The following is a 111,212-nucleotide window of genomic DNA, read 5'->3' on the forward strand; positions in this document are numbered from 1 at the left end:
AAGATCGATCGAAAAGCATACTAAAAATCAGGGAAATCAAAATTACTAAAGGGGAACGATGAATCAAGAGTAGACACTAATAGGTAATACAATTAAAAGAGATTATGAATTAATATGTTGACATATGTTTGAGTGTGTTGGAGGTGGGGAAATACCTTTTGGAAAATCTATCAATATTAAGATCAGCCAAGGAATTTAAACCAAAAAAAAAAAAAAAAATCTCCATAACAAAATATGAACTATTGAACTTAAAATCAACATGAAAGAAATAATTAATCAATGATGTCTAACCTTTTAAAAACATCGTATAGAGTGTTTTTTCTTAAAAGAAAATCTTACCCGAGTTTCAACCTCCTTGATAACTGTCCTTAAAAGTCATTTACTGTCACAACAGAAGTCTTTATAGAATACTTGACATAGGGATTTAAGACTTAGATAGGGATAAATGGAATTAGGAATTTAAGAATTATAGTTTAAGATTTGAGTAACCTGTAGCGCAACAGAGACGTAGACAGCGACAGCGACGGAGGAAGGAAGAGGTGATGACTTTGGTGGAGGAGCGACGGCGACGGGAAGAGGTTTAAAGACAACACATCAACGACAACGAATAAATAAAACCGTTGTCGTCATTTATAAAAAGAAACTAACAAAGACAACCGATAAATAAAACCGTTATCGTAGAAGTGTTATGTATCCAAAGTGCGTTGTTGAAGCAATTAGGTTAAGAATAAGATTTTAGGCACTTGAAATCATATAAATATTAACAATACTTAAACCAAATAAAAGAAAATCTGGTATGGTTTTAGTTCTTCAGCAAAAGCATCAATTTCAGGTTTTCTCAGAATTCTCTCTAGATAGACCTGATTACCTGGAAAGTGAAAAATGAATATTATGGCAACCAAGATGATTCTTGTACTCCACTGACATGCTGAATACATGAATATACCAGTATTACTTAAGCAAATATTTCACTGGGATGAACAGTTTGAGTGTGTAGGACGTAGAGCAGAATGCAGAATTTACAGATTCAAAACAAGCAAGAGCTTACATTCTGCAAGATTGGATAAATTTTCAACTTTGAGTAGCACTCATCCGGAGGAATGATAAAGAAAAATTAGCCAGATTCCAGAATGTTACAAAATAAATTCAATATACCACTCCAAAAATGATATCCTTAGCACTCAATGCAGGGTTTCAAAAAATAGAATGCATGGATTCAGGTGACTGCATGAAGACTAGAAACACTTGAAAATCATTTTTAAAACCAAACAAAACACATTGAAAATAATTTTTAAAACTAAAAAGAACACTTGAAAATCATTTTTAAAACTAAGAAAAACACTTGAAAATCATTTTAATTAAAAAGAACACTTGAAATTCATTTTAAAAACTAAAAAGAAAATCTAAAAATAACTCAAAAAGGAAATTTTAGAAATATAAGTATAGAATTGAAAAATGAACTATGAAATTACTCAACAAAACTAAAAATGTGTAGAAAGAACACCAAATAAAAACATAATGTACAATAAAAAAGAGAAAATTATCCAAGTAAAAAGAACACTTGAAATTCATTATAAAAACTAAAAAGAAAATCTAAAAATAACTCAAAAAGGAAATTTTAGAAATATAAGTATAGAATTGAAAAATGAATTATGAAATTACACAACAAAACTAAAAATGTGTAGAAAGAACACCAAATAAAAACATAATGTACAATAAAAAAGAGAAAATTATCCAAGAGAGCAAGATCTTATCTGAAAATCATAGGAAAACTCAAAGTGCAAATTTCTTCAGCAGAGCATCGTATCTAAAAAAGAAATAAAGAGACCACGAGGATTGAGCTTGGCCTCCTCCATTATAAACAAACTTGAAACATCTAACTACAAGCCAAGTAATGATGTTCTATAATTTAACAGAACTGTTTGAAGATAGTGTGATACCTTTTGAGGAGCCTAATTAATGATTTCTGGGGGACATTCTATTTATCCTCATTTTCGCCGGACTTTCAAAACTGGGGGAAATTCAAAAGAATTAGGCAAAGTGAATCCCCAACAGTGTGCCCAACTCATCAAAGCTGCCCAATAGATGAACAAGGACAAAGTTATTAGCAACATCCAATGAGCAGTAACAAAGCAATAATAGGGAAACTGTAAACAACAAAGGGGAAATCTTAAAAACAATGGTATGAAAGAAAATAGTATTATCCCGTTGCCTCTTACCTTATATTTGTATAAAGTTTGCTAGCACTCAGTAGGTTATGCTCAATCATAGCATGATCCAGAACAGTAAAGTTAGCAGAAGTGCTTGCTGGTGTATCAATTAGGTTAAGAATTAGATTTTAGGCACTTGAAATCATATAAATATTAACAGTGCTTAAACCAAATACAAGAAAACATGGTATGGTTTTAGTTCTTCAGCAAAAGCATCAACTTCAAGTTTTCTCGGAATTCTCTCTAGATAGACCTGAAAAGTGAAAATGCTTATTATGGCAAGTTGGCAACCAAGATGATTCTTGTGCTCCACTTACATGTTGAATAATACATGAATATACCAGTATTACTTCAAGTAAATATTTCACTGAATGAACAGTTAGAGCAGAATGCAGAATTTACGGATTCAAAACAAACAGGAACATACCTTCAGCAAGATTGGATAAATTTTCAACTTTGAGCAGCGCTCATCCTGAAGAATGATAAAGAAAAAATTAGCCAAATTCCAGAATGTTACAAAATAAATTCAATATACCAGTCCAAGAAAGATGTTCTTAGCACTCAATGCAGGGTTTCAAAAAATAGAATGCATGGTTCAGGTGACTGCATGAAGACTAGAAACACTTGAAATAATTTTTAAAACTAAAAAGAACACTTCAAAATCACTTTTAAAACTAAGAAAAACACTAGAAAATCATCATTTTAAAAACTAAAGAGAAGACTTTAAAATCATTTTAAAATCTAAAGAGAAAACTTGAAAATCATTTTAAGAACTAAAAGGAACACTTGAAAATTATTTTAAGAACGAAAGAGAACACTTGAAAATTATTTTAAAAGCCAAAAAGAATACTTAAAAATCATTTTAAAAACTAAACAGAACACTTGAAAATCATTTTAAAAACTAATAAGAACACTTGAAAATCATTTTAAAAACTAAAAAGAACACTTGAAAATCATTTTTAAAAAATAAAAATAACACATGAAAATCATTTTAAAAAATAAAAAGAACACTTGAAAATCATTTTAAAAAATAAAAATAACACTAGAAAATCATTTTTAAACTAAAAAGAATACTTGGAAATCATTTTTAAAACTAATAAGAACACTTGAAAATCATTTTAAAAACTAAAAATAACACTTGAAAATCATTTTTAAAACTAAAAAGAACACTTAAAAATCATTTAAAAAAAAAAAAAAAAACTAAAAAGAACACTAAAATAACGCTAAATATAACTCAAAAAGAAATTTTAGAAATATAAGTACAAAATTGAAAAATGAAAAAGGTGACTAACCTGTAATTCTGTAAATAAAGTAGAGAAACAACTTTTGGTAAGAGTGAAAACTGCATCAGTTTCAGCAGAAACTTGAGTTGTCAGATCCTGTATAACCACATAGTTGAGAAGCCATCAGAACTATGTACACATCAAACAAGCAGGAAAGGGAGTGCAGTTACAAGCCACTATGACAGCATGCACTTGAAATAACATAAAAATTCAAAATCATCCCAGATTATGATTTATCTTGTTCTGTGTAGCTGATAGGTACACCACGAGAAGAAGACACACTTCAACACATATACGACAGAAGCTACAATCTTACAATTCAATGCTGAAAGATTATTATCCTTTGTACTGCTTTAATAAATAAAACCTTAACATAAACCCATAAAAGTCGAGCCTCACAAAAGCTCCTTAATGATTTTTATGTACACAGGTTTTAAATCAAATACCCGATTGACTCCCAACATTGTCTTGTATCCCATTGCATTTGCAAAGATTCAGTTCATTTTAGGAGGGTCAAAATTTGACAAATTTTTAGTTCAGATTTCATCATTAATTTATTCTACTTTGCATTGAAATGTTACCAAACACAATCATTTGGAATTCAGTATTATTTAAAGCAGTCAAGGGATAATCGGTCTGGTTCTTTAAATAGCTAGTCGGATCATTCACTTTTTGACAAAAAGGTGTCTGTAGAAGTAATCCAGTGATACCTTGTGATATGAATGCACAAGGGTCCTCTCCAATTTCTTATCCAGCATCTTCAGAATTAATCCACTGCAAAAAGCATACCATTTATTCATTTCCATAGTTCGCCAGAAATACAAATGATTCAAAGAGAAACAATTGATAGAACCCCGTTTTGCTACCTTTCCTCTGCCAGAGCTCTTAGTGCATTCATGAACATTTCCACCCGCTATCAAGCACAAGAAGATTAATAATGTCAATTCTGTTCTCATATGCAAAGTATGGAATTCCCATATAAACAGCAGAAATGAGTCACAGAATCAATTGAGTTCAGAAGTAAAAATGTCAAGGTTGTCATCCCTTTTTCTTTAATCATCATCATCATCATCATCATCATTATCATGGACAATTAAAGATACCTTTATGTTAGGACAGCAGATGCAACAAGAAAATTGCGGGCCACAAAAATATTTTGAAAATTGGTTTCTGAGAAAAGAAAATACTGACCTTCCCTTCCAAAGCTACAAGTAGGGGCGTAGGGCAATTGCCTTGACAGACCTTCCAAAGCTACAAGTAGGGGCGTAGGGCAATTGCCTTGACAGTGGTCCTGGGAGACTCTTGGCCTGGGATGACAACATATTAATTCTGGAAATCTAGCACTCATTATTAAAAAGCAGTATCGGGAAAATTAGGTGACAAAGTATTTACAGGAGCATAGTTAAGTGAAGCAGGTTGAGACTCATCAACTTCAATTCCATTTTTCATTTTATTGTGCACATCCTGCATGGATACATCATTACAACTTGTTCTGTAAGACATACAACCAATTATATTAGATGTACTGCCAAGAAGAAATAAAGCATAAAAATAATAGTTTGCATAGGTTACCAGGTTAAGAAGCAAAGCATCCACCATAAAGGTTCCTGTAGTTCGCAACAAAAGTTTGTGGAGAAGAATCTGTACAGAAAAGGTAAATACTCAATCCATATGCATTACAAATTCCAACTATTTGAACAGGATTTGTATGACTTACTGAGGTTGATTGGCTGTCTTAAAATAAAATGGACTCGAGAATATTGCTTGAGAATTCGAATAACACCTTAAAGATTTACATCACCAGAGTAAGGTAGGACCTCCAGTGACAAGTCAACAACGCTTTTTGGCAAGCGACCGCAAACAGTTGTCTCCGCAAAGCCAACACCGCCCGAAGGATTTGAGAAGACGCCGGCCTTGGTACTCACTCCACCGCAACCGGACAAACAGCACCCCACACTCAGCCGGGTCTTCGTCAATCTACACCAGAAAAAAATGGCCAAGAGAGGACGAACAAAGAAAAGGCCAAATAAACAAAGAAATCAAAAGGAGGATGATGTAACCTGTCTAGATCCAGTAGAAATAGCCGCATGCAAGAATAATCGCTCTTTCTACGAGTGCGTACGAGGTAGAGCAGAATGCAGAATTTAAGGATTCAAAACAAGCAGGAGCATACCTTCTGCAAGATTGGATAAATTTTCAACTTTGAGTAGCGCTAATCCTGAGGAATGATAAAGAAAAAAATTAGCCAGATTCCAGAATGTTACAAAATAAATTCGATATACCAGTCCAAGAATATGATGGTCTTAGCACTCAATGCAGGGTTTCAAAAAATAGAATGCATGGATTCAGGTGACTGCACGAAGAGAACACTTGAAAATCATTTTTAAAACTAAAGAGAAGACTTGAAAATCATTTTAAAAACTAAAAAGAACACTTGAAAATCATTTTAAAAAACTAAAAGGAACACTTGAAAATCATTTCTAAAAACTAAAAGGAACACTTGAAAATCATTTTAAAAGCCAAAAAGAACACTTGGAAATCCTTTTAAAAACTAAATAGAACACTTGAAAATCATTTTTAATACTAAAGGGAATACTTTAAAATCATTTTAAAAACTAATAAAAACGCTTGAAAATCATTTTTTAAAAATAAATTTAAAAAACAAAAAAACAAAAAACAAAACAAAAAAAGTACACTTGAAAATAATTTTTAACAGCTAAAAAGAATACTTGAAAATCATTTTTAAAACTAAAAAGAACACTTGAAAATCATTTTAAAAACTAAAAATAACACTTGAAAATCATTTTAAAAGCTAAAAAGAACACTTGAAAATCACTTTAAGAACCAAAAAAAAAAAAAAAAAAAAACACTTGAAAATCATTTTAAAAACTAAAAAGAACACTTGAAAATCATTCTTAGTGCAGTCATGAACATTTCCACCAACTGTCAAGCACAAGAAGATATATAATGTCAGCCAACAGTACTAAAAAGATTGCATATGAGAACAGAATTGCAATGTTTATTCTAGTCATCCTTCCACAAATAATATCATGAACCCTATCTCGCCTAGCATGATGACAAAGGCAAATGTTCATGTCAGTGATGATCATTCATGACAACTGAGATAAATGTTCAACACTAATTGTATTGAAGTAAACATTCATCACACAAATAAATAACTCCGGGCCAAGATAGTTATAGGAGCCAGAGTTCACAATATACCCAACCATCATCTTCTGTAATATAGAGCAAAAACACTAACACTCCCTTTGAAATTGTGGTGAACAAGTCAGAATTTTATATATTTAAAAGAAGTAGAAACAAGGAGATAGCACCTTAACTGCTCTGAGAAGTCCTCCCCCAACCGGTCTGATGGTTGACCCGTTACAATCTTATAGCCGCAAAGACTATTTGTTGCATTAGGAGTCTGTAAAAATAATAAAATTAACGGAATGTAAATTCATTTGACTACACATATAAAGCAAATCACTAAAGAAGGGCGCAAAAGCTTGATTCTTACCTTATGAGCCAGATGGTGAAATGCATACTACAAGCACTCAATATATGTAAAGTTTATTTCTTCAATCTTTCTCTGAACCATGTATTTCTGAGAGGAAAATCAGATATTGGAAGTTTCAATGAGAATGTTAGAATCCCAATACAAAAATGAAGGTATAGCAACTGCATAGAAGAAAAACAGATATTGTTGTCTCCTAAAAGACCTAAGATCTGTGAGTAAAGACCAACAATTGAGGGATTGCATTCTAAAGGTGCAAAGAACACAACTGCCCAATGAATTGGCAAAACAAAAAAATTGAAACAGTAGATCACATCTAAAGCCAACAAGCAGCAAGGATTCCATATGCAAGTCCAATGAATAAGACTACTACTATAACTAATCTCAAAACGCAAGTTCCATGAATGCATTTTTAATAACAGGTACAGCATTGTGTAATTATTGAAGAAAAAGTTTGAAAACAGCAAAGTCAAATGATCACAGAAAATTGCCATTTCAACTCTGCCAAAGCACCAAACATGCAGATTCGCATAGGAGGAACAAGCAAATATGCAAGTCTCCTTCACACATTATGGCAATACCTTTAGAAGCCGAACAATGGATGGAAGAAGCTGATGAGAATCTTGTGGGTTAAATCCAACTTTTGCTCTTCTGAAAGCAGAATATATAAAAGTATTACTTGCATCTAATAGTTCCGAAATAATCCAAGATGAAGAAAAGAAAAAACAAAAATTGAATTATGAAAATACAGGAAGTTCTACAAGATGTATTGTAGATTTGTAGTTGCTGAACAAGGCCTTGTGAAAGCCAATTTACATCATAAAATAACATTTCAGCATTAAATAATTACGAGCACATAAACATCATAATATGTTTTATCTCCAAAACGGAAATTCATTAAGCGGCTTTCATAAAACATTTCAAATAGGAACACAGATTATATAACAGAGGTAATTGGCAATGCAGAAATAAAAAGAAAAATAAATGAAGTATCCCTAATTATCATATTATTTAAACAAAATGAGAAACATAGATTATGTCACTCAACCAGTACCTTGTCAAAAACAGGAAAAATTTGCTTGTTCAGATAGTTAAGAAACTTGCTGCTTGATGCTCTCCTCTAAAATAAATACATTAAGAGGTAACTGAATGCAGAAACAAATTGGAGACTGTCAAATATTCAAATGCTTAAGTGGTATACCTTGAAAAAGGGAATGGCCATACAGAGGCAAGATATGAACCGCATAATATGATCCGCATCAGAAACCTATTGGCAAGATAAAATTAAATAGCATGCAATCAGTACACAAAATCAGACTATTCTACATTAAGAATTTCATATCCAAGGCAAAATCAATGTGCACAATGTAGGTACCTATCCCACACCCAGTGGCAAAATTAGGGAAAGGAGGGGAAACCTGCCCCTCTAGCATTTTCAACAATCTAAAATTTAAAAAGCCACACACCATAAAAATAATGAAGTGAAAAAAACAAAAAAAAAAAAAAAAAAAAAAAAAAAACGACAAATCAATGCATTAAAGAACAAATCAATGCATTTGCTTGCCGGGTTTGTACAAATTAATATATATTTTTTAATTTGTATCTATAATTTGGGGTAGTGTTTATGTTTTTTTGGTTTTTTTTTTTTTTTTGTTTTTTTTTAAAGAACAAATCAATGCATTAAATCATCATAAAGACATCGAACAAGGAAATGGGATAATACATCAAATCATTCCTCGCCACCTGACATAAAAACGACGTCCCTAGCAACAGTGTGGGCCATACGATTCACTGGCCGCTTAGCAAAAAGAAAATTTATATCATTTAATAGGGATGAAATTTCTTTAAGGTCTGCTACTAATAAACCAAAAGTAGAGTAAAAAGGTAAAGAAGAAATAGCATTGAAGACTATTTGGGAGTAATTTTCACATCCACATGTCCCACTCTCAAATCTTTCAGCTAACTTAAAGCCTCACGAATGCTATAGGCTTCGGCTTCCTTAACTGTAAAGCTTCCATGCATTTGTATTGTATACAGTATTGTACAATATTCTGCATGTATGAATGACTATTAAAAAGTGATTTAATAGAAAAATATAGCAAAGATGTTTCCATAATATGTACGGAGTATCTCTGGTGATATATTAGGTGGTAAAACTAATTTTCATATATATATATATATATATATATATATATATATATATATATATATATATATATATATATTCAGAGAGCCCCAAGCATCTAAATAATAAATTAAAAAAAAATTGGTAATACTTGGGCCTGGACCCAAGCCCAAAAAAAGTAGAGTGGTATTTCTTAGGCCTGACAAAAGCCAACCGTGGCCAAAAAACTGCCGAAGCTCTTTTGTCAGAGCCAGGTTTTGATTATGAGACCTGTGGGTTATGGGCTCACCACGCTTTCGCACTTTGATTTATTTATTTAGAGGTTTGGATTTAAAAAAACAAAAACATGATAATACTTGGGCCCAAAATTTTCGGAAGCCCTCACCGATGCGCCACTCTAAAAGGGCGTTTGGTTGGAAGGGGGGAATTATGTGGGAAAGGAATTGTAATTCCATAGGAGTTGAATTACCGGGAATAAAGTGAGAATTTAAATTTCAGTGTTTGGTTGACTGGAATAGAATTACTGGAAATTTCAATTCCAATGTTTGGTATACATGGGAATTGAAAGGAAATAAGTAATATAAAGTCAAAAATGTCCATTATTGTTGTTAGACATTAATTTTAAGTTAAAAAAGAAAAGGGTAATTTTGACTCATCACTATCTTTTTTTTTTTCCAGGAATTAAAATCCCAGGAGGGACATGGGATTTTAATTCCATGAAAATGGGGGAATTGCAATTCCATGGAATTGCAATTCCCTCCAACCAAACTACAGAATTTAATGGCCTTTGGAATTAGGTGGGAATTAAGTGAGAAGGGAATTTAAAACCCCTCCAACCAAACGCCCTGTAATTTGTTGTTTATTCTAAGGTTGAAATATTTTTTGTCTGTTCTAAATCAAAAGTCTTGTACTCATTTTACATGTTTAATGCAATTAATAATATTTAATTGAAGTTATTTACAATTAAACTTTTTTGTAATATTATGTTCAATATTAATATATATAAAATTTAGAGTTAATTTTAACAACATCAACGACAACCACTCGTCTTCCGTTGCCTTCTCACCGGAGAAGGCGACTCAGATTGCCATTTAAAAAAAAAAAATACAATCCTTCGCCTTTTCACCTATTTTTTTTTTATGTTTTGATTTTTAAATAAAAATAAATATTAAATATTTTAAATAAAAATATAATGTTTGACTAATGTTAATGAAGTGGTGCAAATATCAATTTTCTATCACCTATAAAGCCAGCACACCTATCAAAGAGTGGTGTAAATACTAAATAGTAATTAGGGTGGTGTAAATAGAATTCCTGTTAGAATATAGGACACATCAGAAAGCAGATGACTTGGGAGTTGGGATGGGCAGTAACAAAATAGGAACTATGCATAAAATTTATGGAACAGCAATGCAATCCCACCATAAAACATCACCTTACCAACCCAATGTCAGAAACTTAAGCCCCACAATGGGTTCCCCGTAATACCCTACCCCCCTCTTGATAGGACCATATCCCTCAAATTCCCTTTTGATTTCTGTTTTCAGTCGTCTCATAGTTCTGAAAACAAAAACAACACAATCAAAAAAGTCGTACAATATACAAACAGACTGGCTTAAATTGAAGTTAATAAACACGTTGTAATAAGCTCTACTCACAAGTCTAGCTCCAAAAAGTGTCTTGTATGGATCTCCAGTAAAACAAATAGACAAATTTATGCAGCATTAGAGTGACTACCATTCACATGTGTAAATAAATACAAAAGGTAATCAAAATGTCGAGTAGCTTCTGCTACAGAACTAGAAGTGGAAATGGCATCTTCCAGATAGAAAAATTGTTCAGACATGTCAAGGAACACAAATATCGATCAAAAAGCATACTAAAAATCAGGGAAATCAAAATTACTAAAGGGGAACGATGAATCAAGAGTAGACACTAATAGGTAATACAATTAAAAGAGATTATCAATTAATATGTTAACATATGTTTGAGTGTGTTGGAGGTGGGGAAATACCTTGGAAAATCTATCAATATTAAGATCAGCCCAGGAATTTTTCTCCCTGCAAAACTATTAAAATATAATACAGGTTAAAGTAACCAACAAAAAAAAAAAAAAAAAAAAAAACTCAACTATTTATTGAACTTAAAATCAACATGAAAGAAATAATTAATCAATGATGTCTAACCTCTTAAAAACATCTTATAGAGTGTTTTTCTTAAAAGAAAATCTTACCCGAGTTTCAACCTCCTTGATAACTGTCCTTAAAAGTCATTTACTGTCACAACACAAGTTTTTATAGAATACTTGACATAGGGATTTAGGACTTAATGAAATTATGAGATAGGGATAAATGGAATTAGAAATTTAAGAATTACGGTTTAAGATTTGAGTAACATGTAGTGCAACAGAGACGTAGACGGCGACAGTGACGGAGTTAGGAAGAGGTGACGACTTTGGTGGAGGAGCGACGGCGACAGGAAGAGGTTTGGTTGTCGTCATTTAAAAAAAGAAACTAACAAAGACAACGGATAAATAAAACCGTTATCGTAGAAGTGTTATGTATCCAAAGTGCGTTGTTGAAGCAATTAGGTTAAGAATAAGATTTTAGGCACTTGAAATCACATAAATATTAACAGTACTTAAACCAAATAAAAGAAAATCCGGTATGGTTTTAGTTCTTTAGCCAAAGCATCAATTTCAGGTTTCTCAGAATTCTCTCAAGATAGACCTGATTACCTGGAAAGTGAAAAATGCATATTATGGCAACCAAGATGATTCTTGTGCTCCACTGACATGCTGAATACATGAATATACCAGTATTACTTAAGCAAACATTTCACTGGATGAACAGTTAGAGTGTATACGAGGTAGAGCAGAATGCAGAATTTACGGATTCAAAACAAACAGCTGCATACCTTCTGCAAGATTGGATAAATTTTCAACTTTGAGCAGCGCTCATCCTGAGGAATGATAAAAGAAAAAATTAGCCAGATTCCAGAATGTTACAAAATAAATTCAATATACCAGTCCAAAAATGATATCCTTAGCACTCAATGCAGGGTTTCAAAAAATAGAATGCATGGATTCAGGTGAATGCATGAAGACTAGAAACACTTGAAAATCATTTTTAAAATCAAACAAAACACATTGAAAATAATTTTTAAAACTAAGAAAAACACTTGAAAATCATTTTTAAAAACTAAAGAGAAGACATGAAAATCATTTTAAAAACTAAAGAGAAGACATGAAAATCATTTTAAAAACTAAAAAGAACACTTGAAAATCATTTTAACTAAAGAGAAAAGAAGACTTAAAAATCATTTAAAAAAATAAATAGAACACTTGAAAATCATTTTTAAAAACTAAAGAGAATACTTGAAAATCATTTTAAAAACTAATAAGAACACTTCAAAATCATTTTTAAAATCAAAAAGTACACTTGAAAATCATTTTTAAAACTAAAAAGAACACTTGAAAATCATTTTCAAAACTAATAAAAACACTTGAAAATCATTTTCAAAACTAATAAAAACACTTGAAAATCATTTTCAAAAGTAAAAAGAACCACTTGAAAATCATTTTAAGAACAAAAAAGAACACTTGAAAATCATTTTAAGAACAAAAAAGAACACTTGAAATTCATTTTTAAACATTAAAAAGAACACTTGAAATTCATTTTAAAAACTAAAAAGAAAATCTAAAAATAACTCAAAAAGGAAATTTTAGAAATACAAGTATAGAAATGAAAAATGAACTATGAAATTACACAACAAAACCTAAAAATGTGTAGAAAGAACACCAAATAAAAACATAATGTACAATAAAAAAGAGAAAATTATCCGAGAGTCTTATCTGAAAATCATAAGAAAACTCAAAGCGCAAATTTCTTCAGCAGAGCATTGTATCTAAAAAAGAAATATAAGAGACCATGAGGATTGAGCTTGGCCGTCTCCATTATAAACAAACTTGAAACATCTAACTACAAGCCAATTAATGATGTTCTATAATTTAACAGAACTGTTTGAAGAAAGTGTGGTACCTTTTGAGGAGGAATTCCCAACAGTGTGCCCAACTCATCAAAGCTGCCCAATGAACAAGGACAAAGTTATTAGCAACATCCAATGAGCAGTAACAAAGCAATAATAGGGAAACTGGAAACAACAAAGGGGAAATCTTAAAAACAATGGTATGAAAGAAAATAGTATTATCCCGTTGCCTCTTACCTTATATTTGTATAAAGTTTGCTAGCACTCAGTAGGTTATGCTCAATCATAGCACGACCCAGAACAGTAAGTTAGCAGAAGGGCTTGCTTGTGTAACAATTAGGTTAAGAATTAGATTTTAGGCACTTGAAATCATATAAATATTAACAGTACTTGCACCAAATACAAGAAAACATTGTATTGTTTTAGTTCTTCAGCAAAAGCATCAACTTCAAGTTTTCTCGGAATTCTCTCGAGATAGATCTGAAAACTGAAAATGCATATTATGGCAACAAAGATGATTCTTGTGCTCCACTTACATGCTGAATACATGAATAGTATTACTTAAGTAAACATTTCACTGGATAAACAGTTAGAGTGTGTAGGAGGAAGAGCAGAATGCAGAATTTACGGATTCAAAACAAACAGCTGCATACCTTCTGCAAGATTGGATAAATTTTCAACTTTGAGCAGCGTTCATCCTGAGGAATGATAAAGAAAAAATTAGCCAGATTCCAGAATGTTACAAAATAAATTCAATATACTAAGTCCAAGAATGATGTTCTTAGCACTCAATGCGGGGTTTCAAAAAAATATAATGCATGGATTCAGCTGACTGCATGAAGACTAGAAACACTAGAAAATCATTTTTAAAACCAAACAAAACACTTGAAAATAATTTATAAAACAAAAAAGAACACTTGAAAATCACTTTTAAAACTAAGAAAAACACTAGAAAATCATTTTAAAAACTAAAGAGAAAACTTTAAAATCATTTTAAAAACTAAAGAGAAAACTTGAAAATCATTTTATGAACTAAAAAGAAACACTTGAAAATTATTTTAGGAACGATAGAGAACACTTGAAAATTATTTTAAAAGCCAAAAAGAATACTTGAAAACCATTTTAAAAACTAAACAGAACACTTGAAAATCATTTAAAAACTAAAGAGAATACTTGAAAATCATTTTAAAAACAAACAAGAGCACTTGAAAATAATTTTACAAACTAATAAGAACACTTGAAATCATTTTAAAAACTAAAAATAACACTTGAAAATCATTTTTAAAAAATAAAAATAACACATGAAGATCATTTTTAAAATAAAAAGAACACTTGAAAATCATTTTTAAAAATAATAACACTTGAAAATCATTTTTAAAAATAATAACACTTGAAAATCATTTTTAAAACTTAAAAAAACACTTGAAAATCATTATAAGAACTAAAAAGAACACTTGAATATCATTTTTAAAACTAAAAATAACACGTGAAAAAATCATTTTAAAAACTAAAAAGAAAACTAAAATAACGCTAAAAATAACTCAAAAAGAAATTTTAGAAATATAACTACAAAATTGAAAAATGAAAAAGGTGACTAACCTGTAATTCTGTAAATAAAGTAGAGAAACAACTTTTGGTAAAAGTGGAACTGCATCAGTTTCAGCAGAAACTTGAGTTGTCAGATCCTGTATAACCACATAGTTGAGAAGCCATCAGAACTATGTACACTCAGAAGTATGCTGAATACATGAATAGTATTACTTAAGTAAACATTTCACTGGATGAACAGTTAGAGTGTGTAGGAGGTAGAGCAGAATGCAGAATTTACGGATTCAAAACAAACAGCTGCATACCTTCTGCAAGATTGGATAAATTTTCAACTTTGAGCAGCGCTCATCCTGAGGAATGATAAAGAAAAAATTAGCCAGATTCCAGAATGTTACAAAATAAATTCAATATACTAAGTTCAAGAATGATGTTCTTAGCCCTCAATGCAGGGTTTCAAAAAAATATAATGCATGGATTCAGGTGACTGCATGAAGACTAGAAACACTAGAAAATCATTTTTAAAACCAAACAAAACACTTGAAAATAATTTATAAAACAAAAAAGAACACTTGAAAATCACTATTAAAACTAAGAAAAACACTTGAAAATCACTTTTAAAACTAAGAAAAACACTAGAAAATCATTTTAAAAACTAAACAGAAAACTTTAAAATCATTTTAAAAACTAAAGAGAAAACTTGAAAATCATTTTATGAACTAAAAAGAAACACTTGAAAATTATTTTAGGAACAAAAGAGAACAATTGAAAATTATTTTAAAAGCCAAAAAGAATACTTGAAAACCATTTTAAAAACTAAACAGAACACTTGAAAATCATTTAAAAACTAAAGAGAATACTTGAAAATCATTTTAAAAACTAACAAGAGCACTTGAAAATAATTTTACAAACTAATAAAAACACTTGAAATCATTTTAAAAACTAAAAATAACACTTGAAAATCATTTTTAAAAAATAAAAATAACACATGAAGATCATTTTTAAAATAAAAAGAACACTTGAAAATCATTTTTAAAAATAAAAATAACACTAGAAAATCATTTTTAAAACTAAAAAGAACACTTGAAAATCATTTTTAAAAATAATAAGAACACTTGAAAATCATTTTAAAAACTTAAAAAAACACTTGAAAATCATTTTAAGAACTAAAAAGAACACTTGAATATCATTTTTAAAACTAAAAATAACACTTGAAAAAATCATTTTAAAAACTAAAAAGAACACTAAAATAACGCTAAAAATAACTCAAAAAGAAATTTTAGAAATATAACAACAAAATTGAAAAATGAAAAAGGTGACTAACCTGTAATTCTGTAAATAAAGTAGAGAAACAACTTTTGGTAAGAGTGAAAACTGCATCAGTTTCAGCAGAAACTTGAGTTGTCAGATCCTGTATAACCACATAGTTGAGAAGCCATCAGAACTATGTACACATCAAACAAGCAGGAAAGGGAGTGCAGTTACGCCACTATAACAGCATGCACTTGAAATAACATAAAAATTCAAAATCATCCCAGATTCTGATTTATCTTGTTCTATGTAGCTGATAGGTACACCACGAGAAGAAGACACACTTCAACACATATACGACAGAAGCTACAATCTTACAATTCAATGCTGAAAGATTATTATCCTTTGTACTGCTTTAATAAATAAAACCTTAACATAAACCCATAAAAGTCGAGCCTCACAAAAGCTCCTTAATGATTTTTATGTACACAGGTTTTAAATCAAATACCCGATTGACTCCCAACATTGTCTTGTATCCCATTGCATTTGCAAAGATTCAGTTCATTTTAGGAGGGTCAAAATTTGACAAATTTTTAGTTCAGATTTCATCATTAATTTATTCTACTTTGCATTGAAATGTTACCAAACACAATCATTTGGAATTCAGTATTATTTAAAGAAAGCAGTCAAGGGATAATTGGTCTGGTTCTTTAAATAGTAGTCGGATCATTCACTTTTTGACAAAAAAGGCCTGTAGAAGTAATCCAGTTATACCTTGCGATATGAATGCAGAAGGGACCTCTCCAATTCCTTATCCAGCTTCTTCAGAATTAATCCACTGCAAAAAACATACCATTTATTCATTTCCATAGTTTGCCAGAAATACAAATTATTCAAAGAGAAACAATTGATAGACTCGAGATTATAACCAATTCCAGAAATACAAATTATCCATATGCATGACAAATTCCAACTGAGGTTGATTGGTCGTCTTGAAATAAAATGGACTCGAGAATATTGCTTGAGGATTCAAATAACACCTTAAAGATTTACATCACCAGAGTAAGGTAGGACCTCCAGTGACAAGTCAACAACGCTTTTTGGCAAGCGACCACACAGTTGTCTCCGGAAAGCCAACACCGCCCAAACGATTTGAGAAGACATAGGCCTTGGTGAACTCACTCCGCCGCAACCCAACAAACATCACCCCACACTAAGCCGGCTCTACGTCAATCTACACCGGAAAAAACTGGCCAAGAGAGGACAAACAAAGAAAAGGCCAAATAAACAAAGAAATCAAAAGGAGGACGATGTAACCTGTCTAGATCCAGTGGAAATAGCCGCATGCAAGAATAATTGCTCTTTCTACGAGTGTGTACGTAGAGCAGAATGCAGAATTAAAGGATTCAAAACAAGCAGGAGCATACCTTCTGCAAGAATGGTTTCAACTTTGAGTAGCGCTAATCCTGAGGAATGATAAAGAAAAAATTAGCCAGATTCCAGAATGTTACAAAATAAATTCAATATACCAGTCCAAGAATATGATGTTCTTAGCACTTATTGCAGGGTTTCAAAAAATAGAATGCATGGATTCAGGTGACTGCACGAAGAGAACACTTGAAAAGCATTTTTAAAACTAAGAAAAACACTTGAAAATTATTTTAAAAACTAAAGAGAAGACTTGAAAATCATTTTTAAAACTAAAGAGCAGACTTGAAAATCATTTTTAAAAACTAAAAGGAACACTTGAAAATCATTTTTAAAAACTAAAAGGAACACTTGAAAATTATTTTAAGAACTAAAAAGAACACTTGAAAATTATTTTAAAAGCCAAAAAGAACACTTGAAAATCCTTTTAAAAACTAAATAGAACACTTGAAAATCATTTTTAAAAAGAGAATACTTTAAAATCATTTTAAAAACTACTAAAAACACTTGAAAATCATTTTAAAATTAAAAAAAAAAAAAAAAAAAAACTAAAAACTAAAAAACTAAAAAACTAAAAAACTAAAAAAAAAAAAACTAAAAAGTACACTTGAAAACATTTTTAAAAATAAAAATAACACTTGAAAATCATTTTTAAAACTAAAAAGAACACTTGAAAATCATTTTTAAAACTAAAAAGAACACTTGAAAATCATTTTTAAAACTAAAAATAACACTTTAAAATCAATTTAAAAAATAAAAATAACACTTGAAAATCATTTTAAGAATAAAAAAGAACACTTGAAAATCATTTTAAGAACAAAAAAGAACACCTGAAAATCATTTTAAAAACTAAAAAGAACACTTGAAAATCATTCTTAGTGCAGTCATGAACATTTCCACCCGCTGTCAAGCACAAAAAATATTAGTTTGCATAGGTTATCAGGTTAAGAAGCAAAGTATTCACCATAAAGGTTCCTGTAGTTCGCAACCCATAAACAGAGGCTAATTGTAATACATAGTTGAAAAGCTTACCGAGCACATTGATAATATATTGTTGCATGCACGCAGACTGGAGGTAGCTTCCTGTTTCTTTCTTTTCTGCAATTCAAGCCAAATAGCTACATAAGGGGAGAGTGAAACAAGACTATTCATAGTAGACACAAGCAAGGGTGAGGGAAAGAGTAAGCCTACTATAGCATCCTTTTCACACTCGTATACTATATTTTCAATAACAGACAATGGTTGTATACAGTAAACATCAAAGATTACTACCATTATACCATGATCCTACCACAGAGAAGTTCAAATTCATTAATCAAAAAGTATTAATGACAGAAGGTGATTTACCTGTTAATTTCTAATCCGCTTCTCTGTTTAATTCTTCAAACATAGCCTCTTCAGTTCAACCTGATCAATTATATAAAGAATAAGATTATATACAAATATAATGTCAACTGGATTGTAGAAAGACTGCGCCCCTCTGGGAATGTAGAGTAGAATTAAAATAATAAAATACGATAAAATATTACCCCCAAGGGAGGTTGAGGGGATTGCGGCTGGATACGATTTTGATGACCTTGCCATCGACGGAGATGGAGTCGTCACCGACAGCTTGACGTCGGCGTCGAAGATGCCAAAGGTGGAGTCGTATTTGAGAAGGTGAGAGGCCTGCTTGACACCTCCGTGTCGTTGATGGCAATGACATCAAGGGGAGAATCCTTCCTTCCATGCCAGCACCTCAAGAAGTTCCTTCCAATTCTTCCGAATCCATTAATGGCCCCTCCTCTGCTTCCCTTCTCTGCCCTCCTCTATAGCCGAGACAGAGCAATCGGAAATAGGAAAACCTAAATAAATAGCCGAGTAGCCGACCTTCGGCGCCGACTTAAAAATTTAATCCGTTGGAGATTTTTGAAATTTAAAGCCGGAGAAGGGAAGGGATTGAATGAAATTTGAGATATAGTTTTAGAGAGAGATGAGAGCGTACGGACAGATCACAGAGAGAGAGAAGGGGCTTGTGGTCTTCCTGTCCGAAGTCCGAACAAGCGTTAGGGTTTGGCTTAGGCTTTGGATTTTTACGCAAATTATACCATGGAATCGTGTTCACCGAGAATGGTGAACACAAGGCAAAACGACGTCGTTTTTAGGCAAAAAAATATTTCGCGGATGTGGAGTTAACGGCGCGCGTTTGATCAAATTATGAATTTTCTGTTATGAGATTATGAATTTTATGAAAATTCATAATCGCATAAGAAAATTCATAATCTCACAACTGAAAATTCATAATCTCATAACAGAAAATTCATAATCTTATAACAGAAAATTCATAATCTCATGGTTCCAAAGTGAATGTGTAGGCATGGTTTCAAAGTGAATGTGCAGGCATGGATTCATAATTTATGAATGTCCGTGATTTCGGACGGGAATATGTAGGCATGGTTCCAAAGTGAATGTGCAGGCATGAATTCATAATTTATGAATGTCTGAAATTATGAATGTAATGAAAATTCATAATCTCATAACAGAAAATTCATAATCGCATAACAGAAAATTCATAATCTCATAACTGAAAATTCATAATCTCATAACAGAAAATTCATAATCTCATAACTGAAAATTCATAATCTCATAACAGAAAATTCATAATCTTATAACAGAAAATTCATAATCTCATGGTTCCAAAGTGAATGTGTAGGCATGGTTCCAAAGTGAATGTGCAGCCATGGATTCATAATTTATGAATGTCCGTGATTTCGGACGAGAATGTGTAGGCATGATTCCAAAGTGAATGTGCAGGCATGAATTCATAATTTATGAATGTCCGAAATCTTTGTTCACCTCAAATTAAAGTGAAACTGCAAAATGTGAAAATAAAGAAGAAAAGTCACGCAATTAATTAAGAAAAATGAATAAAAAATAACGGTGTACTAACACCGTTGGAACCGTGTTCACCATGAATGGTGAACACGGTTCCATGGCATAACGTATGGGATTTTTATTAGTGAGCCGATGGGTAATGAATTGGGCTAACACAGGAAAGGTCTATGGGTAATTAATTAGGCCCTTTTTTAAATTGTATCTATAATTTGGGGCAGTGTTTATGTTTTTTTGTTTTTTTTTTTTTTAAAATAAAAAAAAGAAATCAATGCATTAAATCATCAGAAAGGGCATCGAACAAGGAAATGGGGTGGTACATCAAATTATTTCCCAGAAACGACGTCCCAATAACAATGTAGGTCGCACAATTCGCAGGTCACTTAGCAAAAAGAAAATTTACATCATCTAACAGGGATGAAATTTTTTTAATGCCTGCTACTAATAAACCAAAAGTAGAGTAAAAAGGTGAAGAAGAAATAGCAATAAAATTGTTTGGGAGTCAATTTTCACATCCACATGTCCCACTCCTAGATTTTTCAACTAACTTAAAAGCCTCACGAATGTTATAGGCTTCGGCTTCCTTCACTGTAAAACTTCCGTGCATTTATATTCTATACAGTATTTTACAATATTCTGCATGTATGGATGAATATTAAAAAGTGATTTAATAGAAAAATATAACAAAGATGTTTCCATAATATGTACGGAGTATCTTTGATGATATATTAGGTGGTAAAACTAAAATATAGGTTAGCTGTAATGATTTTCATATATATATATATATATATATATATATATATATATATATATATATATATATATATATATATATATATATATTCAGAAAGCCCCAAGCATTAAAAAAAAAAAAAAAAAAAAAAAAAAAAAAAAAACTGGTAATACTTGGGCCTGGACCGAAGCCCAAAAAAAGAAGAGTGGTATTCTTGGGCCTGACGAAAGCCATCCGTGGCCAAAACTTTACAGAAGCTCTCTTATCAGAGCCAGGTTTTGATCCTGGGACCTGTGGGTTATGGGCCCACCACACTTCCGCTGCGCCACTCTGATTTGTCATCTATGTAGAGGTTTGGGTTTTTAAAAAACGTGGTAATACTTGGCCCAAAAATTTCGGATGCCCTCAGTCCCTCACCGATGCGTCACTCTAATTTGTTGTTTATTCAATTATTCTAAGGCTGAAATATTTTTTGTCTGTTCTAAATGACTAAATCAAAAGTCTTGTACTCATTTAATGTGTTTAATGCAATTAATAATATTTAATTGAAATTAACTCAAAAATTTATATATTTAGAAACTACGGAGTATATAAATACTTAATAGTATTATTAAATAAAAAATCAAATTTAAAAAGTTTATAAAAATAATATCAAAGAAAATAAGGGAAGAATAATGAATTAATTTGATCAATTAATAATAAATATAAGAAAAAATTGTATTTTTCGTCTCTAAGTTATATGGTAATTGTAGAATTTGTCCTTGAGTGCTGATCATGCTCATTTTGCGTCCCTAAGTTATTATTGGCGTTGCACTTTTTGTCCCTGAATTATAGTAATTGTAGAATTCGTCCCTGAGTGTTGGTCATGCTTACTTTTCGTCCCTAAGTTATCATTGACATTGCACTTTTCGTTCCTGAGTTATACTAAAATTACAAATTTCGTCCCTAATCATTACTACATAAATGGTATACTATGTCACTTAATAGACAGAGATTTTTTAAATAACCACCCTCCAATATATTTTGTTATACTAAGTCACTTAATAGACGACGATTTTTAATTGGAATAAGGGTCAAATAGGCCACCGAACTACACAACAAAGTGCAATTAGGCCATCGAACCCCAAAACAATGCAATTGGGTCCCTGAACTACACAAAATCATGTAATTAGGTCTAAAATGACCTATTAACCTGAAATTGTGCTAACGTGGCGGTTACTAATTTTAAAAATATAATTTTAAATAAAATAATTAATTAATTAAAAAAAAAAACAAAAAAACAAAAAACTAGAACTGCCGGAGACGAATCATCTCCGGCAGTCTTCGTCTCCATGGCCGGAGACGAAAGTCTTAATCTCCGTGGCTGGAGACAAAGACTACCGGAGACGATTCGTCTCCGGCAATTCTAGTTGTTTTTTTTTTTTTTTTTTTAAAATTATTATTATTATAATATAATTTTAATTAATTATTTTATTTTAAAATATATTTAAAAATTATTTTTAAAATTGGTAACCGACATTTCAGGTAACCAGGTCATTCTAATTGCATGATTTTGTGTGATTCAGGGACTTAATTGCATTGTTTTGGAACAATCATTATTGCATAGACCATGGTCTACACAATTGTGTGGACCATAAATAAAAAGTACATTTTTAATATACTAAAGGTACAATATTTATGTACATAAGGTACATTTTTTAAAGTACATTTTTAATATACTAAGGGTACATTATTTTATTTAATGTACCTTCAATACAAAAATAATGTACTTTTAATATATATAAAATGTACTTGATATTCATGGTCCACACAATAATTTACCCTTTTTGAGTTCTATGACTTAATTGCACTCTGGTGTGCAGTTCAGTGGCCTATTTGACCCTTATTCCTTTTTAATTTAGCGATTGAATTATTTGTATATTTAGACAATATTTAATCCAATTATAATTGCAAAGACTAATTATCTATTTGTTAAAAGCTATATATTTCTGAACAAATAAACTATTTATAAAGCAAATAAACTTAAAACATATTAAAATATTTACCTATATAAAAGAGGTAATAATTAAAATTTGTCTAAGAGACAATAAACTAATAAGTTGTACTATAACAATTAAATAATATAAAATGATACTTTTTTTTTTGAAAGTTACTGGCTCTATTACATTATAGTATCTGTTCATATACTTTCTCAACCTACTGAAACACAAAGAACCAATAACGCCTCCACTGAGGCTCGAACTCATAATCTTCCAAATGGAAGTCCAACCCGAGTACCATTAGACCACATAGTCCTGGTTAAAATAATACAATTGGTCACAAAAGATCTTATGTTCCTTAACAGGACTTTACTATATTGCTTAGTTTATTTTACAAAACATTCTTTTAGTAATAAAACAGTTATAAAATTACGTTTTGCAACCTCAATCAAGTTGGTTAGACTATTAATTTGGTAATTATAATGTTTTATATGTTTGACTCTCAATAAAAATGACCTATTAACATATCTAAATTAATTTATTTCTTTGTGATCCTTTGTTAATAAATTGACTAGACTTGTATTTGTCACAATAAGTAAACAAATTGAACATAACCATTGACCAACACTACCTTATATATTAGTAGTACCTTTCAACAGCTGGCATATTTTTGGAAGTTATGGACACAATTAAATCAAGTAGGGTCGAGTAGACTAATCCAATTGACATCATTTACAAGCCACGTATCTTGGGGATTGCCACAATTATATATAGAAAAATAATTTACAAATCACATAGAAAAATCATAATAAATTTTTTTTCATATTACAGACTCGATCAGAATATAATACAATAATAGAATGATGCTTCATTCATGACCCCACTTCAAGACCGTTACAAGCATTTTCTTTATAATAGGAGGAATTTAATTGCCACAACCTTTGACCATGTTGGGTCTAGTGTAAACTGACATGTTTAACAACCCAGTCACCAACTATAAATACACTATATACTAGCTAGCTTATTTGTGTTATAGTACCACTAATTCCTTTATTAGTTTAGACAATTTTATACTTTAGCTTCAACTATGGTATCTTGGTGTTTTAATGGCATGACTGCCCTTGTTACTGGTGGTGCTCGAGGTATAGGGTAAGAGAATTTCGAATATATTTTATATATGTTAAATTTAAATATTTTATTATAATTTTAATGCGTTTATAGTGTGTAAATTTTATTTTATTTTTATCATTTTTAGACTTGCCATAGTCGAAGAACTTGCAAGTTCTGGAGCATATGTTTATACATGTGCACTAGAACCAGAAGAGTTGGACGGGTGTTTGCATAAGTGGAATGACAAAGGATATAAGGTATCGGGATTGGTCTGTGACTTAACAATACGAGAAGAGCGTGAAAAGCTTATGAAGATCATTAGTAATCACTTCAATGGGAAGCTAAACATCCTAGTAAGTTGTAACACATATATAGGTTGTGATTTATGTTGAAGAAAAATTAATTAAGATAAACTTGTTATTATTAATCAATAATTAATATATTTAATTACCATTTGGAATCAAGATAAATAATGCAGGTGTGGCAATAATGAAAAAAATGGAAGATGTTACTGAGAAAGATTGGTCAATTCAAATTGGCACCAATGTTGAAGCTGCTTTCCACATATCTCAAATGGCATACCCTTTACTAAAAGCCTCTGGAAATGGAAGCTTAGTGTTTACTTCTTCTGCTTCTGGGCTTGTTGCAGTACCTGATGGTTCTATCTATACACTCAGTAAAGGTAATAATCACATCAAATACAAAGTAATAAAATATTTAGACGATCTGATCATTGATTTTTAATTAATTATAGGAGCAATAAATCAATTGACCAGAAATTTAGCATGCGAGTGGGCAAAAGATAACATTCGTGTCAATGCAGTCGCACCATCGCTTATCAAAACGCCTCTTATTGATTCAGTCATTGTAAGTATATGTGCATTTTCCTCTCTCACTTTTTTGAATTTTTTATTCTTGAGTTTCATGGGAGATAGAATATACAATTTAATAATGGTTAAAACCCTCAATATGTTGATTATTGCAGCAACATTCAATAACGTTGAAAGAAGGAGTTAATGGTCTAATCAATCGTTCAGCATTACGTCGTCCTGGTGAGCCTACTGAAGTTTCTGGGCCAGTGGCATTTCTTTGCTCTTCAGCAGCTTCATTTATTACCGGTCACATACTAATGGTAGATGGCGGTGCTACCATTAATGGTTATCCTTAATTAATTGGCAAGGCTCTATTAAGTATTATAAAGTTGATACTCAGTGTTTTTTATTTTAAAAATTCAAGTGCGTTGGAATATATATTCTTTCTAATAAAGAGTACGTGTTGAGCAGTAATCCAATTGTCAATTTAAAATTTTAGTTGGAACGAAACACACACTTCAATTGAGAATGTCTAATTGGCTTGGACTATTAAAACAGAGCACACAAATATAATTACAACTTATGTTGGTACACAAAAATTACATCTACTGGGCAAGTTAAAAGTCTAGAATTTGAGAGAGGGGTTGAATAAAGTACTGCGTAAAATTTTTTAGTTTAAAGAATAACACAAAAGTGTGCAACTTACAATTGAGGTGGCTAGTACTCTAGGGCAGCATGAGGTCTGACATCGCCTATCGTCGAAAAGAAGAGTTTTTGGTACAAAGTCGAATGACCTCGACTAAATAACTAGTACCCTAAGAGCGATACGGGATCCGACCTCGCCTATCGCTGAACGGAAAAATTTTTGGTCCAAGGTCGAATGACCTCAACCAAGTAACTAGTACCTAGGGGTGGTACAAGGTCCCACCTCGCCTACCGTCAAACGGAAGAGTCTTTTGGTTCAAGGCAAAATCTTGCTCAAAAAAATGGCTAACATAAAAACTAAAAAGAAAAAAGTTTCATTATTTTGAGTCCATGACACAAAACTGGTTGAGGTCCAACCTCCCAAGTAAACTAGTCTCGAGCCCAAGTTGAGGAGCTCAAGCCGATTGAGGAGCGGAGCTCATGCTCTTGAACTTGGCTAAGGTAAAGTTGAGAGCTCGGGTACTCAAGCTCCACCAAGGCAAAGGTTGGAGCTCAAGCCGAGGGGTGGAGCTCATGCTCTCAAACTTGAGTAAGGTAAAGTTGGAAGCTTAGGTTCTTAAGCTCGATCAAGGCGAAGGTTGGAGCTTGAGGTGGGGGTTGGAGCTCAAGTTCTCAAGCCTAGCCAAGTATAGGAGCAAGACCTTTGGGGTCGGACCAAGCAAAGCGGGAAACTCATCAAGTTCTTGGAGCTCGTTAAAAAGTATGGAATAACACCCGTATGGGGCACCCCAATGCGACCAAAGTCAATGGCATGCATGGACGTGTCAGTGCGCCGAGCAATGTATGATTTATTTGCATAATGCAAAAGTTAAGGTGCAAACATGAGGCACATAAAAGGGATAGCACCATGTTGATCAAGGCCGTGGAGCAAAAATACTCTCTTTCACTGATGAATTCTCACCGCTCAGAGAGTGGGGGACTGGTGATAGATATATTACAAATAGGCACGGAACAAAATAACCTAGTGGAGCGAACCCGACAAACTTAGGCCCAAGGCCGAGTCTTGATGAGCTTGACACCTCAGAAGTCTCACGCCAAACGCACCTCGAAGGTCCTATACTAAGCTCCGAGGTCGGCACCTTGAGGATGTCCAACCCACCTCACCCTCTTTTATATATAGATTATATATTTACGTATAAGTATTATATATATATATATATATATATATATATATATATATATATATATTAACAAAAGATGAAGTAGTTTAGTTAGCATGGCATGTAGTTGTAATACTAAGTCATGAGGTGGAGATTCTATGACCAGAAGCCGGCCTTTTTACAAGCAGCCAGCCCATCTATTTATAGCTGGCAAATTATGCCCTGGACCCGTGTCCATAATGAATTGTGGACACGGGCCCAAAACAACGTCGTTTTTAAAAAAAAAAATGCATCATTTAGTTTTAAAAAAAAAAAAAAAATTGCGCGCGTTTTGCCGTTAACGCCGTTAACGGCGTTATTTTTTTTTGGATTATGAATGTACAGTTATGCCGTTATGAACGTACAGTTATGCCATTATGAATGTACAGTTATGCAATTATGAAATTATGAACACAGAGCTCTAACATTATGAACTTACAATTATGAACATATATAGTGATAAAATTATGATCATGGAGCTTTAAAATTGTGAATATAGAGCTTCGAAGATTATGAATGTACAGTTATGGAGTTATGAATGTACAGTTATAGAGTTATGAATCTACAGTTATGGAGTTATGAATCTACAGTTATGAGATTATGAATCTACAGTATGGAATTATGAATGTACAGTTATTGATCGAATTATGAACAAAGAGTTCTAACATTATGAACTTACAATTATGAACATATAGTGATAAAATTATGAACATAGAGCTCTAAAATTGTGAACATAAAACTTCAAAAATTATGAATGTACAATTATGGAGTTATGAATGTACAGTTATGGAGTTATGAATGTACAGTTATAGAGTTATGAATGTACAGTTATGGAGTTATGAATGTACAATTATTAACATATAGTAATAAAATTATGAACATATACTCCTATAACAAAGTAGTCTGAAAAAAAAAAAAAAAAAAAAAAAAAAAAGATAACAGTGCCTAACGGCACTGTTACCCGTGTCCAGCAAGCATGCTGGACACGGGTCCAACGCATAACGATTGTTTATAGCTATGTAATTTAATACGCACTTATATTTATAATATGTGTTATTTTGTGAGCTTTTATAATGATGTAATTAATTATAGAAACTATTTAACTTGATTAATTAATTAATATGAAATATATTTTGTGGTTCAGTTATGTATATTAAAATTTTAAATAATATTTTATTTTTTTATGTGTCATTTTTTTTGAATGCTACTAGCTCTATTACAATGTAATATCTGTTCATATACTTTCTCAACCTACTGAAACACAAAGAGCTAATAACGCCTCCACTGAGGCTCGAACTCACAACCTTCCAAATGGAAGTCCAACCCGAAAAAAAAAAAACTATTTAGTATAAACTATTTTTTTTATGTATCATTAAGTCAATGTAATATATAAATTTCTATTATGTATCATGTATATAAATTATTTAAATAAAAAAAAAACTTGAAAATTAATATAGCTAAAAGAAAAAATATTTATAAATATAAATGTGATTTATAATGTGTTTTCTATTTGAACTATTTTATCTAATTAATTTTTTTCATATTTTGTTATTAATATTTTATTGACTTTTGAAATATTTTATTTAATAATCTTTTATTAATAATTAATTTATTATTTATTTTGATAACAATATTATTGTTTGTAAGTTTATTTAATTGTAAATTGTCTATTCATATGATTATTTGTTTATGAAGATAATGATGCCGTTATTGCTTATTTTGCATTTAAGAAAGTACTTAAAATTATTATTATTATTATTATTATTATTATTATTATTATTATTATTATTATTATTATTATTATTATTATTATTATTTTGTAATATTGTTAAAAGAAATTGTAAATCTTATTTCAAATTATTTGATATTAATATTTTTTCATTATGTAATTCAAATTTTAAGTATGAAAATATATTTAAATTCAGGTAGGTCCTATTTTGTTGATATACTATGGGCCTATAAAATTATAGGACCGGGGAACGTTATGCTATGCAACCGTGTGCTCCATGCAATGTGCACACGGTTCCAATTCATAATTTTTATACTGTAAATTCATAATTTCTAAACCGTAGATTCATAATTTAAATACAGTAGATTCATAATTTCTATACAGTAGATTCATAATTTCTATACTGCAGATTCATAATATCTGTACTGTAGATTCATAATTTCTGTACTGTAGATTCATAATTTCTAAACTGTATAGTTATCAAATTATGAATATATAGTTCTGTGATTTGTGAATACAGAGTTCAACAATTAGGAATATGAACATCGAAAATTATGAACATAGAGTTCTGTAATTAACTCTTTATGAATATATAACTTTATAATTATAAACATATAGTTCAGTAATTATGAACATAGAACAGTATACATCATACATGATACACACGATTGCACAGCATAATTTGCCAGGACCGAGCCTGCCAACATTCTTGTCTCTAGATACATTCATTGCCCTTATCTTCAGTTCTTATTATTTTATATTTATTTGATTATTCGAGTCCGGGTACCCGGATCAATATAATCCATCAACATGTTTTAACTTGTTGATTATATATAATTTTATATATAATATAATTAACATTGAAAACGTGGATTTGTTGTGTGAAATCTCATATTCCCGTGCATTGAAATTTTGTGGAGACAAAGAATACCCGGCCTGCCTCTTCATAATTCCTCACATATGCGGGAATAGAAAAAATATGTTCCCAGTGTTGAAACAGGGACAAGGATACAAATCATCATGGTTGACATAGTATTAGATTAAAACGATGATGTACAAAATCCATTAAAGTACAGATGCACTGCTAGCATATATATATATATATATATATATATATATATATATATATATATACACTTTTAAAAAAAATTATTTTATTTATTTTCCCATACAGTTCAAAATATAGTGAAATTTAAGTTAAAATTGATTACTAAAAAATGTGTAACTTTAAGTACACTTCATATCTCAACATTTATATTTATTTTGACACACTCCACTCGAACTTTCAAAGTTACAATTCAAACAAAATGATGACAAACTTCAAAATACATACACATATTGCTTATATATTGAGACCGGTATATATGATCTGAGCAATTAAGGGCAACCATTGACGGTAGCTCCGCCGTCTATAGCCAGTATGTGGCCGGTAATATAAGAAGCCGCCGGAGAGCATAAGAACGCTACTGGTCCAGAAACTTCAGCAAGCTCCCCAAGACGGCGCAACATTGTCCTATTGATTTGCACGTTAACTGTTTCTTTTATCATAGGATCTTTCTGAAACACATTGAAAATGGTAATAAGGATTATTAGACTACTACACAATAGCACAAAGAGACCAAAAAAAAAAGGAGGAAATTTTTACGTACGGAGATTAACTCAGTGAGAGGAGTTTTGATGATCCATGGCGCCACAGCATTAACACGAATGTTATCTTTTGCCCACTCGGCTGCTAAGTTTTTCGTCAATTGATTTATTGCCCCTGTATAAAAATTATTAAATTGTTAAAAATTAGTGTCCACTGTATTGACCCGTCTTGACAGGTCTAAATTAGCATGGGTAGAGTATGATGATGTGGTTACCTTTGGAGACTCCATAGAGAGAAGAAGCAGGTGTTGCAATAAGACTGGAAGCAGAAGACATAAAAACTAGGCTTCCATTTCCAGAAGCTTTTAGCAAAGGGTGTGCCATTTGAGTAATGTGGAAAGAAGCCTCAAGATTGGTGCCAATTATAATTGACCAATCTTTTTCAGTAAAATCTTGAAATTCTTTAAATATTGCCAACCCTGCATTATTTACCTACATTATATTGAAAATAGGAATTATATACCGTTGTATCATTGGAAGAATAATACTAAATGTTTTTGTTTTCAAAATAAATTTTTAAAAAATTACATTTTTGTCCTCCAACTATTATACACATGGTACAAACTTAATTTTTGAGTTATATGCATGACCATATTTAATCCCTAAGTTATGTGTAAAGTGACGATTTTAGTCATTGAAAGACCAAATCAGTCACTTTATTATGTGACAAATTGGTGACAGAAATAGTCTCTGAGGGATTAAAATCGTCACTTTGCACATAACTTACAGATTAAATTAAGATGTTCACGCATATAACTCAGGGACTATGTTTGTACCACGTACGGATATAACTGAATGACCAAAAATATAATTTTTTTTCATAAATTAACATCTCCAAATTATGTAGCTTACAAGAATATCGAGTTTTCCATTGAAGTGATCGCCAGCGGCCTTCATAAGCTTCTCACGCTCCTCTCGCACCATTAGGTTACAAGCCATGCCGGATACTTTATATCCCTTATCATTCCATTCTTGCAAACTCTGATCCAGTTCATCTTGTTCCAATGCACACGTGTATACATTTGCTCCAGAACTTGCTAATACTTCTACTATTGCTTGTCTAAATAGTTTAAATTAAAACAAGCAAAACATTACTAATACTACATAAATATTTCAAAAATCTAATAAACTATAAAATTCAATTTTAAGCATAATCAATATATAATTCTCATTCTTACCCTAAGCCCCGACCACCACCAGTAACCAGGGCGGTCATGCCATTAAAACACCATGATGCCATAGCTGAAGGTGGAGTAGAAAGAAAGTAGTATAACGACCTCAAGTTAAGGAATCACTGCTAATATTGCACAATTTAAGGTATAATATGTAGATAAGTAGTTGTGGTTTTGAGCTTGTTGTAAGCGGGTGTGGATTATATAGGCACATTGGACACCAAAGTATTCAAACTCGATCAGCAGCTAATTCAGCAAAAGTCTACCTGCATTTAGTCTATCTAGAAGACTAAAATACTAAAAAATTGCAATAAATAAATGAGTTCAGCAACCAATTACTTTTTTTTTGTGTGACTAGGACCGCAGTTCACAATATAAAGGTAACTTGTTCTTTGCCACATGAGTAGCTTATTCTTGGGTAATAGATTGTGACATGAACGCAAGTTCAATCATGATAGCCTAATGTGGAGTTCCACTCAATATGATGGGCTTCTTATGGACATCAAACATTGATTTTCCCACTTAATGGACCACCTTTGTTGGCAAGGTAGCCCCTTCCTAGTGCGACAAACTCGACCCATTCATACTAGTACAACAAATCATATTCCACCCTTCAACCACCTTTTTCAGGAGATTATGTTAAGCGAATTACAACCCTTATGGGGTGTTTGGTTAGATGTAGTTAGAATTCCTTTCCTACTTTATTCCATGACAAGGCAATTTACAGTATTTTGTTGGAAGTAATTGCAATTCCACGGAATAACAATTATCTTCTTTTGTTAAATTGTAATTCATGGGTAGTACATCCCATGAATTACAATTCAATGGTTGTGGGAAAGGAAAAAGGGGAAGAAATGACATAAGTACCCTTGGTTATTAGTTTATTACTATTATTATTATTATAAAGACATTTTAGTCTTTAATTTACATCACTTCTTTCCTCCTCATCCTCAACAATTCTATTCCTCACAACCAAATAATGTAATTTAAATTCATACTTTATTCCAATCTTATTCTTTTTCTACCGAATTACAAACTCTTTTTAACATAATTTTTTTCTCCCTATCAAACACCCTGTTATATCTAGCTATGTTCAGATTGTAATGTGAGGCAGAATGTTGAAAATTTATATAGTAATGGAGATTGATGTTTCAAATGGACTACCATGAAAGCTTAAATAATATTTGGAGTTGTGGAGTTATAAATATTATTTTAGTTTGGTAGAAAGTTAATTGGAATACAACAGTTGGAGAATGAGTTTACCGGAAGGGTTTGACGGAAAGCTTTGTCTATTTACTAATATTAGAAATTGGTTCAGTTGGAGCTTTGTCCATTTACCAATATTGGAAATTGGTTCAGTTGGAACTTTGTCACTGAAAAATGTTTTAGTTGAAAAAAATAATTACATGCCTGAAGATATCAAATGATCCAGTTTATGTTTCTTGTTGTCTTCTGTATTTTTATTATATTTCAAATGTATTACAGAATACCAGCATTTTTTTCGAACACAGAATGGTTAACTTTTAGCTACCAAACAGTCGTATGACTGTATCAGTTCATAAATATTGATTTTTCTAGTGCATGTTTGATGCATGTCAGAATGTGTATGAATACTGCACTATTTTAATATTAAATTTGGTCTAAACTGGGGTGCCGCTTGCCATGCCAGGCGCATCTTGACCGGTCTCAATTATCTGCAAATTGAAGATGGCGCAAAGATTTATTTAACTCTCTCACTACATTTTCTAAACTTCAATTTATCAGAAAGCCCCATAACCACAAGATGTGTTTTGTCTTATTATGACTATTAACTTGCAAAAGATTTCAAAAAGATAATTATCTATATAATTAATGGTTCAAATTAAACAACTCACACAAGAATCAAAATTTAAAACCTGATTATAAACCTAACTATTCAACTAATTTGTCTGAGAATACCTCAAATTTTATAAACTTGTAACTATAACTACTCTTTGTACTTTTGTAAGATCGAGTTCATATGTGAATTCAAAAGAAGTTAGCTAAAAGAATATGAACACATCTTGCTAAGCAGCCTAAGCTCATCACATGGAAATATATTAGCCAAAATGTTGTGAATATATATAATTATCTGCAGATTCAATTCACCGTTCACGTGTTCTGTGCTTTCTATTCATTTGACCTTTTGAATCTCAAGATCTAATATAATGCCTCAATTTGCAGTACGAAACCCATAGGAAAAGAAAGAGAGAGAGATCGCATAAAGTAGAAGAGGAAACTACACGTCTTCAAGAATATGGGAACCATGTAAAAACCTGACTTTCACCTTATACCCATTGCTTCTTGCTGCAATGGACACTCATTAATCCGCTTGCTCCATGCAAAAATTGAATTTGAAGTATTGTCAAGATCAAACGCTTACCTGTATCAAAACTTGTGTAACAATCTGATCGACTTTTACCTTATATTTCTTTATATATATGACACATTTTAATGGCAGGATGCTGGACTCGTCTCTCCAAATCATATCGTCGCCCAACAAGTATATAAAACAGACAGCCATGACTGCCATTGCAACACCGGGCGTGATGCCATGGCCGAAGTTAATAGAGTAGTATAAGCTGATCAAAGTTAAGGAATCAGTGCTAATATAGGCCGGAAGAGTAGATCCCAACTTAGCGTATAGTAGCGCGGCTGGCTGAATGCAGCAACACGTTTATGTAAAACGTTGTCTGAATCGATACTGAGATTGCATGTTTGATGTTCCGATCCCCCTAGCTCAAAGTATGGGTTATATTATATATTACGGAGTATTAATTATTAATTAGCTATAAACCAATCGCTCTGCATCTTTAATTAAAAGAATTCAAAACGAAAGGACAGATAATGGTTTTTATAATAATTATTTATCAAATATGCAGACATCACAGTATTTTAAAATATATCTATCTGATAAACACACTGCACCATGAACTTAGAATATCAATTATATCGAGAAAATAACATAATTAATCTCATCAGAAATAAAATATGTAATAGCTACCTCAACAAATTATAGAATAAGAATAACCAACTTGTGTAGAGTAAGTATGGTGCGACAAGTCAAGTCAATATGAAAATGTAATTCAAACTTGTAACTTTGATTACTAAATCAATAACATGACTAATTTGATCGAAGTTGCTCTTAATTTCTAATTCAGTTATTAATCGAATTAATCAAAATTTTATTATATAATATATAATTTATTTTTATATCTATATATTACTAATTTAGTTAATTAGATGAATTTTAAGTTTTTTAACAGAATTAATTGATAACTGAATTTTTTTCAAAATTTAAAATTATTAATTAATCCGATATATAATTCAATTACCAATTGAATTAATGCAATTAAAAATTAACCAAAATTGTTTTGGTTACTTGAACCCCTGAATATAACTCCAGCCATTAAAAGAAAGATGAAAAATGATGTGAAAGGCATTCCTGTACTGCGGTACACTTGTACAGGCAGTTTGAGAAAAATTCACATTCCTCAATTATAATCATACTTGAACAGTTTCCCTATTCTCTAATTATCATTTTCTATTTCGTAACAAAAAGTTTAGGAAAGCCACACAAATATTTTTTTAAAAAAAAAAAAAAACTAATAACAGTATGTTTCTCCAAACTTTCAAGATTATAACAAGAGGAACAGGTACATCATAACAACCAGAAATACACAGTTGTTCATACCGCACTCAATTTATGTTTTTTTACAGAACCACTAAATTTAGGTTGACATCCGAGTTGAGCTTCGCCGTAGGAGCTGCATCAATGGCCAGAAGATATCCAGTCTGTGAAAGTTCCCTGAAGCCTGCATTTCAAAAGAGCAAACTCTCATTTAACCACAGCAATGTCATTGAGTTAAGAATGCAATCAGCCGTACAATTTTGGATGAAGTCAGTGTACCTCAACAATAAAGCGGGCCCATGTGCCACCAACGCGATTTTCCATCACACCCTTCAAAACCGTCAGCTCCAGACGGTGAATAACATCAGCAATGTCAAGAAATCCACTGTGGTCATTGCACAGCATCTGTTGGCAGTTAAAAGTTAGAAGAGAAAATTATCACACAGAAAGGCAGCAATTGTGACTCCTGCTTAGGATGGCCTATACATGATACCTCTATAAGCATATATCCAGGATAGTTGAGATCTTTCACGATTATAGGGCATGTCTGCTCATCACTTCCCAATTCCAGTGCCCAGCTTGTCCCTGGTTGATAATTAGCTTTTGCTTTACTTGACTTCAGACTCTTTCCGGTTAAAACCTGTTGGTTGAGATTTAACCAAAATCAGGACATCACACTCATATTTTCTCACTTTTTATAACTGAATTCATCAAATGTGTTGCACTTGTCCTATTCCTTGGGTAACATGGGATATATAATGTCCCAAAATGTAATACATAGGATCTTTATTATATTGCATTAAGCAGGTTCACACAAATCCACTAGTCATAGCAATTAGCCATCACATATGCATTACTTTGGTAAAGTATCAACTACAAGATGTGAAAAGATAAGTATTAACTGTACAAATGTAAACTATATGATACCCATTACCCAAAATAAAGTAGAAACGACTCCTACAGTGAATCACTATGCTGCAAAAAGTAAATATCAACTAACCTCTTTTTTAACCTGTTGCCTCAGCTTATCAGCCTGATCAGTAACATTTTTCATGAACAGCATGTGTTTTATTGTCCTATCTAGCAAACCATCTATGCTGCACTGTTATATCATGGCAAAAAGATCAAATATTATGTTAAGCTGAGCATTCAAGGTGAAAAACATGTAAATAGCACTCACTTTTGCACTATTAGGGACAAGTTCTCGGAGCTCCTTTAAACGATCCTGAATCAATTGCCTATCTCGTGGCCGTCTAGGCTGCCTATCAGAGACCTTTGCCCTTTTCATCTTGGCATAAGGACACTCTGATTCTGCAGCATGATGCATGGATCTAGAACGTTTTTTCTGCTGCTGCTCCTCAACCACTGTACCCATACTGCATTCTAATGAAGAGTTAGTTAAAGACTTCATATCTGAGGCAACAGACGCAGATATAGGACTGCTCCATGGTTCTGTTTTCCCTCCCACCAAAGCACCCTGCACCATGTGATTTCTCCTTTGGGAGGCAGAAAAGGGTATTCCTAATGAGGTAAGGAATGACTCTGTAGAATAAGATTCATTGAATGACTTGATATCAGAATCCATACATGCAGTAGTAACAATAGATTCCAACAAATTATCTACATCATCCTCCTTGAAACAACATCCATTTGATTCCCATGATGATGGCTCAACATTAAAGATTAAATCTTCATTGGAAATTGAGCCAGCAGCCGTGGTCTGACCAGAACCAGTACAAGTCTGAATATACTGATTGGATTGATCCACAAAAGCATGTGCTAGGACATTTTGCAACTCACATTCTGCTGGAAAATTTAAAAAAAAAAAAATGCTTATATTTCTGCAATCTTTGTTATCATAATATTTTCTAACAAAATATCCTTCCACATACCTCCATCATAGAACTCAGAGTAAGAAGTGGCATATACTTCTTGTTCAAGACATGAAGATTTACACACATTACTCTCTGTCATTATCCATCTGTAGTCTTCAGAGAATTGATTATTGAGTTGCTCCGCTACACTGATCAGGTCCACTGGATGCATTCCACTTTTGCTTTCACTGTCATACTCTAGAATACCCGGCACACCAGTGGACATATCTTGAATCATGTATAATGATGCCATCTTGCCTGCAGTTGACAGATTGTACTCATCCCCAGCTCTTAAATCATTGTTTATGCCCAATAAATTGTCCTTGGCATTAGGCATAAATGCTGACAACTGAGCTGGAGATTCGATGTTTGATATGAAAGGTGAAGTCTCTGCTGATTTTTTATGGGCATCAAATCTATCCATGAGATAAGCAACCAGCTGTGCATTTTCAGCAACCTGATTTTGTGATGACAACACAAAACTTGGGTAAATAACAACCAAAGGATGACACATATAAATGCTTAAATTATAGAGCAGTCATAAAGAAATTTCCCCTTTTCACATGCATGCATGCCCTCATAATAAGAAAATACAAATGAGAACGGAATAACGGATAGCATGAAATGCACATTACACCTGCATTCCTGCAATACAGAAACAGTACTATGATAACCTAAACACGCACCATTTCCAATGAACCGAGTTGCAGAACACCGTGTGGCATACAAGGTATGAGTAATATAGTCTGCAAAGGAACCATGTGATAAGAATTAAGATTTGAGGTAGATTTCTTCAACACCTCAAAATAAGTTAAATTCAGCTCAACCTTAAGCACAATAAAATAACTTACCTTGATTCCAGCCAGAAACTGAAGCATCCATTCTTCTGGACACTGTCAACAGACTTAAATTAGGCAGATTACAGTTGAACAAACACATGAATCAGCAGTGCAGAAGCACCAGTTCCAAGAAAGTATAAAAACTAGAGCAGAGTTTCCCAGTATTCTGAGACTGTTTAACCTCTGCCTCACTTTTTAAGATGGAGACATGAATGAGACTTCATTAATTCTCAGGGATTGGTATCAATTCATCTGATAGGAGAAGATAAACTAGACCCTTAATGTGCACCAAGGCAGTAAGGCAACAGTTGAGGAAAATATGTAAAGGAATACACACCTTACTAACTGAACTACAGTTGATTCCACCTGGTGCTAAAATGTCTGAGAAGATCCAGAGAGGGCTACCTGTAGATGCTACTTCACCAACCACCCTGTTTCAGAAAGTGCTACAAGTTATTACAGTACTACTATGCTAACATAGGTTGGATCAAGTAAGGGATTATGCTTGGTCATGGGGAGGAAGGGTTTTAGAGAATTTGTTTCTAGAACTTGAAGCCATACCTATGGCAATCGGCAAAGCAGGATCATGACCACTGTTCATGAATTGGTGGTTCAAATCCAGAGGGGAATGAGGGTGGTCCTCTTCCAGGCTGGTTAAAGTTTTTGAACTGAATTTTTATTTTTTATTTTTTATTTTTATTTTTTGGTAGGGTGGTTCACAGGCAAAACAGACCTGTGGTTATACCTTGGTGATCACTTGGCCACACCAGGCCCACCTTCTATTCTGCTGTAATAGCACCTTAGATTTGGAACATGCAAAGTAGTGAAAGTACTGTATGATGTAATATACCAGAACTAAGCAAATAACAAAGATGGGAATTGGAATCCATATGGACTAATGGACCAATATTGCAGCCGCAACTCACAGGGGTCTCAAAGATTGTGCTTGAATTATATATGAGTTGAGTAGTATACTTGTGCATGTTATTAGAACAAATACGAGGGAAAACATGATGCTAAATGTAGGAAGAATGTTGATAGTTTACCCTTTTCCCAATATGTGATAAGTATTTGACATCTCAGTCATTGCAAGCCCAATTGGAGATTCACCAATATCATCATTATCTGATTTTGATAGAAAAGTTGAAAGTAGGATGTCATTTAAGCCTTTCTGGCAATAGTTGTTTGCTATGCTTCCAACGGGTTCTCCGGAAATTGGAAATTCAAAGAACCCATCTTCCCATGACAAAAGCCTGAGACAGAAACTTACTGTTAGAGTTGTAAACAGGTTCTTAATCATTTACAGTGAATTTACAAAGCAGAATACACCTTTCTGAGAATTTGTATTGTTTATCAATCCACATATCATATACTCCACACAAAAAAATAATAATAATAATAAATAAAATAAAATAACAGCAACAATATCATGCACTTGTTCCATGATAAATTACTGCCTACAGTAGATGGAAACAAAACAAAGTCAATATATTAGAACTATAATAATAGGGATAAAAGTGTGACTTATAAGATTGAGAGGCATAGCCCATAGGAAGTAACAATAATCCTGAGTAGTGTGAAGAGTAACAATCATCCTATGGCATACTACTAAACACCAATAAAATGTGATAACCAACTTTCTAAACACTCTTGTCCCAATATAAGCATCCTGCTTGAAATAGCGCATGGATTCAGGAAACAATTATTAACACAAAGTTAACCATTACTGAGTAATATAAACTGTAAAGTTCATTCTTGCACTTCATTGTGTATTCTCTATCATCTATGATTAATTTTGGATATCAAAGCTATAATTAGAAAGTAACCTCCCCCCCCACAAATGAATTTATTTCCCCAATTTTTTGTAGCTGACCACAGAGAAAGTTGAGCTGATGCAGCAGATGGAAAGGGCTATAAGCAACTCACATTAGGTTCTCGTGCTGAAGCTTCCAAAATACTGCATAATTCCACAGAGAATCACAGCAAAGAGTCTGCAGGAACTGCCTCAAAGAAGGCATCTCCTTTTGTTACTTTTTTGCAAGGAAATCAAAAGTCCAATAATGAAAATGCTAAGCAACCAATTAAGCACTAAATCATCTAACTGCCTCGATATGATCCTCGTCCAGCCTGAACTATCCACAAACCAAATCTTCGTTTCATCGGGGGCTCAGCTGAAGTTATCATGTCCATGTGCATTCCCTCCAGAATCACAGAGTATGACACAGCAACAGTAAAGGAGGCTAAGCACAACAAGATTAAGAGGACAGCAACAGTAAAGGAGGCTAAGCACAACAAGATTAAGAGGAAAGCAACACTGAGATTGAATAATCCATTAAGCTCTAGGAATAAGATAGCAGTAAGCCAGGAAGTTGTCTGATAATGAGGCTGAAAAGGGCCAATAAAAACAAACAGAGGCACTAAAGGCAGAAAAGAAGCTCCAAATGCTATCCAAACCAATCCGTTGACAATTGCTTCCAAAATTAATGCCAGCAGCTGGTATGTAAGGTTGAAGCCAGGTATCAAACTGTAACAAGAAGCTTTTCAGTGTAGTGCTTAAATAATTTGTCAATATGATAATCAAAAAGTACACTAACTTGCTTGTTGCTCTCTTCATCTTACGAATAAAAGTAAATTAACTGTTTTATCAACACCATAGTCAATAGCCAAAAACAAATTATTACAGTCAAGAATCCATAATTTCCTCATTAGTCAAGGCAAAAAGTTCATGCTTCCTCAACAATAACGTTTTGTTTTTTTATGGAATATGTTTGGAAAACCAGCAATTATTACAGAGACGGTATTAACTCATCTTAACAAATGAACTCATCTGAAACTTCTAGGCTTATCTCCAATATTCTCTTCTGTTCTTTTTAAATCAGATAACCTCCTGATTCAAGGTTGGTGCACCTAGGAACTAAAACAAATTTACTGACAGTATCGTGATTTAAAAAAAAAAAAAATATTGGTTATTAATATTTCTTTTCTGCTGTCAAAATTTATCTCATAACTCTATTTGTTCAATTTAACACGTAGATCGTAAGCAAGAGAGAAAATCTATCAAAATTATTCAATATGAAAAACAGTATTATCTCTAACCAAGCTGTTTACGTTATTAAGCAATTTCAACATCGATTCCGCGCCTATATACTAAAAAATTGAGATTATTTCCCGTAGTAAAACGCTGAATTCATGAATTAAAGAGGAAAAGCTAAATGATTGAAAACGAAGACTCACAGAGTAACGGAAGAGCTTCAAATGAAAAAGCTATCATAAAGTTCAAGCTCGTTGGCCTCCATTTGCCTAGCTTGAATTGAGTTCATATAAACCGCTGGAAGATGGATGCAGATGCTCAAGACACGAAGAAAGACTCAGACCTCATCATTTTCCCGAGTAAATTACAGTCTCAGCACTGAGATCGCAGTAGAGAGGAGGAAAGGTTGCTGTTGCCTGATATGACTTTTTAAGAGTGCTTATACGTATAACCATGTTTATAAATAGGAACAAAATTATACCCGCTCCGAGGCAGTAAAGCCAGTAAGACCTCAATTTCTTTTTTATTTTTCTTTTCTTTCCTTTCCTTTTCTTAATATATTTTATTTTAAGCCTAAAAGATAAGTACTACTACCTAGTATTTTATTCACTTTTATTCAGAGTTTCAAAATAGACTCTCATTTTTAATTTGAACCTAACTATAAACAATATAAATTGAATTATCTCATTATTATTATTTGTCTGTTAAAGTGATCATCTTTTCTTATTACCTGAATGCTTGTGTTAACATAAACAACTCTGTCACCGACTGGTTGCACTCTGGTATTGCCATCCACGATTACCGCAATATTGTCAAGTCTCTCCATCAAGTTTTTATTGCTCATATTCCCAAAAAGAAGAATGTTCAGCCTTATGAGCTGGTTAAATCTATTTTTCGTTTAAGGCTAGAAATTAAGCTATGACAGTTTAATTCTCTTCTTGTAATTTTGACATTTTTTTTTCGTAATTGAGTATTTTTTGTTTAAAAAAATAATTTCATTATAATTTTTTATTAACTAAATCATAAATTGAGTTTCACTCAAAATATACTTTATAGTGACTAACAGCTTTTTATGAAAATCAAAGTATTTTACTCACTTTTATTCTATTCAATTATTAAGACACGTAATACCTAGCTCCACATGTTGAAGTTGAACTAATATAGCAGTTCCCACCTTCCCCACCACCGGAAACAGTGCATCAAGTCAACTCACCACAAAACATACTGGAATATTGTAAACATTTTGTTCAACCCACCTTTAAAAAAAAAAAATATTAGAAGATGAATATAATGATTATTGTTTACTAAATTGTTAGCAATATAATTAATAATAACCGAATAAACAGTGACAAAATATACTTGATATAAAAAAAAGATTAGTATAATTTACTTGACATTATACATGTGAATATTAACTTTAAATTAAGTTGTTCAATTGTGTGATAATTCAATAAAAAAATTCATTAATCTAACCACTGATGATTTAAAAACAAAGCCTCTAATCATCATCAGAAATTGAAATCCAATGAGCTAACATGTAGTGTGTTTTATTGGCAATATGCTAGCTAGTTGTTGACTTGTAACATCAAAATAATAAATTATATTTGTCAACTACTTGCTATTTATTTAACTTTATCATTGACTAGTTCATTTAAACCTTTTATGTTGCAAACTACTTGATTCTCTTGCCTATGTGTGATAACATACATAAATATAGATGTGTGTGAGTAGGTGGGAGATCTAATAATGTGTTAGCTGCTCGTCATTGATAATTAAATTTAAACGTATAATTAGAAAATCAATAATAATTAAATTTAAACGTACAATTAGAAAATCAATGAGCCTTAAAAATGAAAAAGTAAAAGAAAAAATTACATATTAACAAAAAAGAAAATGGCAATTTTCATTCCTATATTTTTTTAAAAAGTAATTTTATCTATCAATTATCTGTAAAATAAATTTTTTCATCCTCGATTTGCCGTTTTTACAATGGCACCAAGTTGAACTCCCACATAGGAGGTTGTGGTAACCTCAGTGGATGCGCTATTAGCTCTCTGTGTTTGAGTAGGTTGAGAAAATAGTTATGAACAGACACTGCATTGTAATAGAGTTAATAGCATTAAAAAAAAACAAATTTAAAGATTAAAAAAATACTTTGTAAATAATTGAAAGACAAAAGTAATGACGACTATAATAAATAGATGAAAAGTACGTGCTATTTTCTTATTATTAAGTGATAAAATTTGATATTTTCCATATTAAAAATATATAAAATTCGCAATACTTTCCACATATCTAATAACAATTTCAAAATACTAAGGGTGTGTTTGGTTTGCACATGCGAATCAGAATCGGTAGTATATAACATTTCTTTAAAGGGTCATACTTACGTAAAACTGTCTCACCGATTTTTATGCGTGAGACGTGTCAGGTCAATATAGGAATGTAATACTTATAATGAAAAATGTCATACTTCGTACTAATTAGAAATAAAGTGCTATTCCCAAAAGGTTGAATCATCAACCCCGCCCCGACAGATCATATGGCCACAGAGGCTAGATCTTTGCTTACTGCACGCAAGGAGCCCCCTCACTTTGAGAGGTTGTTCTCACACTGAAGCTGGTGAGACTCGATCCCTTAATATTCTTCCCAAACTTTATCCATATGTCATACTTCGTACTAATTAGAAATAAAGTGCTTGTTAATTATAATAAAAAATGTAATATTTTGAAAAAAAATGTTGTACTTTTACATTTTGATGTAAAAGTATTACATTTTTCTTCAAAAATATTATATTTTCACATATAAGTAATTAACATTTTATTTCTAATCAGTATTATATTTTTCAATATAAATATTACATTTTCATTTTGACTCGACCACGTATCATATGTTGCGTTATTTAAAATGGGTGCATGTTATATATATATATATATATATATATATATATATATATATATATATATATATCAGATGATGAGTTAAAACTTAAAAAGGGATAATGTCAATGTTAATTTAGGCCAACTACTATAAAATTATGTGAGAATCACTCCCAAAGGAAACAAACCCTACACATAAAAGAATATTTGGATGAATGTGACCTTTCATGTATCCATTCAATGTAACTCCACCAATTTTATCATTTTCATCTTTTTAACTTAAAAATTTTATATTATTTTAAAGATATATTTCTTGTACTCATTCTTACGTTACGTTTAATTGCAGGGGAAAAAAAATTTGAAACAACAGGGAAAATAAATTTAATAAACGAAACAATCAAAATAAAAAATTAAGATGAAATATAACTTTTCTTAATATTGAAATTCAAACTCAAACCTTTTTGCTTATCCTAATATCAAAATAAAATGTATTATATCTAAATAAAAAGTATAAATTCAGCATTTTATATATTGCATTTAGGGGTGTTAGCGAACAGAGCTTTCGACAAACTACTCGTGTTCGTGTTCGGTAAGCGTTCGTCTATGTTCGTTTATTAAGATAAACAAACACTAACAAACAAACTTTAGAGCTCGGTTAATAAACGTATAGAGCTTGAACAGTTGTAAGCTCGTTTGCTAAGAGATTGTGAACAAGATCGTTTGTGTTTGTTTAACAATGTTCGTGAACAAGCTCGTTTGTGTTCGTTTAATAATGTTCGTGAAAAAGCTCTAGTGTTCGTTTAATAATGTCCGTGAACATGTTCACAAACGGATGCATTTGTATATGAAAATTGTTTATTTACGAATATATAGTTTTGTAGTTGTGTTGTTTGTTTGATTATTGTCCGTGAACGTAGATTATTTCTTGTTCACGAACGAATTGTGAGCATGAACATGTGCAGGTGTTTGATTATTAAGTATTGACGAGCGTGCTCATGAACGTAAACGAACATGCTCGTGAACGTGCTTATTAACAAACGTGTTTGTTAACGTTAATGAACACGTTCGCAAACGTTAACAAACACGTTCACAAACGTGTTCGTGAACGTTAACGAACACTAATAAACGCTTAACAAACGAACACGAACAGGATTTTCAAAAACATTAACGAACAAACACAAACACAAACACTCCAAAATTCTTAACAAACGAACACGAACAACCTCCGTTCGTTTATGTTCGGTTCGTTAACAGCCCTAGCTTTCAGGTAATATAACATTGCCTGGTAATCTCATAACTTGAACCAAACAAGGTAATATAACATTACCAGACTTAGATTACCTATGTAATCTAAGATGACCTGAACCAAACGCTCCCTAAGGGGTTAAGACCCTTATAGGTGAATACCCTGACCCTTCAAGAATAAAATATTTCTTAAGGGACATTCGACCCTGGCCCGAACACCAAACAGATGCACAGAATGTATAGGAAGGTATACCCGTGAAATAATATCTATCAGTATCAATTACAATTTATGTATTATGTATCTGCAGTTAACATATTATTAGTTAATAGATTATATACATGTACATTAAGCCTCCCAATCGGGTAGATTTTACACTTTGCGTCAGATCCACCCAATTGTTATATCATGGACTAGGGTCTACTTTGCTAATCGTTATATCGTGCACCAGGGCGCACAATGCATTATGCGCCCTAAAAAATTCCCTGTTTCGTATGTACAGAATTGTATAGTAGAATATACATAAACTCCTAATATAATACACATAATCTAACATAATACATAATACACATAAATTCTTAACATAATACACATAAACACACAAAAATAAAACTATAACGTGATTGGAAGACGGAACGGTGTCCGTCGCATCAACTCCCCCAACTTATAGAAATGACGTCGTTTTGGATCATGGCACACAATGCATTGTGCATTTGCATTCTTAATCATTACTTCTTGATTTATGGAAAAGGCAGTAAACACTACCCGAATATGTATTTTTTGGTAAAGCCTGACTTAAGACTCTAACTATAAAAAAGATCATCATTAAAAGGTAAACCAACTTAGATTATATTGCCTATAGATTACCAACTTAAACTGAAAAGATTAATAGGTAATTTTCACACAAAGAGACAAATTTAAAATTTTATGATTACCAAACTCTTAATTGTTTCTTTTATCAATACAAACATAGTCAAAGGTTAATATTGCAAATTTAATTTGATTTTTATTATTTAAATTTGGTGTCTTTTTAAGTAGACAAGTAAGTTGAGACTTGAGAGCAAAGGACAAGCAACTGGGAGATTGAGTACGTAGACATTTTCTGAGATGGATTTGGTTTATTATAATACCGACTAATTGACTGCATGCTCTAATTATTAAATGAGAAGGTAGAAGTCAATGCAATGTGTTTTCGTAACCGGCCGCGGCCTGTTACATCGACCGACGTAATCACGAACCTATTAAAAAAAAAATTAATATGGTTCCTTCTCAATTATTTGTCCTTGTTATCGTCACACTCTCAAGTGTAGTATTGACACAAGCTAGGTAGATGTTGATTTTGACTACTATTTTACGTTTGCTGATTAGAATTTAATTAATTCCCACCCTTCATAAAATAACCTGAATATGTTGCACACAGTTGACAAAATTTTCGAACCAATAACAATAATAATATACAAAGTATTTATTTGAAAATTCTACATCGGGGATGTAATCCAATCAAAACTCGATTGAATTAATTTTATTTAACAAAATGTAAATATTGGTGTAGTATAAATGAAATGGAGTATTACCTAGCTTTTTCTCCCCCGTGGCCCTTCTCCCTTTTGTAAAGGAAAATTGTCAATCAATGGCCTCTATGCTCATGGCATGATTGCCTTTTGTTTTTCTTTTTCATTTTATAATTATTCATGAAAATTGTGGGGGACAACTTAATCATTATTGAAAATTTTGACTTACTAGCTAGAGTTTAAAGAAGATCTTCTATGATATGATTATTTTGATTGTAATCAAGTTAAAGCAATCCCACTATGAATCCACCTTTGTGGTATCATTACTAAGGAGTCCTATTAGATATAAACCTTCTTTCAAATTCTACAAATAATAATAAATAAAAAAATTAATGTTATTGTAAATACAAATATTTGAAGATTTATAAACCAATTGAGGTAAATTTTTAATGTATCTCTTCACCCGTCCTAGTAAAGAATGAGGAATCTTTAAATTTAAGATTCAAATTAAATTTATTAGGCATAAACCTTATACACTAATACAAATTAAGTTGCGTTTAAAATTATATATATTATTCAAATTGTTACTTTTAAAAAATACAAAAAAAATAAGGAGAATTAATCTGGAGATCAGATCTGTTATAAATAGTGTCAAACTATTATTTTACCCACAAGGAAAAAAATGTTAAGATAAAATGTAGCGAAAGTGTACAATTAGATGAGTTTCTTATTTAGGAAGAGCTAGTCAGCTAGAGGTAGTTGGGAATTTCGTTTTGGCATTCTTCACACCCCAAAAAAGATAAATATCTGAACAAAGAAAAGAAAAGAAAAAGAAAAGAGATTGAATCATATACAGATTGCAAAAGAAAGAAGGGCCAGCCTGTAGTTGCCTTTTCCATGGGAAGTGGGAAAGGTGGCAGATGGTATTCTATGTGTAAAAAGCTAGAATATAGATATACAAATATGAAAGTTTTTTTTTTTTCTTTAAAAACTCATTATATTCTTTATAAGATAGTATTATATATATATATATATATATATATATATATATATATATATATATATATATATATATAGAGGTTGGACGACAAGAAAAATCTGCAGTAATTATCTAAGGCGACTAAGGGTGTATAATTATATATGATGTAAATTTTGATCCATATAGTCCTAATAATATGTAACTTAAATCGATCATGTGTAACTACTAACTAGTTTATAAAGTATTAGTAAGAATTAAATTTGTAACCTCTTGCTATAAAAATTATTACCCTACTCGAACATTTTTTGTGTTAGAACTTTAGTCATGGAGTTCCATACTTCCATATATATAATGCGTATACTGATCTCTACCCAAAAAAAAATGCGTATATTGATTTCATTTCAACTTTAACCCATATTGAAAGAGGCGTTTGGGATAAAAGAAGGGCAAAGACGTTGTGTGATGAGGCCGGGTGGACATACTCAAGGCTAGAGTGTGTAGAGCTAATGGAGTGTGGCACAAGCGAAGTACCGAAAGGGCATCTCAACATCATTGCACCATTACATCACCCTCCCTTGCTCCCGTGGACTTTTCCTGCATATTCAATGTATCAATAGGGTTATTGTATAACATTTAAATTATACTAACTTTAATTTACAAGAAAACTCGTTATGGTCCAAATCTATTTTCTTGAAGAAGGTAAACTAGTATGAATTGTTTACCGTTGACCAGTTTAAATCAAGAAAACCAATAAAACACTTCCATGGATCGGATAATCGAATTTGAAACTTAGCTTGTAATTACCAAGTCAACCGTTGGGGCCAACTATACTAACTTGATACCTATGAAGTGTGGCGGAATTGAACCATAAGAATGAGGGATACACTATTTTTTTGAAAACTACAAAGTTTCAAGTTTAACCTCTATGGGATCGAGTTGTCTATTGACACTATTGTTTGAGTCGATCATATATAAGCAATTTAGGTTGATTTTTTACCTCATTATGATCCTTTGGTGGTTATGATTATAAAGTGAATTTCACCTAAAATATACCTTCAAATAGTAATTGCGAACTTTTCCGTAAATAAAAAATTAGTTTTGATATATGGTGTTGGACAAAACTTAATAGTTTAAAAGAAAAAAAAAAAATCACTTGCCCCCCTTAATTGGATCGGGCCGGTGCAAATAGTGATTCATTTAAGTATATATGGTACGGGTTTAAAAGTGTCTCATATAGTTAGGGTCTGTTTAGGCCACCTCATGGTATGGAAAAAAAGGGAAAAAATTATACTCCATCTGGCCATCTTTTAAATAATTAGCTTATGGGAGAAGACGAAATAATTGGCTTTAATTGAATGATGTTAATTCTTTAATTTCATAAAAATGTTCTCTTAAAAAATACTCTCTCCGTCTTTGTTTGTTTAATTTCGGTTAACGATGGTTGACTAAAATTATTTTTAAATCAAAATTTTGTAATGTTTAGTATTCCGTATTAGTATATCAAATTACATTAAAAATATTATTAAACACAAAAAATTAAATTTAAAAATAATTAGGAAAATAAAAAATAATTAATTTGACCAATAAATTAAATAGTAAACAAGATAGGTAAAAAAAAAATTATATTCAATAATTATCTATGAATTAGTCCAGTCCACTATAATTTTTATATAAAAAAAAAAACTTATTAATGCAAAAAAAAAAAAGTCATGTCAAGACATAAATATTAAAAGATAAAATTTAAAATAAGGATCTAAGTTGTAACACGGCTCTTCACTAAATAAAACAAAATTAAATACAACAAAAGCTTGTTTGGATTCTTTAGGGGTCGTTATATTGTGCACCGCGGTCAAAACAGCGTAATTTCTTTAAGTAAAGAAACGGCGCGCCGTTAGTATTAACGGAGCGCGTATTTTTTTGTATGTTAATTACTAACTAACATTACAGTATATCTAAACCGACATTGCCTCACGTATTATTTTTATATTATCAAATGAAACTGCAGTTATATCAAAATGATACTGTAGTTGTGGTGAAATAAAACTGCAGTTTACATATTTGAGTGTATATTGTACAATGAAGCTGTAATTATATCAAAATGATCATGTAGTTGTGTTTTAATAAAACTATAATGTATATAAAATAAAATTAAATAACATTTTTCACAAATTTGAGTCTATAAATATCGAATGAAACTATAGTTATATCGAAATGAAACTGTAGTTGTGTTGAACTAAAATGGTAGTGTATACAAATTTAAACTCAATAACAGAGTTATTTTTTATAGAAGGGTACGAAACGGCAGAAAACAGATGCTGTTTCTTTTCATTAAACAAAACGACATCGTTTTGATGCGCGGTGCATAATTTGCCATTCTTTAGATTTCCAACCCACACAAAATGGGCTTACTTTATACTTCTAGGCCAGCATCTCAAACCCAAATCACATTTCACGCCCGCCCATATGACCGATTGTATCAAGTGTGGAAAATTCACATTATGAGAAAATTGCATCTTTTAGTTATTTAATTATTATTCTTCCAAAAAAATCATGATTGGTGAGACTCGATCCCTGGTCATTTTTCTAAAATTTCACCTTTATGATCAGTTAAGCTACCCATGCGGACAATTATTTAATTATTATACATGTATGTAATACAACTTTGATGTTTGAATTATATACATGATCATCTTTAACTCTCTAAGTTATGTGCAAGGTGATCATTTTAATTTATTGGGGACTATTATTGTCACTAATATGCCACTTAATAAAGTGATGGATTTAATGATCATTCATGAATTAAATTCACCATTTTATACATAACTTATGATTTAAAGATGATCAAATATATAATTCAATGACTTAATCTATACTACGTGTATAACTAGATGACCAATTTTTTTTCCCTTTTTTATTTGTACTCAAACATTTGCTTGAGAAAAATAAATAGAAAAAAACTCTGCACGTTTTAAATTCTTCGATTCACTGAAAAGTCTGAACGCACTACACGAAAGAAGGTTATGAATGAAGAGAGTCTTATAACTTTAGTTGACAAAGGAACATAATAAGGTGAGGTAATTTAAGTTATTCATAGTTGACTCAAATCATCTATTAAATAATTCTTATGAAAAAAATTAAACTTAAAATTTTGTAATTGTCAAATTAAATTAAATGTGTCCACTGAATTATCCCATACATTGAGCTCTCGCACTTGCAAGTTGCAAGAGTAAGAGCATGAATACATTAGTAAATTTTTATTGCAAGCTTACAAAAAATAATACTCCGTATGAATTTTGTCTTCCTCCATTCATGAAATGGCGCCCTTCTATTCTGTGCTTCGCAGTGCATCTAGACGCGCTAGTCCTTTTGCAGTCCGCGCTATTGATTCTTCTGCAGCTTCCTATGGCGAAACCGTCGCGCCAAACCCTATTCGCAATCGTCTATTTCTGAATAGCTGGCGGCGCTGCTGCTCTCCTCCGGTGCAACATTTTTCTACCGCCGTCGCAGCTAAGAAGAAGAAGAAACAAAGTTCGTATGATGATCATCTAATTCGAATCATCAACTCCGAAATTAAGTGCGCCCGTGAATCTGAATTGCATGATTGTGTAAGCTTTCAAATTTCTTATACTCCACATTATGCTTAAGATTCCTTTATTCAAAGTTTTAGAGTATCTTCTACTGAGCATTGCTGAAATTGAGTTGTTTTCACTTTTCAGTATATAACTGTCCATCAATTAGTGATCCTTTTACTGCATTACTACTGTACTGATGATGATCAGATACTAATGCTAGGTTTTCGTTGAAATAAACGTGATTTTTTTCCTTGGAATTTTGTCGAACATCTTGTGCTCACGTACATAGATAGATGCGATTATTACGAATATTACAAATACTAAGCTATCCATCATTATGTTGAACATACAGAGATAGTGAAGTAGCGTTTGGAAACACAAAACAGAAGCATACTGATTATTTATGCAAAATCTATGCTGTTGCCATTTTCATATAGGCTGTAGACATCCCTGATGGGTTACCTTTCAAGGTAGAAGATAATGTTGGCGAAAGATTCATTGAGCTTAAAAGGGGCTATCAAAATGAGGTGATCAAAATCAAAGTTGACCTGCAGAATGCTAGATGCGAAGCTGCATATGATGATAATGACAAAGACATAGAGCCTCAACCTAGTATTCCTGTGGTAATAACTGTGTTAAAACACAATGTCTCCTGTCTGCAGTTCGACGCCATTGTTTTACCAGACAGGATTTGTATCCGGGGGTTGAAATTGAAAGAGTCTGAAAGTTCAGAAACCCAACTAGCATATACAGGGCCTGATTTCTCGTAAGTTCATATCTATCTATGTTTCAATATATGATTTGAATTCAACTGTTGAAACTTGAAATCATTTTACAGTTGTTGATTCACTAAGCTGTAACACCCTGCCTCCAGGGATTTGGATGAGAGCTTGCAGAAGTGTTTCCAGCAATATCTTGAAGCCAGAGGGCTCACATCCAGTACTGCCATCTTTTTGCTCGAGTATGCCATCAGCAAAGAAACTAAGGAGTACCTTAGGTGGCTCGGAACCCTCAAAAAGATTATAGAAATCTAAATTGCTAGCTCTTTAGTGTAAATTCGACTCAAATTATTTTTTTTTTATCAGTAGCCAACATGCTATGCATCAGCTACTGTAGTGCTTATCCGGTTAGGTATCTTGGAAGCGACAAACCCTTGTGCATGAATTCACATTGTCATCATTTTCAAGTTCTTGTTGACTGATTGAACAGTTTGCTGGTGGTTGATATAGGGCTGTTTTCAGAGTATGCCTTTGGTTTCCTTGTTGATCGGTTATCCACCTATATTTACGTTTTGTTCCATTTGGACTCATTCATTTCAGTAGTTCTCAATATTCTTGTTTAATTACGTAGCTTCATATAACAAATTTCTGAATTTATCTTTTACCCTTTCATCTGTCACATCTATTGGCAATTCATTAACAGCTTACCAACTTAGCTTTCACATACACATGTGTGGATATTTATTTATTTGCTTGTTCGCAATGTTTTATTGGATCAAAATATAATGTATACTATCTCAAAAGGGGTGATCGAGTAGGTAGAGTATGATTCTCATACATAAATGTTACAAGTTTGATTCCTGCTAACACTTTGTCCGTTGCACATAATCTTCTTAATACAGTTTACCTCTGTTGTCGGATAATTTATTTGGTAAAAGTTTTGGTCTTTTACACCTGCTATACCAAGTAATAATATCCCACCCACAACAATCACACAAAAAAAAAAAAAAACATATAAAAAACAAAATAAGTTAATTTTCAAATGACGAAGTGTCTACAATTGATTAATCACAATATGTTACATCTATCAAACAAAACTTTTACTATCAATCTATCATATGTACTAATAACCCTTACAATTATATTTTAATTTTCGGAATCAACTTGTTGGGACGATCGGAGCTATTGCACAACGTAGTGCATGTAATAATGTTGTAGTAATTAAGAAATTAAACATGGTATACTCAAAGAAGAATGGGCCCTAGCCCCTAGCATGAATCACGTCCAAGGAAAGGTTTTGCCAGGCAGATATTACAATAAAATGTTTGGGAACAATTAAAAAAAAAAAAGAAGGAAGAGAGAGACAAACAAACAGACCTACATTGTCTTTGACATCACTCTGATGTTATTTACTAACAACAGTTGGTCCAAGCTAGACCCCATCTCTCTCGTCTTGATCTATAAATGCAACCATTGCCATAGCTTCGATCATATCATTCACCAATAATCTCTTAACCCAACTATAAGCAGCCTTCTCCCATTACACATTCAATCGTCATGGCTGCAACATATCTTCCACAAATGTTTTCAATGGCAATCATACTTCCACTTCTAGCTTTGTTTCTCCTTCCTCAACCTGCACAAGCCTTAACTAGGCACTACGAGTTTAATGTAAGTTCATCTAACTATGTTTAATTTAGTACTGTTTTTAGTGTTTCCCATATAAGTATGTTTAATTTAATTACTTTTTGCATGCCTTCATCTTTAATTACCACTTGCAGGTCACCATGCAAAATGTGACTCGACTGTGCCACACAAAGAGCATTGTTACGGTCAATGGCAAATATCCGGGACCTCCAATTCTAGCTAGGGAGGGCGACCGCCTACTAATAAAAGTCAATAATCATGTTGCTAATAATATTTCAATTCACTGGTAAAGATGATGATAAGCATATGACAATGTTATAATAAATATATATAATTGACAAATAAATACTAATTTTATTTTTTATTTTTATTTTTTTTAAAAACAGGCATGGGATTCGGCAACTTCGTAGCGGATGGGCAGATGGACCAGCATACATAACGCAATGTCCCATTCAAACTGGACAAAGCTATGTGTATAAGTACACCATTGTTGGACAAAGAGGGACTTTATTTTGGCATGCACACATCTCTTGGCTTAGAGCAACACTTCATGGTCCTATTATTATCCTCCCAAAGAAAAATGTTTCTTACCCATTCGTCAAACCCTACAAGGAAGTACCCATCATCTTTGGTACGTAATTACTATAATAATTAATAAATATAATAACCAATTATTTATATGAATATTAGAAATGTAACAATTAGGTGGTAATTGCTTAATTTACAGGTGAATGGTTCAATGGTGATACTGAGGCAATAATTAGCCAAGCTTTACAAACAGGTGGAGGTCCAAATGTCTCTGATGCCTATACCATCAATGGACTTCCCGGACCTTTGTACAATTGCTCTGCAAAAGGTTTTAATTAATTTTCTTTTCCCCTTAATCATATTAATTGTCAACATTATATTGATGTTGAATTATTTTCTTTTTTATTTTAACATCAGATACATTCAAGCTGAAGGTGAAGCCTGGAAAAACATATCTTCTTCGTATGATCAACGCCGCACTCAATGATGAGCTTTTCTTCAGCATTGCAAACCACACTCTCACAGTAGTCGATGTGGACGCAATTTACGTCAAACCTTTCGAGACTGACACAATTCTTATATCGCCAGGCCAGACCTCAAATGTTTTACTAAAGACCAAACCTCAATTCCCAGGTGCCACATTTCTCATGACAGCCAGACCGTATGTGACAGGCCAAGGAACATTCGATAACTCCACCGTTGCCGGCATTCTTGAATACGAATCTCCGCATCTTCATTCCACTGTCTCAATGAAGAAACTCCCGATGTTTAAACCAATCTTGCCAGCCCTAAATGACACTTCTTTCGCCTCCAACTTTTCTAAGAAACTGCGCAGTCTTAATAGTCCTTCGTACCCTGCTAAGGTGCCGCAGAATGTGGATAAACATTTGTTTTTCACAGTGGGTCTTGGGACGAACCCTTGCGACAAAAACCAAACCTGCCAGGGTCCTACTAATGGAACCAAATTTGCTGCTTCAATTAACAATGTATCTTTTGTGCAACCTACCACCGCCCTTCTGCAGGCGCATTTCTCCGGCCAATCCAACCATGTTTATAGCCCATACTTCCCAGTTAGTCCCTTGCACTGGTTTAATTACACTGGAAATCCCCCCAACAACACTATGGTCAGCAATGGAACAAAAGTTATGGTTTTGAATTATAACACCAGTGTTGAGTTGGTGATGCAAGATACCAGCATTCTTAGCGCGGAGAGCCACCCTCTTCATCTTCACGGCTTCAACTTTTTCGTGGTCGGACAAGGTTTCGGAAACTTTGATCGCACAAATGACCCGAAGAATTTTAACCTTGTTGATCCCGTTGAAAGAAACACCATTGGTGTCCCCCCTGGTGGTTGGGTAGCTATTCGATTCTTGGCTGATAACCCAGGTTCGTTTCATATTTATTTTTAACATTAAAAACAACTAACAATGTCGATCTATTAATTATAAATTAAATTTGTTGATAATGAATATAATAGGTGTGTGGTTCATGCATTGCCACTTGGAAGTGCATACAAGCTGGGGTTTGAAGATGGCATGGCTTGTATTGGATGGAAAACTTCCCAACCAGAAGCTCCTTCCTCCTCCATCTGATCTACCAAAATGCTGATCAGATCACTTTAATTTGCAGCATTGTTATTAATGGAGTATTCTTAATTAATTTCTTTGCAGATATATGAGTTTTATTTCATTCTCTCCGGACGACGACCCTGCAGTTTCATTCCTGTTTTAATTTGTTTTTTTAGTTATTATTATTATATTATTTTTTGTAATAGCTGACTCACCTATAATTTTCAACCACATCAGCTCCTGTATTGACCGTGTTTGTAATGTTGGTTATTAATTAATTGAATAATGTTTAATAATGCAAACGAGTAGTTGCATTTACAGTTACAAGTCAATCCAGTATTACATTTTATCCAATTTTCAATTTTAATCAAAATTTATGCTGCAGAAATTCTCTCTATTCAAATGCCAGTTTAACATATATGTACACACATATCACCATCACCAAAACAAAATTTACTCCCAACTCAAAATAACATTGCTATTATTCTACATAAATTTCTCGTTGATATATTTTATATGGTGCTTTAACTTTTTGGTGCAGAACTCAATAAAAAAGAGACATAAATAAAATGGGTCATAGATTTTGACGTGTGAGCCGGTCAATAAAAATTTCAGCTTGCAATAAGGTGAATTAATCCTTATTAACACCTTCACCAAAAAAAAAAAAAAAAAAAAAATTTACTTATTAACACCCTTAAGTCTGGTCCACTAATCCCTGATTAGTCTTTCTAGATGATCATCACTGCTTGGTTTGTGTGATAGGTCACATGTTGCCTCTTTGTTCTAATCCTTATTAACACCCTTAAGTCTGGTATCCCTGATTGTAATCACACTTGTTTTTTGAACCTCTAACCAGCTCAAGGCAAATTATGTTGCGGATCCGGGTCCACCTTACAAGGTCGATCCAGGTCCAAAACACGCGTATGAAATAATGTTGCTGTTAGTGGCATCGTTTCCTTAGCCAATGATTTTTTTTTTTTTTTTGGGTGAATATAGAATTTAAAACTGTATTATACTGTTGAATATAGAGTTATGTAATTGTTAATATAGAGTTTAAAAATTGTGAATATTAAGTTCTGTAATTTTGTATATTGAGATCTAAAATTGTGAATATTCAGTTCTAAATTGTGAATATAGGCTTCAAAAATTATGAATATAAAGGAACGAATTCGGATAAAGACCAACGGCAAGGAAGGAAGTAATTTTTTTTTTTTTTTTATAAAATTTAGACAGCGTCGTTTTCTTCAAAACGACGTCCCTTTGGACCCGAGTCCATGGCATAACAATTGCACGTCCTGGCCTGACAGAGCATCTAGGGGGATGTAAATCATGGTAACTCAGCTGAACACAAAGGCTAGACCATTGCTTACTGTGCAAGAATGTTGCTTCCATATTGCCGCTGGTTAGACTCGATTCTGGATCATTATTCGAAAACTTCAATTCACCCCTGTGACCCAATTGCTCCCTTCCCTTTAACCATGATGACATTGAGTTGAATTGTATGAGTTTGTGTTGTTTAGAGACTCAATTATATTTTTTTCAAGTTTAATGACCTATTTGTAATTTAGTGTACAATTGAGTGACGTATTTGACCTTATTCCAAAAACTTAGATATTAAGCCGAGCTGTGACAATGGGGCGTGCCAATCTGCCAAATGACAATATGTGGACAGGAGAATGTCATTTTTAACCATAGGCTGTAGGCCTGTAGCAAATTTATTTATTTATTTTAAAAAGGTATAACTGACGAAGCAAGACGTACAGTGAATAAAGCACACCGTACTAACTCCAGCCTCCAGGTAGCCATTCCTCCTCTCATAGGCTGCTGGGATTTAGCCATGTTCGCCACGCCACGCCACGCCATAGCTGTATGCACAAAGCAATCACCCGAGAACTCTCAACAGTGGATTTCTATTATTCTCCCCCAGGCCCCATCATTATTAAATTTATTGTCTAATCTCAATCACTTTAATTTTAAAACGTAAACACCTCCGTCAATCTCTTAAACCTCACCTTAATCTCTTCTCTACAGCTCATCCACCGGAAAATTAAAATAAAAAAAAAAAAAAGAAGAAATCTTCGCTTTCGTGTTCCTTTGTCTTAGCTGAGAAATTGTCCTTGGATAAGGTTCTGTTGCATTGCTCGGAATTCTAGGGTTTGGCTTCGGGGGATGGCTCAATCGATGGGCAGCAGAGGTGGTGGAACTGGGAGGTTCATGGTGGGCGATTATTTGGTTGGGAAGCAGGTTGGGAGCGGGTCGTACTCGACGGTGTGGCACGCGCGGCACCGAGACCACGGCACCGAGGTGGCCATCAAGGAGATCGTCACAGCTCGGCTTAACTCCAAACTCCAAGAGAGCCTCATGTCTGAGATTGTTATCCTCCGGAAGATCAATCATCCTAACATTATCCACCTGCACGACATGATCCAGGTCCTCATAATCTATTCCGCTTCAATTCTATTTCTTACTAAGAGAATCCTGCATTTTTTGCTTTTTGTGTGGTTTTGAAGTCAATTAAGCACAAGTGTTTGTATCGGATTGTAGTAGCGCTCGAGGTGGAAATAGAAGCAAGGTTGTGTAATATGCGGAAGGGATGTCAAAAAATGATCAAGACTTGATTGTATGTTAACCGGACATGAAATAGTTATGCCTGCAGTATATAGAGATTAGAGGCAGTGAATGTATGGGGATATCATGGTCGTTCTTTTGCTGAATAGTAATGAAACAGAAATAGTAGTTCGAATCAAGGAAATGACTAATCTGCAGTTGGAATATGCCACATCTGGATTGCAGATTTTCCTTGAAAAATGATTCTGTTATGGTAGTTGAGGGATCTTCTACAAAAAACAACAAAACTCATTTCTGCTATGGTAGTTGAGGGAGCCAATGAATCTTAGAAACTAGAATATTTGTATAGTGCTGGATATATTCAAGAAATGACTAATTTGCAGTTGGAATTTGCCATCTGGCTTGCTGATGTTCTTTGAAAAACAACAAAACTTATTGCCCTTATGGTATGTAAAGGGAACTGACGAGTCTTAGAATATTTATATACTATATTGATGGTTTGTTTAGAATATCAAAAAGATTATATTTTCTTCCTTAGAATGGAAGATCCTTTCCTCGTTTCGGAGTTGATTTGAATTTCGTACTCTTAAGATTTTCTTTTGCTCAATGCAATCTTTTGAGTGGAGCTTCATTGTTGCTTTCATAATGATATGCTTTTCAGCTATTGTAAAGAAATGAAATATTTGTGGTTTTATATCAGTATTTGTGTTAGATGTGCTTTATTTACCTTAATAACGGAGAAATTACTGTCACCACAGACCATCCAGTTGGTCTCAAATATCTGCTTTTACAAATTATTATGCACACCTTATTTTTTTGTTTTTGTTGAAAGACACAAATGATCTTTATTTTTATAAGTTACTGCTATTCTAAATGATCTTGAATGTGCCTGGATTCCCTGGAATATAGGAACCTGGAAAGATTTATATAGTGTTGGAGTACTGTAGAGGAGGTGATCTTTCAATCTACGTCCAACAACGCAATGGGAGAATCCCAGAAGCAACTGCAAAACATTTTATGCAGCAGCTAGGTATTTTGGAGCTTCTATTTTGTTTATTTTACTTTTGGTAACTTTATACATTGTAATTTTGATTTTCACATCAATGACACAGCATCGGGCTTAAAAGTTCTTCGTGAGAACAACTTAATACATCGGGACTTAAAACCACAGGTTTGCTTTCACATCTAGCACACAAATTATGTTTGGCACATGTATCATGTATGTATGCGTCTACTTTACACCTACATACTTTGATAATTCAAAAGTTCTGAATAGAAAGTTGGTCATTCATGTGATTAGTGAAGATAACATTTTCTTCTAATATAAAGAGTTAGAATTTCATTTAGAGGGAATCAGTGAATCACTATATATCACAGCTAATGCGGATATATTTTATGGACACTGATAACTGATTTTTTGTTTACACATAAATTAATTCTTAGTAATACATTTTGTGTCATTTCTGGAACAGAATCTCCTCTTATCAGTAAATGATGACAATGCTGTTTTAAAGATTGCTGATTTTGGATTTGCAAGGTAAACTTACTATCTCTTCTTAATTACATCACCTATCTTTCCTAAATGTTAAAGGAAAGGAACGCGCATTCTTTTTTATCTCACTAGAAAGTCAACACCCTACTCCTGCTAGGCTGCCTAAACAAACCTGTTCTCTTTCCTTTTATTCTTTCTCAGAGTGTGTGCTCTGACTATACAATTTTTCCTTCTGTTATGTGTATCTCTTTCCCTTTCTTACTCTATTTAGCTAATACTTCTGTCAATGGATACCTCTCTCTATGGATTTCTTATCTGTCAGCTCTTTTAATCTAAGTACTGAATACCCTCTTTGGCTTTTCCCCTTATGTTATTTTTCCTCCTCCCTTTTATATATCGGAATTAAAAGAACATGACAAACTAACTAAAAGATGTTTTGATACCCAGCTTGCTTTAATCTTGTATAATGCTGGTTTATATTTTCTCTCTCTGAAGATGGATTCTTTGAAGAGTGAGATAGAAGCTGTTCATAAAATTTTGGAAATATATTTAGCTTTAGCATTGTTCTCATTTTCTGATTGTAGTCTCAAATCCTTAAACAGCTTTTACTTAGAAATATAACCTTTTTCTTTGCAGGAATCCTGTTGTTTTCTCTTAATTTCAAAATTGTGTTTCTTTGCGTCTCATTATCTGATTCTTCTCTGCCCCTTTTGCATTTATTCGTAGAAACTTTATATAGTTTTAATGTTCAGTCTTCACAGACTCTGCTGTTGGTCATACTGTTCCTCAAATGGCAATATAATCTCACTTATAACAAATAATAATTGCTCAAAGAATTTATCCTTTTTTTGGCAGGTCTTTGCAACCTAGAGGCCTTGCAGAAACCTTATGTGGTTCACCACTATACATGGCTCCTGAAATTATGCAACTTCAGAAATATGATGCAAAGGTGAAATTTACTTATTAGAAGCTCTATGTTCATGTTCTTCTTAATCTCCTATTAACTTTGAGCCACAAACACAGGCAGATCTCTGGAGTGTTGGTGCCATTCTGTTTCAGCTTGTAACTGGCAAAACCCCATTTATAGGAAATGACCAATTACAGGTTTAATAATCTACTTAGTTACAATGAAATGTACTTAGTTCAGTGCTTTTCAATGTGAATATAACATCTAAATTTTAATGCCTGACTGTCTTGTTCTAAACCTTTACTTGCAGTTGCTTCAGAACATAGTGAAATCAACTGGATTGCAATTCCCTTCCAATGCAAAGGATTTAAGTGATGAGTGCAGAGATTTATGCCGAAAATTGTTGCGCCGTAATCCAGGTACGGCAACCAGTATGCTGTGATATCAGCAGAACATTGAGCCTCTGATAGCAAGTTATTCCATTTGTTTTTTCATTATGAGATGAATTTTTTTGCCCACGTGAATCTTTGAAGAAAAAAATCCAAATTGAATACTTTTCTGTTTATTATTTGAAGAAAGCAAATGCTATTCTCCATGCCTATTCTATCTGAATTGTAAACACCCTCATTCTAATTCTTTTCCCCCTGTAGTGGAGCGGTTGACATTTGAGGAGTTCTTTAACCACCCATTTCTTGCAACAAGGCAACCAGATGAACTGTCTAGGTAAGTTAGGTGATTAATTTAAATTCTTGGTACCTTAAGAAACAACAGTCTCCTACCTCAACAAACTATGGAATCATTGTGGTACACAGGATTTGGAGACCACAGAGGAAGATAGATGGTTTTCCTCTGTCAAGCTGCACTCCTGCAAGTGCAGATGAAAGTCAAGAAGACTGTCTACCATTCAGACTTGATGATGATTCAAGTGGTACTGACAGCAGTCAATCTGTCACTGGGAGATTACTACAAAGACCTCCATATGGATATCCTATTAATGTAAAAGCTTATAGAGAGGATGCTTTCAATGTTCCCATGTTACCAGACCCAACCTTCGATGGCAGTGGTAGTGATTGCAAACGGGAGAGCACTGCATTTAGTGTTGGCAACTGTCACCTTTCAGAAGGAAACTTGAAAGAATCTCGTAGTTCCATTGAACATAGGCCAGCAGCTAGTAATCCAGAAGGTGCTCTCATTTGCAATAATAATCGATAATTTTTTATTTTTCCTAAATTTAGAGAGTGCTGCAAAAATATACTTTTCTAATATCAATTTCACATGGATTAACATTGGTAAAGACCTACCTTTTGACCCTTTCTTATTATCATATTTGCATGGATTAACAGTGATAAATTCACTGGAGTTGATTGATCAAGGTTATGTCATTGTTTCTGCCCCCCCTGTGGATTCTTCTTCATCAACAGGTGCTTCTAAGCTTAGCAATATGCCAATGGTATCAGGCTGTTCCCCACAAGCTCCAAGGGATGCGTACTCCAGGCCAAGTGCCCCGATGCCCATTATGGGACCTGCAACCCATAAAGTAGGCTGTGTAGGAAGTCTTGATAGCCACACATCTGCTCATGGTACATCACAAGGATCAGTGGATATAGCTGACACCTTGGAGCAACCATCAACTGATTGCATGAGGAGGATTGAGTCATTGCAATGTTGTGCTTCTGCTATCACAGAATTAGTAAATGAGAAGGTAACTCATAGTTCTTCCACTCTTTTTGGGATGTAATTTTAAGCATTGAGTCATCTTCTAGGTAAGTTGTCTTAGCATGCAGTGTAGGAGGGGAAGAGAAGGGACTGGAAGGGTGATGCTTCCATCTCGTTGTTCTTTATTTCTTCATCCTCGTAACAGAATATTTTGTTGTGGTAGTTCATGTTTGCATGCTTCAAGCTGCAAGAATAATAATGATGGGGCGAGGCTTGAGTCTTAAGAGTCAAATTGTAACATGCCAATATGAACATTATCTGGAAAAAAGAAAAAAACTTATTTGTGTTAATGCATACAAATTAGTGTTGAGTAGTCAACAACACTTTTTAGATATCAAATCCCTTTTTTAAATCCCTTGCTTGGAAATATACATCAATGTTTCTTTCCTCAGGGCTTTGTTGACCCATATATGTTCAGTTTTATCCCCCTGGGTCTTTAATCTGTTACTTCGCATGCCTGACATAGGTTTTCTTTTGTACCAAAAGAATCTAATCAGATTATTGAATTTATAGATTAGAAGCAGGGACCTAGCAATTTGCGACAAGACCTGTTAACATGATGTGAAACCTGACACAAAAATAATGAGTTAGTGTTTAGCATTAACCTGTCCTAGGTCAGTAATATGTTGACCTGTCAAGAACCCGTTATTATTAGCATTAGTTATGATTTTTATATATTATTTTTAAAAAGTTTTTTTTTTTTTTTCCTCCCTGAAGTTGTATTTTCTCAAAAGAAAATTACTCTGTATATTACCATGTCTAACGGGCTTTAAACGGGTTATCGTGTCATATCGTGTTGTGTAGACCTGAAACTTGTTAACTAAACGTATCTATCGTGTCAACCCATTTAAAAATCTTTTTCATGTTTAGAACTTTAACCTGCTAACCTTAATGGGTTGTGTCCGTGTTTAACCTTATTGTGTTTGTTTCGTTATCGTGTCAACCCATTAACGACCTCATTTACACGAATTGCTAGGCCTATTAAATAGAAAGTACATTTTGTAATTGCTAGGTCTATTAAAAAGCTTTTTCATGTTTAGAACTTTAACCTGCTAACCTTAATGGATTGTACATTGTACCTCATTTGTAATTGTAACCTTTGTCAAACAGAGCCTTAAAATAAGACCCTTCTAATATTTTCTGCTTCCTTTAAAAAGTCTGAGGCAGGCAAACATCTGGAAGCATTCTCAATTCAGCTTGTCATTCTTGCAATATGGAAGCAAGCTTTGCATATTTGTCATACTCAAGCAGCATCAGCAGTTGAAGGAAGTCCAACACAACATGCTACTACACTGCGGGAAACTATGAAGAGGGGTCAAGGCGGTCTCAACGTACACAATCCTGTTGATGCTTCTAACACTTTGGGGCCACAGGATGTCTGCTCTCATATTCAAAGGTCATTCCTCAGTGAAGTTCAGAATGCTGAGGAACTTTCCAAATTTGTAGAGCCTGGTAAATCTTTGGTGTCTAAACACTGTCATTTTCTGCTGCATGTTTCTTATTTTTATTTATTAAATTTAAATCTGGTATTTATTTATTTATTTACTTTGTACTCCATATTTATTATGTGTAATGCTTTCTAAAGTGCCTTTACTTGTAGTTGGAAATTGTTTTTGTTCCCTCCATTTCCCACAAAAGAATGAAAATGAATACCTATTTCATCATTTGCTATAGTACCAAATATTTGTACATACTACAATTATACTAGACTACAAACTAACTTGAGAAGCTACAATCTCTAAGTTGACCGTTAGTTCCTCCATCGACTTTTCTAGGTTGAGGTGTAAAATTATGATTTGTATATGTTTTGACATTGAATGTATACAAGTTTTATTGGAGAGAATGTATACAAGTTTTATTGAAGTAATGTATTTTAACTTCAGTACTTGAGTGCATTGTAAATTCTAGTCGGCTGGAAAAGAATATGTCTGCTTGTGTTAATGTGATGCATTAAACTGCCTGCTAATATCTCTATTTTAGTAGGACTAATTATGCTATAATGTCTTTTCAGGAAATACTGAAGTGCCAGATGCAATGGAGATTATATTCCAATCTGCCCTAGCAATGGGCAGGAAGGGGGCTGTAAGTGTTTGCTCTGTGTGCCCTTTGATTGAAATCTTGTGGTTTATGTCTTCGTACAGCTACATTGTTTACTAGATATGTTATATTATCATGTTTACCCGGCAGGTTGACGAATACATGGGCCGGACAGAAAATGCAGTAGTATTTTATTCAAAAGCAGTGCAGTTATTAGCATTCCTTCAAGTGGAAGCACCGTCTCTCATTTTAAATCCCCCGTTCTATCTGACAAACACAGATCGGTATAGGCTTCAGAATTACATAGACGTTCTTAAAAACAGGAAAAGCATTTCGAGATCCCAAATGATGGCTCTGCTCAAGTGCGAGGACCAACATTGCTCCCCATAAAGACAAAGGTTTCAACTAATTCATACTAACTGGTGAAGTGGTGATAGCATGTCATGTTATAGTCTGCAAAATTATTTATTATGTACAGTTAATTCTTTTATGTTGTTCCTGCTCTTGAAGGAAATTGAAATCCACTGGACTGGAACAATATATACTTGATTAACATGTAGGCTGAAGCCTTCAGAATTCTACCAGAATCAAGTTGTGGCCTGTGGCATTGCCTCTTGGTGAAGGTACTTATAGGATGCGTTTGGGTTATGTTACACTTCTAAATTTAACATCTTTGAAAGTTACAGATTACCTAAATATTCGAATGAAATGAGTTTCTTGGGGATGCGTCAAAACGTGAACTTGAAAATCATTTTCAAGTTGTTGGATCCCCTCCTGTTTAAGAAACTCTAAATGACTAAATTCACATTATTTGGAAGGCAAATTTTCCTATGAGACCGTCTCACGGGTCCTTAGACGAGTCAGATTTTTTATAACTATTACAAGTATTATAATTTTCTATCATAAGTAATTCTTCAAATCTTAATATTACATTTTTATTAAAAGTATTACATTTTTTTTATCATAATTATTATACTTTCTCTTATAGGTAATACTTAAACAATTTACCCATGATTAGTATTACTCATAAATAACTATTTAAAGCTAAATATTATATTTTAAATTAAAAGTATTATATTTTCTTTAAAAGTATTATTTTTTTCTTATAAGTAACAAACCATTTATTTTTGATTAGTATTATATTTTTTTTAACATAAGTATTACATTTTTATCAAAATTTTAATCTATCTCACAAATAAAAATTCATAAAACTGAAATAATGAAACGGTCTTATAGGAGCCTCACTCTATTTGAAATAATAACTTGGAATAAGATTATATTGGCGGCGGATGACTTGAGAGATGGTAATAATTAACAGGAAGTAAACACAATTCATATATGGAAATATTTAACCAAAATCCCTTAGCGCAAGGCTCCAAAGTCTTAGATGTATACAACAAATTATATAGTGAGTTAGGGTTTACATACGTATAGTGAGCTCTGCTCCAAATTATACATATGCAGTTAACATATTACGTATTTTTAGTTAATTAATTAATGAATTATGTAACAAATTAATTGTGCAGTTTGTTTGATAACCTTTCGTTAATGGGTTATGTAGGGACAACTCTCAGTCAAGTTAGTTTGTTTAATAATTACAAGATTTTAAGTTCGTGGGAGAAGTTTATTGGCATCTCATAATTTTTCAATGTTAGTAGCTTAATTTTCATGCGATTATTTATTTAGTAGAATGTTTTTTAAAAGAGTTTTACTACATGTATTCCCAATCTCTACTCACTCATTTTTTTATTTTTTTTTTTTAATTTATGCACATATTTTTGTATGCCATAACATCCTAGGGTTTCCCTCTCACACAATCATTGACTTTGACAAAATGATTTAATAAATTAATTATAGCCGCAAAGATAAAGATGAAGTCAGAAGTTGACAACGTTGACAATGTGCACCGCACGATATGATCAGAGAGACTGTTTTTTTGTCTCCATCTGAAGAAATAACTGAATGGGAATGAATTTGTTCAAGTCAGAATGTAATGCCACTAATTGCAACGTAGCAAAGTCAGAATGGTAATGCCAGTAATCCCAAAATAGCAATTCTTCAACGTTAATTGTAGCTTTGATTGCTAACCAAATCTGGTTGACATACATGCAAAAATCAACTTGATCTTTAATGTATAATATTAATTCAAATAAATTAAATCAATTCCATACCGTCCAACCACCCAAGATATGGTTTCTCAATAAATGCAATAATAATGCACAAAGACTCTGCATATCTTCGGGTATTATTATATATATAAATCTGCAGAAATGTGTCATCTAAATTCAACTCTTTCAGCAATGATTAACCACCATAGTTTAAGCTCTCTACTTCTCTTCTTCTTCTTCTTCTTCTTCTTCTTCCCCCTCCTCTTTTGTTTTCATTCAGAAGCTAAGCATCTGTTTCAGCTGGAAAGAGGCCATTCCCTATCCGTTGAGGATGCAAACTCAACTTTTCTAACATCCCCAGACAACACATTCACCTGTGGCTTCTATGGACTGGGAACCAATGCTTACTGGTTTGCAATATGGTTCACAAATTCCAGGGACAGAACTGTTGCCTGGGTGGCAAACAGGGCCAGGCCGGTCAACAGCAGGGGCTCCAAGGTGGTGTTCAGAAAAAATGGAGCTTTAACATTAACCGATGTCGATGGGATGGCTGTGTGGGAGAGTAATACCACTGGAACTAGTGTTAACACAGCTGAGCTGCTTGATACAGGCAATCTTGTTCTCAGGGATCCACAGGGTGTTGTTTTCTGGCAAAGTTTCGGTTTTCCCACCGATACTTTACTGCCTTCCCAGCTGTTCACGAAGAACTACAGGCTGGTATCTGCATTAAGGGAAGGGAGCTTTGAGCCAGGCTACTTCAGTTTATACTTTGATGGTGATAATGTGCTGAAGCTGATATATGATGGCCCGGAGGTTTCTCGTTTGTATTGGCCAAACCCTGATTTTGATGTGTACACCAATCAGAGAACCAACCAGAACAGTACCAGAATTGCTTTCCTTGATAATTTGGGAAGGTTTTTCTCCAGTGATAAACAGCAGCATAACTTGTATCTAAATGCTAGTGATGCAGGTTCTGAGATGAAGAGGAGGATAACAATGGATATTGATGGGAATCTCAGAATATACAGCTTGGATGATTTAACTGGGGAGTGGAGGGTAACCTGGCAAGCTCTTCAACAGCCATGTGGGGTACATGGAATCTGTGGAAGAAATGGTATTTGTAATTATGGTCCAGAGCCCAAGTGTTCATGTCCTCCAGGGTATGTGTTGAGCAATTCCAGTGATTGGAGCAGAGGCTGCAAGGCTTTGTTTAATAAAACAGCTTTAGTAACTCTGCCAGTCAAGTTCTTGGAGATTCCCCAGGTGGATTACTGGGGATTTGATCTCAACTATACTCAGCCTTTCTCCCTGGAAGACTGCAGGAAATTGTGTTTAGAGGATCGGAGGTGTGTGGCGTTTAGCTACAGGCGAAATGGGGAGGGAAAATGTTTCACCAAAAGCACCCTTTTCAATGGCTACAGATCTCCAGATTTTCCAGGAAGTATATTTATAAAACTCCCCAGAGATCTGCCAGTGCCAGTGCCAGAATCTGCAGGTATCGTGATTCTCAACCGTTCTAACTTGGTATGTCCAGAAGATGCAGCAGAAGTTCTTGTTGGTTCTCCTTCAATGTATGAAGTGAAACCTAGAAAGCTGAGATGGATTTATCTGTACTCGTTTTGTTTTGCATTTGGCGGGATTGAACTTGTTGTTTTCTTGTTGGGTTGGTGGGCTTTATTCAGCAAGCATGGGATTCCAGCTTCAATTGAGAATGGGTATTGCATGTTATCCAGTCAGTTCAGGAGGTTCACTTATGCAGAACTGAAGAAGGCAACCAAGAATTTCAAGGTGGAGCTAGGGAGAGGAGGCTCAGGTGCAGTTTACAAAGGCGTTTTGGAAGATGGAAGGGCGGTGGCAGTGAAGAGACTCGGAGATGAGTTTCAAGGAGAAGAACAATTCTGGGCAGAGATGACCACAATCGGAAAGATCAACCACATGAATTTGGTGAGAATGTGGGGGTTTTGTGCACAAGGGAAACACCACCTTTTGGTGTATGAATATGTACAAAATTCCTCACTAGACAACCACATTTATACCTCAAAGTTTCTTGGGTGGAAAGAAAGGTTTGAAGTGGCATTAGGCACAGCTAAAGGCCTTGCATACCTTCATCATGAATGCCTGGAATGGGTGATCCATTGTGATGTGAAACCAGAAAATATACTTCTAACTAGTGACCTCGAACCCAAGATTGCAGATTTCGGGCTAGCCAAGCTTTCTCAAAGAGGTGACCCTGGTTCATATTTCACCAAAATCCGCGGAACAAAAGGCTACATGGCTCCAGAGTGGGCTCTAAACCAACCTATCACTGCAAAAGTAGATGTGTATGGTTATGGTGTTGTGATCCTGGAGATGGTGAAGGGTACCCGGCTCTCGAGCTGGGTGGTGGAAGAAAGTGGGTACCAGCAGGAGGAAGCAGACTTAAAGAAAATTTTGTGGTCAATAAAAAGGAAATTTGTGTTAAAAGATGAGAGCTGGGTGGATGATGTTGTGGATACAAGACTAGAAGGCAAGTTTTGCAGGAGTCAGGCTAAGACATTGATTAAGGTTGGTCTTGCCTGTGTGGAGGAAGACAGAAACAAGAGACCAACAATGGCTTCTGTCGTACAAACTCTGCTTGATTCTGAAGATGAAACAACAACACAATCTCCAAATGTTCTTTATATCTAAATCTAATCTGCCCATTCTCAAATCTATAAGAAATATGGATATCTACTTTTTCATTTTTTGTACTCAAAATATGCACAATTTGTCTCCTCTTCACTTTTTTTTTTTTTTTTTGGAATACAACTGACTCTGATAATAATATTAAAGTCAATAATCATATATCAAAGTCAGTATATCACTGTTAATAATATACTCCGTAATTAATGTGTTTTGACTTTGATATATGATTATTGAATTTTAACACTGGAGCTAACTAGTATAGGCTGAAGCCTCTAGAAGAATTCTACTAGCCCCAACTTGTTGAATTCACTCCTTATTAAGATATATGAATGCAATTTTATGTCATTTTCCCATTATTTTGGATTACTTTGAATATAATTAAATTAGTGGCGGCTGATTCTTTACTTATTCTGTTACATTAGTTTTGAACTAGGGTTGCATTTTTTTTTTCTTTAATAATTTTCTGTACACAACAAATAACAATTACCAGTACAGTGTTCTAAACAATATATACACACGTCATATGAACTAAAGTCTAAAATAACTCCACGTAAGACTTATATCGGTGAGTCTCAACTTTATTTAACTCGACAAAAAATTTATAATGAAGAAACTTAATAGAAATGAGATTGTTAACATGCATTGCTTATTATTAATTAAAGTATGTGTTCCTCTCCTTTACATTCATATTTGTTTTTAGAGTTAATTCTATTTTTGATCTTAGATTTATAGGTAGTTGTTCACTTTTAGTTCTTTTTTAGAACATCTCTATTTGATCTTAATATTATTGCGACATAATCATTTTTTGGTCATCCGTCAACAAAATCATGCATTGAAAAGTCGTTAAATACAATGACATTTTGATCTTTTTAATACAAAGTGGGTTGACCTTTTTAAAAAAAAAAAAAAATTGTTTGAAAGAAAAACTCATAATTGAAGAACTAAATGTCATTGTATTTTACGAAATTTAAACTGTTTTGTTGATGTGGATGTTTTGAAAAAAAAAAAAACTAAAAAATGAATTGTCACTTATAAATCTTAAACAAAAAATAATTAACTCTTATTTTTAAGAAGTAGATATTTGCATACCTTATTTTAATTAACCATTTTCTTAACAAAAATATGCATTACAAAAGTATTATCTTAGGCTATCTACATCCATGAAATGGTTGCAATTGGCACATAGGAAACAAATGCATGTTTTTTTTTTTCTTTTTACTTTTCCGTTTGCAAGCTAAGTTTGCAAAATATGAAATTTGATTTGCAAGCTTGCAAATGTACTTTTATGGGCCCCATTATCCTTTATAAATCTTTTACTTTATTATTATTTTACTAATTGATATGGAATTTAAAAGTATTGTATGGATGTGAAATGAATATTAAAGAATTGTAAATGTGATAATATAATAATGAGTTCTATTACATTGTACTCCCAAATCTTATTCCTTGATGTGGCGGGATATATAGGTTATTTTCTTCACGTGGGTTAATGTGTTTACATAAAAAATGTTAAGTATGGGAATAAAGGTTGGGGGTAGGGAATGAGAGTCCATATAGTGTTTTCCTATGATAATAGAGTCTAATTTTAAATGTGAAAGAGTACTTGATGGATGGTTTAATTTTGATTTAATGCCATAATTCAGCGTTGAAGCTTTGAATCCATGGCAGGTGTCATGTCAATTGAATTGTTTAATTTGACACGCAACAGTAGATTAGTTGATAAATTAAATGTTGTGTGTTGAAATTAATTTCAAACGACCAAATGCAAGAATGCATGCGCGCATTCAAGCTCGATCTTCAGGTGTTATTATATAATTAAATCTGCATGTCTAATGTGTTCCTACAAACTCATCAACTCTGATCTTTTCCGCCATGGTTAACCTTCATTGCTTAACCACCTCTCTTCTTATTATCTCCTTCCTCCTCCTCTATTCCTTTCATTCAATTTCAACTGCAGAAGCTAAGCATCTCCTTCATCAGCTGGAAAGAGGCCATTCTCTATCCGTTGAGGATGCAGACTCCACTTTTCTAACCTCCCCAGACAACACATTCTCCTGCGGCTTCTATGGATTGGGAAGCAATGCTTACTGGTTCGCAATATGGTTCACAAATTCCAGGGACAAAACTGTTGTTTGGGTGGCCAACAGGACAACGCCGGTCAATCGCCGCAGCTCCAAGCTGTCGCTCCGAAAAAATGGAGCTTTAACGTTAACTGATGTCGATGGCAAGACCGTGTGGGAGATTACTACCCCTGGAACTAGAGCTAATAGAGCTGAGCTTCTTGAAACTGGGAATCTTGTTCTCAAGAATCCGGAAGGGGATATTCTCTGGCAAAGCTTTGGTTGTCCCACTGATACTTTACTCCCTTCCCAGGTGTTCACCAAGGACTACAAGCTCATATCTCCATTAAGGGAAGGGAGCTTTGAACCGGGCTACTTCAGATTATTCTTTGATGGTGATAACGTGCTAAAGTTGGTATATGATAACCAAGATGTTTCTCGTGAATATTGGCCTGACCCTTATTTTGATGTGTACACCAACGAGAGAACCAACTATAATGGTACTAGAATTGCTTTTCTTGATAATCTGGGAAGGTTTTTCTCTACTGATAGAAGGGAGTATAATTTATACTTAAACGCTAGTGATGCGGGTTCTGGGATCAAGAGGAGGATGAAACTGGACATTGATGGGAATCTCAGAATCTACAGCTTGGATGATTCCACTGGGCTGTGGAAGATAACCTGGCAAGCCCTTCAAAAGCCATGCGGGGTACATGGAACCTGCGGAGGAAATGGTATTTGTAATTATGGTCCAGAGCCCAAGTGTTCATGTCCTCCAGGGCATTTGATGATCAATTCGAGTGATTGGGGAAGAGGGTGTAAGGCTTTGTTCAATACAACAGATTTAATAGCTCAGCCAGTCAAGTTCTTGGAGATTTCTCATCTGGATTACTGGGGATTTGATCTCAACTACTCTGAAACCTCCTCGCTGGAAGACTGCAGGGCTATGTGTTTAGAGGATGAAGGGTGTGTGGCTTTCACTTACTGGAACAATATTGGAGAGATAAGATGTTTCACCAAGAACAGGCTTTTCAACGGCTACAGATCCCCAGATTTTCAGGGAAGTACATTCCTAAAACTCCCCCAAGATCTTCCAGTCCCAGAATCAGGTACAGTGATCCTCAACCGTTCTAACTTGGTATGTCCAGAAAAGGTAGCAGAAGTTATGGTGGGTTCTCCTTCAATGTACGAAGAGAAAACTAGGAAGTTGATATGGGTTTATCTCTACTCGTTTTGTTTAGCAATTGGTGGGGTTGAAGTTTTTGCTTTTGTGTTGGGTTGGTGGGTTTTATTCAGCAAGCATGGGGTTCCAGCTTCAATTGAGAATGGATATTGCATGTTATCCAGTCAGTTCAGGAGGTTCACTTATGCAGAACTGAAGAAGGCAACCAAGAATTTCAAGGTGGAGCTAGGGAGAGGAGGCTCGGGTGCAGTTTACAAAGGCGGTTTGGAAGATGGAAGGGCGGTGGCAGTGAAGAGACTCGGAGATGAGTTTCAAGGAGAAGAACAGTTCTGGGCAGAGATAACCACAATCGGAAAGATCAACCATATGTATTTGGTGAGAATGTGGGGGTTTTGTGCAGAAGGGAAACACCGCCTTTTGGTCTATGAATATGTACAAAATTCCTCACTGGACAAGCACATTTACACCCCAAATTTTCTTGGGTGGAAAGAAAGGTTTGAGGTCGCATTAGGCACGGCCAAAGGGCTTGCATACCTTCACCATGAATGCCTGGAATGGGTGATCCATTGTGATGTAAAACCAGAAAATATACTTCTAACCGGTGACCTCGAACCCAAGATTGCAGATTTCGGGCTAGCCAAGCTTGCTCAAAGAGGCGACCCTGGTTCATATTTCACCAACATTCGGGGAACCAAAGGCTACATGGCTCCAGAATGGGCTCTAAGCCAACCCATCACTGCAAAAGTTGATGTGTATGGTTATGGTGTGGTGATCCTGGAGATGGTGAAGGGTAGTAGGCTCATAAATTGGGTGGTGGAAGAAAGTGAGTTCCAGCAGGAAGCAGATATAAAGAAGTTTTTGTGGGCAATGAAGAGGAAAGTTGAATTAAAAGAAGAGAGGTGGGTGGATGAAATGGTGGATAAGAGACTGGAAGGGAAGTTTAGCAGGAAACAGGCTAAGACACTGATCAAGGTTGGGCTTGCATGCGTGGAGGAAGACAGGAAAATGAGGCCTACAATGGCTTCTGTGGTTCAAATGTTGCTGGAATGTGAAGATTAAATAACAAACAATCCAAATATCAGATATACTATACGGGCCTTAGCTTGGAATCTTGGATACCATTAAAGGGATACCCATAGTTTTCCCTATGATACCTAGCTTATTCTATATTTTTCTTAATGCTTAGCTTGTTAAAGCCCAATGAAACTTTCTAACTGAGTGACAAGATCGAATATAATATAATGTCTAAGTGGCAAATTTTACTATGGACCATGGTCTAAAGAAACGGCACTCGTTCTGTGTAATTAATTACGTTTGAATTGTATAACATATTTAGTTTCATTTTATATATATTGTAGTTTTATTTCAGTACAATTAAAGTTTCATTTTGTTTCAATTACAGTTTCATTTGACATTATACATACAATAGTCTTATTACAGTTAAACCTGTTATTGAATTTCATTTTATACAGACTGTAGTATTATTACAACACCACTAAATTATAATTCTAATTCAACTATGATTTCATTGGACAATATATCATCAAATATGTGAAACTGTTATTTTGTTTCATTTTATATACACTGTAGTTTCATTACAACACACCTAAAATATCATTTTGATATAACTGCAGTTTCATTTGACAATATACACCCAATATGTGAGACATGTTATTCAATTTCTTTTTGTACATACTGTAGTTTCATTTCAGCACAACTAAAATATCATTTCAATTCAACTACAATTTCATTTGACAATATACACTCGATCAATATGTGGACATGCATGTTATTCAATTTCATTTTATACATAATGTAGTTTCATTTCAACACAACTAAAGTATCATTTCAATTCAATTATAGTTTCATTTGATAGTATAAATTAAACGCAATATGTGAGACACGTTATTCAGTTTCATTTTAGATATACTGTAGTTTCATTTTGCTCTGAACAAATCAGAAATACTGAATTTGTTAAATATAATGGTCGTCGTTAAACGGCATCATTTTCGGACCATGGTCCACACAACTACTCCGTATACCTAGTGAAGCTAAGTTAGACAACCTACGATTGTACATTCATCACATAAATACATAAGAGTCAAATGTAAATTTATAATGAATTCACATAAATAAATGTTTAGTCTGTTGAGTATATAATCATTAATGTGAAAAATCCAACTATTAGCTTAGCCTTTTAGTTGAGATGGAGCACATGCTTCAATTTAATCGAGTTATGTATAGTGAGACAAACCATATAGAAGTTTCAATTTAAGGGTTTTTTCTATTTTTATTATTATTTTGGGGGGGGGGGGGGGGGGGGGGTTGGGGGATGTTAAGAAAATGAACATTATGGAGTGACTAGTCAACATTATCAAGTTTCCAACTTACTGTTATCACGTGATGAAAACCATCACAAAGAAACCAATTCAAGGAATAAGAGAACAAAACCCTAGAAACATTCTCCATCACCAAAGAACTAACAAGGAAATTTTATCTCATTATTGCACTTATTGTTCTTCAACAAAATAGTATACTTTGATTTGGTGGTCTAAAATTCTTAATTTTTTTGGTAGAGGTCTAAAATTCTTAATAGTTATCCTTCAAACAACTCTACAACTTACCCCAAATTTATAACTGTCCGATTAGTTGACACATTAATTATTGCTAGTTACCCTTCAAACACTTTAATTTACAACTTACCCCAAATTCATCAACTGCCCGATTGGTTGACACATTAAGTATTGCTTAAAAACAGAATCAAGAAATCTAGAATAAATACAAACTACATCATATTTATATGTAATTATATTCTAACCTACCGACTTTCAAAAAAAAAAATATATATATTCTAACCTACCGTAAATTTATTATTGTAGCTTCATTATGCTTTTCTATCTCGTTGCGCTCCACTCCACTACCATACGCTCCTGCACCTATCATCTCCTAATAAATGTCTCATACACAACAATTATCTTCTCGGTCCTTGATCATTCTTTAAAAAAAAAAAAAAAAACAAATAAATTCAAGCATATGATGGGGTGAGAGTTGACATTTGGGGATTTAGAAAGTTGCTAGAAACGTATATTAGAATTGACTCAGATGGTATACTGTGCTCCCTATTCGCTCGACCTCATCAAACATGCAGATTTTCTTGTGTCTGCCTTTTTATTAATTTGAATATGCAATTCAGTTAAAAAGACCGAAAAAAAAATGGCGCAAATGCACGGTACGGTACCTATATATTCTTAACTTCATCAGATTCATATATATCCCAGGAAGCAAGCTCTTATATTTATTACGGAGTAGATTGATCTTTCCATACAGCAATCACTATGTATTATTTCATGAAGAATATTTTTGTACGCACACGGACTTAACTCAATGGTTCAATATGCAGTATTTTGGAGAATTATAAGAATATTATTTCCAATAACATTTATTTCTGAGCTTTGAATTAATGTTAAAGAACATCTCTGAGCTTTGAATTGTGAGGCAGGCACAAGTTTCAATTTCATTTATATTTGTAAAGAAAAACGATAACGTAATATTAGGATCACATTATTATATTACTCGTGACTTATTGAGTCAAGTCTAATTAATGAGATCGAAAATATCAATCTAAGAAGAGCTAGGTCTAGTTTAGACGGTCTTATAAGATCAAATATATCAATATATCCAACGCTACAAAGATTTGGTTGAGCACGTCGAGGTTAAATTAGTACTTATTGCTTTGGGTGAAGTCCTTCTTGTGACATAGTTGGTTAAGGATCATAATTAGGTAAATCAGTTTAGGTTGTCCATAGTTAGTCGGTTCAAACCAAGAACACCAATAGATCAGACAACTCTCATGCGAAGTCAAATTTGGAACCTTGAAAGCTTAACACTTGTTAGCACGGCCAGAGACTTGAAGGTCGAGTCTAGCATCGTATCATCGGAACGTGACACTAACTGCTACGCAAGTATAAGAAATAAAATTGTGTTTTCACTACCAGCTATAACTTTAGACATAGTGGTAAAGCGTTTGATCTGAAAATGAGTATCAGAATTAGGGCTGTTAACGAACCGAACATAAACGAACAGAGGTTGTTCGTGTTCGTTTGTTAAGGAATTTGGAGTGTTTCTGTTCGTGTTCGTTTGTTAAGGTTTTTGAAAATCTTGTTCGTGTTTGTTTGTTAAGCATTCGTTAGTGTTTGTTAACGTTCGCGAACACGTTCACGAACGTGTTCGTTAACGTTAACGAACATGTTCGCGAACGTGTTTGTTAATGTTTGTGAACACATTCGCAAATGTGTTCGTTAACGTTAACAAACATGTTCATTAACAAACACGTTCATGAACGTATTTATTTACGTTCATGAACACTTAATAAACAAACACATGCACATGTTCATGATCACAATTCGTTCGTGAACAATAAATAATCTACGTTCACGAACAATAATCAAACAAACAATACAACTACTGAACTACATAACTAATATAATATAATAGAGTTAATTATCAAAATGGTCCCTTGACTATAGCAAAATTACCAATTTGGTCCTTTACTATTTTTTTAAACCAATTAAGTCCCTCAACTTTAAAAACTTTAACCAATTTGGTCCTCCGTTTGTTTGACCGTTAGTCAACCGTTAACTTGGGATCAAATTGGTAATTTCGCTATAGTCAATGGACCATTTTGGTAATTAACTTTAGGGGTGGGAAACTCGATTTAGTTTTCTCGAATTGAACCGTACCGAACCGAACCGAATACCGTTTGATTTTTTTTTTAAAATATAATAATAATAATAATAATAATAATAATAATAATAATAATAATAATAATAATAATAATAATAATAATAAATAAATAAATAAATTTAAAGTAAATCCAAGTCCCTTGCTACTTGCTCTACCGTTCGGTTCGAGTTTTTAACGAACCGTTCGGTATACAAAAATCTATTACCGTTCGGTTGTTCGGTATATTACCGAATCTAACTAGTTTGGTACGATTCGGTTTGAAAAAACTTAACGGAATTGCCCACCCTTAAAGTTAATTACCAAAATGGTCCCTTGACTATAGCAAATTACCAATTTGGTCCCAAGTTAACGGTTGACTAACGGTCAAACAAACGGAGGACCAAATTGGTTAAGATTTTTAAAGTTGAGGGACTTAATTGGTCAAAAAAATAGTCAAGGACCAAATTGGTAATTTCGCTATAGTCAAGGGACCATTTCGGTAATTAATTCTAATATAATATAATATAATATAATATATATGTTTGTGAACATGTTCGCAAACATTATTAAACGAACACAGACGAGTTTGTTCACGAACATTATTAAACGAACATAAACAAGCTTGTTCACGAACATTAGTAAACGAACACAAACGAGCTTGTTCGCGATCTCTTAGCAAACGAGCTTACAACTGTTCAAGCTCTGTTTCTTTATTAACCGAGCTCTAAATTTTGTTTGTTAATGTTCGTTTACCTTAACAAACGAACATAAACGAACGCTTACCGAACACGAACACGAGTAATTTGCCGAAAGCTCTGTTCACTAACACCCCTAATCAGAATAGGTCACGAGTGCATATATACTATGTAGTTAAGGCTGATAGGTCCTTGAAAGTATGAGGAAATAAATTAAAGTAGTGCTTGATCCTGATTCAGTGTTGGGATAGTACCGTGTATCGAACAATATAATTTTACCACGAGTTAATAAAAATTCATCTAATATAAATACACCAAAAAAATCTAATAGAATAATGACACCCTATATAATAAATATTAAGGGGTGATTTTTATGAAGAAATGTAACATTATTATTCTAAAGAATTGAAGAGTAAGAGAAATAAACCCTAGAAACACTCTCCCGAAAGGAAATTGTCCCCCATTGCACTTGCTGTATTTAAATAAAATAGAACGAATGAACAATTTGACTTGGTGGTCCAAAATCTTAAAATTACCCTAGAAACACTCTACATCTTTGCCCAAAATTTTCAACTGGTTTACATGCACATCCATTGTCTTTTCAAAATGCCTTCTTCATAATCTTAAAAAAATTCAAGCCTACAATAATTAATATATGGTGGAAGAAAGCTACAATCCAGTTAAAATGAACATACATATATATAGTTAAAAAGAAGACATCATCGTACTTTATAATATATTATATATCTTTAATTTCATCCCAGAAAACTAGCTGACACATTTATTTGATCATTAATTTCATTCTTCTTCCAAAAGACTGAACCCCAACTCTGATCATTAATTTCATGCATACATTGCATGCCGGCCATACAGCTAGCTATCAGCCTATCACTATCATTTCAAACATTACATCGATCGCCCCCACATGGACTGGAATTTAGAACTCAAATTCTAGAAGGATTATCTAGCTAGTCTTCTTTTCCTCAAAATAAAAATAAAAAATCTAGCTAGTCTTCTATCAAGAAAGTAGAAATAGTCAAGGACAATTAAGCCGGCCAGCCAAGTTAATTACTTATTACAATATTACAAGTAGTTCAATCAACTCTTAGTGAGAGTTGGTCAATTATGAATTAAATAACTTAGGCTAGTTTGTCATTTGCTGGTTAAGGTCATAACGTGGGGTTATAGAATTTTCACGTAACTCAAAAAAAAAAAAAAAGTTAGGCTATATATACATGCAACCTAATTGGTTTTTCTCATACCATAAACCTAATAGAATTCATTCACTTCTTTCAATTCAGCCATGATGAAGCACCAATGCACCATAATGAGCTCTTTTGTTTTAGCCTTTCTAGTTTTCTCTTCCCATCATTCAGAAGCAAAGTCTGAGTTGGAAAGGGGCGATTCTTTATCCGTTGAGGGTGGTGAATCAGATTTTCTAACCTCCCCAGACAAAACATTCACCTGCGGTTTCTTAGGATTGGGCAGCACCAATGCCTACTGGTTTGCAATTTGGTACACCAATTCCAGGGACAAAACCGTTACCTGGGTGGCCAACAGAGACAAACCTGTCAACAGCCAAGGTTCAAGGTTGTCGCTCAGAAAAGATGGAACCATGACAGTTTCTGACGTGGATGGCACCGTCGTGTGGGTGACTGACACCATATCAGATGACGTCCATAGAGCTGAGCTTCTTGATACTGGAAACCTTGTCCTCCGGGATCCGAACGGCGAAATTCTCTGGGAAAGTTTCAGTTTTCCCACTCATACTTTACTCCCTCATCAAGAGATCAGAAAGAACTATAGATTCACCTCTCATTTAAGAAATGGGAGCTTTGAACCAGGGTACTATTAAGGATTAATTGTATTATTCCTTTTATATTTGCTGTATTATTTAGTTTTCAGGTTGTTACAGTAGCTCCCCTTTAGAATTAGTTCATTTTAACTTGGTTCCACCTTTTTCTAACTTCAGGACTATAAATAGCCAGTACTTCTGATGACATATATGATTTTCTCACCTTTACAGGTACTACAGTTTCTACTTTGACAGTGACAATGTTCTGAAATTGATCTATGATGGGCCTCAGGTTTCAAGTATTTATTGGCCTAATCCAAGAATTGACATATACGCAAGTGGGAGAACCAGCCAAAACAGTTCCAGAATTGCTTCCTTTGATGACATGGGAACGTTTTCATCGAGCGACTTTCTGCACTTCAATAGTACTGACATGGGAGCTGGGATCAAGAGAAGGATGACAATGGACAATGATGGGAACCTCAGAATGTACAGCTTGGACGATTCGACGGGGACATGGGAGATAACATGGCAGGCATTTCAACAAACATGTGATATACATGGGACATGTGGAAGATTTGGTATTTGCGAATATTCACCGGCTTCACAACCCAGGTGTTCATGTCCCCCAGGGTTTGTGGTAGCTAATTCAAGTGACTGGAGGGGAGGCTGTAGGGCTTTGTTCAATGAAACAGCTTTAATGGCTCAGCCAATCAAGTATTTGGAGATTTCTCACACTGATTACTACGGGTTTGATCTTAACAACAGCCAAATGTCTCTGGAAGACTGCAAGGCTTTGTGTAGAGAAGATGATCGTTGTCGAGCATTTACCTACAGGAAAATTGGGGAAGCAAAATGTTACACCAAAAGTGTGCTTTACAATGGGTACAGATCTCCAGATTTTCAAGGGAGTACATATCTAAAACTCCCCAGGAATTTGACACCACCAGAATCAAATTCTGCAATTCTCAAACCTTCTGATGTAGTATGTCCCTCGATCGTAGAAGAACTTCTTGTTCGTTCTCATTACGAAACGAAAACTAGGAAGGTGAGATGGGTTTATCTCTACTCGTTTTGTTCAGCCCTGGGTGGGATTGAAGTTCTTGTGATTCTGTTGGGATGGTGGGCTTTATTCAGCAAGCATGGGATCCCAGCTTCACTGGAGAATGGATATTCCATGTTATCCAGTCAGTTCAGGAGGTTCACTTATGCAGAACTCAAGAAGGCAACCAAGAATTTCCAGGAAGAACTAGGGAGAGGCGGCTCGGGGGCTGTTTACAAAGGCGTTTTGGGAGATGAAAGGGTGGTGGCAGTGAAGAGACTTGGGGATGAGTTTGAAGGAGAAGAACAATTCTGGGCAGAGATGACCACAATCGGTAAAATCAACCACAGGAATTTAGTGAGAATGTGGGGTTTTTGTGCAGAAAGGAAACACCGCCTTTTGGTCTACGAATTTGTACAAAATTCGTCACTGGACAAGCACATTTATACCTCAAATTTTCTTGGTTGGGAAGAAAGGTTTGAGGTCGCATTAGGCACGGCCAAAGGGCTGGCATATCTTCACCATGAATGCCTGGAATGGGTGATCCATTGTGACGTGAAACCAGAAAATATACTTCTCACCATCGACTTCGAACCCAAGATTGCAGATTTCGGCCTGGCCAAGCTATCTCAAAGAGGCGACCCTGGATCATATTTCACCAGAATTCGAGGGACAAAAGGTTACATGGCTCCCGAGTGGGCTCTAAACCAGCCTATCACTGCAAAAGTAGATGTCTACGGTTACGGCGTGGTGATCCTGGAAATGGTGAACGGGAACAGGATCTCCAGATGGGTTGCGGAAGAGGGTGACGATGATCCCCAGGAAACAAACATGAAAAAGTTTGTCATGGCAGTGAAAGGGAAAATAGAATCTGGAGAAGAGACATCATGGGTGGATGATATAGTGGATAAAAGACTGGAAGGGAAGTTCAGCAGGTGGCAGGCTAAGACACTGATCCAGGTGGGTCTTTCATGCGTGGAGGAAAACAAGAACTTGAGGCCTACAATGGCTTCGGTGGTACAAACGCTGCTGGAATGTGTAAACGAAACGGCGGCATTACAAATTTCAGACGTAGTCCCATGCAGCATTTGAGAAGTGTTTCTTTCTGTGTTGGCAATATTTGTCATTTGTGTTTCCATGCTGATGCTTTTTAGCCCTTTAGGAAGAATATGTAGTTGTTATACATTGTACCATAGACTTTTTTTGGATCATTGTATAGGTATATTGTCATATAAAACTGTAGCAGAATAATATAATATTGTGTGCAATGTGCTGTCTGCTGTGTCATTGAGTCACCCCTGGTTTAATTTCTATCCTCTCAAATGTTTCGTCGAGTCGGGGTGTGGGGCTCTTGGGGTTGGGGATTCAACCTTTTTATGGGAGAAGAAGAAAATGGTGTTTTTTTTGTTGTTGTTTGGTTCTTAAAATTCATTTTTTATTGAAAAATGAATTCCTCACATTTGAATGCTATGGTTTTTTTTTTAGTACTACTATTCCATGACAATGCATTATCGGTTCATAACTACTTTCTCAACTCGGTGAAGCACAAAGAATCAATACCTTCTCCACTGAATGCTATGGTGGTTAGTTTAGATATTTCTCGTTTACTCGATTGTAGAATTTAATTAATTTTCATCTAAATTTTACAGGTGATAAATACAATATTTGAAAAATTAAATTAAATATTAAAGACTAGAAAAAGAAACTCCTTGTTAAAAAAGTAAATGTGACTTTCCCCAGCCCTAAATAAAATTTAAATTAATCCCAAAATCTTTTTTTTTTTTTTTTTTTTGGTTTTGTTAAAGCAATAGTGAAGTTAATTTCAATTTCTTAACTCATGGGTTGTAAATGAGATGATGTAAAGTTCTTTCCTCTTAACTACATATCTCAGGATTAATTCGAATTATCTCAGAATTATTTCGAATTTCATAATGTATAAAGTATGAATAAGATGACGTGAATCTCTTTCTTGACTAAATCTCTCTCCTATAAAAAAATTAATGTGACGAACACTTTACCCTTTAATTGAGTCGGCCTGATACAAACAAGAATTAGTTTAAGTATTGTACGAAGAACGAACTTTAAGGCGTATTTTATAATTAGAACCTACACAAAATACCTTGTGCTCTAATTAAATTAAAAAAAAAAAAAAAATCTCAGATTTGAGCACTAAAATGCATCTACTGAGACCCTACCTGACAGCTTACAGCTGAGGAAACCTGTGGTATTAAAAGTATTCTCGTACGTCTCAAAATAAATTATGACCCAAAAAAAAAAAAAAAAGTAGGAACCTATTTCAGCCTTTGGCCCAAAAACAGTGGATTGGGTCCACCGGTATATCCAACCCCATAATTGTTGCCCACTTCTTTTGGGCGACCCTAGAGTCATTGTACCTTTGGTGAATCCAATAAATGTGTTCACTGATAGGCCTAGTGGCCAACTTTTCTTTTCTCCAATTATTATTGTATGAATAATAAATAAAAAGTATATTTTTTATATTTTTACATTTTTTTAAAAAGGCTCTTCTTCCTGGTCGGCCATCGCTCGGGCAATAACATCTATTTGCACAGGAGTGAGCGGTACTATAGGCAATGGCGGTGGTCGAGGCACCGAGTCCTCTTCCTGTCCCCGTGAGTTCTGCTGACTCCCTTGTTCCCACGGATCCAAACCTGCGTTTCGTGCGCTACGACTTCCCGTGGCATGGCTCTGTTCTCCCACTATAGTTTCGATCTCTTGTTCCTGTCGACTTCGCTCTTCGGATGCTTTCTGAATTCGCTTAGATCAAAGAGGTAAACGCGACCTTTTGTCACGTCCCCACAGACGGCGCTAGTGTTGGTTTTAGGATTTTTGGGCCCAAGGAGGTCCAACATAACCGTGGTTAGTAGTTTCACCTTTCAAACAAACTATGAGACTTACAAGGAGAATAGCTATGACTTTCCGTATATTTCTTGTGTAATCTTTGAACAATTCGACTTGGCCCCCTTTTACATTCTCAAAGGATCCCTTTTATAATGGGTCACCCTTACTAATTCTAAATGCGTGCATTAAAGTGCCATAATGTGGCCTTATTAAACTTAGGAGCCGTTGGACTGCCGTTACTAGGCCTCCCAACAGCCTATTTGACCGAGCCTTGAAGAGGCTCTTAAATGCCAACTAACGGCTACCTTGCTGAGCCGACCCCTTGCTCACGCCGATCTCCTGGGCTCGTTTATGGCTATCTCTGGGCTTTCTTTTCTCTTTGTTGGGGCCGGTCTTCCGTGGGCCCAATCTTCATCCCTTCCTTTCTTCTTTCTTCTTCGGGCCCTAGGCCCATTGGGTCCGTACCCCATTAGTCCACACAATAATTTGCCTCTTTTCTCCTTTTTTTTTTTCCGAAAACTTATAAAAATAGGTGTCTAATATTAATACTTTATATTAAAAACTTTAGATTTATTTAAATTTTAGATTTTTATATTATTGAAAATAATAATAATGTAAAATATTTTTATAAATTTGATATTTCTATTTAATGAAATAACTAATTTATAACTCTGATATATAATGACTATATTATTATTATTATTATTATTATTATTATTATTATTATTATTATTATTATTATTATTATTATTATTATTATTATTGAAGAACATAAGAAAATATATGATAGATGCATAACAATAGTAGAAAAAGATAACGAAACTTATAGTCTTATAACAGCAGGGGTATGTTTGTCCAAAAAATTTGTATAATACAACTCTTATTGCATAAAGTTTATTTAAAAAAAAAACGTAACAGAAAAACGGACATAAATGAAATGTATAACCTCCATTCACACTATCTCTCTATATATATTAAAGCAAAATGCTCAAATTGCTACTTAAATCTCTATCTCTCTATATATATTAAAGCAAAATGATTAGGGAAAAATTTTTCCCTCCAAAGTGTTAAAGCATTTATTGTATTCACATTAGTTTATAAATTCATGTAATTTTAATTACAAATCAACATCAACATCAACATACCAAGGACATTGTGGTTCGCTGGTATTTGGTTGCTCCCTTATGTGGGAGGTTTAAGGTTTGAGCTTTGTTGTAGGCGTAGATTGAATATGCGAATATATTCTCCTTCCATTGTAATTAAAAAAAAAAAAAAACTATCATTACTTTATAAACTCCAAAATGCTAATTCAAAAAGCTTTTCAAAATGTCACATCACTAAATCTGTAATTATTCACTATTTACTCTAAATCCATTCAATTTTTTCTCTTCTTATAATAATAAAAGAAAAAGACATTGTTTTCATATTATACAAAACTAGTATTTTCACCCGTGCGATGCACGAAATGGAATTGTTGTAATATATTAAGAATATTTAAATCGATATATAATTATTTAAGAGTTAATTTCACCCGAGGTCGCTTATCTTTCCTGACAATTCCAAATTTAATCCTAGGCTATTAATTATTAATTATTACAATTTATTCTATGTTATAATTATTACGTTAATATTCTTACTATTATTATTAACACTTAATTACTTTTAGACATTATTTTTACCACTTATTATTATTATTATTATTATTATTAGTTTATTTTCAAATTCTGTTAGTATATAATGGCCGTGAGTCACAATAATAATATAACAATAATTGATTTCTATTTTTCAATTCGTACAATAATTCTGGGTTAAAATTTTATAGGAATTGTATAAATTACAATAGGAATTGTATTACACTATTTTATAATATTAGAATAGAATTTTAACCCAGAATTATTGTACGAATGGGAAAGTAGAAATCAATATATTTTATTAGGTAGAGATATTTTTTAAGAATTATTAAAATTTCAGGATTTTGTTTTAATATATAGTATAGAGTATAGATTACAATAGGAATCAATAAAAGAAAAAGACATTGTTTTCATATTATACAAAATTAAAATGAAATTGAAGCAAGAATGATAAAGAGAGATGAGATGAAAAGACTAGATAGCATGCACAAAATTTCATTATTTGCATGATCCCATTCCCTACATGCTACAACAAGAGCAACCTTACCAATTCCGAAGTCCAAACATACACTTAAAAAGGTTTTAAGAGTTCATAATTTCAACCCACTCTTTTGGACACTTTGCCTAGGATTACATACCTTGTCTGGGCAAAAAATTGAGCAGCTATATATTCATTGCTGCAAAGATACATCATTGAATAAAAGCAAGCAATCATTTTGGGTGGACATATTTATGGCTGTTATTCATCACAGCAGAACTAACATCCCTTTTTTTTTTTTTTTTTTTTTTTTTATCAGAAAGCTGCAATCTCAGAAAGGCCAGTCAGTTTTGGATAATATGCTTGATCATCATCATAAAATATGAAATTGAAGCCTAATCTAGTTTCTATAGCAAATTCATGGCTGACCCATGGCGGGCGGCAAGCAAAACATTATGGTTATCCTCCGATGATGTCTCTTCCGAATTGCGTGTTTTGCGCTTCGAACCCAGACAGTACAAATCCTTCGCTGCTTGCATCCAGCCCGAAGCGCTGGGCGGCGTTCACCGGGAAGGAATCCGACAAACCAAGCTCGTTGTTTTGGTGAAGGCCCAGGGTTAAGGAGACGCTGCTGCTTCCGCCGGCGGCGGCGCCGATTCCCAGGCGAGAGTGGTGCGACAAATTGCCGTACGATAGATCCATCGCCGCCTCATCGCCCCCCATGAAATTCTCAGCCTCGTTCCGTGTTCGCTTTGTCGGAAGTTCTTGAATTTGGTGCATGGACGCCGATGCATCTTCACAGGCCACAGAATTCCTCATGCTTAAATGCTCGCTTGGATTGTTTTGATTCTGTTCTTTGGTTTGTGAATTCTTTTGCGCTTGCCGCGTTTCCAGATTGTGAATCTCTTCCACCATTGGCTTCCATAGTCTAACCCTTGCATTGATGAACCAGTTAGACACCTGTTTCATCATCAACAACAAAGAATCCTTCAATTCCCAACAAAGTTTAGAAGCATTAATTTGAAAAAGAATTGAATGCTTACCTGATTTCTCGAGAGACCTGTCTGTTTAGCCAACATTATCTTGTCTGTGTCTGTGGGATAACTGCAAAGGTGACAATATCAATTGTATTAAGTAAAGATATGAACTTTATGTCTTCAAAACAAAATCCCAGAACAGGCTACCAGATTTGATGAAGTAACATATAACTTACGGGTGGAGAAAGTGATCAAACAACCATGCCCTGAGCACGGTGACTGCACGTTCTGGTAACCCCCGTTGGGGACGCCAGACAGGCTGATGTTCCATTAACCCAGCGTTACGAATAGCTGTGCTTTGGAAATAAAGTCCTTTCCCCAGATTTTCAGAGCTGGGAGAGGCTTCTCCCTCGTAATTCATATGGCCTTGCGATTTGCCTATAAACTGCAGCTGCTCAGTTATGGCGTCTTTCAAGCATCTGAAATGCTTCGACATGGCTTTCAGTGCTAAGTTTGCAAAGGGTGCTGCATTGTTTAGTCCAGCAACGGATTCAAAAGACGCAACAACTGCTTGCAGCTGTTGGTAGTACTGCTTATACCTCCTGTAAACCTATTGTAGATGAAAGGTGTTCAATAATCAAACACAAAAAGATTCAAACTTTATTACCTAACTTTATGAATAATGCATTTATGTAAACACCCAGAACCTGAAACTTTATTGTTAAGCTACAACCAAACCTTATTAACAGCCAGCATTCCAAAGATCCTATAAGAAATCTACAACCTAAAGGGTGCTTATTTATATGGAACATAAGCAGCATTTTCTTGGTGGTTTCAATCCCATACCCCTCACGAAATCAGCAAGAGTTCAAGATTTTGTCAAATTTCATCAGCAATGGCATATTAATCAGTATAACTTGGTGAAACAAGAGATCAAGTTCCTGATTACAAATACTCCAGATTATTATGTTTGCCCGAGGAAATAAAAATGCTCTGGAAAAGAAAAAAAGAATGCCCAGAGACCAAAGTGAACAATATAAAATGGAGGGCATAAACAAAGTTTGAGAATAATCTTCTCCCAGAGCATAAATAAATCTATGCAAAGATAATGGCAGTGAGCATTCCACAATGAGAAAAATATAGTGCAGAAAAGACAGTTGCAAGTACCTTTCTTCCTATAGCTGGGATAGTTGTGTGGAGAATAAACGTTTAGAAATTGATTCCTTCAATAACTTTTTGTACAAAATAAACACCAAACTTAGTGACATTATCACCTGTTACAACTCTTTCTTATATTGTCAGACACTTTATGGCACCGATCTTCGTGCATATATTCCCCCTAATCACCTTTTCCCAAAAGACGATTTAATGATCCAAAACAACTTCAGTACAGCCTAAAACATAAGCATCTATGGCTTGCATGGAATAAATATGGCTAAGAAAGCTAGCAGTTCAACTCAGGCTTATTAAGCTTCTTGATTTTACCCGGTCAACTATGGTAACCTAAGCCGGTTTACTTCTTTGGTACTTTGTCGGCTAGGGTTGCAAGGCAAAGATTACACGGGTTTCACTTGTCACTCAAAAATTAAATAAAATAAAATAAAATAAAGCTAGCACTTGATCATATTCTCCTATGACTCTAAGTCATGCAACACCACAAATTGGATATTGCATGTTGGTAAAGGCAATGAATTGATGCATTACTTTAAAGAATCACAGCATCCACAATAATGAAAAAAGTTGGAATTCATATAGAAAACTAGATAAGTATAGCCATATGAATCAAATGAAAAATCACATCAATGGGAAGAATTGAAGATACTTAACACAAAACTGCAACTATTTGGTTAAAGGGCACAGAAATAGCAAGCTGAAGTTTGACATTGAACAGTAGCTATATAAATTATTGGAGGCAGAAAACCACAGTAGATGCATAAAGTTGAAGCTTAAAGAAAACGACAACCGGAAGTGAATAATAATAATACTCCATAGATGAAGATGAAATACTACCTCATCTAGCATTGAAATTAACCTGGATTTCTTCCTCCTGTGCTCACCTCCATCATTAGAATTTGGAGAATCATCAACCAGAGTTTCCATGGAAGGGTCCATCAAAGCTGAATCAGCTTCCAGCTTCTCAGCATAAACACCCCTAACCACATCACAAACCTCCTCCAACAACTGCTGAGCAGGCTTCAAGAATCTAGAACCCTTCAAGATTGAGGCGTAGCCTGTGAAGGGCCCAGGCACCCCAGAACAGGTCCGTGACAGCTGGTCAGCATCATGATTATTGTAAGTGGAGCAGTTACTGCCCACGCCATCACCATGAATGCTAGAAACCAGAAGCCCAGAGGTCATTGAGGCGTCATATCTTTGCAGATTGAGCTCCAGAGGAAGACTGGCGCTTTGGTGTTGGTGAGTGTGATGTGAGGACAAAGTCAAAGATAAACCTTGACCTCTTATAGTAGGAGTGGTAGCCTCGTGAGCACCTGGCGTCACTGACAAAGGCTCCGGTTTGTACACCACGGTAACCTCCCCACCATGGAAAGAATTATTATCATGAAACCTAAGGTTGTGCGGAGGGGCGGCGTAGAGAAACGGGTTTCTGGTGATTTCTTGATTTAAGTGGAGAGGAACAGAAGATTGCGGATCCATATACATAGTGGGCGGGGAGAAATTAGTGGCGCCACTCATCAAGCTCGCACCTTTACCAGTGTGGTGGTGCTTATTGTGATCAGAGAGAAGTGGGTGGTGGCCATGGAGTGTGGCGCAGGTTAGCAAATCTGAAGGGATGACAGGTGGATCATAAAGAGGGGCCAAACCTGCGCAGCCATGGAGATTATCCACGCACTCTGGGTGGCTCTGAACCAGGACTCTCAGCTTATCTCTTCGGCTTTGTTGTGGGACATGATATGGCTCAAATCCCTCAGCCATCACTCACTCTCTATAACCTCTCCCTTCAACTAAAAAGATAGTAAAAAAGAAAGGAACAGTCTTTCTAATCGTCACTGTAGAGAGATCATGTGGTTAGAGAGAGACGAAAACAGTGATGTTTCTGGCGCAGATGGGAGGAATCCGACACAATCACCTCCGACGTAGAGAGATATAGAGAGAAATTAAAGAAAGCAAGAAATAGAGAGAGAAAGAGAACACATATAGAAATAGAGAGAGAAATGAGATTTTCTTTGGTGGTTGTATTTCTTACAGCTCTGATGACTGATGCCAAGCAGTGGCCGGTGAATGGGCGGGATGAAAGCAAAGCATGGGGATGCGAGGGGAACAAGAAGACCGGCTAGCTCCGGTAATAATTGACCCTGTTTCCTATCCTAAATTTAACAATACAATTATATAATTATCTTTTTTTTTTTTTTTTTTTTTTTTTTTGTGTTTGTCGTTTACCTTTACTTCCCCTTTAGTTTTTCAAGTTTCAACATACACATTTCAAAGATCCAATGCCCAACTTACCCTCACATTTTATGTATTATCATATTATATCATGTCCATTCACATATTTTATAATTTATCAAATATCAGTATGCATGGTCATGGTTTGGGTATACTTTGATATTTTCTTACCAAAAAATAAAATAAAATAATTACACGAAACTAAACCACAAACTAACCATCAATTGCATGGCCCAAATTGTTAAAAGTATAATACTTAGAATTTTTTAATTTATAGGAAAATCAATATACAGTTCCCTCAAATAATCAAATTTGAAATCTAGTGGTTATTAAGGTAATTGTTCGACTGTGGGAATAACTTAGTTGGTTCAATCGATCACTTAAAAGTTGTACTATACTGGAAGAATTTAACTGACAAATAAATTTAGAGACTGGACTAAGTAACTCACGATTTATGTTTTTCGACGAGTCTTGGTGGGGAGTTATGAAAGTGAATGTTGTAACTTGTAAGGAAAAGGGTGAGGAGCACTAAATAGGGCAGTGGATGTCGTTGGTCAAAGCAGTACTCTGGCGAGGGAGGCCCAGAAGCTAGCAGAAGGGCAGAATTGAAGCAATGGAGAAAAAAGAAAATACTAGATGAATTCTCATTTTATACTCTCAATTTTTACTTCTACACATAGAATCTTGATATAGATATTTGTATTGAAATCTACATGAAAAAAAGTATTTCATCAGTGCTCGTCACATCAGAAAGAAAAATTTAAGAGTCTATATAGTAGAACTCAAAATGTTGGAACTGAGAGTACGCCAACGCCATATCTCTGGCGAAGATGAATGGATGGATGGATGGAAAACACATCATATGATGAGACACGTTGAACTAATAATCAGATGTGGCCGGAAGAGAATTCATTGTAGTGATCAATTGAGTCAAGGTCATTGGTCATCATCACAAACATTTTTTTATTTTTTACTCCGTACGTAACAACCTCAGTATTTAAACCACGCAAAAAGGTAAAAGAATGATTATATATCTCGCCACGTTCCAACTACTTGAGAGCAACAACTAAGAGCCAAGCCTGTTTTGGAAGGTTGACGAGATTAATTAATTATACTAATCACTCTTAGCTTCATTAATTACACTACTTAAGTTTTACCTTGTCTTCTTCTCAACACCATTACATATGCTTTCAACCAGTATAGGTAGAGCTAGGTAGCTTACACCCAATCTTGTGGAGATAATTTTCATTCTTTTCATAATTGCTCCTACTTGCTAATTCCTATCCTATTCATTATGCTCCGTCCAATACAAAACTAACCTCGTACTTGCTTCAATTATTTTTCAATTTTTAATCATTATTTATATATATCAACTTCAATTTACATTTTATTGTTTAATTTTTAGACAAGAAACGAAACTCGCGACTACTACATGATGATGTGTACGGAATAAAAAAAAAATGTAAACCAATAAGTCGCTCTCATTGAAAAGCGAATTTATAACCTTGCAATCTAACCAACTTTATTGAAGTTATATATCTTTTTTTTTTCAATAATTAATAAGATGGAGAAAGTGTACTTTTAAAGTTTTAATACTTTCAATTATAATTATAGTATACATTTAGTTATCCAATTATTTGTACTGTGGTGTCGATTTAGTTCACTAGCTCGTTGCGAGATATTGAATTTGAGTTTTGAATTTAGAGTATTGTTAAAAATCTGTCACCCCACTAAAAACATGTAGATTATCTTTTTTAGTTGAGAAATAATGATTTATTGTGATTTAATTTTTTTTATACTTAAGTCTTCGCCCTCATGTTCTCGACTCTAGATATATCAAAATTCTAAAACTTCTAAATACTTTTTAATAGTCAAGCATCTTGTGCTTAGATGACATGTAGTGACATCTCCCATATGGGAGGTCATGAGATCGAACATGAGAGTGATACTACAATGTAATAGAGTCAGTAGCATTCAAAAAAATACTTTTTAATAGATATTTGTTAAAAAAAAAAATCTAATATGTTATAAATTAATTTAGGAAAACAATATTTAAATTTATGCGGAAACCAAACATAAACTCGAAACAACCCATTAAAGTTGGAAAAAAAAAAAGATGAAATGCTAATTCGACCACCTGGTAATGATGAGATGATTTATATACACTGAAATAGTATAGATTTGGTACGCAGTGATTATGCACGTGAGAATAGTGTGCACATTACTAAGATATAAAATATAAAATATAAAAGAGAATTTGGCTTTTCCCAAACTCCAACACTCACATCCTCATCCGCATCCGCCAAATTTGGTTTGGACGTCCAGCAACCTCCGTTCATCCGAGGTTTAATATTAATTAATTTGACAAACTTAATGATTGAAATTACAGTTGAAAGATTTGATGACATGAACTTTATTCTACGGAGTATTATAATGGCTGGATTCAAAAATATAAATAAATATTTTGTTCAAGCTCGAATAAATTCCAATATTGAATGTTGAAATTAGTGTCTTTGCCCCCACTATCTACTTTTATTTTGCTTTCTTTATAATGGACTTTTATTTTATTATTTCGATGCATTTTTTTTGTTTCACATTTTGTTATTTGCATGAGAAAAGTAGGAAAACACAAATGTCCCACGTTGGCACAACTTTCCATTTAAATATATATTTTACGCTAATCATTTCTAACGGTCCAAAAAATATTAGTTTACAAATTTCGAGTCAAAGGCTAAGCTGGGGGAATGAACTTTGGATGAATTATAAGCCGGAAAATACTATGTGTCATTTTATTCTATATTTATAATTTTTACTCTTGTATACAAAATCTTAATGTAAACATTTATATTGGGATTCACATAAATAATAGCTTATCAGTTGTTGACCAATCCAAATGAATGGAGACTAATATGCACTTTTTACTTAAAACATCGTTCTCATATAGCACCTACAACTTTACCATTCATTGCATTAAGAGAATAACAGTTAACTGACTAGTTGCCACGTGGTTAACCAACTTGTATTTTGAAAGTAGATAATTTTTTAAACAACTATCAGTTTAGACTTCTTTCTCTATAAAAGGTCTCAATTTCTATTTTCGAGATGTTACTTTATCAAGCTCTCTTTGTAACCAAATAAATAAATAAACCCTTAATTCATAAGTTTATGATTTAGGTAAAAATACTACATGTATAGTCATTATCTACTCCCAATTTTTACTCCCACACTTAAAATATTGATGTAGACATTTTTACAAGGATCCACATAAAGAAATTAAAATAACATATCAAAGTCTGTTACATCAAGAAATAAATTTGAGGGAGTAAGATTTAGAATTACATGTTGTAGAAGTCTATAGGTATATATGTACAACTTTGGAAGTTTGTATTATTCATGAAACCCATAGTATTTCACAAAGTTATGCTCAACTTTATGGAGTGAGCAGTGATATTGACTGAATAGGAAAAGTTTAGCTTTATGTATGTAATATTGATGTTTGGCCAAAGTGGGCACTTTTAAAGTGGTCTTTGCATTGTAGGCATGTGTTTCACTAGGTGAGTTAGGCAATTGAACTCTTGAACCCTAAAATTACTCTTTTATCATACTGCTCTCAAATGGGCATTTGAATCATGTAGAACTTTGGAAGTTTCATCAGAAAGATGAGCATGTATGTATCATCATAAACAGTGAACCCTTAGAGTTAGCTTTTAGATTGCATCCTCCTAAACATTTTTGCTTCCTATGTGTTGCGATCCTTTTTTTTTTTCCAAGTACAATGTTGCATTGTGTTTAAGGATATCAATTGGTCCAATACGGCTAATTATTTGAGCCAAACTGTATCAAGTTATTTTTTTGAATGCTACTGATTCTATTACAAAGTAGTATATGTTCATAACTACTTTCTCAACCTACTGAAACACAAAGAGCCAATAACACCACCATTAAGATTCGAACCGTATCAAGTTATTTAGTTTATCATTTTTGAGCTTATCAGGTTATTTCTTTTTGTCCTAATCCTAAACTGTTGGACGATTAGGCATAATGAATGAATTCAATTAAACTTTTTGACTTTAAAATTAACATTTTAATTTTTTTTAATATTAATAAGATGGCACATTCATACTACTAAATTTAAATGTTTACATCATTTAATTAATCCAAACTCTCGTTACCAAATTTCAACTAAAACTAATTAACATATTTGCACATATAGTATAATATCAGTATAATAATTTTTTTCATTTTTTATGTATTTGTAAATAAATTGAAGGCCCATAATACGTTAACTACAAACACATAATATGTTTACATGCACATAATATGCAAACTGCGGACACGTAATATGCAGTTAACATATTATGTGTATGTAGTTAACATATTATGTTTTTCAATTTATATACATGCACATAATTTATTAATTAAAGACACATAATTTTGGATCAAGTTCACAATCTAAGGTCAATCCAAAGTGAACCATAGTCCATGGTATAACAAATTGTCTAAATGGTGCATCCATATATAGAAAAAAATAGGCTAGTAGATGCAAATTATCGTGTGGACTGTCTGTGTACGCCACTTTTCAAAACGATGTCGTTTTGATGTTAAAAAAATTTCTTGCTTCGCGCGCTATTAGAATAATGAATATTCTGGGATAATAAAATGTATTTTATAAGTTAGAATAACGTATTTTGTGTAAAGTAATGTACTTTATATGATTTAAGAATAAAGAAATTTCTGGGGTAAGATAATGTATTTTATGAGTTAGAGTAATCTACTTTATGCATTAGAATAATGTATAATGTACTTTATGTGTTAAAATAATGAAAAATTTGTAGTAAAATAATGTATTTTAGAAGTTAGAATAATGTATTTTATAAATTAAAATAATATATTTTATGTGTTTTTGGACCATGGTTCACACAGTTGTGTGGACCACCGTCCACCCAATAATGATTGGCTAGTAGATGCATGTTCTAAAATTTCATTTAGCACGCTCAAGGTTTGCAAATTTTTTTAGTCAGTTGTTATACAGTGGACTATGCATGGTCCAATACGATTGTCAAATGAAACTATAATAGAGTTAAAATGATACTTTAGTATTGCTAAAATGAAGCTAATGTGTGTGAAAACTGGAAAAAAAAATAATGCGTGTTGAAAATGAAACTAAAAAACAAAACTTATACAATAACATATAATGTCAAATGAACATAAAGTGTAATTATAATTATACGTCAACGTTACTATAATTAAATTAGTGTGCGTGAAAAATGAAACCACAAAAATAGAGTTCATACAATAACGTATATTGTCAAATAAAACTATAATAAAATTAAAATGATACTTTAGTGTTGCTATAATGAAACTAGCATGTGTGGAAAATGAAACTAAAAAATAGAGTAATATTGTCAAACGAAACTGAAGTGTAATTATTCCAAAAAGGCTGAACCCTAACCTTAAGGGCCCCCCACACCCCGGCCCGACAGAGCATTTTGGGAGCATATAAATCATGGTGACTCAACTGAACATGAACCATAGAGGCTAGACCGGTGCTCACTGCGCACAAGTAGCCCCCCTCATTTTGAGAGGTTGCTCCCACACTGCCGCTGGTGAGAAAAAAATTATAGGACGTCGTTTTGCTTTATGGTCAATGCCGCTACATTGATCATGGTCTACAATAAAATTTGCCTTTTTTATTGACCACATTCGATTTCTTCAACACGTATTATTTTAGAGGGCGTTTGATAGTAGAGAAAGTTCAAACTTTCCTGAGAATTTAAATGATGGGAACATTTGGTGCAAGCTTTAACTTATGAAAGTTCATGTCAATGGAAATCTAATTCCATGATATCAAGGAAAGTAAATCCCACATGAGGAAGGTAGGATTATTTTTTTCGAACGACTAGTGGGAATCTACCAAAGTTATTCAAAGGTAACAACATTATATATCAAAGAAAATGTGACTTTTTTTTTTTACATACGAACTGTTTTGAATTTTGAATATTATTGTTGCATACTAGAATCTTTTAGCATATGATTTATTAATTTACAAGTGATTTATTAAACTCTAATTATTCGCTATGTTTATTTATTTTTAATTATTTGTATCTAGCAACGATATATTAGATATTTTTAAAAAATCATAGAAAAAGTTAAACTAGTCAAACATCTTAATTAATTTTCTACGCAATTTAATTCTTATAATTTTAGTATAACACCAAGCATGTTAATTAATTTTTCTACAAAATTATTCACATCATATACTTTCCTTGAAAATATTTTTTGAATAATTTAATTGATGAGAAAATATCAAAAGCCTTTTTAGTTTTTTCCACCAATAAATTTTTCCTAATTTTTTCTATGACATGGAAGAGAGAGATGGTCATGTGAGGTGAAGGAGAGATTGTGTAGGAAAGAGAAGAAAATGAACACACAGGAATTAGAATTTTTGTGACCCCACTTCTTTTCAAAAAAATAAAAATAAAAATGGCGTTGGTGTGATGTTTTTTCTAACAGAATTGTTTCCCTTTGTTTTGTTTTTTTTTTTTTTGGTCTTTTTCTCTCTCTCTCTCTCAATCTCTCCCTAGTTGGACTAAGAAAAACCATTGAAAAAAAAATCAATAGATGATTTTGCTCTTAATACGGTATACTCTTCATTTTTTTATTTTTTTTTTAATACACTCTTGATTTTTTATAGTTAAAAAAAATTGAAATAAGTGAAGATATTATAGACCATGAAGTGATGTGAAAAAAAAAAAGAAATTAATTGTGATAATAATAATAATAATAATAAAAAGGGAAATAAAAATATAAGAATAAATATAGAGTAACACTACATATATTCTCATTTTGTACTCCCTGCAGAAATATCATTATTTGATTAGTTTAAATAACAAAGTGTGTTTTTTCAAAAAAAAATAATAATAATAACAAAGTGTGTCACTATTTTTTCATTCACTTGAATTTATTAATACTGGTGGAAATTTATACTATATGAAAGTACATATATCATTTTCCCTAAATATATTAGCTTGTTTACAAATTGGACAGGTATATAATTGTACGGAAAATAATTGCGTGTTAAGTAAGCAGAGAATTGAAAGAGATTATTAGTACCCCCGTGAGGCCGTGACTGATGCACTGCTTCCTTGCTGTGGACACTGCACCACCCCACGACAATCCTGGGCTACCTTTTAGCACCCTATTTAACTTCTTTTTTTTTTTTTTAATAATCTTTATTTATTTTCAATCAAATAATGATATATCATTCAACAAACTTGTCTTCAATAAAAGTAATTAACAAATATAAATATTTAATATACTTATTACAAATTACAAAATTATATTAGTTTTTCTAAAGTAAAATTAGATACTGTGTAAATTTCATGGATTTGAGCTTAATAAATCAAATTAGATTTAAAAAAAAAAAAAACATATAGGTCCTGTTTGATAAACGGTTGTTAGTTGTTAGTGATTAGGTTAATTAGAGGGTATAACTAGTTGATAACATTAGCTAATTGTAGAAAATTGTTTGGTAAATTAGTTGTTAGTTGTTAACTATTTGGTGTAATTTCTTTTCTTAAAAAGCTAATTAAAAAGTTACTTTGAGCAGCTTTTTGAATTTTAATATTTTTGAATTACAAAAAGTTAATTAATAAAACACCTATATTAATTTTTTAATCAAGTCAAACAATTAATGGTGGTCAGATAAATTAAAATTAACTAATAAAATAACTATTTTACCAAGCATGTCAATAGAGAAGCTGGCAGCTTTCTGTCCAGATCTTGAAGGAGAAAACCGGTCAATCTATCAACTCAATTAATCAAATTGAGAAACTGACATGTTTAATTACATTATTGAAAGTTTACGTGTTTTAATTATATATTATTCAAAAAAAAAAAGTTCTAATTATATTTCATATAAAGTTTATGAGTTTATTTAATCATTTCCCATCAAATTATGTATTCCAAAGAAAGTCTCCAATTATTAGTACTATACAAACTGAAATGCAACGATTCGTGATCTTTAATTCTGATTAGGTGTACGATGGTAAAAAATAGACATATATGCTCCAATCCGCATACCTCCAACATATTTCTTTTTTTTGGTTTTGGTGTAAAACACATCGTCTTTCTCTGTCCGTTAAATAATCCAGATCCACCCGGCTCCGAAAGGCACAGAAATTGGTTCAAAGGGATCATCTCAAAATCTGGGTCCGTTAAACAATCCAAATCCACCCGGTTTCCGGCTCCGAGAGGCACAGAAGCTGGTCCAAAGGGATCATCTCAAAATCCGGGTCCGTTAAACAATCCAAATCCACCCGGTTTCGGGGTTTCGGTTTCTCTGTCCGTTAAACAATCCAGATCCACCCGATTTCAGTTCGCTCTGAGAGGCACAGAAGCTGGTCCAAAGGAATCGTCACTTGTGAGAATTGAACCTGGGTTATCTCAAAAACCTCCCTCACAAAGAGAGCTCATTTTCCACTTAAACTACCCTGTTGGATTACATATTTAATTATGAATATTTAATATTTGTACATATTAAGAAAAATTTACTATACTATTAAGAGCTAATAAAGTTAGGCCTATATATATTGGGACTAAAAATGTCTGTTTAATTATTTGATATAATAAATTGTTCAGACTATTTTGATTTTCTTACTTTACCATCTATTACATTATGTTCTTCTCTTAAATACCCCTGCATTCTGTTAGTATAAATTTTAGTAACGGAATATTACGTTAAATATTTATTATTCATAACTTTCTATTGATTTCTATAAGAAAGGTCTTAGGTTCGAACCATATTCCAATCAAAGTTACAAAATTGTTGAACATATACTACAAATATGTTGGAGTGTATTAAAAAACTACAATATAAAATTGAACATGAATTGGGTCAAATAATTAGCCCGATTAAATGCATAACATTCAAAGTTGAACATAAATATACAAATAAAGAACCTTGAAAATCATTTTCTTCCATTTAAAAAAAAAATATGTTAAAGTTTTTTTTCCCCCCTTTTTTTTCATTTAATTAATCTCTTTTTGATTATTTAGAACAAGCCTCAATATTTCAATTATGATTTTACATTATTGGGAATGATTTAGGTCATTATGATATTAATATTTTTTGTCTGTATTTTTATAATTATACAATTGTACATGGTATGCTTTTAAAATTCATTATTAAAAATGTCAAAAGTATAGTATCTCGTGTAGAACACTTAAAGGACTTGTATATTTTTATACTAATAATTAAAAATATGTAAATGATGTTGGAAAAAACTAGCTTAAAATGGCATAATAAATGGCTATTTGTGGTACAATTATTAGTGGGGTTCACTTCCGATTTGGGTCGGGTCAAAGTGAATTTGGGTTCTTCGTAGTGAGACAAAGAGATTAATATATTATACGCTCAAAACAGATAATGAGTGAATGATAAATTAATTCTCAAACTAGACCCATTTGAGTTTGAAAAATGAAGGAAAAATGCTTTAAAGTAGCCTTTGACCTATATTGGTTTGAGAAGTGGGTGTGCATTACTATTTATACAATAGCCTTTCTACTACTTATTGAATTGTATATTATAGATGCTCACTTTTGCATGTAGGGGATGCAAATTAAATTCGAAAATGAGCCTAAAAAGGCTTTCGCCGGATTCGCTCCTAGCATCCTTGGGAGATGTCAAATAAAGTTTTAAGAAAATAATGCAACTCGACTCGTAATTACAACCTACCTTTAAAATCCCTTCGTCCCCATGGTTATTTTCTTTCCAGATTTTTTTAATTTTTCTCAAAAAAATAATGATCATTTTTCATAGAATTATTATTGATTTTTCGTCTATTTTCTACAACAAATGGTAATTAAATAATTATCTTACATAACTACCTATTTCTTATTTCATGTTTTTCCATTTTTTCGTTTTCAATTTTCATGCTATACAAAATGTAGTACGTATTTAAAAGATATAATACTTGTTGACGATTTAAAATATTACACTTTTGTTTGTTTAAAAAAAATAATTATACTTTTGTTTAAAAGTACTACATGTTCTACATTCGTGTCAAACTTACAAACGCTATGAAAATATTAGTATAATTGACTTACAAAAGACTATCAAGCAACCATCAAATTTAATCAAATTTAAGACCTTGTAATTACAAACAAAGTTATAAAAAAAACTCGGATAGCAAGGACTACCGCACCCAAGGCAAATGGGGTGGTAGGTACTAGAAACACATGCAGTATATAGGTCGACGTCAGGTGAGGCAAAAGAATTGTCACGGTGACGTGGTGATGGAGAGCGGTGGAATCATAATCATGCATATATGTACATACACACACGCATAAATATATAGATGGAGTAGCTGCTCAAAAGCTAATACTGACCGCTTAGCTCTCCTCACACAGAGATAGAGTATAAGATCTTTTGCTTGTTGTGCCACAAGGAATGAAGTAGTGAATAATATATATAGTCAGGTTCCTCTGTGAACAGTACTTTCTGTGCAGTCGGTACAAATTGCACCATTAGGTATGCATAAATACAATATAAAATGTTTGAAAATACACCACTATGTGTGGTGTACTTTTTTGGTGTGTGGAACATTTTGTGGCATTTCATTCTGATGCATTTTTGAACACTCTGTGATACATTTATGCATACATAATAGTGCAATATGCACCGACTGCAAGGAAAATACTATTCACATAGAAATCAATATATATATATATATATATAAAAGTGGTTTCTATCTTGAAAATCGACTATTCGATATATGTGCATCAACGGATCAAATGTTATTGACATTTTGCGGCTGCTAGTGTAGTAAAATTTATGAACATATTTTGTGTTGTTGACTAGTTAAGCTATGTCGTCTCGGGAGCTTAACTATGTATATACTCCGTATGTTTTTGTATGAAAGTATATTACTATAGTATTTTTGTCATTTTGACATTTTAACATTTTCTATAACAGTAATCGTCATGCACATAAAATTCAATTATACATGCATGTCACATGTGTGTTTATATCAAATATAATGTATCATTATTATAAAATCTTAATAACATAAAAATTTGAGTACAACTAACCTTTGTCAGTGGTATGTAACTCTATCATTATTGATTTTGTAATTGTTGACTGCTATACTATCATTATTGTTATTACCAAATCGACTTCACCACACACCATTGATTTGTCCTCATCACGGCCAGGCCAGTTCGCCGTCCCCTGACCACACTGCAGACAATGAAGAACTGAGATTAGAGAGCTATTAAGAACAATAAAATGTTTTCTATATATATATATATATATATATATATATATATATATATATATATATATATATATATATATATATACTATTACACATTAACCTTCTTCAATATATTCAAGGTGTTTAATCATTTCGAAATATGTATTAAGAAGATAAGCTTTTCCTTTTCTTTCTCCACGTGAGTTCACATTTGAAGACAAAAACCCACTCTCTTTACAAGAACCTTCATCTTCTCTTTCCAACACTCTCTCTTCTACTCCGCAAAAATCACTGATGGAGATGCTCTTAGATAATACAAACGGTACTAATAAAAGACATACATCATTAATGATATATGGAACACATTTATTGTTTTGAGAGGTTAGAATTAAAGAAAGAAAATCATACAAGTATGAAGTATTTTAATTATTTAAATATAAATTATAGAGCAAATTACACTTTTGGTCCTGTAACTATTAGGGGTGTGTTAATTTGAGTACGTGACTTTTAAAACTAACAATTTAGTCCTTTAACTATCATTTTTTTAGCAGATTTAGTCCTCCAGGCCAAATTGCCGGTGGAATTTGGCCGGAAAGACGTTCGAATTTTTAAATCAAACGCTATTTTTTTTACAATTAAAAAGACCGAATTACCCCCACTAATATTTGATTTAAAAATTTGAATGTCTTTCCGGCCAAATTCCACCGGCAATTTGGCCAGGAGGACCAAATCTGCTAAAAAAATGATAGTTAAAGGACTAAATTATTAGTTTTAAAAGTCACGTACCCAAATTAACACACCCCTAATAGTCACAGGACCAAAAGTGTAATTTGCTCTAAATTATATTCTACCATATCACTATCAAAAAATTATCATTTAATTTTCATTTTTAAAGATCATTAGGATCATATGATGTGACAACTCAAAAAGAAAAAAAACAAATTGCATTGAATAGTAACCCTCCATTATTAAGACCAATCAAGAGATGAAGAAAGGCTATTAATTGGAAGAAGGAGAAGAAAGATTATTAATTAGGCATAAGTCTTGATCACGATAAAGTGATTCATTATCAAGAAAAATCAACCGGAACTATTCATTTTTCAATTTAATTCCCCATAGCCTAACATTCATTAAATCCCTTGCACGAGCTTTGTTTTGTAATCTGTTAAGCCTAATAAGTATTTAGCATCATTTATATATAAACATAAATATATAGTCCAATTATTAATTTAGTTTTTAGTTGAAATAAAATGCATTCTTCAACGGTAAAAAAAGTAAAGTTCATAGAAGTAACTAATTTATAAATCATTTTAAGCCATGTTCAAACAATCCATAACTTGTCGTTGAACACATAAATACATATATAATTGAAGTCTCTTAGTTACCATTGTATGGGGGGGGGGGGGGGGGGGGGGCAAGAATTGCTACGCAATTGTAGGGCTTTTGTAATTCCATAAAGTGCTTTTGGTTGATTTGGGGATGAGCAAAGAACATTGAGCCACTCGCCCATTTAAATTGACCAATTGTGTGACATCAAATTGAGGTAAAGAAATAAGATTGATGAAATTAATAAAACACGATTAAACGAAACAAACAAAATATGAGAGAAAAAAGAAAATACAAACTCTTAGGATTAAAAAACGTGTCCCACATAAAATAAAATATAAAAAAAATAGCACAAACACAAAATAAAAAGCTGAATATATAAGTATAAAGTATTTGTAGTAATACAAAAAATAATAATAAATAACACACAAGGGTTGGCTCATCAATACAACGTATTAAATTAACACAATTTTTAATCTCACAATAATTTAACAAATAACAATTAGATTTATTGATATGATGGAGAAAGCAAAAGGGGTAATTAACATTAAAATTAAAAAGTATTTATAAGAATAAAAGAAGAAATTAAAAACACAAGATATAAGATTAATATAATGTTTTATACTAACATAGTTTGTATTTCAATAGTGATTTAATGATGTTAGCGTCTATTAGATTGTTTAGATTAGATATTAATCGATTAAAGTTAATAAAATTATTTTTTATCGTTAATTTTTTTAGTATAATTAAGATCATCTTAAAAGAAAGACAACTTACACCATCATGCACATTCCGTGTTAGAGACATCTAACTAGAGAATATCTCTAATACTATTCCATTGTTGATTCAGAACTAAAGTGCAATACCTATATATTAAAAAGGCACACTCACATGAGAACATGTTTTCAGGTGAAAACAGAAAATCAATCTCAATCGTCAATTGAACAAATCTACAAAGTAATAAATTTGATGCAATTTGAGAAAAAAAGTATGAGATATTTTGGTAATTTCCTCCATCTTTGAAAGGTGCATTTTTTATCATATGGAATCCATTTATGGATAAACCCTAAAACCTCTTTTAAAAAAATACAATCCCAAACCAAATCCATAAATATTAAATCCTAAATAGTAAAAATCAAACTCATAAATTAAATTAAAAAGTGAAATATTAAACCAAAAAAAAAAAAAAAAAATCATAAACGCTAAAAGATGTCCATAAGTGCACTACACTTTCAAACTGGGCAAAAGTGGACCATATAGCGTTGAAAAATACACTTTCAAAGTTAAAAAATTTACCAATATGTCACCATAATTGTTTTACCTCATTACTCTAGAATCGTTATCTATGATCAAATGAACAACTAAAATTAATTATTTTCTAAGAATAACTTCTCATATAATCATTTTGCACAAGTTTATACTATTTTTTTGGGTATACCCAGGGTTTCCACCGTCGAACACAGTGAACCCTAATCTCCTCGTTGAAGATTGAAGATTTAAGACTGCTCCATTTCCAAAGCCAAGGATTGAACCCTTGACATTTAGTTAAGGATGGATGAGTCCCTTCTACTCAACCACACCCTCTAGGTTGCACAAGTTTATACTATATTTCTACAGTCCAAACAAAACAATGAAACATATATATAATATAATTTTCACATTATCAAAATATGACATTACATTTCAAGAGATGATCGAATCACTTAAAACAATATCACATTTCACCCCTTAAAAAGTAATAATACAACAATGACGTTTCCCATCTAAATTTGGCAGAAATGAATAATAGAGAAAGGGTTAATGATGATTGAAGAAATGTGAGTGGAGGAGGAAAATAACGAAGAAAAGGGACAAAAATAAAATGGCTGAGGCATAGCAATCAAAGGGTGTAGAGGGACCAGCTGCTATTATATCTTTGCTGTGAACAGCGAATGATATGATGTGGATATATATTCAACTGTACTGTATCACTCTCACAAACAACGTTGGATGTAGTTATGGTGTTGCTATCAGACCCTACACCACTGTCTACTCTCCACTTTAATATCATGCAGCTACCTAGCTTCAATTGGCTTTCCAGATCAAGCAATTTCACCATTTATATTATTGTGTACTATACATAGATATATGGTCATTGGTCACCAATACTACATTATATTTACTTGTAATTATTTCTAATTTTCTTCTATTGGTTAATGTCATATTCAATCATTGTTTTTATAGTATAAAGTTTATTTCTACAACGTAACCCTTCGATCTGCTGAGCGGGTAGACTATAATTCTCGTGTCTGAATGGTTGTGAATTTGGTTCTTGCCAACATCTTTTTCATTATGATTGATTATATCAGCACATTGTTGTATTAGAACTTAGAAGTAGGATTTACCAAATACATATTCTCAAATAATAATGCATGATTTTCTCAATCACAAATTGTAGAAAGAAAAGTAATTTTAACTAGGATAAATTAATTTTTTTGTACATTTAAAGACGGTCCACTATGGAAAATTATTTGTCATTTTTCACATTTTTTATACTCTTTTTCTTTTCCAAATAGAAAACATGCTCAATTCTTCAAATGGAAAAATCTTCTTGTTTTGGGCTGCAAAATTTGGAGAACCCTAATCCTACCTCTCTTAGCCATCTCAATCGTGCTTGCATGCCCAACTTCCTTTACCAAAATTGGCGATCATCTGATCTCTCTCTCCTATTAGATAGGGTAATATTTAATTTCCTCAAAATATTACAAATATCTCGTACGTTATAGAGGACAAATTATTCAAGATTTGTTCAACACACAGTTTCCTTAAAATTAATTTGTTTTCTTTTGAGAATGTTAAAAATGTTGAAACATAATTTATTAGATATAATAAATTACTACATACAAGCTGATTATTCAAAATATACACACGATTAATCGAACATAAGTAGAACACTTTGACAGAGAATATTGACATCAATTTTAAGAGGAAAAAGATTTTTTTACGTATATATAAACTTCTGCCAACAATCATGAGTATATATAAAGACTAAAGAGTAAAAAATAATTAGCATTTCACATGACATCAATAAAACTAGAGATTATAGAATTAATTATTAAATAAGTTGGAGTTAATCAGTACAACTCTTGAAGTTAACAAGAATTATATATATATTCTCTTAATTTCATAAAACATCTCCAATCAGAAGACATACTAATTATATCATGAGAGGTCTTCTTTTGGAAAAGAGGCAACAACATAACCCTGTTTGGTAAATGGCGGTTAGCTGATTGCGTTAATTAAAATGTATAGCTAGTTAATAACATTAGTTGATTGTAAACAAATGTTTAGTAAATTAGTTGCTAGTTGATAGCTGTTTGATATAATTTCTTTTTTCAAAAAATTAATTGAAAAAGTTGTTTTGAGCAGCTTTTTGAGTTTTAGCATTTTGGAGTTATAAAAAACTAATTAATCAAATACTTATATTACTTTTTTAATCAAGTCAAAAAATTAATAATAATCAAATAAACTAAAATTATCGTAGGCTAACTATTTTACCAAACAAGGTCTAGATATAAATATTTTTCAAAATTTTGGAAAATTCTCCAATTGGGCTGGGTGTAGGGACAATCATATCCCGCTGACAGACTAAGGATATCCAAATAGCGACTCCTACATTATTCAATCGTTATATCCTACACCACGGCGCACATAGTACTGTGTGCCGCGCGCCTCCCAAAATGACGTCATTTTGGGGTCGTGTTGGGAGGCGCGGTAGTAAGTTGATGGAATTATGTGTATTTGTTCACAACATTATGTGTATTTGTTCACAACGTTATGTATATTGATTCATACAGTTATGTGTATTTTTTATACAATTATGTACATTCTTTTTATACAATTATGTACATCCGAATCAGAAAATTTGTGTGTATTATGTAAAGAGTTGATGTGTATTATGTTAAAAGTTTATGTTTATTAAGTATTATGTTAGATTATGTGTATTATCTTTTAAAAAGAATATGTATATTTTGTTATATAATTATGTACATTCATGTATACAATTATGTGTATTCAAGTATAACATTATGTACATTCTTGAACAACGGGTTTTTTTTAAAGCAAAAACTACTGCCATTCACTGGGGCGGGAAATTTCAAAAAAAAATAAATTAAAACGACGTCGTTTTGCATCTGGGCGCATAATGCAACGTGCGCCGTGGTGTAGGATATAAATTGCCTACATTATATATTACTCTACAATGGGGATATGGAGTTATACAATCGTTATGCGTTGGACCCGTGTCCAGCATGCTTGCTGGACACGGGTAACAGTGCCTAACGGCACTGTTATCTTTTTTTTTTTTTTTTTTTTTTTTAAATTTCAGACCGCTTCATTGTAAGAGTATATGTTCATAATTTTATTACTATATGTTAATAACTATACATTCATAACTCCATAACTGTACGTTCATAACTCTATAACTGTACATTCATAACTCCATAACTGTACATTCATAACTCCATAATTGTACATTCATAATTTTCGAAGCTCTATATTCACAATTTTAGAGCTCTATGTTCATAATTTTATCACTATATGTTCATAATTGTAAGTTCATAATGTTAGAGCTCTTTGTTCATAATTTGATCAATAACTGTACATTCATAATTCCATACTGTAGATTCATAATCTCATAACTGTAGATTCATAACTCCATAACTGTAGATTCATAACTCTATAACTGTACATTCATAACTCCATAACTGTACATTCATAATCTTCGAAGCTCTATATTCACAATTTTAAAGCTCCATGGTCATAATTTTATCACTATATATGTTCATAATTGTAAGTTCATAATGTTAGAGCTCTGTGTTCATAATTTCATAATTGCATAACTGTATATTCATAACGGCATAACTGTACATTCATAACGGCATAACTGTACATTCATAATCCAAAAAAAAAAAAATAACGCCGTTAACGTCAAAACGCGCGCGATTTTTTTTTTTTTAAACTAAATGACGCATTTTTTTTTAAAAAACGACGTCGTTTTGGGTCCGTGTCCACAATTCAATATGGACACGAGTCCAGGGCATAATTTGCCGGAGTTATACACATAATACCAAAATAGGATTGTCAGTTAAAATGGAGCCGTGGGCCTGGGCCCAAAGACGTTTGGGTCAGATGGTGGATTTCAGGAGTATGAATTCATGGACAAGGTATTTCAGGAGTATTCAGATTTTATTTTATTTTTTGAAACTAGTATTTGCACCCGTGCGATGCACGGAATGAATTTGTTGTAATATATTAATAATATATGAATTAATATATAATTATTTAAATTAGAACATCAAATATAATATAGTACAATTAAAGATATGATTTAGATCATTTATATATTTTGATGTTATTATTGCTTGAATTTGTGAAAATAATTGCTCAAATTAATAGCTATATTTAGATGTACGCATGCGGTGCTATATTTTGAAGATTTTATTTATCATTATTTAGTATTTTCATAAATTAGGCAAATGTGCTCGTTCTCTGGCAACTCAGTTATATAAATGAATTGCTATCATTATTCACTTGTATTTGGAAGATATATTTTTTTGTCAAGATATATAGCAATTTTTTCATTTAAAAAAAAAACTTAATATCACCGATTATATTTACACATTATTGAAACCTCTTTGTAGACGACATTGGTAGTGGTAACACAATATTGTTCATCTTCGTCTATAGCTAACACTTTCAATCCATCAAGACGGGTTACCTAGGTGAAAATATATAATGGTAGAATATCACTTAATTAGTTATCATTTTATATTTTCAGTTAATTAGTAATATCAGATTCATTTTTAGTCAATTATTTTTTTTTATATTTTTTCAGTCAATTAGTCAATTAGAATATCAAATGCAATGATATTTTTACCTAATTTTCGTTCCATTTTTGTTTGATGATGTAGATATTATTATTGAAATATTTTCATTCCATTTTTAATTTACCTTTACAATTGTTTAAAATATGCATTTACTATTGATAATGTAGAATATTATTATTGAAATATTTTCCTTCAATTTTTAATTAAAATGCAATGATCTGACCATTTCTTTATTTTATGTGTCAATTATGGATCATTTTTTATTTGCAATCAATTATTAATTAAAAACTAAAACAACACATACATTTTGAGTTAATCTTTTCCAAACCCCACTAATAATAAATAAATAATAAATAATAAAAAACTAAAAAAAAAAAAAAAAGAAACAAAGCTAAAGTTTCTTAAATAAGAACATTTTGACTTCTCAATACTTGCCACATTGATGGACAAACAATTATGTTTGTATCTCTTATATAGAAGAGCTCAATAGCTCATCTTTTCAAACATTTTCAACGTGGGATCAAAATGATCTCACATCATTTACAAAGGGAGCCCGTGGCTCCCCTTTGTCTTCTTCGTCTTTTTCTTTTTTTTTTCTTTTTTAATTTTAATTTTATTTTGTATTTAGTTTTGTTTGGATTATTATTGTTATTAGTATTTTCACCCGTGCGATGCAGGGAATGAATTTGTTGTAATATATTAAAAATATTTGGATCGATATATAATTATTTAAATTATAAGATCAAATATTATATAGTGCAATTGAAAGTATGGTTTGGATCCTTTGTGTTTTTATGTTATCATTGCTTGAATTTGAGCAAATAATTGCTCAAATTAATAGCTAATGTGTAGATGTACGCATGCGGTGTTGTAGCTTTGGAGATTTTATTTATCATTGTTCAGTATTTTTATAAATTAGGCAAATGTGCTCGTTCTTTAGCAACTCAGTTATATGAATGAATTGATATCCTAATTCATTTGTATGAAAAATATATTTTTTGTCTAGATATATAGCAATTTCGCCATTAAAAAAACATAATATCACCGATTGTATTTACACATTATTGAAACATCTTTATAGACAACATTGGTAATAGCAACACAATCTTGTCCATCTTCGTCTAGAGCTAACACCTTCAGTCCATCAGGATGGTGACTCGGGTGAAAATATATAATGGTAGAATATTAGTCAATTAGTGATCCTTTTATATTTTAAGTCAATTAGTAATATCATATTCACTTTAGCCAACAGGACTATGTGGTCTAATGGTACCCGGGTTGGACTTCCATTTGGAAGATTATGAGTTCGAGCCTCAGTGGAGGCGTTATTGGTTCTTTGTGTTGAACAAATACTACAATGTAATAGGACCAGTAACTTTCAAAAAAAAAATATTCATTTTAGCCAATTATTCTTTTTTATTTTCAGTCAATTAGACTATTCTTTTTTATTTTCAGGCAATTAGACTATTAGATGCAGTGATATTTTTACCTAATTTCCGTTCAATTTTTAAATGATGTATAATATTTTTATTGAAATATTTCTGTTATATTTTTAATTTACCTTTATATTGTTTAAACTTTAAAATATGCATTTCCTATTGATGATGTAGAATAATATTGAAATATTTTCATCTAATTTTTAATTTTTGTTCTTTTTTTTTTTAATTAAAATGCAATGATCATGACAATTTCTTTTTTTTTTTTTTATTCTAGTCAATTAGTCAATTAGAAATATTATTGTTACCAATTAAGCTTTATTAATTTTTTTTACTATTTAATTAATATTCATATTAATTTGGGCGGGAATGTTGAAAATGAGGATTTTACTTTTATTAATAGTATAGATAGATTAATTTCAATTTTAAATCATTGGTTCACATATTTGAATTATTTATTTTTTTCATTAATTATTTGCATGATAAACATAAATGATATTGCAATAATTAATTTATGATATTTATCAAAGTGTATCTTTTTTAAAATATAAAACTTTCACATGTTTATGGGTTGAAAAAATTTTAAATTATTTTTGTTTTAAAATATTTTCCAGCAACCAAAACGCTCCATTAGTCTCCCATCAAAAACTGATAAAGAAAAATTATTTTATTAAGAAAATTAAAACTAATTAAATTAAATATAGTCATGATATATTTATTTGTAACTGTATATTAATTTTATTTTGAAATCATTGGTTCACATATTTGAATTATTTATTTTTTCTTTAATTATTCTCATTGTAAACATAAATGATATTGCAATAATTAATTTATGATATTGATCAAATTGTATCTTTTTTTAAAATATAAAATTTTCTCATGTTTAGGAGTTAAATAATATTTTAAAATTATTTTGAATACATATTATACATTATATATATATATATACACACACACACACACACACACACACACACTTTTAATTCTATATTGATAAGCATAGTCCGTGTATATACTTTAAGAAAATATTCATTATTGAAAATGAGATATAATTTAAAATGTAAATTATTAATTAGATTACCTAATATAATTGTCCAACTAATTGATTCAATGCTACTATGTATAATTCATATATTTGAACACTTGTTAAAGTTAAATACCTATTAATTGTCTTAATAATAATTAAGATAATTTTTAGTCAATCAATATTCAATAGTACTAAAAAAAAGTATTACTTTGAATTTTTATAAATAAGATATAATATTATTAAACCAAAATAGTTAAAAATATGTGTCCATAATACAAAAGATTTTATAATAGTAATTTTTATTGCCTAATAGAATTTGTCAATTATTAAACATTATTTATGGAAGATTTTACTTTTATTAATAGTATAGATATAGAGTGGTGTAAATAATAATTAATAAGTTATTATTTCCTTATAAAATTAAACCAAAATTATAGTATAGATATAGATTGATGTAAATTATTATTTCCTTATAACATCACTGGCTTGAATTACACATTATTAAAAATCTCTTTTTAGATGACATTGGTAGTAGTAAAAAAATTTTGTTCATCATCGTATAGAGTTAAAACCTTCAGGCCATCAGGATGGGTGACTCGGGAAAAAGTCACGTACAATTGATCGTGATTAAAGATTAATTTTTTAAGTAATAACCCAACGTGAGTTAGTGTTTGGCCCTG

At 32.8% G+C, this 111,212-nt stretch overlaps 11 protein-coding genes, 5 long non-coding RNA genes and 1 other non-coding gene across 23 annotated transcripts; 7 read left to right on the forward strand and 10 right to left on the reverse strand.

Annotated features, from left to right (window-relative positions):
- Window positions 1–2,373: 2,373 nt before the first annotated feature.
- Window positions 2,374–5,092, reverse strand: LOC109158746 (E3 UFM1-protein ligase 1 homolog). Its single transcript, XM_019306644.1, has 8 exons — window positions 5,066–5,092; window positions 4,886–4,957; window positions 4,685–4,744; window positions 4,360–4,406; window positions 4,204–4,267; window positions 3,503–3,589; window positions 2,638–2,682; window positions 2,374–2,463 (listed from the first exon to the last, which is right to left on the reverse strand). Exons 1-8 carry the CDS (start codon window positions 5,090–5,092, stop codon window positions 2,374–2,376), a joined length of 492 nt encoding a protein of 163 aa, XP_019162189.1.
- Window positions 5,093–6,832: 1,740 nt separating this feature from the next.
- Window positions 6,833–7,653, reverse strand: LOC109159287. Its single transcript, XR_002050538.1, has 3 exons — window positions 7,592–7,653; window positions 7,014–7,100; window positions 6,833–6,920 (listed from the first exon to the last, which is right to left on the reverse strand). It is a non-coding gene; the product is annotated as an uncharacterized LOC109159287 (long non-coding RNA).
- A 411-nt stretch (window positions 7,654–8,064) lies between these two features.
- Window positions 8,065–8,454, reverse strand: LOC109159288. The gene is made up of 3 exons (XR_002050539.1): window positions 8,386–8,454; window positions 8,212–8,277; window positions 8,065–8,130 (listed from the first exon to the last, which is right to left on the reverse strand). It is a non-coding gene; the product is annotated as an uncharacterized LOC109159288 (long non-coding RNA).
- A 3,442-nt stretch (window positions 8,455–11,896) lies between these two features.
- On the reverse strand, window positions 11,897–13,433 carry LOC109159285. Its single transcript, XR_002050534.1, has 3 exons — window positions 13,360–13,433; window positions 13,176–13,218; window positions 11,897–11,932 (listed from the first exon to the last, which is right to left on the reverse strand). It is a non-coding gene; the product is annotated as an uncharacterized LOC109159285 (long non-coding RNA).
- Window positions 13,434–16,521: 3,088 nt separating this feature from the next.
- On the reverse strand, window positions 16,522–19,361 carry LOC109159286. 3 transcript variants are annotated; one of them, XR_002050537.1, is made up of 6 exons: window positions 18,876–19,361; window positions 18,694–18,753; window positions 18,379–18,444; window positions 17,346–17,384; window positions 16,993–17,167; window positions 16,522–16,756 (listed from the first exon to the last, which is right to left on the reverse strand). It is a non-coding gene; the product is annotated as an uncharacterized LOC109159286 (long non-coding RNA). The 3 variants fall into 3 exon arrangements; XR_002050536.1 differs by having other exon boundaries at window positions 16,959–17,167; XR_002050535.1 differs by lacking the exon at window positions 16,993–17,167.
- Window positions 19,362–21,213: 1,852 nt separating this feature from the next.
- On the reverse strand, window positions 21,214–21,285 carry TRNAM-CAU. Its single transcript has one exon. It is a non-coding gene; the product is annotated as a tRNA-Met (tRNA).
- Window positions 21,286–23,956: 2,671 nt separating this feature from the next.
- Window positions 23,957–25,310, forward strand: LOC109158840 (tropinone reductase 1-like). The gene is made up of 5 exons (XM_019306734.1): window positions 23,957–24,078; window positions 24,185–24,392; window positions 24,505–24,721; window positions 24,794–24,906; window positions 25,025–25,310. The coding sequence occupies exons 1-5, from the start codon at window positions 24,017–24,019 to the stop codon at window positions 25,205–25,207; spliced, it is 783 nt and encodes a 260-aa protein (XP_019162279.1). The 5' UTR covers window positions 23,957–24,016; the 3' UTR covers window positions 25,208–25,310.
- Window positions 25,311–29,648: 4,338 nt separating this feature from the next.
- Window positions 29,649–31,423, reverse strand: LOC109159109 (tropinone reductase homolog). Its single transcript, XM_019307129.1, has 5 exons — window positions 31,250–31,423; window positions 30,924–31,131; window positions 30,287–30,503; window positions 30,074–30,186; window positions 29,649–29,981 (listed from the first exon to the last, which is right to left on the reverse strand). Exons 1-5 carry the CDS (start codon window positions 31,309–31,311, stop codon window positions 29,802–29,804), a joined length of 780 nt encoding a protein of 259 aa, XP_019162674.1. The 5' UTR covers window positions 31,312–31,423; the 3' UTR covers window positions 29,649–29,801.
- A 3,407-nt stretch (window positions 31,424–34,830) lies between these two features.
- LOC109159107 (transcription factor EMB1444-like) lies at window positions 34,831–41,109 on the reverse strand. 2 transcript variants are annotated; one of them, XM_019307127.1, is made up of 12 exons: window positions 40,840–41,109; window positions 39,532–40,129; window positions 38,652–38,858; window positions 37,943–38,036; window positions 37,618–37,659; window positions 37,453–37,512; window positions 36,785–37,223; window positions 36,073–36,698; window positions 35,893–35,994; window positions 35,386–35,532; window positions 35,172–35,297; window positions 34,831–35,076 (listed from the first exon to the last, which is right to left on the reverse strand). In XM_019307127.1, the coding sequence occupies exons 2-12, from the start codon at window positions 39,621–39,623 to the stop codon at window positions 34,993–34,995; spliced, it is 2,019 nt and encodes a 672-aa protein (XP_019162672.1). In that variant the 5' UTR covers window positions 39,624–40,129; window positions 40,840–41,109; the 3' UTR covers window positions 34,831–34,992. The 2 variants fall into 2 exon arrangements, with proteins under 2 accessions (XP_019162672.1, XP_019162673.1); XM_019307128.1 differs by having other exon boundaries at window positions 34,971–35,076; window positions 36,073–36,695.
- A 9,380-nt stretch (window positions 41,110–50,489) lies between these two features.
- Window positions 50,490–52,127, forward strand: LOC109159093 (uncharacterized protein At2g39795, mitochondrial-like). 2 transcript variants are annotated; one of them, XM_019307112.1, is made up of 4 exons: window positions 50,490–50,853; window positions 51,258–51,586; window positions 51,695–51,873; window positions 52,039–52,127. In XM_019307112.1, the coding sequence occupies exons 1-3, from the start codon at window positions 50,563–50,565 to the stop codon at window positions 51,852–51,854; spliced, it is 780 nt and encodes a 259-aa protein (XP_019162657.1). In that variant the 5' UTR covers window positions 50,490–50,562; the 3' UTR covers window positions 51,855–51,873; window positions 52,039–52,127. The 2 variants fall into 2 exon arrangements, with proteins under 2 accessions (XP_019162657.1, XP_019162656.1); XM_019307111.1 differs by having other exon boundaries at window positions 51,695–52,065.
- Window positions 52,104–69,679, reverse strand: LOC109159094. Its single transcript, XR_002050492.1, has 3 exons — window positions 69,664–69,679; window positions 69,539–69,540; window positions 52,104–52,187 (listed from the first exon to the last, which is right to left on the reverse strand). It is a non-coding gene; the product is annotated as an uncharacterized LOC109159094 (long non-coding RNA).
- LOC109159092 (laccase-17-like) lies at window positions 53,030–55,590 on the forward strand. The gene is made up of 6 exons (XM_019307110.1): window positions 53,030–53,210; window positions 53,321–53,472; window positions 53,573–53,817; window positions 53,914–54,042; window positions 54,132–55,100; window positions 55,192–55,590. The coding sequence occupies exons 1-6, from the start codon at window positions 53,097–53,099 to the stop codon at window positions 55,320–55,322; spliced, it is 1,740 nt and encodes a 579-aa protein (XP_019162655.1). The 5' UTR covers window positions 53,030–53,096; the 3' UTR covers window positions 55,323–55,590.
- Window positions 57,119–64,692, forward strand: LOC109159091 (serine/threonine-protein kinase ATG1c). Of its 3 annotated transcripts, XM_019307108.1 has the most exons (14): window positions 57,120–57,712; window positions 58,760–58,880; window positions 58,963–59,021; window positions 59,323–59,387; window positions 60,198–60,291; window positions 60,366–60,446; window positions 60,560–60,668; window positions 60,900–60,972; window positions 61,062–61,432; window positions 61,593–61,951; window positions 63,123–63,417; window positions 63,977–64,047; window positions 64,153–64,400; window positions 64,513–64,692. In XM_019307108.1, the coding sequence occupies exons 1-13, from the start codon at window positions 57,452–57,454 to the stop codon at window positions 64,390–64,392; spliced, it is 2,199 nt and encodes a 732-aa protein (XP_019162653.1). In that variant the 5' UTR covers window positions 57,120–57,451; the 3' UTR covers window positions 64,393–64,400; window positions 64,513–64,692. The 3 variants fall into 3 exon arrangements, with proteins under 3 accessions (XP_019162654.1, XP_019162653.1, XP_019162652.1); XM_019307109.1 differs by having other exon boundaries at window positions 57,119–57,712; window positions 61,671–61,951; window positions 64,153–64,685; XM_019307107.1 differs by having other exon boundaries at window positions 57,121–57,712; window positions 64,153–64,685.
- LOC109159090 (putative receptor protein kinase ZmPK1) lies at window positions 65,858–68,830 on the forward strand. The gene has a single exon (XM_019307106.1). The coding sequence runs from the start codon at window positions 66,273–66,275 to the stop codon at window positions 68,775–68,777; it is 2,505 nt and encodes an 834-aa protein (XP_019162651.1). The 5' UTR covers window positions 65,858–66,272; the 3' UTR covers window positions 68,778–68,830.
- Window positions 69,680–70,646: 967 nt separating the features above from the next.
- Window positions 70,647–73,087, forward strand: LOC109158747 (putative receptor protein kinase ZmPK1). Its single transcript, XM_019306645.1, has one exon. It carries the CDS (start codon window positions 70,647–70,649, stop codon window positions 73,074–73,076), a length of 2,430 nt encoding a protein of 809 aa, XP_019162190.1. The 3' UTR covers window positions 73,077–73,087.
- A 5,650-nt stretch (window positions 73,088–78,737) lies between these two features.
- On the forward strand, window positions 78,738–81,363 carry LOC109158748 (putative receptor protein kinase ZmPK1). Its single transcript, XM_019306646.1, has 2 exons — window positions 78,738–79,279; window positions 79,461–81,363. Exons 1-2 carry the CDS (start codon window positions 78,738–78,740, stop codon window positions 81,361–81,363), a joined length of 2,445 nt encoding a protein of 814 aa, XP_019162191.1.
- Window positions 81,364–85,332: 3,969 nt separating this feature from the next.
- LOC109159238 (BEL1-like homeodomain protein 9) lies at window positions 85,333–89,464 on the reverse strand. The gene is made up of 4 exons (XM_019307330.1): window positions 88,227–89,464; window positions 86,453–86,826; window positions 86,283–86,343; window positions 85,333–86,199 (listed from the first exon to the last, which is right to left on the reverse strand). Exons 1-4 carry the CDS (start codon window positions 89,148–89,150, stop codon window positions 85,699–85,701), a joined length of 1,860 nt encoding a protein of 619 aa, XP_019162875.1. The 5' UTR covers window positions 89,151–89,464; the 3' UTR covers window positions 85,333–85,698.
- Between the last annotated feature and the right edge of the window lie 21,748 nt (window positions 89,465–111,212).

Source organism: Ipomoea nil, unplaced genomic scaffold (assembly GCF_001879475.1).
Source record: "Ipomoea nil cultivar Tokyo-kokei standard unplaced genomic scaffold, Asagao_1.1 scaffold2826, whole genome shotgun sequence".
NCBI classification, from domain to species: Eukaryota; Viridiplantae; Streptophyta; class Magnoliopsida; order Solanales; family Convolvulaceae; genus Ipomoea; species Ipomoea nil.

Excerpts from the sequence above, each read along its gene's own strand:
- LOC109158746 (XM_019306644.1), bottom strand. The coding sequence starts at position 5,092 with ATGGTGGATGCTTTGCTTCTTAACCTG. Across the intron at positions 4,268-4,359 it reads AGAGCTCTGGCAGAGGAAAG|TGGATTAATTCTGAAGATGC; the intron begins GTAGCAAAACGG and ends TGCTTTTTGCAG. Across the intron at positions 2,464-2,637 it reads TTTATCCAATCTTGCTGAAG|GTCTATCTAGAGAGAATTCC; the intron begins GTATGTTCCTGT and ends TTCACTTTTCAG.
- LOC109158840 (XM_019306734.1), top strand. The coding sequence starts at position 24,017 with ATGGTATCTTGGTGTTTTAATGGCATGACTGCCCTTGTTACTGGTGGT. Across the intron at positions 24,393-24,504 it reads ATGGGAAGCTAAACATCCTA|ATAAATAATGCAGGTGTGGC; the intron begins GTAAGTTGTAAC and ends TTTGGAATCAAG. Across the intron at positions 24,722-24,793 it reads TATCTATACACTCAGTAAAG|GAGCAATAAATCAATTGACC; the intron begins GTAATAATCACA and ends AATTAATTATAG.
- LOC109159109 (XM_019307129.1), bottom strand. The coding sequence starts at position 31,311 with ATGGCATCATGGTGTTTTAATGGCATGACCGCCCTGGTTACTGGTGGT. Across the intron at positions 30,187-30,286 it reads TCTCTATGGAGTCTCCAAAG|GGGCAATAAATCAATTGACG; the intron begins GTAACCACATCA and ends ATTTTTATACAG. Across the intron at positions 29,982-30,073 it reads CTCTCACTGAGTTAATCTCC|AAAGATCCTATGATAAAAGA; the intron begins GTACGTAAAAAT and ends AATGTGTTTCAG.
- LOC109159107 (XM_019307127.1), bottom strand. The coding sequence starts at position 39,623 with ATGCCTTCTTTGAGGCAGTTCCTGCAGACTCTTTGCTGTGATTCTCTG. Across the intron at positions 38,037-38,651 it reads TATCACATATTGGGAAAAGG|GGTGGTTGGTGAAGTAGCAT; the intron begins GTAAACTATCAA and ends TTTCTGAAACAG. Across the intron at positions 37,660-37,942 it reads ACTGTAGTTCAGTTAGTAAG|TGTCCAGAAGAATGGATGCT; the intron begins GTGTGTATTCCT and ends GTCTGTTGACAG.
- LOC109159093 (XM_019307112.1), top strand. The coding sequence starts at position 50,563 with ATGGCGCCCTTCTATTCTGTGCTTCGCAGTGCATCTAGACGCGCTAGT. Across the intron at positions 50,854-51,257 it reads AATCTGAATTGCATGATTGT|GCTGTAGACATCCCTGATGG; the intron begins GTAAGCTTTCAA and ends ATTTTCATATAG. Across the intron at positions 51,587-51,694 it reads TATACAGGGCCTGATTTCTC|GGATTTGGATGAGAGCTTGC; the intron begins GTAAGTTCATAT and ends CCCTGCCTCCAG.
- LOC109159092 (XM_019307110.1), top strand. The coding sequence starts at position 53,097 with ATGGCTGCAACATATCTTCCACAAATGTTTTCAATGGCAATCATACTT. Across the intron at positions 53,473-53,572 it reads AATAATATTTCAATTCACTG|GCATGGGATTCGGCAACTTC; the intron begins GTAAAGATGATG and ends TTTTAAAAACAG. Across the intron at positions 55,101-55,191 it reads ATTCTTGGCTGATAACCCAG|GTGTGTGGTTCATGCATTGC; the intron begins GTTCGTTTCATA and ends TGAATATAATAG.
- LOC109159091 (XM_019307108.1), top strand. The coding sequence starts at position 57,452 with ATGGCTCAATCGATGGGCAGCAGAGGTGGTGGAACTGGGAGGTTCATG. Across the intron at positions 61,433-61,592 it reads AGCAGCTAGTAATCCAGAAG|TGATAAATTCACTGGAGTTG; the intron begins GTGCTCTCATTT and ends ATGGATTAACAG. Across the intron at positions 61,952-63,122 it reads CAGAATTAGTAAATGAGAAG|TCTGAGGCAGGCAAACATCT; the intron begins GTAACTCATAGT and ends TCCTTTAAAAAG.
- LOC109159090 (XM_019307106.1), top strand. The coding sequence starts at position 66,273 with ATGTGTCATCTAAATTCAACTCTTTCAGCAATGATTAACCACCATAGT.
- LOC109158747 (XM_019306645.1), top strand. The coding sequence starts at position 70,647 with ATGGTTAACCTTCATTGCTTAACCACCTCTCTTCTTATTATCTCCTTC.
- LOC109158748 (XM_019306646.1), top strand. The coding sequence starts at position 78,738 with ATGATGAAGCACCAATGCACCATAATGAGCTCTTTTGTTTTAGCCTTT. Across the intron at positions 79,280-79,460 it reads AATGGGAGCTTTGAACCAGG|GTACTACAGTTTCTACTTTG; the intron begins GTACTATTAAGG and ends TCACCTTTACAG.
- LOC109159238 (XM_019307330.1), bottom strand. The coding sequence starts at position 89,150 with ATGGCTGAGGGATTTGAGCCATATCATGTCCCACAACAAAGCCGAAGA. Across the intron at positions 86,344-86,452 it reads TTTGATCACTTTCTCCACCC|TTATCCCACAGACACAGACA; the intron begins GTAAGTTATATG and ends TCACCTTTGCAG. Across the intron at positions 86,200-86,282 it reads CAGGTCTCTCGAGAAATCAG|GTGTCTAACTGGTTCATCAA; the intron begins GTAAGCATTCAA and ends ATGATGAAACAG.